Source organism: Aethalodelphis obliquidens, unplaced genomic scaffold (assembly GCF_003676395.1).
Source record: "Aethalodelphis obliquidens isolate GAN/ISIS:26980383/991018 unplaced genomic scaffold, ASM367639v1 scaffold80, whole genome shotgun sequence".
Lineage (NCBI taxonomy): Eukaryota > Metazoa > Chordata > Mammalia > Artiodactyla > Delphinidae > Aethalodelphis > Aethalodelphis obliquidens.
Genome location: NW_020838024.1, coordinates 5505708 through 5649886, shown reverse-complemented (window position 1 = coordinate 5649886; position 144179 = coordinate 5505708). Strand labels below are relative to the sequence as shown.

The 144179-nt window shown below is 40.7% G+C and overlaps 2 protein-coding genes across 8 annotated transcripts in view; both read right to left on the bottom strand.

Moving 5' to 3' along the window:
* The window catches only part of MTMR12 (myotubularin related protein 12), a 65627-nt gene extending 46762 nt beyond the window's left edge, over positions 1–18865 (bottom strand). For both annotated transcript variants that reach the window (XM_027092739.1, XM_027092741.1), the window contains exon 1: positions 18681–18865. In XM_027092739.1, coding sequence (XP_026948540.1) covers positions 18681–18848 — 168 coding nt within the window. In that variant the 5' untranslated portion in view covers positions 18849–18865. The remainder of the gene's footprint in view (positions 1–18680) is intronic.
* Positions 18866–40390: 21525 nt separating this feature from the next.
* Positions 40391–116068, bottom strand: ZFR (zinc finger RNA binding protein). 6 transcript variants are annotated; one of them, XM_027092690.1, is made up of 21 exons: positions 115910–116068; positions 115514–115613; positions 99311–99334; positions 97342–97624; positions 95479–95623; positions 92522–92740; positions 86283–86530; positions 83915–84106; positions 83106–83397; positions 81189–81382; positions 79380–79499; positions 78350–78495; positions 73944–74106; positions 72456–72661; positions 71547–71697; positions 68831–68972; positions 64116–64213; positions 63156–63251; positions 44894–45005; positions 44678–44775; positions 40391–42005 (listed from the first exon to the last, which is right to left on the bottom strand). In XM_027092690.1, the coding sequence occupies exons 1-21, from the start codon at positions 115944–115946 to the stop codon at positions 41826–41828; spliced, it is 3246 nt and encodes a 1081-aa protein (XP_026948491.1). In that variant the 5' UTR covers positions 115947–116068; the 3' UTR covers positions 40391–41825. The 6 variants fall into 6 exon arrangements, 5 of the variants coding, with proteins under 5 accessions (XP_026948491.1, XP_026948493.1, XP_026948492.1 ...); XM_027092692.1 differs by lacking the exon at positions 83915–84106; XM_027092691.1 differs by lacking the exon at positions 99311–99334.
* Between the last annotated feature and the right edge of the window lie 28111 nt (positions 116069–144179).

Sequence of the window (144179 nt, the reverse complement as noted above, 5' to 3'; positions counted from 1 at the left end):
AATCATCACTAATATCTAACCTGTCTCTGGTTAACACTTCAAAACAAGTATAAATGTTCACTATCAATTCTTACAAGATAATCAACTCAGGAAAAAAAATAAGCACCATCGCCACTACCATCAACCATCCTCCACTCCCCAAATCAAAACATACACCAGTCCTGAGAAGAGAAATAACCTAGAGGACTCCAGTAAGTCAGGGTATGCAAAGAGGAATCATAAAGAAACCCTCCCCTCAAAAAATGTGAATTTTTTCCTTCACTTTGGGAAGCAGCCTGTATGGGTGGTAGAGAGAAGGTAGGGAGCACAGAATGGAGAGTACTCATCAGCTATGTCCCACAGTTCCTTTGCCTCCGTATTTTTACAGTAGCTTTTTGAACTCCACAAGAAAAACACAGAAAGAACAAATACGGAGATAATATTTCAAAGTTTTTGTTGTTGATCCGGGGAGAACGAGCATAGTTGAATGGAGAAGAGGGGAAAGGGTTAACAGTAAGGTACAGCCCACGTCTGGATGCACTGAATCTGGACATGGATCTTTTTTTTTTTTTTTTTTGCGGTACGCGGACCTCTCACTATTGTGGCCTCTCCCGTTGCGGAGCACAGGCTCCGGAGACGCATGCTTAGCGGCCATGGCTCACGGGCCCAGACGCTCCGCGGCATGTGGGATCTTCCTGGACCGGGGCACGAACCCGCGTCCCCTGCATCGGCAGGCGGACTCTCAACCACTGCGCCACCAGGGAAGCCCTGGACATGGATCTTAAAGTGGGTTACAGGACATGATGAGATTCCCACGTGCATGTCCTACTCCTGACCATGCTGAGTTCTCAATGTGTATAAGCTGTTGTCTTCATGGGCAAATTTACTGGATGAGTGATTAAAACGCTGTCCAACCTGACCTTTACAATTGGATGAGTAAATACAATCTCTTCGTCCGCCTGCCGATGCAGGGGACACGGGTTCGCGCCCCAGTCCGGGAAGACCCCACATGCCGCGGAGCGGCTGGGCCCGTGAGCCATGGCCACTGAGCCTGCGCGTCCGGAGCCTGTGCTCCGCAACAGGGGAGGCCACAACAGTGAGAGGCCCGCGTACCGCAAAAAATAAATAAATAAATACAATCTCTTCCTTACTGACATCACAGATGACTACATCATGACTCAGGGGTCGCTTACAGACTGCAGAAATCACAAGTGTCCATGCTATGAATGCCAAAGTGGCTACTTTCAAGGGCCAACGCTTACTGAGGCTGAGAGGTGAATAATGATGACACAGTTCTAGAGCCTTTGGGGCAGGCATCGTTGAAAGGGCTTTATACTTATCAACTCAGTTAATTCTCATAGCAAGCCTTGGAGTAGGGCTCTTATAGCCACTGTTACCTCCAACTCTGCAGACAAAGCAGACACCCGGCTAGAATGTGGTGGAAGCAGAGGTCAAACCTGGTAGCTGGCTCAGCCTGTGTTCTTACATGATGCCACACTACCTCTTCTGTGGAACAAAGAAAAAAAGGAAAACAGGACAGAAAGATCAGTGAATGTATCTGCTATACCCACCTGAAACCAGGTCAAAGCAAGCATCAATAAAAGAGCCCAGGGAAAGCCTAAAATTGTTTTGGAGAGGCAAACAGAGGCTGAAAGGACAGAAGCAAAAAAACAAAATACATGTACCCCCCAGGAGTAATGGCCGCTACGTGGGAAAGAACTCGGGGGCTTCCTCAACACCAGCTGAGAGTTCACCTCCTATGACTCACTCCACTGGGTCCTCCAAGGCCTTAGTCTCTGGGTGTCACCCCAACCAACCCACGAGAGTTCAGCAGGAATCTTCGATGTACCACACTCCAGGGAAGGCTCCAACCGCAAATAACACTGCTATGTACAGTCTGGGCTACCCGGTGCTTCCCCCTTCAAGAGCATGTCATCCTAAGAGCCCCCCTTACACCTCCTTCTCCTTCACCCCAGTACCCAGTCCTTCACCACCAAATCCAATCAGTAAGACCCATTACATATGCCCACAACCCATGCTCCTCTCTCACCTCCACAGCACCACCCTGGTCCAAGCTACCATCATCTCCCACCCGGACCACTGCAACAGCTTTGCACCTGCTCGACCTGCATCTGCCTCTTTCTTATGCATTCTCCACCTAAAGTGGCAGTGCTCCTTTCACAGCACGGTCTGCTCTGGATTACTGGTGGCAGGAGGGCAACAACCTGATAAAGCCTGCAAGGAGGCCCTGCACAGCCTGGTCCCCACCTCCTTGTCCGCCCTGCTCTCCCACCAACCTCCTCCTCAGTCTGCATGTTGGCCACACTGGTCTTCCTTCAGCCTCTCGTACCTGCCAAGCCCCTTCCTATCTGAAGTCCAGGTTCCTTCTGCTTGGAATGCGTCTCCTTTCCCTCCTTGCCCTGTGAATTTTAAGTATCCATTGGACCTCAGGACAAGGGTCATTTCCTCTGGGGAGCCCTCTCTGTTTCCACGTTCTTACAGCCCTGTGTATCTCTCCCTCCTAGCACTTGTCATAACTGCAATTTCACATTTATTTATGTAATTATTTAAGTCTATCTCCCCACCAATCTATAAACTCTTTGAGGGCAGGTCCTCTGTCTGGTTTTTTGCTTGCCATATTGTCCCAGAATCCAATACAGGCCTTGCAAACAGTAAGTGCTCAGAAGATTTCGTTGAGTAATTTAATTAATAATGGCTTTAGGTAATGAGAGGTTTTTAAAAACACTCCAGCAGGAACCAGAGAGACACATGGGAGGGAGATTAAGAGACAATATCTAGGCTTGGGCTTTGACGTGGGTGGCATCACCAAATGCTCTCATCATACTGTAAAGAACATTCCATTAAAGGCTGTCATGTACGTGGTATTAATCCAGAAAGACTAGAAGTCATGAAGCCTGTCCAGTAAGAACTGCCGGAGAGCAGGTGCCGTGGATGGGCCTGGCATCATCCCAGGATCTCCCAGGAAATTCAACCAGCATCCAGGGACAGCTGCCTCTGCACCAGCCCTGTTCTCTGGAGCAGCGGGAGCTTCTGAAACTGTCACCTGGTTTCGGGGAAGGGCCCGGAGTCCCCCTTAACCCTTTGCTCCTTCTATCCCACTACCCTTCAACTCTGATCCTCCCTGCCCAGCTGCCTCATCAGCAAATGGTCACAACTGTACTTCCAGAGCTGTGACACGTGGGACAAAAGTCCTTACTGACCCCAATTAAGTATCATGCTCAATGTGTAAGAAAAGAGGGCTAGAAAAGTACAGTTCTTTAACAATCAAGCAGAACGGGTTCCACTAGTTATGCTGACAGACTTTTCCCTGCAAGAGGCCTGAAAAGGAACTCATTTGAAAATGATGCAAATTTTCAACAACTGGGGCGTTAAACACCATCCCTGTGGTTTGTGCAGCGCCTCTTGCTACTCCATCTGAGTGTGGACAAAGCTTGCTATTATGGCACAAAAGAACAGCAGAGACGGCTGGCACTGGTCAAAGAACGTCCAAGTCTTCAAAACTAGGGTATCTCAGTGGCCTGAATTCAGTTAGAACAGCGGCATGAACATAAGTGGAGGGTAGTTCTGCCAGAGTGCGAGGATCAAGGTTGGGGTTTGGGGGTTAATTCCTATTTCAACATTTACCCCAATGCTATGGCTACTTTTTTATGTTTGTTTCTTTTAGCTTAAAAAGAGGATAAAGGGCATGAACAGCAAGTCTTCCAGTTTCCGCACATTTTACCCCACAGGTCAAAAGGACCTACGTCTGTTCCTGCTGCCGCGGTGAGTATCAACAATTCCCAGGACACGCAGCTGCCACTGCCCTCACATCTAAGAAACTCGCCCCGTGCAGAGCCAGGAGCACTCTTATTCTGGCCACGTCTGTGCCAGACGAGACGTGAGAACTGCCACCCATTCTCCAGCAAGCCTGTGGCCCAAAGGAGACACACCCACTGCGACCCACCTCATACAGGTGGCCCAGCAATTACGAGGTGTCCATCTGATCTCCTCTCAGAACTACGTCTCTGAGAAGGCGTGGCCCAAAGCACAGGGTTCCCATGAGCCTGGGCAGCGAAACCAGTGAGTCAACACTCGAGCTGTATGTCTGGTTACTCAGAGGTGCAAGATGACCCACTGCCAATAGATACCAATTCATTTCAACAGCTCCTGAGTAACCTACCTACCAAATGCCCCGTGTAAAAAGATGAAGAACTGACTTCTGCCCTTAAGATGTTCAGACAGACAAAAAAATAATAACTGGAAAACTGGGTATTCAGTGCAATAAACATTAGACACCTGCAGAAGGTTATCTCTACGCATCATCTCACTTAATCCTTACAACTCTTAACTGCCGTTACTGTTCCCATTTTAGAGATGGGGAAAATGAGGTTGACCAAGGTTAAGTGAAGCGAGACTTGAGCCTGGGTTTGCCTGTCTAGAGCCATGCCCTTCACTACAATAAGCCTGCTCCTGTCCGCCGACCACATCCTCCCCAAGGACACCGTTTCCTCTCCCCGGCCTTTCAGACACTCTTTCACTGACCGAACTGTCATTTCTTAGGCACCTGCTGTACCAGCACAGCAAAAGCAGATGTGAACACAAGGCACAGCCCTGACCTCCTCAGAGTACATGGGAGTCTGACCACAGCACAAGCAACAGTAATGACTCGTGTACGCTGCTACGCTGTGCAGGAGGCCACAACAGCAACACAGCAGACACACCTAACCGCATTCGGAGGGGGTCAGCAAAGACTGCTACCCTCAGGAAGTGTCATTTAGAGCCCTGAAAATCAGCAGAAATGCGTCTGGGCCAAACGACCGACACTCTGGCTGGCTGCTCTTCCTCATCTCTTTCTGGGCAGGGTCCACAGGACCTCTGTTCCTTGGGGCAGCTCTCCCACAACATATGCTGACAACCCTCCTCCCTTCAAATGTATCTTTACTCCAGATCTCTCTTCAGAGCTCCAGATCTGGACCCCAAACAGCCTCCTGGCCTCATGTACTGTAATGTCCCTCAGATCCTCCAAATTCACATTTCTAAGTCAGCTCATCATTTTCCCCCGCCCCTCGCCGAACCTGCTGTCCTCTGGACTCTGGCCCTACCGTACACCCAGCAGTCATTCTCAGCTATCCCCTGCCTCTCATGATCCTGTCTGCTCTGCTTCCTTAACGGTTCCAGAGTCCGTCCACGCCCGTCCTTCCCTGCTGCTGCTCTTCCTTCCAGCCGCCAGCACGCACCTTGCGCACCCCCACGATCAGGGTCTTGCTCCCGCCATCCAGCCCCCGGCGCAGCCGCTGGACCCCACAGTCCGCTCTCCCCTGTCCCGCCCACCCAATTCGTCCAGTCCACTGTCCACATAGTTCAAGTCCTCTGCAAAGCTTTCTCGGGCCTTCCCTGGTGGTCCAGCAGTTAAGACTCTGCACTCCCAGTGCAAGGGGCTCAGGTTCAATCCCTGGTCAGGGAACTAGATCCTGAATGCCACAACTAAGAGCCCACATGCCATAACTAAAAGATCCCGTGTGCCGCAACTAAGAGCCAGCTAAATAAATAAATAAATAAATAAATAAGTAGGGCTTCCCTGGTGGCGCAGTGATTAAGAATTCGCCTGCCAATGCCAGGGACACAGGTTCGAGCCCTGGTCCAGGAAGACCCCACATGCCACGGAGCAACTAAGCATGTGCACCACAACTGCTGAGCCTGCGCTCTAGAGCCCACGAGCCACAGCTACTGAGCCCGTGCGCCTAGAGCCCATGCTCCGCAACAAAGAGAAGCCACGGCAATGAGAAGCCCGCGCACCACAACAAAGAGTAGCTCCCGCTCACCGCAACTAGAGAAAGTCCACGCGCAGCACCAAGACCCAACGCAGCCAAAAATAAATAAATTAAATAAATAAAAATTACTACCTAAGTATGTGATTAGTGGCAGGTATTACTGACCTTTCCCACACCTCTCCGTTAGCTGGCTTCCTGAAACACATTCTAGTCTCATGAATAGGGCAGGGGCACGTTCAAAGACAGACTTTAAATTGGAAGCCTTATCACTGAGGATAGAGACTAGAGACTAAGTGAATCTATCTACTGTCCTGGTCCAGGAAGCTAGAGAAATCAAAATAAGATTTGTTCCCTGGAGCTGATTCCCAGGGCTGCTGGTTCCCCGCTCCTGGCCAGGGGGCTCCGCTCCCTTCCGAGCCAGCCTTATCAGGTACCAGCTTTGCCACTGACCACAGCTCCACTCTACTAACCTTACACTGCCTTGGCAGTTGGATACAAGCAACGACTACTCTGACAATAAAGCACGTCAGCAGCACCTGAAGCCAGGGGAGCAGACATGCAGTAAGAGGCAAACTAACGATCTCTGTCTGGACTCAAGGTTCCAAGACCACAGATGCGGGGCAGGGTTGGGACCTAGTCCTTAAGGACTCTGCTGTTTACTCATCATGCAAATCAGTTCTCAGCCACAATACATGTTCACTCCACAGGGCGAGCTGGGAACGCTCAAGAGCACTTCAGACTAAGCATCTGTTATCCGCAAAAATATACGTCTAACTTAAACACGGAAATATATAATTTGCTGGAGGTTTTCCTATGTCCTGTTTCACATATTCTACGTCATTTATTTTGACAACAGTCCTGTAAGGAATTCTCATCCCCACTTTACAGATAAGGCCACTGAAGCTCCAAGAGGGTAAATAATGTGCCTGGGCTCACAGGGCTAAACAGGTGATGAAGCCAGAACTCAGGACTTCTGACACCAAGTTCAGTCCTGATTCTTAAACTGTGTTTTGTAAAAGCTTTATTAAGACATAACTCGGGCTTCCCTGGTGGCGCAGTGGTTGAGAGTCCGCCTGCTGATGCAGGGGACATGGATTCGTGCCCCGGTCCGGGAAGATCCCACGTGCCGCAGAGCGGCTGGGCCCGTGAGCCTTGGCCGCCGAGCCCATGCGTCCGGAGCCTGTGCTCCGCAACAGGAGAGGCCACAGCAGTGAGAGGCCTGCGTACTGCAAAAAAAAAATAATATATATATATATATATATATACACCATCAAGTGTCCCTTCAACTGTAACAAGTCTCCAGGACAGGGAAATAGGCAACAACCTCAGACAGCACCCTCACCCCAAGAGCTAAGCAATACTTACTCATTCTTGTAAAAAATAAAATACAGTATGTGTGTGTGAAAAAAAAAACTTACTCATGTGTCATTCTAAGTCCTTTCTCTCACATTTAGATTTGCTGCTTTTTTCCCCTACCTCAGACTTTTTCTTTTTGAAGGAAGAAAGTAACTGCTCACCAAGATCCAAACTAAAGCCCTCACCTGTTTTGACAGCTCATCATTTACTGAACAGCAGTGAAAGGATTACTCGTGCTTCTTAGCAAGGATCACTATTACCAGGCATTCCCCAGGCCTTTAAATAATCCAAACACTTTAGCACATTCTCCCTAGTAAGAACCTCAGGCTAGAGAGTAAATGGTAAGACCCATCGCAGCAGTGTAAGCCTCAGAACCCACAGATCTGACCGCAACAAAAAGCTGGCTTAATTCCAACAGAGAGGGTCTGCTCGCTTGTTGGAACGGAAGCTGCCTAAGGAAGCAAAGAGCAGCTGGAGACACACCATGGGGAACAGCTGGGCTTCAGGTGTCCACACAGGTCACCAGTTTACCAAACTAAGCGCCACAGTGACAGCGAAAAGGGGTATTTTTAGGCAAAGCATCTCAGGCCAAAGCAGACTCTTGGGGCACAAAGACCAAGGGTAGAGTCAGCAATCACACTGAAGTTCCTCACCTAGTTCTCAACCTCAACTCCCCCAAATCACTCTGCAGGAGAAATAAAAACGACCTCTGAGTAAATGGAGTCCACAGTCATGTATTTTGTTTTTGTTTCTTTGTACTTCTTTGTAGCACATACCACAATCAGTGCCCACTCTCCTCCATCCACCACTCCAGCCAGAATGCTAGCTCCTTGCAAACTCATCTCTGCATCATTGTCTGGTAAACTGCATCATGGACTTTAATTCTTTGCTCTTTCCTGTAGCCAGGCCCTTGGTCATGTGACTTTGCAGGGACTTGTTTTGGTTAACATTTGCCATCTTCAATGACAGGGATGTAAACAAAAATTAAAAGTGATATATTTGGAATTTATAACCCTAGGTAAGTATAAAAGAAAATTAAATAAATGTTCAAATGTTGTATTCTAAAAACAAACAAACAAAAAATGACCTCTGAGTGAAGCTCCCACCAGCTACCCTCTGAGGCCCTCTCCAGGGACGGCCCTGGGCCACAGTCCATTCAGCCCTCTCTGAAGCCAGCCTGAGCTCCGCAAGGCCACACTGAGTGGCCAGCACTACAGCCCTGCCCTCAAGGAGCTTACAGCTCTGTTGGGGAAATACGAGCCACAGACATAGAACAATTATACACAAAGGAGTAGAGAATAAACACTCAAATGACATCACCAAAACCCAGAGCTATAGACAGCCTGTATCACGGCTAAAAGGAGGACGGCAGCTAGTTACGAGCAAAGCCTTGAGAACGCAAAGAGGCTGAAGTAACAAGAGCCTTCGGTACTGCCTGGTCTGGGGCTTTTCACACTGTACCTCTCATACTCTCTCTCTTCTGGTCTTTCTCTATTTTGGGGTTTCCTTTATGATTTCATTTGAAATAGCAGTTCTCCACAGGGGCTGAAGGAAGAGATCATGGTTAACAGAAAGAACACAGGTCCCTGCTGCAGGTCCCCGCTCCCACCCTGACACACACACACCCCTCCCCACCCCTGGGGCCTGTCTCAACCTCCAGAGCAGCGCGTGGTACAGTGCGTTTTGAAAAAGTTGTTCAAGAACCACGCTGTTTAAAAAAAAAAGTTCCTTGCACAAAATATGTTTAAAAACACTTGCCTATGGGCTTCCCTGGTGGCGCAGTGGTTGGGAGTCCGCCTGCCGATGCAGAGGACACGGGTTCGTGTCCCGGTCCGGGAAGATCCCACATGCCGCGGAGCAGCTGGGCCCGGGAGCCATGGCCGCTGAGCCTGCGTGTCCGGAGCCTGTGCTCCGCAATGGGAGAGGCCACAACAGGGAGAGGCCCGTGTACCGCAAAAAAAAAAAAAAAAAAAAAAAAAAAAAAACACTTGCCTAATCCAACTCTATAAATCAGGAAATGAGACCCAAAGAGGTTGAAGGGGCTCCCTCAGGGACACACAGAAAAGAAACAGCCAGAGCCCAGGGCTCCCAAATCCAAGCTACTTATCTTTCAACAAACCAGAAGCAGTCAGAACCTGGGGTTAGCCTGGAAAGTGCGTTAAGATTTGGACCAGTGGAAGGGGCAGGGGGCATGGAGGACTCTTAACAGGAAAATGACACGTGAAGGCTGCATCCAAAAGGAGCCTGGCCATGATGGGAGGAGTGTCTCGGGGAGGGGGATGCAGAAGGGAGCAGTGGCAGGTGGAGAGACCAGGTAAGCAGCTGTGGTCGGTGGTCCCGGGCATGAGAGGAGATGCTAGCAGGAAGAGTGGCAATGGAAATGAAGACAGACCACCACAGAGGCCCCTCTCAAAGGGCACCCTGGGGACTGCAACTGGTTTGGACCACACGTGACTGGGGAAGGAGGGGGCCACTGGCAGCAGCTAGGAAGGTGGGAAGTGGAGCTGAACTGGAGTTTCAGGCCCAGGACCTAGCATGCTGCCCAAACCCCAGGTCCTCCTGGAAGCCCTTGAGACAAGGGAAGATACTGTTACAGGAGGACAGAGAGGGAATCCATGAAACAACTCACTGGAAAAGAAATCGGTGCCGGAGGGGAAATGGAAAGGGTGCCCACTGTGGGTATGGCAGGGTCCAATCAGAGGGACAGCACCCCTGGCTCCAGACACAAGCCTCTGAGAGTGCAAGCAAAGAACAATGCTCGAAGGGAACGTAGGTCAAGTCTTGCCATTATCGGGACCTGCTCTGGTGGCCCAAGAAACAAACACATGAATGAAGACACACAGCTGCAGCTTCTGGGGTGAAGAGTAACGCAACTACAGCAGTTAACATTTCATAAGTGTTTAGTACGTGCCGAGTTGTGCTGACTTAGCAGCTCTCCACGGATTGTCTCACTTAAGACTAATGTCACTTGTATGGGTTAGATACTATTACTTTCATTCCCATCTCACAGGTCAGGAAACTGAGGCTCAGAGAAGTTACATATCCAGCTTAAATCCATACAGCAAGGGGCAAAGCTCTAATTCCAAAGCCATGCTGCTAACCCGCATATCACACTGAAAGTGAAGAGGGCAGCGCTGGAATGTGCACAAGCGCTAGAGGAAAGGTGTCAGGGAGCAGTCATGGGGCTGTCAGAGTCTTATCACTGAAGCTAACTGATGGGACCAACAGCAGCTGCAGAAACACATGGCGCTGCCTTCTGTGCCTCCCCTCCTGGTCCCCCTCCAGAGCTGCTATGTAAATACCAGGTCAGCCGAGTAGCTGGCAGGGAGCTAAAAGCCTTGGGGCAGTAGCTTTTCCATCGTCTTGGAGCAAGAGGAACTGGGGCAAATGAGAAGCTGCCTACAGGCTCACCGAGAGCCAGACGGACGCGCAAAGCAGCATCCGCAGAAAGTGGGGAACAACAGGCGTGTCCCAGTGGTGCCCCTGGATTCTACTCTTCAGGACCTGCCTCACTTGCACCTCCGCGGGCACCTTATACAAGGGGAGAGGACAGATGGTCTGACCACCTGGTCCCCACGCACCTGTAAGCCTTTCAAGTTGTGCCTCCTACCTGCCCACTGCACCCTCCCCCACCTCCCCAGAGCGGAGCCCACGTCAACGCTGCCCTTTCCAAGTCCCACGCAACCTTCCAATGAGGCCAGATGCTGCGGAGAGGCAGCAGTGGGCCCTCCTCCGTGCCCGAGAGCGTCGTGTGCTCCCGCTCAGCAACAGGCAGCACCTACCTCTGCACGTCACGGCCATCTGTCGACCTGCCATCTCTCCAGCAGAATGTCAGCCTCCGGAGTGCACAGACTGCCGATTTTATTTTTCACGCCTAATTCTAACACGGTGCTTAGCAAATGGTAGTGACACACTCAGTAATTCTTCTGATTCAAGTTCTTGTTAATAATAATAAAAGCACCTAGCAGTTGTTGAGTATCTGCCACGTATCACATCCCAAGCTGGGTGTACATGGTATTTCTTCTCATGCTCAAAATAAGCCTGCCGGGAAGATGGGCACCCAGCGTCACAGGTGAGGAAAGGGAAGCTTGGAGAGGTGAAGTCACACTGGGAAGTGGGTCTCAAGGAATTAAAGCAAAACACGAATTCAATTTTATGTATGGAGAAAAGGTAGGAACACAGTGAGATTTTTCATCTAAAAAACTGGGATCATTCCCTTCAAATGTATTCTCAGAAATCTTAAAAAACTCTCTCAGCAAAAACAAAAGGAAAAAAACCCCAGCAGCTCAGGACCACTGCCTAAAACAGGGGTTGGCAATCTGTCACAAGGGAAAGGTAGACTTCAAAATATTTCACCACTGTGGCCGGCGCTTTCATACACAGGCCCTGCTTTTCTCGTGGCTCAAGCCATTCTCTCCCCCCAAAGCAAACAAGTGACGGTTTAGATGCCACCTCTGAAAGGCTGCCCACCAGCCAGGTCTCCAAGGAATGACGAAGGGGCACAGGAGGGAAAAGCGTTTACATATGTAATCAAAACAGCACAGTCTGGCAACTGCCTTTGATGTAGGTAAAGAGAATTATTACTCCCAGAGGTAATTTGATTTTATTTACTCGTATCTTAAGTAAGTCATTGACCAGATGTGATGGACAAAGTCTGGCCTATGATAGAGAGGCTCAGAAATGAGGGAAGAGAAAAAAATAAGTCCACAGAAAGAATCTAGCAAAATGTCAAAGGCCAAATGTTAACAATGAAAAAAGTCAACTGCTAAATGTTCTCATTAGGTTTGGAATTTAAAACATAATCAAATCATTCTCAAATGTATAAAAGAACAAAGAGAAGAAGAAAAGAAACTTTCGGAGATAGTGAAAAATACTCTAAGGAAGAGCTACCACCGTGAACTTTCCCGGCATGATACCATGGCAACAACCGCAACAACTAAATATTCCACTGTCATTAATACCTTAGCTGGGAAAGATCCTGTATTCTAAGATTGACGATTAAGTACTTTCTGAAACCATCCAGATGGCTCCTGAGTAACAGTAACAATGAAAGCCCACATCTCCTGAAGGCTACCCAGGCGCCAAGCTCTCCGCTGAGGGCTTTGTGTGCACAGTCACAGTGCAGACTCATAAATGTTCACATACACCTATCAGGTAAGATGGGTATTATTATTCCCACTGTTCGGGTAGAAATATGACCAAGGCTTAAAGGACTGGCCTCACACACAGCTAGCTAGGGAGAGCAAAGACAAGTGCTTGCTCTCCTTGGAGGGTGACACCCCAGGTATGCAGAGGGGATTAAGGAAAGGGGGAAGCCCTGCGGCCCTTCCGGTTCTCGGTTCTCCGGCAGCTTCGCTCCCTCCTGGAGTCCCTCTCCCATTTCCACCTCCTCTCTTCTGCCTTCCAAAGCAGCAGAATATTAGAGGTTAGCAGAATTATTCCAGTTCAATCCTACCTCCTAATCTAACTCAAGGAGTTTATTGTAAGTGATTCATTAAACTGCAAACCCACTGTTCTCCAAATAAAGCACATAAGAAGTCACAAGCTTAACTTGATGAGAAACTGAGGGAGGCTTCCTGCTGGAAAAACGACTCGACGTTTCTGCTCTGCTGACGTGAATCAGCGGTACCACCTTCAAACACAACAACCGCAGGGCAGGCTATAAATTTTTACACATATTATGAGTGCAACCATATAAGACACAAAGCCTAGACAACTAAAAAATGGAAATAACTGCTTTGGTTAGGGTAGCACAATTACGGGTAGCTTTATTTTTCTAACTTCCAAAGTCTGCAACATTGTCTTTATCATAAAAATAAGGTATACATCTCTTATAGTGATAAAAAAATTTTCTGACCCCCTAAAATTGAGTTCTCTCTAAAGCACGCTGTGACATAGAATGGCTTCACGTGGAAGCAGTCAAAGGATATCAAATATTCTGTTGAGGATGTTCAGAGAAGGATCTAGAACTTTAAATTTCTAAGCATGCGTTCCCCACAGCCTAAGATTTTGACAGCAGTGCTGGTTTTAGCTTCAGAGACGGAAGCAGGGCGCAGAGAGAGGCTGGCTAAGACGGGGGCTGTCTGTGTGGCAGCTGCTTGATGGGCTGCAGGAAGTGTTGCTTGACAATAGCCTCATGACATCTTTGGTGCTCTATCTGCAGAAGCTGTGTGGTGTTGGATGGGACCCAGGGAGATGCCGCAGGAAGCACATGCAGGAGAGAAAAAGCGGAAGATTTGGACAGATCGTCAGGCTCAAGCCACAGCTAAGAAAGTGGTCATTTTAGGAAGAACTTTGAATGTCCTTTAATGGCCTGTTAAATCACTATAGATGACCTCTAAGCTGAAGGAGAAAATTCTGCCATTAAAAAATTAGTTTGGAATGGAGAAAAAGTTATACAGTCTTAAAGTAATGGGTCTAGATTTTGCTTTAAAAGGTATTTTTTATGGCTAGGACTGAGGAAGGAGGTCTGTTTTAGGCTAAGCCAATCTCCTCTCGTCATCGATCCATCAAAGTCATCAAAATTAGCGGTCCAATACCAGAGGGTTCCACCAAAAAATCATCTCAATCATTTCATCTGTTTTGGATCCCCAACATCTTAGAATAGTGCCTGGTACTAGTAGGTGCTGAATAAATATCTGTTGAACAAATTAACCGTATCGCCAACGAGCCCCATATCTGCTCACAGTCCCCTGGTGGAGAACCTAAAAAAGCCAAGAAAGAAACCGCTGCTAGAGAACACGAATGAGAAAGCGCTCCAGAGTGCAAACACCAGGCATGCCTACAAGCATGTTTCACTAATGATATCCCTGCACTCACAAATAGAGGGATAAGAGCATGGCCCTGGAGTCAGAAGGCCCTGGTTTACATTCTGGCAGCAACCTTCGCCAGCTGTGACCCTGAGTAAGGTGCTTAACCTCTCTGGGTCTCACTTTCCACATCTAGACACAAAAAAGGGAGGTAATGGTAGTATCTGCCACATAAGACAGATGAAGATGAAATGAGATAAGCAGTTTCTGGGACACAGAAGTGCCTAATGAATACCAGTGAATTCTTGGTTTGTTTATTTTGATATATACCTGCAGTCCTATCTCTGGGAAGAATTCAGGATCATGGGTTCACTTCTCCCCACCAAAAGAAATGGCCTTAAATGAGGAAGAGGCAATCGAATGCATTCTTTTCCCTGAGGGATCAATAAGAAGGAAAAAAAATCGGCTCTTAAATCTGGGTTTTTTGGACCCTTCTCAATCTTCATGTCTCTTCTTGCCTTTTCTCCCACATCTATATAAAACCTTTCCTGAACTGCTGTGGGTCTGGCTTAGCCACAGGCACTGCTGGCCTCCAGAGACAGCTCTTAACTGTGTTCTACAATAACACTGTACCCCGGGCAGGGCAATTAACCCCGCTGGGCCTCATTCACATCGACATAACAGAGGAAGAGTTCAGGGGTGGAGTGGATCATCTTTAAATTCTCTTCCAAGTCTGAAAATCCACAACTAAGTAATTAATAACTATTATTAGTGCATTCAAGTCAAGCACTGACCTAAACTCAACTAGAAAGTACATCTTAACCATATTTGGAATACCACACAAACACAGGCAGAAGTACAGCAAACTCTAAAAGCTGAATTTTTCCTGGTCTTAGTTTCAGAGAACAACACACAAGTACCCTGAGGCTTTTATTTGGCTCCCTTATCACAATGGAACCGGCTCTTATTAAATCAGAACTTTCTCTTAGGATCACCTAAGGGTCCTTTATTTACAAGCTGCCAGGTACAGACACTAAGCATTTCTAACCACTATGAATTACCAAACCCATGCTTACAATTTCCAGGTAACTGAGCAGAAAACTGACAGTCTTAAAGAATCAGAATTGTCATTCGGCAGCAGAGAAGGTGACTAACTAGAAAACCATTTAAAAACCACACTACTGGGGTTTCCCTGGTGGCGCAGTGGTTAGGAGTCCGCCTGCCAATGCAGGGGACATGGGTTCGAGCCCCAGTCCGGGAAGATCCCACATGCCACAGAGCAACTGGGCCTGTGCACCACAACTACTGAGCCTGCGCTCTAGGGCCTGCGAGCCACAACTACTGAGTCCACACGTCACAACTGCTGAGGCCCGCACGCCTAGAGCCCATGCTCCGCAACAAACGAGGCCACCGCAATGAGAAGCCTGCACACCGCAACAAAGAGCAGCCCCCGCTCACTGCAACTAAAGAAAGCCTGTGCACAGCAACAAAGACCCAACACAGCCAAAATAAACAAACAAACAAATAAATACATTTATAAAAAAAAAAAACCACAATACTTTCTTGGGCTCTTCACGCTACCTAACATCTCCCCATCACACTGTCTGTCTCTGTTGAGGAAAAGGGGTCTAATTTAAAATGAAGTTATAGGTTAACAATGGGCATAGAAAGACATTTACAATATACATTTCTGGTGAAATGGGCAGATTACAAAATAATGTGATCAGCAATATTAGTCCCGTTTTGGTAAAAAACATATGCATACATCTACACACGTATCTGACAGGATACATTCCAAGTCGTTCATAAGCTTATACTTTTTCTGTAAAAAATTTGTTTGCTTATTTATATTGTCCTATTTTTCTACAATGACCACTTCGACTTCTGAAATAATAATAATTCAAACAGGTGTTTTATTTAATAAGAAAAGTGGATCTGGCACCCAAACTATAACCAAACACTGCCCTGAAGCAGAGCTCAGCATCCAGGGTTCCCCTGCACAGAGGCACCTTGTGTCTAAGGCTAAGCTGGGGTGGAGGTGTTGAGATGTTTTTAAGTACCAGCCATCGGGTACCACCAAGATAGGCCCAGCTCTCTCCCTCCTGTTCACCTCAGCCTCCAGAACCATCAGCTTCCCATTTACGCAATTTACTGATCTGCAACCCTCTGGGCAGAGTTCACAAAACATGACCAAAGATCCTAAATTACAGTTCAGGATTTTAACTTTCACATTCACTCATTTAGGAGAATCAATGACAGAAGAGCCAAGTTACTGTGGCAGAGATCCAGTTTTAACAGGTGAAGTTAACTCCCACCCCTCATTTTAGGCTGTCCAATGCCAATCCTTTCTGATCACAAGACAAAAAAAATAAGCCATCATGTTTATAAGCATCATCTTCAAATACTTTATCCAGTTAAGCCTTCTGCTTTTAATAGAAAGTGCTGGCTCTTGATAGCCTCTTTGGCATACAGAATGCAGCTGCTGATAAATCTTCTAAGATCTGATCAGCCTAGAACAAGTTCATCACCAGGCACAGGTATCATAAGGCACTTTGCACCGTGAAGGCGTGAAGGGTGTTCTGGAAGCTTAGTGATCTACCAGCAAAAAGGTGTGTGAGAAATTGCGACTTCCCAGCTAACAAAAACAAAGAGCATACGAAGAAGACAGTGATAGGAAAACACACGTGACAAGCAGTAAAGATGAGGGCAGTGTGAGGGAAAGGAATAGAAACAGCAGAATGACAGTCTTCAGAAAAGTGTTCTGAAGGATTCCACCTCCCGAGTCAAGAGAAGGTTACCAGACCCAGTGCTCTCAGAGGCACACAGGCTATACCTTGAAGCTGCTCACATGCATCTCCCATAACGTAATAGCTAGCAAAAGCTATACTGTACTTAACAGCAAATTGCCTCCTTACTCCCTCAATCCCTTATCTTCTAAAAACCATCCATGATTTAGGTCAGAGCCTTATCCTGTCACAAAATATTTTTTGAGACAGATTTCAACAAAGAAGTATAGTGTCTACACAGCACTATTTTCTTGCAAGAAAACAAAACTGCCAACTATACGGATCTGAAAAATGTGACCACTTCAGGCTTATTTTGGGGCTGAACCACTCCCCTTCCCTAATTATCCCTCAAAGGAAACATATCAGGAGCTGTGGGCAAAGAGGGTAAACATGTCTAATTACAACATGTGCTCTTGGTGGATAAAAAATTTGAACATTCTTGAACTCTGGCCACATTTCAGAAGACCTTCCACTTGTAGTTTAGTCTCCCTAAAGAGGAAAGGTTAAAAGATCAGTTGTGTTTCAACCAGGTCTCCATCAAAAAAGACACAAAGAGAAACTGACCACATTTCTTACCCTCCATACTACAGGAGAGCCTGCTGAATATGCAAGATGACCCTGACTCCTTATCAAGCACTTACAGAGGAAGTGGTTTTTATTTAAAAATCAGGACTAAAAATAAGACCCATTTCAAGAGTACTCTCCACTGGAAAAAAAGACACACATTTGAATTTAAAGATATATATGCAAAGGCTTCAGGCCACAGGTGGTCTTAGAGAAGCGGTCCTTGATCAAGCCCTCTCACCCACAGCCCACCTGCCTTTGCTCTACAGAGGTGTGAAGACAGCCGAAGAGTTTGCTGATGCTTCTGCACATTGCTGTTTAAAGTGCTGAGAGAGGAGCAGGAAAAAACCTTCAGAAATCCAAAATGAAAATGCATCTAATTAGGCATTTGGATTGGGAGCTATAGCTCAAGAAGCTCTCAGCAAGGCCTACAGGTTGTAACCTCTCTCACCTCCTCTCCTAGGACTCTCCCCCTCCTCCCCTGGATTCTGCAGGGCTGGTTTCCGTGATGGCCCTCCAACACTCCAGACTCTTCCCTCAGATCCCAAGCATCCTTCAAAGCTTTGCTCAAATGCCACTGCGCAAGGAGAAGGAGGTCTTTTCTTTTCCCATGATGCTTTCAACTTCTAAGATACCATATAATTTACTTATACGTATTTTATTCATTGTTTACCCCTCTCTCCCTCAGATAAGCTCCGGGAGAACGGGGATCTTTGTTTTGTTCATTGATGTATACCCCCAAGCAGTTCTAGAACAGTGCCTGGCACTGAGTAGGAGCTCAAAAAATATTTTCTGAATGAATGAATGAACTTGACAGTAAAACTCCAGGAGGAAAGCAGCCGGGGAGTCGGAAGGGTGATGGTGAGGGGGTGAAATAAAAGGGGGAAAAAGCGACAGAGGGGAATTTACAAGGAAGAGGTAGAGGCTGACTGAGGCCGGGACCGACCCACACTTTCTCCCTGCAGTGCTGACGGGAAGCGAGAGGCAGTGCACGGTATCCCGCCAGCGGCATCAAATAGCACTCTTAGAAGCAAGCAGCTGAGATAAGCAAGCTCTACAGACTCACTGAGAAATTCCAAGGGCAGGGCAGACCCGCCCGGACTGCAGGCTCTGGGCAGGTCCCCAAGGGGGTCCAGACGTCCCTGCTCTTCCCCTCTCTCGGTGCCCCAAACCCAGCTCCCCTCCACTGTAGCCAGGAGCGTGCCGGGCCGCAGTACCTTCCCGGCTCGGGCCCCTTCACCTGGTCGCCAGCAAGCCGGGCCCTGCACTCGAGCACCTGCCTGCCCGCGTCGGGGATCCTCAGCCGGGCCCGCCGGGAAGCCCAGCGCGCCCCTGGGGGCCTCACTCCGCTCGGCTTCCCTCCGGCACCCGGGCAGGAAGCGCCCGCGGCTCTTCCTGCGACGGGTAAGGGGCTGCAGGCGCCCCTCGCCCCTGCCGCTCCAGTAAGACGCCCCGCCCGCGCGGCGCCCCCTTACCTCGGGGCGTACATACGACACGAAGGAGGGCTTGGGCGCCTTGGTGCCGCCGCCACCGCCGACTACACCTTTCCCCAGCATACCGCCGCCCTGGGAAGCAGCGACGCGCGGGATCAGAGGCGGCCGCTCGCAGCGGCCACCAGCACTGGCGGCCGGGGCTCCGCCCATCCCCAGGGCAGCGGCGGCCGCGGCACCGCCCGCATCCGGCTCCGCCGCTGACACCGCTCGCCCCGCCCAGGCACGCGGGCCCCACCCACTCCGCGCGCAGGCCCAAGCAGTCGGGAACCCGCGGCCGGAGGCCACGCCTCCTCCGCTGGCGACAGGCCGGTCTGCCTGGCGGCTACTAGCCTTCCGAGATAGGCTCCATTCCACCGTTTGCGGCAAAGCCCGCCCCCATGCGTTCTCTGATTGGCCAGAAGCCTCTGCTGGCCGAGCCCCACGTCAAGTCCCTTCTTGAATGAACCTGGACAGATGTTTCTTCTGACCAATCCAGAGAGCGTTCTCTCCGGACTCCCCGGCGATTGGATAGCAAAAATGTCGCCGCCGCCAAGTGATCCTGCAGTCACTAAGTTGTGAGCATTGGTTCACTGCCGTCGTTCTCGTCTTTTTCCTTGCCGTTTTGGAATAAAACTTCCGAAAGTGTAGTGTATCGAATCTCACCGATTGAATGAGTGAGTTTCAAACCCCCATCAATGATGTTCGGGCTTACTGTTTTAAGTGCAGACAAAAATGAGACAAACCAAGTGCTAGGCACTTAGGAATGGGTTTGAATGATCATAAAAGGCCTTGTCGACCTCATTTTCTGAAACTTTTTTGTTTTTAATCTTTCCGTTTCTAACAGAATATCAAAAGGCCTTAAGAGATTTCTTTTATTCACCCTCCCAAGTTATCGATAAAACCCTCATTTTTAGTGAAGATTGCAAAGAAAATTCATTTAAATTCGACATTTGGTACGAAGCATTATGTTAGACACAGATGAATAAAACAGTTTCAGCTCTCAAGAAACTCAGTCTAGTGGAAAAAACTAATAATAAATATTTGCAGTTAACTTTCTCCGTGTCAGACCCTGGTAAGCATTAGTCTCGTCAATGGCTAATGCCCTTTACCCTCTTCATCTCCATGACCGCCCCCTCCCCCCTCCCGCGCACCAAAGCCAGGCCAAATAAACATAAAATCTGAGTGAAAACGAATGTGGTTACTTTTTTTTCATCTCTCAAGCTTTCATATATTTATTTTAATAGATCTTTATTGGAGTATAATTGCTTCACAATACCGTGTTAGTTTCTGTTGCACAACAAAGCGAATCAGCCATATGCATACACATGTCCCCACATCCCCGAATGTGCTTACTTTTGAAAACATAGGTCAGGACAAGTCCTGTGGTCTCATTTCAACCTGATTGCCATCCTTCAGCCTATCCAGTACAGCATGGCTGGAGCTACCAGAGTTGCACTATCCCAGTCCTCAAGAAGAGCAGAAGCAAGTAATTTGCCCTGGTCTCGCAACAGGTCACTGACAGAGCTGGGATTCCAGCCCAGGTGTGTCTGATTCCTAAGCCCAAGATCCGAACATTATTATAATTACACAAATTAGGAAGGAGCACGATAAAAGAGCGGTCAATTCTATTTAGGAAGGCTAAGTCAGGCTTCATGAAGAAAGACGCTCCTTAGGGAGGTGTCCGGAATGAAGTTATTTGTGGGGACTAATAGTAGCACTTTATATTTCACAGCAGTTTTTACTTTTCAAAGTGAAACGGCAGGGCAGATTTTTACAGTCTGAACAAATCTTTACATTCTGACTTTTCAGTTTTCCATGATCTTGCACTGACCATAGTCAGTATGTTGGCGTGGGTGCCTGTGGCCAGGGCTTGCTTCCTGGACATGCAACTAGTGCAGTCACACAGGCCCGCAGCTAGAAGGGCTTGGGGCTTAATGCTCTGCGGTCGCGGCCTTCAAATTCTGAATCATTTTATCTTCAAATTTGTGTTTTTTAAGTGAGGTGTGATGGTACGATGGAACAAGCCCAGGGGTCTTGAAGCCTCAGCTCCTGCACAGTCCTCTTGGGTGCCCACCCTGTCCTGGCACCCTGGCCCTCCCCAGCCAAACCTAAGTCTCCTGCTTACCTCTGTCGGGGCGGCAACCTGGCCTCATCATCAGAGGGGGAGTAGTGAGCGGGAGGTCTTGGGTTCTGCCATCGCCATCCACCCCTCCCGCCCACGGGTGCCTGGACATGGACAAGGAGATGATCAGGGTCAGGCACAGCCCCCCAACCCCTTCCCATGTCTCTGGGTGGGGTAAGCAGGCATCCCTGCCCTAGGTTGGCAGCTCCATAACTATGCCCTTTATTATTTGTGTTCTTGGGCAAGTTACTTCATCCCTCTGTGCCTGTGATTCTGTCTGGGATGATAATAACAACAATAATAACTATGTCAATGTGGCTGAGGACTATTATGAAGATTAAACGAGGTAATCCAGGCGATGCCTGGTAGGCAGCAAGAACTAAACAGGTGCTGGCTGACAGTACAATCCCACCAAGGAAGACATAATTTACCCCCTTTCCAGGACTGTAGAAGGAGAAGAAAAGTGACTTCTGATGATGCTCTGCGGCACCTTGTTAAACAAAGGGGTTTTGTTTGTGTCCTTGTTTGTTTTTGTTTTTAACCTCTGGCCCAATCCTTGGACTAGAGATAATGGCTTTTATTTTTAATCCACCACATCAAATTTTCCTGAAATCATCCTGCGGTGTAATAATGACTTTATCCTGCTCTTCAGCATCCAATGGCTCTGCAACGTGACGACTCTGGAAACTTGATGCAGCCACTGCGTCCATACAGTTTCAGAAATCACAGGCAGCAAGTGAGGAACGGTGTTAGAGATGGAGAGTGGGGCTTCCCTGGTGGCGCAGTGGTTGAGAGTCCGCCTGCCGATGCAGGGGACACGGGTTCGTGCCCCGGTCCGGAAAGATCCCACATGCCGCGGAGCGGCTGGGCCCGTGAGCCATGGCCGCTGAGCCTGTGCGTCCGGAACCTGTGCTCCGCAACGGGAGAGGCCACAACGGTGAGAGGCCCGCGTACCGCAAAAAAAAAAAAAAAAAAAAAGAAGAAGATGGAGGGTGGCTGCTGCTTCCCGGGGCGGGGGCGTTTTCTGCTCACTGATGAAAACCCGCACTTTCTTTAAGGAGCAGGAAGCGGGTGAGGACAGAGAATAAGCTAACATCCGTTTCCATCTCGCTCTTAAGGTTCTCCAGCTATCAGCATATTTTTCACTTGATCTTTAGGGTGTGGATCAAATCTCCTTGGGAGAGTCCCTCCCAACTGACTGAAAAATCCCTGTCATGCTGAGGTCAAATAATTCTCCATCTATTAATAACCGCAGATGGTGGCCCCTAGACCTTCAAATATTTTAATTTACACATATTAGTTTAAGGTCACTCCTTTCTCCTAATGCTGCCCTGAGCTCTCTTGGAGAATTATAAATAGGAACAAATCTTAGCTCACAAAGAAATGAGTGCCAGACCAAAGACAGTGCCGTTGCTTCCCACAAACTGAAGCCAAGTGTGTACTCCCACAAGGGGGGAACATTCTTCCTCCGGCAGGTAGTTAAGCCTGGATATTTGCATTTCCTTCTCCTGGGAGTCACTTGAAGCAGCCTACGTGTGTGTGTTATTCATCTTTATCTGATAGGTACCAGGAACATAGTAGGGATTCAATAAATATTTGCACCTGAGTGAAAGGGTATTTGCTGAAAAGCAGCCTGGCCAGCAACTGATTAGTAAGAAGGGGAAGCAAGAATTCAAACTCTAGCATCCGGGTTAGAGCCTGCACTTTTAAAATCGCTTGGATACAAACTAAGATCTGATTTTTTTTTTGAAGATTTATTTGTTTGTTTGTTTGGCTGCATTGGGTCTTAGTTGCGGCACGTGGGATCTTCATTGAGGCACACGGGATCTTTCGTTGCAGCACACGGGCTTCTCTCTAGTTGTGGTGCGCAGGTTTTCTCTTCTCTAGTTGTGGTGCACAGGCTCCAGAGCACGTTGGCTCTGTAGCTTGCGGCACGCAGTCTCTCTAGTTGAGGCACGTGGGCTCAGTTGCCCCATGGCATATGGGATCTTAGTGCCCTGACCAGGGATCGAACCCATGTCGCCTGCATTGGAAGGCCAATTCTTTACCACTGGACCACCAGGGAAGTCCCAGACTTGATTTTTTAAAAAATAAAAATGAATGAATGAGTGAATAAATAAATAAAAGTCGAGGACTAAAATGCACGTGTTATTTAATGGCTGCTTGCCAAATTCCAATTTTAGCAAATGGCGAAGACTTGCCTTCTTCTTTCACTGAAAATAGAAAATTCCTTAACCTCTTGCTGCATCCATGCGTCTTCCAACCCTCCCCTGAAGATGGTGAGGAATAGATCTGGATTAAGAAGCATTTGCATCGTTCTCTACTTTGTGGTGCAATAAAATGAGGGCCTGCTGGGGAGACCCAGTGATTGTGAACAAGGGCTTCCTGGTGATTTTTTTTCTTTCACAAACACACAGCCTAAACTGGCCACATGGTAGGGGGCCTGATGAGCCTACTCTATGAACTGTATTCTGTCTTCTTCAAAATGAGACAGGCTGGGCCCTGGGACCCTTTACTGCAGTGCTTGCACCTGGACAAGCATCTCCTCGTGGATCTGAATACAAAGAAACATTAAGGGACTAAAAACAACTACAGGCATGGGCAGTTGGGGCATATTTTGAATAACATACAAAAAGGCCAAAACCCAACTGCCACTTCTGAGGTGGCAGAGCAAAAGCAGGGCTCGGCGCATGCACTCTACACACAACACCACCAACGGGGTGGGCAGACCACCCACGCTACCCCTCTGGCTACCCACCCACCCATCGCTACCCTCACCCCGTCTACAGGCCAGCTCGCCCCGCACTCAGGGAGCAAGCAAGAGGACGTGCCACTTGCTCTCGCTCTCTCGTCTGGCCTCGTATCAACTTCTATTGCTTAAAGAGTCCAAGAACCTGGGTTGGTAACAAATACACAAGTTAACAGTCTGATTCATTTATTTATTTATTTATTTATTATTTTTTTAACATCATTTTTGGAGTTATAATTGCTTTACAGTGGTGTGTTAGTTTCTGCTTTATAACAAAGTGAATCAGCTATACGTATACATATATCCCCATATCTCCTCCCTGTTGCGTCTCCCTCCCACCCTCCCTATCCACCCCTCTAGGTGGTCACAAAGCACCGAGCTGATCTCCCTGTGCTATGCGGCTACTTCCCACTAGCTATCTATTTTACATTTGGTAGTGTATATATGTCCATGCCACTCTCTCACTTTGCCCCAGCTTGCCCGTCCCCCTCCCTGTGTCCTCAAGTTCATGCTCTAGTAGGTCTGCGTCTTTATTCCTGTCCTGCCCCGAGGTTCTTCAGAATCTTTTTTTTTTTTTTTAGATCCCATATATATGTGTTAGCATACAGTATTTGTTTTTCTCTTTCTGACTTACTTCACTTTGTATGACAGACTCTAGGTCCATCCACCTCACTACAAATAACTCAGTTTCATTTCTCTTTATGGCTGAGTAATATTCCATTGTATATATGTGCCACATCTTCTTTATCCATTCATCTGTCGATGGACACTTAGGTTGTTTCCATGACCTGGCTATTGTAAATAGAGCTGCAATGAACACTGTGGTATATGACTCTTTTTGAATTATGGTTTTCTCAGGATATATGCCCAGTAGTGGGATTACTGGGTCGTATGGTAGTTCTATTTTTAGTTTTTTAAGGAACCTCCATACTGTTCTCCATAGTGGCTGTATCAATTTACATTCCCACGAACAGTACAAGAGGGTTCCCTTTTCTCCACACCCTCTCCAGCATTTATTGTTTGTAGATTATTTTTTAATTTTTTTTAAGACTTTAATTAATTTATTTATTTTTGCTGTGTTGCGTCTTCGTTTCTGTGCGAGGGCTTTCTCTAGTTGTGGCAAGTGGGGGCCACTCTTCATCGCGGTGCGCGGGCCTCTCACAATCGCGGCCTCTCTTGTTGCAGAGCACAGGCTCCAGACGCGCAGGCTCAGTAGTTGTGGCTCACGGGCCTAGTTGCTCCGCGGCATGTGGGATCCTCCCAGACCAGGGCTTGAACCCGTGTCCCCTGCATTAGCAGGCAGATTCTCAACCACTGCGCCACCAGGGAAGCCCGTAGATTTTTTGATGATGGCCATCCTGACCGGTGTGAGGTGATATCTCATTGTAGTTTTGATTGGCATTTCTCTAATGATTAATGATGTTGAGCATTCTTTCATGTGTTTGTTGGCAATCTGTATATCTTCTTTGGAGAAATGTCTGTTTAGGTCTTCTGCCCATTTTTTGGGTTGTTTGTTTTTTTGATATTGAGCTGCATGAGCTGCTTGTATATTTTGGAGATTAAGCCTTTGTCAGTTACTTCATTTGCAAATATTTTCTCCCATTCTGAGGGTCGTCTTTTCATCTTGTTTTTGGTTTCCTTTGCTGTGCAAAAGCTTTTAAGTTTCATTAGGTCCCATTTGTTTGTTTATGCTTTTATTTCCATTTCTCTAGGAGGTGGGTCAAAAAGGATCTTGCTGGGGCTTCCCTGGTGGCGCAGTGGTTGGGAGTCCCCCTGCTGATGCAGGGGACGCAGGTTCGGGGAGATCCCACATGCTGTGGAGCGGCTGGGCCCGTGAGCTGTGGCCACTGGGCCTGCGCGTCCGGAGCCTGCGCTACACAACGGGAGAAGCCACAGCAGTGAGAGGCCCGCGTACCGCAAAAAAAAAAAAAAAAAGGATCTTGCTGTGATTTATGTCATAGAGTGTTCTGCCTATGTTTTCCTCTAAGTGTTTTATAGTGTCTGGCCTTACATTTAGGTCTTTAATCCTCATTTATTCATTAAATAAAGGTTTACTGATGGTCTGTCGTGACTTGTCTCCCAGCCTCTCCCAATAAGACTGGAAGTTCTTGAAAGCAGGGATGGTCTCCTCTATAACTCCTGGGCAAGAAGGAGGGCAATTGTGCAATAGCCATCAAAAATTGTGTTAGGAATCTCACTTCTAAAAATGTATCGTGAAGAGTCACACATGTGAAATGCCATCTATCCAAGCTTACTCACTGCAGCAATTTTTGTAACAGCAGAAGATTGGGGAAAATCCTAAATGTTCATCAGTAGAGTTAGGTTGAATAAATTATGGTACAGCCATAGAATGGGACACTATGCATCTGTAAGAAAGAATGAGAAAGTTCTCTAGGTAGAAGCTGTAAAGTTGAGTGGTTAAAAGCAAATATTCTGATGAAAAAGAATGTATATATATATATGCATAACTGAATCACTTTGCTATACAGTAGAAATTAGCACAACAATGTAAATCAACTCTACTCCAATAAAATTAATTTTTTTTAAAAAAGCAAATATTCTGGAGTCAGACTGCCTGGGTTTAAGTCCTGCCTCCCCCAGTTACTAGATGCATGACCTGTAGGCATTTATCTTCTTGGACCTCAATTTTCTTGCCTATAAAAATGAGGATGGGCTTCCCTGGTGGCGCAGTGGTTAAGAATCCGCCTGCCAATGCAGGGTACATGGGTTTGAGCCCTGGTCCAGGAAGATCCCACGTCACGAAGCAACTAAGCTCGTGCACCACGACTACTGAGTCTGCGCTCTAGAGCCCGCGTGCCACAACTGCTGAAGCCAGCACACCCAGAGCCTGTGCTCTGCAACAAGAGAAGCCACTGCGATGAGAGGCCCACGCACTGCAAGGAAGAGTAGCCCCCGTTTGCCGCAACTAGAGAAAGCCTACGGACAGAAACAAAGACCCAATGCAGCCAAAAATAAATTTAAAAAAAATGAAGGTGATGAAGATTATAGTGGTACCTGTAGATGATGTATCATAGGCATGTTGTGATGATTAAATGAGTTAATAAATATAAAGTGTTTAGAGAGTTGGTACGTAAGGTATGAATGCACATTCAGTGATCAAAGCAAGGTGCCCTAAAGTATACAGAGTAGGCTACCTTTTGTGTAAAAAAGAATGGAAATAAAGACTACATATACCCAGCTCTTTATGTTTCCATAGAACATCTTTGGATAGATACAAAAGGAACTATGGCATTAGTGGTTTTGGAAGGGGAAAGTGGGCATTTGGAGGAAAGACTGAAAGAAGAGTTTTCACTGTACACTCCTTTTATCTTTGGATTTTGAACCATGAGAATTATTACCTAGTGCAACAATAAATAAATTAAAACATATATATGTGTGTGTGCATATATATATGTATATATATGCGCACACGCACAGAACTATCTCATGTAATTTTTTTAAAATGAAAGTCCATAACATAAAATTAGCCATTTTAAAGTGAACAATTAAAACACATTGAATTTTAATTTAAAAATAAGAGTTTTTAATAAGACCTTGCCATTTTCTGTCTCTGTTGGCTTGACACTGGTCTCCAAATCCAGCAAGGTCTACTTCCAGTGCCACCACATTTTGACATCTTCCTTGGAGACTGCTGACACCAGTCTAGACGTCTTCTGAATTTCTAAGCACCTGGAATCTGTATGCTGCTTTGACTTGAATATGTCCTGGAGTCAGTGCAATGGGTCCGCGTCTTTGTCTTCTTCCCTAGAGCTGTGTCAGGAGCTTATTGCAGTCAGAGGTGGTCCCCATGCTTCTCCATATTCCCTGCAGTGCTATCCTTGGTGCTTTGACGAGATTATTGGATGGAAGGATGGACGGACGGACGGATGGATGGATGGAAGAGGCTTCAGGACCCGGCTGAACCCTGGCAGCCTCTGGACAAGGAAACTGTGCCCTCTACAGGACTATTTTAAAAGTGGTGATGAGGCAGGTGTTCTCAGCGCAGGGTGGGGAGTTAACGTCAGCTGGGGAGCTGGGGCACGGGCTGAAGGGAAATGACAGAGGAAGAGGCAGAGCCCCCCAACTCGCTGTCCTCCTCCACCGATGTACTCATTTTCCGAATCCACGACCGCATGAAACATGCAGTAGAAACTCGGCTTAGGTCAGCGGCTGGACCACCCCCAGATGCTGTAGAAAGACTCCCAGAGCTGGAAAAATTTCATTTTGAAGAGTCATGGGGTTCGGGGGTGGGGAGGAGTTGTCACAAAACCCAGAGAGGGCTTCCCTGGTGGCGCAGTGGTTGAGGGTCAGCCTGCCGATGCAGGGGACACGGGTTCGTGCCCCGGTCCGGGAAGGTCCCACATGCCGCGGAGCAGCTGGGCCCGTGAGCCATGGCCGCTGAGCCTGCGCGTCTGGAGCCTGTGCTCCGCAACGGGAGAGGCCACAACAGTGAGAGGCCCGCGTACCACAAAAAACAAAACAAAAAAACAAAATCCAGAGAAATGAAACCACCTGCCCGAGGTCACACTGCTGGTCAGTGCCGCCCTGGGACTGACTTCTGTCACGCAGGCTGATTTCTGAACATGAGTTCTGACGCAGGCGACTTAATCTGGTTATTACTGACCTTTATCTTTGCCACTTCAAGTCCGTCTCAGAGCTCCATTCCATGTTTCTCCCCTGCTCTCTGGCCTGAGTTGAAGCTCCGGGTGCACAAAGCCCCAGGCAAGCCTGGGGTGGGGCAGGGCAGGCTGCCCATCTCCTGACCTGGTCCCATTGCATGGCCTGTGTGTCCCTGAGCACGGAAGGTGCCTGGTTCAGAGGGTGTCAGCTTGGGGCTGCAGTCACTCCATCCTGCCCCTGCGCAGGTGGCTGGCACGGCAATTCCTCAGAGATGAAGCTAAGTCCTCATCCCTTGGATGGTCTGTGCCCTATCCTCGAATGGGGGTGCCCGTTTCCTCTGCCGGGCAGCCTCCCAGCAGCACCTTGGCTCTCTCTCCTAATTACTTTTTAGGTCTCACTTGGGAGCCGTGGAAAACTGTGGTCATTTCCAATCCCCTTGGGAGACTAGAAGAGCCAAGCGGCTTCTGCAAGCTCTCCAGCACCTGGAGAGGCCATGCCACCATTTCAACTACCCCATTCCCTGGGGTCAGGGGAAGGGAGAGCATCGGCAGGGCTTCCACACGCCAGAAGTCCCATGCAGGGTGGCTGGACCCAGGCCCACTCTTCTCTCAGGTCCCCTGATGATAGGGTAACTGGGGCAGGGGGTGGGCTGGGGGTAAGTGCAGGGACACTTTGCGCGCTCACTCTGCCCTTTCACTCCCAAGCTAGTCTCTTCCCAGCTCAGAGCTCTGGTCTGTGTGTGTGTGTGTGTGTGTGTGTGTGTGTGTGTGTGTGTGTGTCTGGAGTGGGAGGGAGGAAGCAGCAAGCAGAAAAACCTGTTATTTTGGTTGGCTTTTCGTTTCAAATTTCTCTTGACTTATTCCAGGATAGTAGAAATCAAGATCTGGCATCTGATTCAGGGATGATCTCCAGGAGAGAACAATGAAAAAAGCCTGTCGGTGTCTCAAAGGCTGGATATCACAAAATCAAAAGTGTGTTATTCCTTCTAGAATTTTAACTGAGATCAAAGTATCAAGTTTAGATCTTAGAATTTCTGCTACTTCAGAGCTGGTTGGGGAGAATCGAGGGACCTGGCATCCAGGCTGTTTATTCTCTAATTTGAAGGGAGATGGCACTGAGAGAATCTTCTCTTCCTTCCAAGTTTTGCTTGGGGCTGAATCTGGTTTGAAAATCTGGTTGAACAGTGGGAAGGCACCTCTATTCCACAGAGGAGGGCCATTCGCATTTGGAACCTCATGATCTCTGAGGGAAGAAGGAAGCTGTAGCTGTCCTAAGGGCCGAGAGAACCTTCTCAAATAAGAACAAGCAAGCATGCTTCCTCAATGGGTTATTTGAGCTTTGCTCAAAGTGCAACCAGGCCTCTTTTGAGCTTGGCTAACCTATCCGCACTCACTGAAAACCTGAAAGACTTATTGTTCAGGTGCCGTGAAAGGACACAGAGGGTGTGAAAGGCCCACTGTTTTCTGTTAGAAATAGTCATCTGTCCCAAGGTTAAAATGTAATCAAAATTGTTTTTAAAAAATCCTTTTTGTCCAAAGGCAACAAGAAAATAGCGTAAGGAATGGAAATGGCTGAGCTTCAAAGAAACATCTCAATATTTTTTAGAATCAATTTTCTGCTTGAGTACTGTTAATAATCAGCCATTTCCCCATTTCCCCATTTCCCTCCAGAACACTGGAGTCTATTCACCATTCATTCACCTGGTCTCTGGAAGAGAATATGAGGGCAGCCAAGCAAAGCACCAAGCGAGGCAATCTCAGACTTTGCAAATATCTGACGCAGGTTTAAGAAGCCTGAAAAGAAGTTTTACAGCTCAGCTGAACGGGGGACCCAGAAAGAGAGGGGGAAAAAAGCAACTCGTTCTCTCACCTCATGTGAGACAACATCAAGTAAAGACAACATACAAAGAGAAACTTAATTTGGAACCACTTATGTGCTCAGAAAAATAGTCAATTCATTTTTAGAAAGAAGCTCTCTGCTCTGCCTTTTTCCTGGTTTGCTCATATTACCAGGGTGACACCTTCTGCATCCCAAAGGAAGGGCTCTGTCCCTCTCGGTCATAGAAGGAGCCCCTCATAAGCCTATGAAGGTGACCTCAAAGCAGCGGCACATGCACTACATGGAGAGGTGAGAGCAAGCGCTTTGCTCCACTGGTGACAGGGCAGGTCCTGGTATGGGGAGTGACGGGAGAGGAGGCTTGAGGGACAGGCCGGAGGTATAGTTTATGGACCCAATGCCATGCTAAGGACTTCAGCATTTATCCTTAGGCGTGTGGAGCTAATGCGGGGGGGGGGGGGGCGGTTTACACCATTTTTTTTCTTTTTAAAGAATTATTATGTAGTAATTATTTAAGAATTATTAAGTAATCATTTCCTATTACATAGTAAAAGTTACAGAAATATAGAGAGTAGCAAATCTCCTAATCAAATAGAAATAAACCCCCCAAACTGAACAGACCATAATCATGCTTCACAGGGATAACCACTGGAAACATTTTGGGGAAGAACGGCCTATATATACATGCTTTCCTATTAAAACAAAAAGGGATCATTCTTCACACATGGTTTTATAGTCTGATTTTTTTCATTAAACATTATAAAGTAACTTTCTTTATGTGTTAGGCTCCTACATAGTTATTTTCAGCTTTTTTCCTGACCTAACATTCTTTTTTTTTTTTTTTTTTTTTTTTTTTGCGATACGCGGGTCTATCACTGTTGTGGCCTCTCCCGTTGCGGAGCAAAGGTTCCAGACGTGCAGGCTCAGCGGCCATGGCTCACGGGCCCAGCCGCTCCGTGGCATGTGGGATCTTCCCGGACCGGGGCACGAACCCGTGTCCGCTGCATCGGCAGGCAGACTCCAGCTGTGCCACCAGGGAAGCCCCCTGACCTAACATTCTTGAGGGAACTAACACTGTCTCATGAGTATCATGAGTAGCAGGGGTTGAATGAGTGGTTTTAAAAATAAATTTATTTATTTTTATTTTTGGCTGCGTTGGGTCTTCGTTGCTGCGCGCAGGCTTTCTTTAGTTGCAGTGAGCGGGGACTACTCTTCGTTGCGGTGCGCGGGCTTCTCATTGCGGTGGCTTCTCTTGTTGCAGAGCACGTCTAGGCGTGTGGGCTTCAGTAGCTGTGGCACGTGGGCTTCAGTACTTGTGGCTTGCGGGCTCTAGAGCGCAGGCTTAGTAGTTGTGGCGCATGGGCTTAATTGCTCTGTGGCATGTGGAATCTTCCTGGACCAGGGTTCAAACCTGTGTCCCCTGCATTGGCAGGTGGATTCCTAACCACTGCGCCACCAGGAAGCCCTGAATGAGTGGTTTTTAAGGAGGGGGCACTCCTCTTTAGAATCACTGGTCTAGGGACTTCCCTGGTGGTGCAGTGGTTAAGAATCTACCTGCCAATGCAGGGGACACGGGTTTGATCTGATCCCTGGTCTGGGAAGATCCCTTGTGCCGCAGAGCAACTGAACCCGTGCGTCACAACTACTGAAGCCCGTGCACTTAGAGCCTGTGCTCCGCAGCGAGAGAGGCCACTGCAGTGAGAAGCCCATGCACCGCAGCAAAGAGGAGTCCCCGCTTGAGGCAACTGGAGAAAGCCCGCGTGCAGCAACGAAGATCCAACGCAGCCAAAAAAAAAAAAAAAAAAAAAAAAGAATCACTGGTCTATAACATCACTTAGATGATTGAGCTGTATTTCATTAAAATACTTATTGGACATTTTGTTTCTAATCTTAGCCACTTGCCAATAATGCTTCTGTAAATATATTTGAATTTATAGTTTTCTATACTTATCTGGTTAGGTTTAATTCTTTTTTTTCGTGAAAGAAGTGGAAAATTCTATTCGAGCCAAATTTGAGGATAGTAAACCACGAACAGCATCTCAGAAAACTCCGAGAACTGTTCCCTAGATTTAATACTTTAAGATAACTTCTTTTTTTTGTTTGTTTTGTTTTAAGAAGATGTTGGGGGTAGTTTATTAATTTATTTATTTTTGCTCTGTTGGGTCTTCATTCCTGTGCGAGGGCTATCTCTAGTTGTGGCAAGCGGGGGCCACTCTTCATCGCGGTGTGCAGGCTTCTCACTATCGCGGCCTCGCTTGTTGCGGAGCACAGGCTCCAGACGCACAGGCTCAGTAGTTGTGGCTCACGGGCCTAGTTGCTCCGTGGCATGTGGGATCCTCCCAGACCAGGGCTCGAACCCGTGTCCCCTGCATTAGCAGGCAGATTCTCAACCACTGTGCCACCAGGGAAGCCCCAAGATAACTTCTTTGCAGTTCAGTTGCTGGGTCAAAATCTCTCTCTGTATATTTGCATTTAAAAAAAAGATAATTCAGATGTTGACTGAGCTGGTGCCCTTGCCTTTGCCTTTGAGATCTTGGTATTACTTGATATTTTCAATCTTTATAACCTTTGTCAATCTGGTTGACAAAAGCTTATTACTTTTTAAAAATTTCTATTTATTTGATTACTAGTAAGGTTGAAATTTTGTTTTCATATGACTATTGGCTATTTATATTTCTTTTGAGAATATATATTTCTTAAGAATTGTCCAGCCATGTACATTGCCCACTTATCCTTTTAAAGGAAGATTATATCTTATAATTTATTACCAAGGTATTCCATATTCATTGTCAAATCATCTAAATCAGTGGAAAAAGTCACTCAAGATCTCATAATCCAGAGATAACCAATGTTAATAGTTTAAAAAAATGTTTTTATTTTATATTGGAGAATAGCAGATTTACAATATTGTATTAGTTTCAGGTGTACAGCAAAGTGATTCAGTTATACATATACCCAATGTAATAGTTTTGAGTTAGGACTTTTTCTGTGTGTGTGTGTATGTGTGTGTCTGCATATGTGGATGCATGTATCACAAATGTGGACTTTTTTGTTTGTTTTTGTTTTTTTTGCGGTACGTGGGCCTCTCACTGTTGTGGCCTCTCCCGTTGTGGAGCACAGGCTCCGGACGCGCAGGCTCAGCGGCCATGGCTCACGGGCCCAGCCGCTCCGCGGCATGTGGGATCTTCCCGGACCGGGGCACGAACCCGTGTCCCCTGCATCGGCAGGCGGACTCTCAACCACTGCGCCACCAGGGAAACCCCAAATGTGGACTTAAAAAAAAAAATCAATTTATTTATTTTTAGCTACGTGTGTCTTCCTTGCTGGGTGCGGGCTTTCTCTAGTTGTGGCAAGCAGGGGCTACTCTTTGTTGCGGTGCATGGGCTTCTCATTGCAGTGGCTTCTCTTGTTGTGGAGCATGGTCTCTAGGCGCACAGGCTTCAGTAGTTGTGGCACGTGGGCTTCAGTAGTTGTGGCTTGTGGGCTCTAGAGCGCAGGCTCAGTAGTTGTGGCGCACGGGCTTAGTTGCTCCACAACATGTGGGGTCTTCCTGGACCAGGGCTCGACAACGTGTCCCGGGCATTGGTAGGGGGATTCTTAATCACTGTGCCACCAGGGAAGCCCACAAATGTGGACTTTTATACAGATATTGGTTTTACATATATGATTTATGAAAATCTCAGTATGTCAATAAACACACAGCTACATCATTATTTGTAATGATCCACTACACAGATGTCCCATTTTTCTAATTCTTGACAATTCAAGTAGTAAATCTTTATTCCTGTGTCCAATTCTTTTCTTAGTGGAATCAGATTCAAATGATTTGAACGGGTATTCCCCTGGTGGCACAGTGGTTGGGAATCCACCTGCCAATGCAGGTGACACAGGTTCGATCCCTGGTCCGGGAAGATCCCACATGCCGCGGGGCAACTGGGCCCGTGTGCCACAACTACTGAGCCCACGTGCTGCAGCTACTGAAGCCCACGTGCCTAGAGCATGTGCTCCACAGCAGGAGAGGCCACTGCAATCAGAAGCCCACGCACTGCAATGAAGAGTAGCCCTGCTCACGGCAACTAGAGAAAGTCTGCATGCAGCAACAAAGACCCAATGCAGCCAAAAATAAAAAATGTTTATTTAAAAAATGATTTGAACATATTTATTAATATCAACTCTGATATATTATAATGGTTTCCCCAGTTATTTGTCTTAAAATTTTATAGTTTTAGATTTTTAGTACTAAAATTCACATATTTTCATATTGAACCAGCCTTGCATTCCCAAGATAGACTCCACTTGGTTGTGGTGATTATTCTTTATATATATTGCTAGATTTGATTTGATAAATCTTCTGTTAAGGATTCTTCAGTCTAATTTCATCAGGTATATTGGTCTGAGTTTCTTTGAACTGTTTCTACCTAGTTTTGGTATCAGGGTAATGTTGGCCTCATAAAGTAAGTTGGGGTTGAGCTCCAGAAAAAAAAAATTACTGTAATTATTATCATATTATTCATAAATAACTTTATGGGGTCACTTGCCCTAGCTCCTTCCTCTCCCCAGTCTGCCCAGTGTGTTCAGTTCCCCAGGACTCCCTTTTTCAATCCTCTGGCCAGAAACCTGCAGCTTTAGTTATTGAATTCTACCAGACACTTCTATGGCTGTATTCATGTCCAAGGCTAAGCAGTGAGTTTACTGCTGGAGGGGGAAAGATGGCAAAATTGTCAGTTTGATATACTTCAGTTCTGGTCTTCTCCAATATGCCTGCTACTAACTATGGTTCAGGGTCCTCAAATTGCTGTTCTATGCATTTTATCCAGTTTTTATAGTTGAATTCCGAGGAAGAGACGGGGAGGAGGGTGTTTACTTCATCTTATCAGTACCTGGAACTCATAAATTTGGTTTCAATTAATAATTTAGTTGTATCCCCCCTCCCACTTCACCATATACTAAGCCATCTCCTTTTTTATCTCTTTTGATATGCACTATTTCATAAAAAGGAAAAAATTAAGAACACATATAATTAAGAATTTTGCCATCTGAAATCTTTTCCCTCCTTCTCTTAATCCAACCAAAGAGCAGACAGGAAGACAGGCAGGCTGCTCCAATGTTACTGTGAGAAGTTTAGGAGATAGGTTTTAGTGTCTGCTCTGAAATAAAGGATTCCTTTGAGGCTGTAGCTTGCTCCAATTTCAGGCCTCCTTCCTGACATTTCTCTTGAAACAGTCAATGAAGGAAGTGCATCAAGTGTTTCTTTACGACTGTCCTTTACATTAGGTGTGGGAGACATCACGTATCCTAGTATATAGGAGAGAAACACATGATTACAGAATCAAAGAATTTTGGAACTGACAGTAATTTTAGAGATGGTCTGCCCCTCAGTTTAACATATGTGGTTGCACATGCAGATTGGAAGAGTCCATTGGTAAAAAGTCCACGATCTGAAATATAATAAAACCAAATGCCCACAGGGCCAGCCTGGTAGACAAAATAGGGAACAGTAGAGGCTTTGGTAAACTGTCCAGAACAGGCTTTGTCTTAAATTTATCCTCTAGAGGGAGTAGCCATTACTCTCATCATAGGAACACATGCTCTATGTCATCAGATCTTCCAGTTTTTCAAGAGAAGTCAAATTGGGATTTTCATGTGAAATCTTTACTATTGGCTCAAAGTTTCTAACAGTCTTTGGGCCAAATGAGACAGCTACATCCTGGGTATAGTATATTAGATGTCATTTTTGACTCCTGGCTCAGGTAAAAGTTTTCCTCCTTTTTTCCTATCCTTACTTAAGCATTGACCTTTGAAAGAGCTATAGCTTTGTAGGTTCTTTAGAATTACAAGGAGAAAAAAAGGCTAATGGGCAGGTCTTTGGAGTGGACCAAAATTGGGATACTTAAGATCTATTTGTACATTACGTCTTAAGCATTAAAATTCTGCAGAAAGAGGTTTGACTAAAGCAAAAATTAACACTTTGTAAATCAACTATACTTCAATTAAAAAAAAATTTTTTTAAAGGGACAAATCTATAGGAGGTACATAGCATAAAGGTTAAAAGTTCAGGATTCGAAGTCAACAGGACTCTCCAAGTACACAGCTTTCTGATGACCAGACACATTAAAGAAGAGATATTCAAATGATCTTTATTATAGCAACAGCAAAGTACTTAATCTCAAAACCCTGGTTTTCTCATGTGTAATGATACCTATCACCTAGTGATAGCCCAAGGATGAAACCACATGTACCATTTTAGCACAGTGATGTGGAGCTGCTTGAAGTTCTTTTGAGGAGCAATGACATGATCAAATTGGTGCTTTAGGAAAAATATTCTGGGGGCTGTAGGTTGAATAGCGTAGAGACTGGAGGCAGAAAGAAAAAAGGCAAGACTGGAGTTTGGACTGAGAGAAAGGATTTGGAAATAAACGTAACAGAAGGAGTACCTGATGAAACTTGGAAGGTGGATGAGATTATCAATAGCATGTACATATAAGATGCCAATGATAGAACCATGGAAAGTGCTACAGCTGACCCTTGAACAACGTAAGGGGTCGGCAACAACTTCTCTGTAAGTAACCCCGTTCATTTTACTGTTGCAGTTAATATTTTTAAAAATGCCATTTCTTCAATTGTTCGGTTTTTTCCTATAGCTATTCATATTAGAAGGTACTTATAATCCTTTCTCTCTTCCATATCATCTTTTGTCCCTCCTGCTCTGTGGTTCCAACTACATGCCATAATTTTGAACAAATTCACTATCTTGGTCACTCTTTTTTGAATATCACATTAAAATTAATGCCCAGAACTGAACAACAGATTCCACATATGGTGTGGCTAATGCCTAGTGTAGGAGGACTGTGTATCTCTCAATTTTGGATATCACTAAGACAAAGGATACAAGGATGTGCCTTCGCTGTTAAAAGGCTTGCAGGGCTTCCCTGGTGGCGCAGTGGTTGAGAGTCCGCCTGCCGATGCAGGGGACATGGGTTCGTGCCCCGGTCCGGGAAGATTGCACATGCCGCGGAGCGGCTGGGCCCGTGAGCCATGGCCGCTGAGCCTGCGTGTCCAGAGCCTGTGCTCCGCAACGGGAAAGGCCACAACAGTGAGAGGCCCGCGTACCGCAAAAAAAAAAAGGCTTCCAGTGCTCACTAAAATTAGTTGTGATTGGTAATGCAGGTTTTAACTTCCTTCCAGCCCTCCACATTATGCATTAGCAAAAGGCAGGCCTTCTGTTTTTGTCTACAGTATAATGCATACTATATCACACTGAAGTACAATTTGCTCTTTTTAAACAGCTTATGGCAAAGCTCAAGGTAAATTACAACTCTCTGGACTTCTTCCCATCAGGAACCTGTCGTACTGCATTATCCTGTATTTATTTAATATAGGGCCTATATTGATCCAAGCCCTAGTTATGTTCTCTGCCATTTTCCCTTTCTACTTGTGAACTCTCTTAACATTAACATATTTTATGAGTGATTAATTAGCTGGGATCAACTTAACTGCCTTTTCGAACTTTCATGCAACAGATTACTTACTTTAAAAAAAAATATTTCACATTAGGTTACTGATTAAACAGTCCTTTCCAAACTGAAGACCCTTTGTCTCTAGTACCAGTATCTTACTATATTAAAGTGAATAAGAGTAGCTCTGTATTTAACATGGAACCAGTTTAAGTATTGTTCAAAAATATTACTCAAAGTTTTAAGTTAGTTACAGAATTGTTTCCTCTTTGCAGATTTTATTTTACATCTACTATTATTACACTAAGCAAGATAAAGGAGGACTAACGGAACGTAGTGCCTGTGACTGCTGGGACGTGGGTGGTGTGGGGAGAGTAGTGTGAGTACACACGTTACGGAGCTGTGTGCTGCTCATGTGCTTTTTGGCCATTTGACTCTGCACTTGGGGTTGGTCTGTACTTATGTCATTGTAATGATTTCATGCCTGCCTGTGACATTTTTATCAAATGTGTGAATAAAGATTACTATGAAAATAAAAAAGATAAAGGAGGACTAAAATTAACTAGACTATAGCTTACTAAAATTACCTAAACAACTAATCAATAAAATTGCTTACGGAATAGGGATATTATGATTTGCTAAATACTGCAATAAACTTATTGCCATATTGCATAGCTGATCATAAAATACCTTTAATACTAAACTTAAAATATAATTCTGAACTGTAAAGCATGTTTATTAAAGCATGATCCATGTACAACTTGCATCAGAACCACCTATAATTGAAGAAAAAAATTGATTTGGGATGATCCTACAGTGCTTGTTAAAAATGCAGTTTCCCTATGTGTACTGATACAGAACAACCTCCAAGACTCCAAGATACATTAAATGAGAAAAGGCAAGGTTCAGAACAACATACGCAGTATCCAGCCATTTGTATAAAGACAAAGGGGAGCACATGTTGATGCTGACATGTGCACAGACCACGTGTGGAAGGATATACAAATGGATAACACTGCCTCTGGAAAGGGGAACCACGTAATGGGAAAACAGGGGGAGGTAGAAGGTATTTTATGCTGTAAACCCCTTCACAATTTTTGACTTTTGTAACATGTTATGAACAATCCATTCAAACAACTAAGAGAAAGTCCATCTTAGAATGCACATTCTCAGGCTTATTCTGGCCCTCCTTAGAATTTCTGGAATTAGGGTTTAGGGATCTTAATTTCTAGAATGGTCCCCACATGACTCTCATGAACAAATTTGAGATCACTGCTATGAATATTATCTATGACACTAAAATTTGCCCTTTATTGGGAAAAAATTTTTAAGTTAGCTCTGCCAAATTCAGTACAAAAGATGGTGAATCCATTAAAGTAACTGTTTATAACTTAAATTCACAACATATACTGACAACATAATATGATGACCATGCAAAAGATTTGATGCTTTGTCAATAAGCAAAAAAAATGATTTAAAATACTGTTGACTTAAAATAATCAGAGATCCTTTCTTATGCTGTTTATGCAAGTTTCCTTTTCCTTTTTTTGGGTGAAGTAGAAAAGGATAGCTTTATTTCTTTGCCAGGCAAAGGGGGACACAGTGGGCTTCTGACCTTGAAGAAAACTACATTTCTCTGTTCGAATCTGCCCTTTGGAACTCAGGGAAGGTCATGGAGGCTGGAGTCTTGACTACAGAAAATGGGGGACAAAGGGGCCTCCATGCCCGGGAGCCCTATAGGGCCTCACTCGGTTTCACTCCACCCTTTTCATTGATACTCCTCAATCTTGAGGACAGATATTGGACAAGAAAGGGAACAATCATTTTGGATAGAGATGAAGTTTTCATTTTTAATACTAGCTTATTTAAAGAAATAGAAGAAACAATAGTGGTGAAGACAAAAATCTAATTTGTAATGCATCATGTAATTGGGGGATGGTTGAATTAATTTGTTTTATCTGGATTATCATTACTGAAACATAAGCATGCACTATAACAAGGAGAGCTAGTTTGAGATGCAGAGAAAACTGGTAAGTAAATTAGTTGCCGAAACAACTGGTTCAAGAACGCATTAGCATGATAACCAATGCTTCTTTTGACCAAAGCAGAAGAGATACTAACAAATACTCAAGTCAGCTTTATTTCATATAAGATGGTTAATGTGAATCTAGCTACAGCTGTAAAAACCATTAAGCCATGCAAAAAATAAATAATACTGAAATAATTATCTTTGTAAAAAAAATTTAAGTGTCACCACTTGTATATCTGGATGAAGACACCTGAAACTAAATGCAAAAATTTGGAACTTAGGCTGAGAACATTTTTAGAACATAACTAATTGCAAGATGAAGGGAGCAGGCTGGCAAAGTGCTGAGCATAAACTTTGATACCTGACTTTCAATTTCAACTGTGTCACTAAATTGATGTACTAACTTTAATTAGCCACTCTGGGCTTTAGTTTCCTCACCTAAAAAATAAGAAATACAGCACCTTACTTATTCTTAATTTGTTATGATAGTTTTAAACAGGAAAACGTGTGAAAGACCTAGCATGATGTCTGTCATTAGTGAGTGATAAATGTCAGTTCTTTTCTTCTCTCTTAAGTAAGAAAACTGTGAGAAACAAAATTCCAATTTTTTTTTACTGGGTGACTAAAATGAGACCCGGAAAGATTAAAAAAAAAAAGAAAAGAAAAGATGCTTGCTTGAGTTACAAAGATAGTATGTGACAAAATTTGGGAGAAAAAACAGAGTCGCCTGTTCTACTTCCCCAGCGGTTGTCTCCTACAGTCTCCTGGTCCTCTAAGAGCCTGGGGGAAGATTCTGACCCAAGAAAGAAATTGAACGAATATGGTATTGAATTACACAATTTTCTGGAAATTACGTGCCCAGGAAACATCATTTGTCAGAAATAACAAGATGTAAGTAGCCAATAAATTTGAATATGATTTTACTGAAGCATACGTCATTTCAAAGCAGAAGTATTTATGTCAATTCTAACATATAATACAGTTAAGTCATTATATGAATTTAAGTTTTTATTTGTGTATTTCACTGTAGTGCTGTGACAAAATGACATTTGTGTACCAGAGCATACATATATCCACAGTAAGATGTAACTGTTCATTACACCACTGCTAGAATATTTAGCTTTTTGTAGGACACATAAGCAGGTAAGATGGCCACACCAAATAATTTTCTGTTTTTTTCCCTTAGATAACCTTAATTTTTTAAAATCAGTAATACTCTATCAACCTCACTGTTAATAGAACTGTAAATTATCTGGGTGATGGGGTGTGGGGACAGGGGGGAGGGATAATTCAACTATTATTATACTGTAATAGTCGCTAGAGTAATCTCACACACACCAATAATGAACTGTCTTCATAATTAAGGGCTAGTTACTGTTGTTAGTTGCACAATGATACAGTTCCTTTTGAAAATATTGGTTAGCCCACTTATATATGAAAAATGCCCTTTCCACTTATGCAGAAGAAAAAAATATTCAGAAAGTTATTTTTGGCCTTGCTATGTCAAAAAGTCAACTGTACAAAGATCTACGTGTCAAACCTAAAATTATAATTTTAAAAGTATTAAAAACAAAAATGTCATGCATTTTTATTATCAATTATGCAGAGGCTTTAAAACTGTCGCAAGACCATATAGTATATATTAGCTTTTATACTGCTAATGCACAACTAACAGCAAACTTGATTAGATTAACAGAAATCTGTCTTAATTACACCTTTATATATCACACTAGAGAGACAAATGCCACAAGATCTGCAGAAACATTGAGTTCTGAGCACTTAAATGGCAGGATAACTTTTTTGTGTTGTAATCTATCACATAAAGAATAACAAAAGGAGGAAATTCTGCAGTCTCACGTTACAAAAAAACGTACTGCTGTAAAATATTAAGAGAGGGTAAAGGATATCTGTAACACAAAGTAACAACTAGTATCAAACAGCAAACGAAACCTCTAAATAAAAATATCAAAATACACATAGCAACTGAGCACAAATACTGCATTAAATATAGTAAAGATTTAATAGGACTAGTTAATAAAAGACACAAATATAGGGGGAGCTAGGGCAACCAGTAAATAAAACCAAAAATAATGGGAAAAAAAATCAGAACAATTGTTTTTCCCCTAGTTGGAGCACAATTTTGGGGGGGTGTCTTTCCATTCATATAATACCTAACACTGTACATTAAAAGATTTTAATATCATAGAAAAACTTGGTTCTTCCATGAAATTCTTTAAATTCTTGATAATTTTTTCAAAGTAGACATCATTATGAATGAAAAACAGCCAACAAATGGGCACCTGTTGCCTTTTAACACTGCAGATTTTACAGAAACTTTTTAAAAGTTATCATAATCCTTTTTGTCTTTTTTCCCCTCAGCTTCAAATCCATCAACTCCATCACTATCCCTTCTTCGCTTCCTGTTGTTGTGGATGTTAAAACGTTGGCTCATTTGGGGTAGTGGATCCATGCCCAGAACTTTGTGTATCTGGCGGAATGCAAGGAGTCTCAGTGCAAACTACAACAACAAAAAGAGTCAGAATTTAGTTAATTTAAAAAATCAGTATTAATTCTTATTAGGTTTATAGCCCCAAATGACAATATAAAAAAGCATGTTTAATGAAAGAAACATCTTGAACGATATTAAATTTCACAAATGAAATACTCCATATGTTCTGATGTTTTTATTTTCAGGCTTTAATGTGTACATGCTGTTTTGTTTTTTAAAGCATAAGTTAAAAAAATAATTCTTAAAAAAAATTAGTATAATGTTCATTAAAAAAATCCTAAAACAATATACAGCAAAAGAAAAAGTGTCTCACTTATTGAATTAACATCTCTTTGGTTCATATTCTCTCATCTTCCTACTTTTCCTGTGGATGCCCATGCACACAGGCTCAGGCATGGGGTACACGTGTGCGCACACACACACACCTCCCCCCAGGTTTACAAAATGAGGATTATACTTCTACAACTTGTTACTTCATGAACTAAAAAAAAGATTTTTCACTATGTGGCTATGTATACATAGGAATATGTTAGGCATCAATGTCACAAGACCTATGTGTCACAAGATATTTGAGACATAATTTCCCAGTTTTCTGGGGGATATATACCCTTTAAACTAATATAAGGAAATTTTACAGTCATTTGATCAAATGGCAATTTTCACTACATAGTTAAACCTTCAATATAACTGTTTAGACTATTTCTTGAGATATAATTCACATATAAAATTTGTCCTCTTAAAGTGTACAATTCAGTGGGTTTTTTTTAGTATACTTACAAAGTTTTTCAACCATAACCACTCTCTAATTCCAGAACATTTTCATCACCACCTCTCACCCGTAAAAAAACCCCATGGCCCAACAGCAGTCATTCCTCAATTCCTCTACCCTGAGGCCCTCACAACCACTACTTTTCTATCTTGATAGATTTGTCTACTATGGACATTTCATATAAATAAAATCATACAATATGACTTTTTGTGTCTGGCTTCTTTTACTTACATTAAGGTTTTCAAGATTCATCTACATTATACTATGTATCAGCACTTCATTCCTTTTAATGGCTGAGTAATTTTCCACTGTATGAATATACCGCATTTGTTTATCCACCTATCCATCAACTGATATACACTTGGGATGTTTCCACTTTTTGGCAATTATGCACAATGCTTCTACGAATATTTGTGCATAAATTAAAATTTTTTTTAATTTTTTGTGTATAACTTTTTAATGAACATATATTTGCAGTCCTTTGAATATACTTAGGAGTCAAACTGCTGAGTCATATGGTAACTCTATGTTTAACTTATTGAGGAAGTGCCAAACTGTTTTCCACAGTGGCTGCTATTCAGACTATTTTTAATCCCTGTTTATCTTCTTCAGCTGAGATACAGTTATTGACTACAATCATCCAAGTGAGAATTTACTGTTCTAAAACTTTTCTCCAGATTAGATGATTCTAGTTCCTTAGAAGTCTCCTCATACATTGATTGGCTTTTCAAACCTTCAAAAGTCCCCAAATCACCTTGGTTGGAACTTGATACAGCATTCTGTGTAAGCCTGCAGTTCTGGATCTTTGGCAGTACTGGGTACTTCTCTATCTCATCTAAGTTATAAGGCTGTTAACTTTCTGAAGTGAAACTAGGAATATTTATCATAACAGAATACTGATTCTTTATTTAGAGATACTTACAAAAGGTCCTTCCCAAAGATAAACAGAATAATGTTTTCTTCTGTATTAAAAGAAAATATCCAAAGATATCTGGTGTATAATAATGAATAGTAATACACTTCTACCACAGACATATTGCTACTGATCATCAGCTTTTTCTAATACTAGGAGTTTCTAAATAGAAGAGTACTCCAGTAAGGAAAACTAAAATAGCATCTGAGGATGGAGTGCACACTGTAAGCTCTTGTTCTGCATGTGATTGATATATATTCCTAAATTCTAGCAAGAAGAGAGATTTCTACTGTGTAACTGTAAATTATTTAGCAGCAAACAAAATTTGAGGATACTGAAATTATTCCCATAAAAAGTCACCTTGGAATTTTTAAACAATATCAAAGGAGACAAGGTTTACTTAATTCCTTTTTTGAGGGGGCAGATTAACCTTATTCTCCTCTTCGTATACTTCTGGACTCAAAAAAAGAAAGCAATAGCAATTTTAGACTGATTGAAATATTAACTTATTTAATCTTCCCAACAATCCTATTTGAGACAGACACTGCTCTTATCCCTTACAGATGAGCGGGCAGAGCTGCTATTCAAACTCAGGGAGTCTTGACTTCAGGGCCCACACTTTTAATTACCACATTCGCTGGCTTTTTCAGTGGCAGGAAAGGCTAAATCATAACAAAAATTTCCATAAACCATACAACGTATCACTTCTGTACATACAGAGGACATAAATAGCTTCTCTACTGACCCTGATATACAACGTAATACCAAGATTTAGAGACACTGAAAACACTGCTGTATTTTTATATTTATATAATACTTAAAGAGACACGCACATAGTTAAAATAATAAACTTGAAGATTACATTGATGAAATCTAGTTTAAATTATATCCTCTCTAAGGGTTTACTTACAATGATTTTTTCTAAAGGACAATTATAAAAAACCAAAACTTTAAGGGCAGTGATAGAACAAAGCTTTGGGATTGGGAACACACTGGTACCTGTGCACTGGATGTGATGTCTTCACGCTGCTGGTCAGTCATTGTTGCCAAGGTATCAAAGGGATCCTTCTCACAAGGATCCAGAAGTCCAGGACTACCTACAGCAATCACCGTAGGGAGAAAAAAGCATTACCATCATCCATTTGTAAAATAAAGAAGAGTTCTCATTCAACCATCAAACACAAAAACAAACATTAAAAATGAAGTAAAACTTACCTTTAAGAATAATCCCTGAAGAAATGCACTCAAACACTCTTCTCAGTGCATCTCCAGGACTCTGAGGACTAGAAGCACTACTGATTGCTTTCTCTACTAGTAACTCCATAGCCTAAAAACAAAAAAATAAAAATGTGCTTAACAGCTTACAGCCCAAAGGAATTATTCATTTTCAAATACCAGAATGACAAACTACCTGCAAAACTGTCAATAAAAAATTTAAAGATTGAAAAGGTTACATAGACCGAGTCACAAAATTAGAAAAAAATTACATATAGTATAAAAACACTCAAAATTAAATAATAAGTAATGAAAACAAAAATAATAAGACTATATAATTGACATCTTAAAAATATTTTATAATTTATGCTAAATGAAAAATAGATTAATAGGTTTTTTGTTATTTTTAGTTGTTATCCTTTCCTATTAAAATATGACAGTTCTTAAAATTCTTTCGATATTTAGGACTCACATACATATGTTCTTTAACACCTACATACTGATGATACTAAGTCGTTAGAGCAAGACAGTATTCTACTAAGAAGACTTTTGTTTTCTTTACGAACAATTATCTAATTTTCATTTACCATACAACTGTACTTCTATTATCCTTAAGGAAAACACAACTTATGCTTTCACTGTAAATTACATTTGAGAGACTCAAAATCTAAACCAATGAATAAAAGAAAGAAGTACAAATTTAGATCCAGAAAGTGTTTTGAAGGGTCTATTAGGAAAATCTGCTTCCACTTAGAGTTTAAAAATTGAGATATAATGTACCACTCAGTGGTTTTTAGTACATTTACAAAGTTGTTCAACCATAACCACTCTCTAATTCCAGAACATTTTCATCACCCCCCCAAAAAACTCCATACCTATTAGCAGTCATTCTCCATCCTCCCTTTCTTCCATCCCCTGGCAACCACTAAACCACTTTCTATTTCTATAGATTTGCCTCTTCTAGATACTTCATACAAAGAACCGTATGTGACTTTTTGTATCTGGTTGGTTTCTTTCACTTAGCATAATGTTTAAGGTTTGTCCAAGTTGTAGCCTTTACTTAAATTATAAATAAAACCACCAATAACACTTCAAAGAAATTAAATAGATTGCAACTAGAATGAAATCCTTAAAATGATACTGAAACTGAAAATACCTTAGGGAGAATCCATTTTTAGCTATATACTTAAAAAACTCATAAATTTAATCAGAGGTAAAAACTACATCCACCTATTCACCCCGAGGCCATTACTAAGATCTCTGAAGTAAGAGTAATTCTTAAAAGGCTGGACATTTGGAGGCTTCAGTCCCAAACAAATTAGGAATAAATTGTAAGAGAGATGTGAATTAAAAGAGATAGTGCACATTAAGAGCTATAAAAAAATGATAGCTGGAAGCAAGAAGTTAAAAAAATCTGAGAATAATGAATGTTAATAATGATAAATGTAAATTACAACAAAAAAATTAAGATGCTTCAGTTTATTCAACTGAAGAATGCAGTAAGATGTTCAAGACAATTTTTAAGGATTTTCATTTTAAAATTTTAGTATTTTAAGGAATCAGCTTCACTTATCTAGACAACTCTATGAATGTAGAATAAACACCTTTCCTTTCCAGACAAGTCAAGTATTATTTCAAGATGTCCAAAAGACTGAAATCTTTGAAGATTAAAGGACTTTCAAGTGTCATTTATTTTGGATTTTTAAAAATTCTACTTTATTTAGTTTTTTGGCTTCGTCAGGTCTTAGTTGTGGCAGGCGGGGTCTGCGTTGAGGCACATGGGGTCTTTCGTCTGGTTGCAGGCTCTTCATTGTGGCGTGCGGGTTTTCCTCTAGTTGTGGAGCACAGGCTCCAGGGCAGGCGGCTCCAGAGTGCGTGGGCTCTGTAGTCTGCGGCACGCGGGCTCTCTCGTTGAGGTGCACGAGCTCAGTAGTTGTGGTGCTGGGCTTAGTTGCCCCGTGGCATGTGGGACCTTAGTTCCCCAACCAGGGGTCAAACCTGCGTCCCCTGCATTGGAAGGTGGATTCTTTACCACAGGACCACCAGGGAAGTCCCCCAGATGTCATTTATTTTGAACCCCTCTGCGTAACCTAAGTGGCCAGTATGTAGAAAATACTCAATAGGACTTCCCTGGTGGCACAGTGGTTAAGAATCCGCCTGCCAATGCAGGGGACACGGGTTCGAGCCCTGGTCCGGGAAGATCTCACAGGCCACGGAGCAACTAAGCCCATGCGCCACAACTACTGAGTCTGTGCTCTAGAGCCCGCGAGCCACAAATACTGAGCCCGCGTGCCACAACTACTGAAGCCCGCATGCCTAGAGCCTGTGCTCTGCAACAAGAGAAGCCAACGCAATGAGAAGCCTGTGCACAGCAACGAAGTAAGTAAATAAATAAATAAAACACTCAATAAATGTTTATGAAACAATACTTTTGGAAAGAAATATGAAAATAATCCTGCTAATAAAAAAAATTAAGGCTTATAATTAACAAGTTACTAAAATACAAAATTGATGTCCTAATATATGCAACTTTCCGAAAATAATTCTAATTTATACTAAGTACTTTTAGAGAATGTTAAGAGAAAAATAAGTATTAAATAATCAGCTATAATATAGCTATGTCAAGATATAAAATGTTACAAGTAATTCAAAGCTTTTTCAAAATCTGCTTACTGACGGACCTAATTAGAAGTGGGAATTTGTAATTTAAACTTATATATTAAGGTAGAAACTGACTAAAAACCAAGAAAGAAATGAATGATTTATGGAATACAGAAAGTCCATATATTTAATCACACAATAAAACTAAGTCAACTATCTGCCTTGACATCATTTGCTCTGAAGGAAGCAATTGAAAAATGTTAATTTTCTATAGAACATGGTTGTTCTCCAAGCAGAGGTCTACAGTTAAGAAAGCAACAAAAGCAGAACACAAGAGGTTTATATACTCTGAAATGTACGCATTCAAAAGTAAAAGGACAGAAAACTAGGGCACCTAACAGGCACCCGTGAGGGACCACAGACACCTAAGGGAATGGGAGGAACCCCCGGCAATTGGTTGCTTCAATTGTATTTTTATTTTTCCTAATATGTTTTTTTATCTTTCTGATTTTGTTTTTTATTCTTTGTTATTGTATTGCTCCTTTCTTTCTTTCTTTCTTCCTCCCTCCCTCCCTCCCTTTCTTTCTTTTTTTTTTGGCGTGCTACACAGCTTGTGGGATCTTGGTTCTCAGGCTGGAGGTCAGGCCTGAGCTCCTGCAGTGGGACCTCCGAGTCCAAACCGCTGGACTAACAGAGAACCTCAGACCCCAGGGAATATTAATCCGAGTGAGGCCTCCCAGAGGTACTCATCTCAGCAGGAAGACCCCGCTCTATCCAACAGCCTGCAAACTCCAATGCTGGACACCTCAGGCCAAATAACTAGTAAGACAGGAATACAGCCCAACCCATCAAAAACAAAAAAAACCCAAAAAACGAGACGACAAAAAGATATGTTACAGATGAAGGGGCAAGGTAAAAACCTACAAGACCAAATAAATAAAGACGAAATAGGCAACCTATCTGAAAAAGAATTCAGAGTAATGACAGTAAAGATGACCCAAAATCTCGGAAAAAGAATGGAGAAAATACAAGAAACATTTAACAAGGATCTAGAAGAACTAAAGAGCAAACAAACAGTGATGAAAAACACAATAAATGAAATTTAAAATACTCTAAAAGGAATAGCAGAATAACTGAGGCAGAAGAACGGATAAGTGAGCTGGAAGATAAAATGGTGGAAATAACTGTGAGGGAGCAGAATAAAGAAAAAAGAATGAAAGGAATTGAGGACATTCTCAGAGACCTCTGAGACAACATTAAACACACCAACATTTGAATTACAGGGGTCCCAAAGAAGAGAAAAAGAAAAGGTCTGAGAAAATATTTGAAGAGATTATAGTCAAAAACTTCCCTAACATGGGAAAGGAAATAGTCAATCAAGTCCAGGAAGGACAGAGTCTCCCATACAGGATAAGCCCAAAGAGAAACATGCCTAGACACATTAATCAAACTATCAAAAATTAAATACAAAGAAAAAATATTAAAAGCAGCAAGGGAGGGCTTCCCTGGTGGTGCAGTGGTTGAGAGTCCACCTGCCGATGCAGGGGACACGGGTTCGTGCCCCGGTCTGGGAAGATCCCACATGCTGTGGAGCGGCTGGGCCCGTGAGCCATGGCCGCTGAGCCTGTGCATCCAGAGCCTGTGCTCCACAACAGGAGAGGCCACAACAGTGAGAGGCCCATGTACCACAAAAAAAAAAAAAAAAGAAATGAAAAAGGAGAGATCACAACTGACACTGCAGAAATATAAAAGATCGTTAAGACACTACTACAAGCAACTATATGCCAATAAAATGGACAACCTGAAAGAAATGGACAAATTCTTGGAAAAGTACAACCTTACAAAACTGATCCAGGAAGAATTAGAAAACATAAACCGGCCAATCACAGGTAATGAAATTGAAACTGTAATTAAAAATCTTCCAACAAACAAAAGTCCAGGACCAGATGGCTTCATAGGCAAACGCTATCAAACATTTATAGAAGAGTTAACACCTATCCTTCTCAAGCTCTTCCAAAAAATTACAGAGGGAGGATCACTCCCCAAACTCAGTCTACGAGGCCACCACCACCCTGATATCAAAACCAGATAAAGAGGTCACAAAAAAAGAAAATTATAGACCAAAATCACTGATGAACACAGACGTGAAAATCCTCAACAAATACTAGCAAACAGAATCCAGCAACACATTAGAAGGATCATACACCATGATCAAGTGGGATTTATCCCAGGGATGCAAGGAAACTTCAATATAGGGAAAACAATCAATGTGATACACCATATTAACAAAATAAGGAGTAAAAACCATATGATCATCTCAACAGATTCAGAAAAAGCTTTTGACAAAATTCAACACCCATTTATGATGAAAACTCTCCAGAAAGTGGGCACAGAGGGAACCTACCTCAACATAATAAAGGCCATATACTACAAACCCACAGTAAACATTGTTATCAATGGTGAAAACCTGAAAGTATTTCCTCTAAGATCAGGAACAAGACAACGATGTCCATTCTCACCACTCTTATTCAATATAGTATTGGAAGTCCTAGCCACAGCAATCAGAGAAGAAAAAGAAATAAAAGGAATACAAACTGGAAAAGAAGAAGTAAAACTGTCAGTTTGCCAATGACATGACACTATACATAGAAAATCCTAAAGATGCCACTAGAAAACTACTAGAACTAATCAATGAATTTGGTAAGGTTGCAGGATACAAAAGTAATGCAGAGCAATCTCTTGAATTCTTATACACTAACAACGAAAGATCAGAAAGAGAAATTAAGGAAACAATCCCATTTACCATCGCAACAAAAAGAATAAAATACCTAGGTATAAACCTACTTAAGGAGGCAAAAGACCTGTACTCAGAAAACTATAAAACACTGATGAAAGAAATCAAAGATAACATGAATTGATGGAGAGATATTCCATGCTCCTGGACAGGAAGAACCTATATTGTGGAAATGACTATACTACCCAAAACAACCTACAGGTTCAATGTAATCCCTATCAAACTACCAATAGCATTTTTCACAGAACTAGAATAAGAAATTTTACAATTTGCATGGAAACACAAGAGAACCCGAAGAGTCAAAGCAATCTTGAGAAACAAAAATGGAGATGAAGGAATCAGGCTTCCCGACTTCAGACTATACTACAAAGCTACAGTAATCAAGACAGTGTGATACTGACACAAAAACAGAAATCTAAATCAATGGAACAAGATAGAAAGCCCAGAGATAAACCCACGCACATATGGTCACCTTATCTTTGATAAAGGAGGCAAGAATATACAGTGGAGAAAAGACAGCCTCTTCAATAAGTGGTGCTGGGAAAACTGGACAGGTACATGTAAAAGTATGAAATTAGAACACTCCCTAGCACCATACACAAAAATAAACTCAAAATGGATTAAAGACCTCAATATAAGTCCAGACACTATCAAACTCTTAGAGGAAAACATAGGCAGAACACTCTATGACATAAATCACAGCAAGATCCTTTTTGACTCACCTCCTAGAGAAATGGAAACAAAAACAAAAATAAACGGGACCTAATGAAACTTAAAAGCTTTTGTACAGCAAAGGAAACCATAAACAAGATGAAAAGACAATCGTCAGAATGGGAGAAAACAGTTGCAAATGAAGCAACTGACAAAGGATTAATCTCCAAAATATATAAACAGCTCATGCAGCTCAATATCACAAAAACAAACAACCCAGTTCAAAAATGGGCAGAAGACCTAAACAGACATTTCTACAAAGACGACATACAGATGGCCAACAAATGCATGAAAAGATGCTCAACATCACTAATCATTAGAGAAATGCAAATCAAAAGTACAATAAGGTATCACCTAACACCAGTCAGAATGGCCATCATCAAAAAATCTACAAACAATAAATGCTGGAGAGGGTGTGGAGAAAAGGGAACCCTCTTGCACTGCTGGTGGGAATGTAAATTGATACAGTCACTATGGAGAACAGTATGGAGGTTCCTTAAAAAACTAAAAGTAGAACTACCATACAGCCCAGCAATCCCACTACTGGGCATATACCCTGAGAAAACCATAATTCAAAAAGAGTCATGTAGCACAATGTTCACTGCAGCTCTATTTACAATAGCCAGGACATGGAACCAACCTAAATGTCCATCAACAGATGACTGGATAAAGAATGTGGCACATATATACAATGGAATATTAGCCATAAAAAGAAACGAAACTGAGTTATTTGTAGTGAGGTGGACGGACCTCGAGTCTGTCATACAGAGTGAAGTAAGTCAGAAAGAGAAAAACAAATGCCGTATGCTAACACATATATATGGAATCTAAAAAAAATAGTTATGAAGAACCTAGGGGCAGGACAGGAATAAAGACGCAGATGTGGAGAATGCACTGGAGGACATGGGGAGGGGGAAGGGTAAGATGGTACGAAGTGAGAGAGTGGCATGGACTTATATACTACCAAATGTAAAAGAGACAGCTAGTGGGAAGCAGCCGCATAGCATAGGGAGATCAGCTCGGTACTTTGTGACCACCTAGAGGGGTGGGATAGGGAGGGTGGGAGGGAGACGCAAGAGGGAGGAGATACGGGGATACACGTAGATGTATAACTGATTCACTTTGTTATAAAGCAGAAACTAACACACCACTGTAAAGCAATTATACTCCAATAAAGATGTTAAAAACAACAACAACCTACATACACCACAATGTTCACTGCAGCTCTATTTACAATAGCCAGGACATGGAAACAACCTAAATGTCCATCAACAGATGACTGGATAAAGAATGTGGCACATACATACAATGGAATATTACTCAGCCATAAAAAGAAAAGAAATTGAGTTACTTGTAGTGAGGTGGATGGACCTAGAATCTGTCATACAGAGTGAAGTAAGCCAGAAAGAGAAAAACAAACGCTGTATGCTAATGCATATATATGGAATTTTAAAAAGCAGTACTGATGAACCTAGTGGCAGGGCAGGAATAAAGACGCAGACGTAGAGAACAGACTTGAGGGCACAGGGTGGTGAAGGGGAAGCTGGGATGAAGTGAGAGAGTAGCCCTGACGTATATACACTACCAAATGTAAAATGGATGACTAGTGGGAAGCTGCTGCACAGAACAGGGAGATCAGCTTGGTGCTTTGTGATGACCTAGAGGGATGGGATAGGGAGGGTGGGAAAGAGGCTAAAGAGGGAGAGGATATGGGGATATACGTATACATATAGTTGATTCACATTATTGTACAGTAGAAACTAACACAACATTGTAAAGCATTTATACTCCAAAAAAGATGTGGAAAAAAAGAAACAAGTAGAAGGACAACATCAAAGATGAACAGAATCAAATTAAGAAAATGATTATTTAGGTTGCAATGTGAAGCATCTTGGTGGCTGAAGTTATTTAAAGAAAAAAGGTCTCTTAAATATTACCTATTAAATGATGTGAAACCTAGGATTATAATATTTGCTTAAAAAAACATTCATGTGTATATATTTTTCTTTCCCATCTTTAATAGTAGTAAGAAGAACAATGCTTAGTAAGGGGCAGGCACCATGCTAAGCACTTTTAAATAAATGATTTCATTTAATTTCTCATAACTAGATGCCACTATACCACAATTTTAAAGATTAAAAAAACAGAAAACCTTAAAGAGGTTAAAAGGTCATACAACTAGAAGCTTAAGGGGCTAGGATTTAAACCCAGGTCTTACTGACTCAAACCTGGTTTTTTGTTTTTTTTTTTTTAAAGACAACTGTATTTCAATAAATATCCTTTACAATTGATCCAGACAGATAACATTACTAGTTTCCTTGGATAGTAGTTTCTAGTTCTGATAGAGATAAAGGGCTATGAAAAAAAAATACTTTGGGAGATTATGGTAACACAGGTACTTTCATTTGGTGGTAGTGTATACCTGTAAAACCTTCTTTAAAAAAAAAAAAAAAATCACACAGTTGACAAGTTCAAAACCACATACTAATGAACCCAGTAATGTCAGTACTAAAGATTTACAATAGGCCTCTTACACTTACTGAAAACACAAAAAATATTCAGTGAAGCTGTTTATCTGCAATGCACTGGAAACAATCTAAATATCAAACCCTAGGAAGTTTGGTCAACTAATTGTAATAGTAGTGAAGTTAGCCTCTTCATCATTATATAACTAACACTTACTGAGTGAGTGCTTATTAGATGCTAAACACTGTTCTAAGCCTTTACATACATTAACCAATTTTAATCATCATAATCACCTCTTGGTGGTAGATACAACTATTATTCCAATTTTACAGATAAAAATGTTTATGCTACTAAAATAGGATTTTATGAATACCATTACAAGCACTTGTCTGTATTCCAGTGGACACAGGTGAAGGTTGATACATGCATGACAAACTTCCGACTCCTAAGTCCATGTGTAGGATGTTATATCTTTGCACATGCACAGCACTTTATTTCATACTCATACACATGTTGATGCACAGCACTTTATTTCATACTCAACAATTCTTAATAAAAACTGTCAAGCCTTTTTTTTTTTAAAATTTATTTATTTTTGGCCACATTGGGTGTTTGTTGCTGCACGTGGCCTTTCTCTAGTTGCGGCGAGCAGGGGCTACTCTTCATTGCAGCGCATGGGCTTCTCTTGTTGTTGAGCACAGGCTCTAGGCACGCGGGCTTCAGTAGTTGTGGCACACAGGTTTAGTTGCTCCGCGGCATGTGGGATCTTCCCGGACCAGGGATTGAACCCATGTACCCTGCGATGGCAGGCGGATTCTTAACCAGTGAGCCACCAGGGAAGTCCTTTTTAAAAAAATTTTTCTATTTATTTGGCTATGCTGGGTCTTAGTTGAGGCATGCAGAATCTTTTAAGTTGTGGCATGTGGGCTCCTAGTTGCAGCATGTGGGATCTAGTTCCCTAAGCAGGGATCAAACCCGGGCCCCCTGCATTGGGAGCACAGAGTCTTAGCCCCTGGACCACCAGGGAAGTCCCAGAACTGTCAAGTCTTCTTAAAAAAAGTTTACTAACAGCTTTTGGTGATTTGGGGATGTGTATTTACTCAAGTAGATGGTTTCTGTTATGGGGTAGCTAAGTGCTGAGTTATTATTTTTAAGCTAAAGTGAGTGAGATGATACAGTCCAAGTACAACTTGCTGATTCTCCTGCAAGCTAAAAGAATGTTAGTTATTTGCCCTTTTGTGTCAGTGTTCTATCACTTAAAACATCTTTTATTCAGACAAGTGCTTGTAATGGTATTTACCAAGTTGAAGACTCTTTGTGGAAGACAGGAAAGGAAGAGTAGAAAAATTCCAATTATCCACATCTAATTATATCTAATAATAAATAGACATCTAACATGTAGATAAAAGAAAAAAATAAATAATGTAAGATCTTCCAAAGGAGTAAGATCTTCCAAAGGAGTAAGATGCAGGGGAAAATTAATATCAAAGGTGGCTGTGAATTCTCAACACAAGTGTCCCAAAGAGGCTTCACATACCCAAAACCCTCTGTTGGTTCAGGGAAAGAGAAATTGTTCTTGAAAGGAAATGGTAAATAGGTTTAGGAAACAAACAGAGCAGATTCTGCATAAGCAAAGCCTCTAGGAAGCCATCCTGGGTTTGAAACCTGAAGCATAAAGGTGTGCCAATGGAATCCACCTCACAGACTATCACAGCACATTCAATCAGGACACAGGAGAGACAAAGCCCATGTCTGGGAATTCCCTGGTGGTCCGTCCAGTGGTTAGGACTCAGTGCGTTCACTGCTGGGGCCTGGGTTCAATCCCTGGTTCGGGAACTAAGATCCCGCAAGTCATGTAACATGGTAAAAAAAAAGCCCAAGGTTTACATGCAGCCAAACCCTACTCCTTTCCATAAGCAATCCTCAAAGCAGAGCTCATGGGGGAAGAAAAAGGAGAAGTATTTTAAAAGGTGTGGATACATTCAAAGACAGTTCTTGTTTGGTTGTCTCAGCATAAAAGGATGATTTTGTAATGGAACTGACAATGCTAAGCACTAACGAGATGAAAAAACTGAAACAAACCAGACACAACATCTGTGCATTTGGGAGGAACACAGCATGAAAAATAGAGTTGAAAAATCTATTCTTGGGACTTTCCTGCTGGTGCGGTGGTTAAGAATCCGCCTGCCAATGCAGGGGACATGGGTGTGAGTCCTGGTCCAGAAAGATCCCACGTGCCAAGGAGCAACTAAGCCCGTGCGCCACAACTACTGAGCCCACGTGCCACAACTACTGAAGCCCTCATGCCTAGAGCCCATGCTCCGCAACAAGAGAAGCCACCACAATGAGAAGCCCGTGCACTGTAACTAGAGAAAGAATATCCCCCGCCTGCCACAACTAGAGAAAGCCTGCGTGCAGCAACAAAGATCCAACCCAGCCATGTGGACTTCGAGCAACAATAGTATGTCACTGCTTGTAACAAGTAGTATCACTTGTTACAACAAATGTATCACTCTGGTGCAAATATTGAGGGGGAGGCTATCTATGTATAGTGGAGGAGGGTAGGTGAGAACTCTGTACTTTCTGCTCAGTTTTGCTGTGAACCAAAAAGTGTTTTAAAAAATATCTATTAAAATATAATCTATTCTAGAAGAATCTTAATTTAAGGAAATGAAGATATAACCTGCTAACATTCTGAGTAATCGAGAACTTGATAAATACAAAAAGCCAATAAAAGAGCTCAAAGTTGAGATGAAAAGGAAGACTGCAGAGCTAATTAAGCAAACTGAAATGCAAAATAACATTATTATGGAATAATGAATTATAAATAGCAAAGAAGATTAGGACACAGTTGGAAACTAAATTACTGCCAAAGAGACAATAATAGGGGACAAAAGAGGAAAGAGAACAAAGATTAAAACAATCACAAAGATAACAGATACGTAGGACAATGGCAATGCAATATAAGGATAATTGGTGCCCCTGAAAATAGAGAATCATATTAATAATTTGTCAAATCTGCAGGGCAAAAAGGACAAAGTTTTCAATGAAATGCTGATATTGAACAACAGATTCCAAGACATAATTTGGTTAAGTTACTAAAATTCAAGGATAAAGAATTTTCAGCAGCCTGTAGAAAAAGTAAAGGCAAAAAAATTAGGCTGGACTTAGATTTAGTAATACTCAGTGCTGGAAGATAATGGAGCAACACCAATAAATGGAGGAGGAAAAATTGTGACCTAACAATATATTTCTCAATAAAGTAATGGTAACTGGCAAAGATTTTCAACCATGAAAGAAATTTTAAAAACTCAGAACACTTTTTGATAAAAACTATATGATGATATAATGCAGTCAATCAAGAAATAAAAAGAGGAAGCCCCAGTAAAAGATCTAACGGTTGGCATCAAACCATTCAGATACAGAAAATTAAACAAAGGGAATATGACTACAGAAGGTAAATGTAGTTATTTTTAAACCTTCAAGGTTTAAAAAAGCATTAAGTGTAAACTTTCCTTGTTTTCTAAGTGGAATCAGCATACATTAAGACATAAATCAAGAAACAGGTTTTAATACATTCTTAAAGGAACGAATGAAAAAAAGAAAATATAACAAAAAACGCAAAAGAGGACGTGAGGAGTACGAAGAAGTGATAATTTTCTCAGCTTTTATAGATGAGAGGTTAACAAACATTACCTAAAATGGTTAAACAAATAGATGAAAATACCACAAAAAAACTGTAAACAGGGCAACAACTAATTGTATAAATAATCAGAGGGAAACCCATTCACACATAAAAAAGAACAAGAAAAGGGTAAGAATTATGGGAAAGGGCAGAAGAAAACAAAGGAAACAAACAGAATCATACCAGACAAATGTTAATATAAAAAGCTAGAGTTTAGGAGGCTGGGGGTACAGACAAAATAAGTGAAGGGGATTTAGAGGTACAAACTTCCAGCTTTAAGGTAAGTAAGTTAGAGGGGAGGTAAGTGCACATAGGGAATATGATCAATAATACTGTAATAACTTTGGTAACAAATCATAACTGGTCATTATTTCAGTAATCATTTCATAATGTATAAAAATATCAAATCACTATGTTGTACACCTGAAACTAACATAATTTGTAAGTTAGTTGTAATTCTTTTCTTTAAAGCTAGAGTTTTTTTTTTTTGCAGTATGTGGGCCTCTAACTGTTGTGGCCTCTTCTGTTGCGGAGCACAGGCTCTGGACGCGCAGGCTCAACGGCCATGGCTCAAGGGCCCAGCCACTCCACGGCATGTGGGATCTTCCCGGACCGGGGCACGAACCTGTGTCGCCTGCATCGGCAGGCGGACTCTCAACCACTGCGCCACCAGGGAAGCCCAAAGCTAGAGTTTTGATATTAATAAATGGACAAGGCTTATTAACTAATAGCAGAAAGTATTAATTAAATGGCCTTTATAATGGCAAAAGGCTCAAATTCACAATTACGACATAGTTGTATTAAATGTCTATGTCCAAAATACTACTGCAACAAAACAATAAAGAACTGTAGAAAACACAACAAAATACCAGACTTTAATTTATCTTTGTCAGTCCATGGACAGATAAAGTAGACAAAAAATATGAAGCAAAAGAGATAGAATGTATGAACAGAATTGATGAAGTTGAACTAAGGGATATATATTAAATGCTATACCTTGCTGAGAACACATTTTTTAAGTGCCCACACTTCACAAAAACTGTACATATGAGACCACAAAGAAAACTTTAAATTTCCAAAGTTGCAAATAGTAGAATATATTTATTGCATTATTTTTATATGCTATAAAAACTAGAAGTTATTTACAAAAGCAACTCTTCTTCAGTCATGTAGAATTAAAAAATTCCCTCAAAACTACTCCTGGCTTAAAGACAATATTCAAATGAATTTCGGACTGCATAGAAAAAAAAGAAAAAATATTATACACACACACACACACGTATATATATATATACATGTATATATGGCCAAAACCTATGTCCAGCCTTAAACTACAGCTTTAAAACCTCTATAATTAAAGAGTGAGTGAATGAAACAAGTATCCAACTCATGAAGTTTGTAAAAGAACAAAAATAAACCCAAGGAAAATAGAAAATTAGAGATGAAGTAAAAAATTAATGAATTACTTAAGAAGGAAAATGGCAGATCTGGCAGCTAAATCCAAGGAGCTGGCTCTTTGAGGGGAGGAAAAAAATAATAAATTGGATAAACTACTGCCTAAAGAATATAATACTAGGAGAGATTTTCAAATGTCAAAATACTGACATTTTGGTGTGCTTTAACCTACTAAAATACTTGTGTATTTTATGTTATATGTACATGATTTCAAAGATCGTCCAGCAGCTTTGTTTGCCCTCCCTGATTCTCCCATCATTACCCTGTCATGGCCTATCTTCCCTCAGTTCCTTTCACCTGTGCATCCTCTCTTCCACTCAGTTCTTAGATCTCTGCACCCTCAAAGGAGAGAGGGTCCCTTGAAGTTTATGGCTCTGATAAAGAGGAAAAGTTAGGTGTAGGCAAAGGGCCATCTGTAGTGTTGGACTTCCAAACTCCAAGAGTAGCCCAGGAGTGGCCTGAGAGTTCAGTCTCGAAAGTACTGAAGCTTAGACTTACTACAACAGAAATAGCCTCAAGGGCACCTGGGTTGAAGGGACTGAAGTTGAAGGAATCAGGAAGTAAAATGATAATGCATAATGCTTATATTTTTCAACATTTAAAAAATTTAAAGTTATATAATGCTCATAAATTTTTATATTTAAAATCTATTAAGAATTCAGTGAATTCTCATCACAAATAAATACTGAACACCCATTTGCTATTTTGTTCCTATATAGCAACTGCTATTACTGGCTAGTCTAATCAAAGAATTAAAATAAAAAAGATGCTACAGGTATTTTTAAAAGTCTAAAAATGTGAGTTATCTGGCTGAATTGGTCAATTTTTCTAGGAAAAGATAAGTTGCCAAAAATTACCCCAAGAGAAAGAAAAACTAAACAAACCAATTAATCACAATAAAAGAAACCAAGAAAGCGTGACCCCTTTTATAAATGACTGATGATGTCACATGAATTTTATAAATTATCAAAAAAGTTTTTTAAAAAACTATATATATATATATATATATATATATTTATTTTTGGGCTGTGCTGGGTCTTAGTTGAGGCACGTGGGCTTTCTAGTTGAGGCGTGCAAGCTCAGTAGTTGTGGCTCATGGGCTTAGTTGTCCTGCGGCATGTGGGATCTTAGTTCCCTGACCAGAGATTGAACCTGTGTCCCCTGCATTGTAAGGCGGATTCTTTACCACTGGATCACCAGGGAAGTCCCAAAAAACATAGTTTTGATGCTTCTAAAAACTGTTTCAGAGTTTAGAGAAAGAACGAAAGCTTCTAAGTTATTCTTATAGAGTTAGTGTATTATTGATCCTAAATCTAACAAAGAAGACAAAAATAAAACCACAAAAATTTCCTTTATGTCACTGCAAAATTCCTAAATAGACTATCAGCAAACAGAACTTAACAGTTCATTGAGATTATTCTCAAATATAGGAGAATCCATCTCTGGAATGCAAAGGTAGCTCAATATCAGTAGATATATTTGTAAATATACAATATTAACAGGGTGAAGGAGAAAAACTATACATTCATGTCAAGAAACCTTGAAAAATTATCGATAAAGTTCAATTTACATTCCTGATTCAAAATTACTTAGTAAACTAAGAGAGGGTTGACATTTCTAACATTACAAAGAAATAAGGATCTCAAATAAAAGGCTATACCACCATGCTTAACAGACTTTACATACTAGAAACATTTCCAAAGCAATTAAAACATAACGTGCATGTAAAGTATTATTTCTTTTATTCCATAATTATTCTAGGAGTATCAACCAACTAAATTAGGAAAGAGATTGGTAGATATGATTCCAAGCCAAGAGAATCACATGAAAAAAATTACTACAAATAAAGGAATGCAGTCAGGTGGTGGGTTACAAAATTAATATATTTAATATATATAAACAATAACCAGAAAATGGTATTTTAAAAAACTCTAGAAGATAAATACCTAGGTACAAACAACTATGCTCAGAACCCATTCAACTCTAAATAAGTGTGTAACATTCATTCCAATAAGTAGGACATCCCATAAAGAAGAGTCAGTATTATAAAAGTGATGACATTCCACCAATTATTAATTCAATACAGTGCTACTTAAAAATCATCAAGAGAACCGGAGAAACTGAACAAAACAGTAGTCAAGTTCTTTCAGAAAAAGAAGCATGAGAAAAGCACCACCCCCCAAAAAATCTTCTGTGTAAGATGGTGTTTATAATGAATAGCAGAGAATGAAGAGGGAAGACTTCTGATGAAGAGGACTATCAGCATTTTAAAACACACTATGAAGCTTTAAAAATTAAAAGAGTTTGGTACTAGAAAAGACCGAGCAATGAAAGAGGGCTGCAGAAGTAGGCCTGCAAAAAAGGAACTTTGGTTTGTGACAGGGTTTCTCTTCCTCAGTGCTACTGATAACCAGTTTTGACAACCAAAGTTATCCCCAAACATTGCCAAATGTCCCCTAGAGGGCAAAACTGATGGTGGCTGAGAACCACTGGTTTATGATAATGGTGATATTTCAAAGTGGGGGTTGGGAGAACAAACATCACTACTAAATAAAATGTTAAATGGTACTGGAATAATTGGTAATTGGTCTGGAAAAACATATAGCTGGATCCACCTTTAATCCATGTATGATTTTTAAATTAATTTTTAATTATACAAGTAATAAAATATATATTTCATCCTAGTAAAATCCAAACATTACAGATCTCTACCAATCTCACTACTCACTACTGAGAGATAACCACTGTTGTAATATGAAATACATCCTTCCAGGAGGTTTGCTATGTATTACGACTAAAGAACTAAATAAACAAGCAAGCAATCATCTGTAGAAAATATCATATGATGGGGGGAAAAAAAGCTCTAGAAGAAAGCATGTGTGAATAATTTATAACCTAAAATATGAAAGAATCTTATAAGCAGAAATAAAACCGTTAAGTCATAAAACATTAATGGATTAAAATTTGCAAAGATTTTAAAGCTTTTATAAAACAGCAAAAATTAAGTTGAAAAGCAGATGAACAACTGGAAAAACTTATTTTTTAATACAGATAAGAGTTAATTTCTTATAGAGTTATAAATTGAGAAAACGAATAATAAAGGAACTGGCAGTTAAGAGAAAAAGAATTACAAATGCCAATAATCACATAAAGAAATCTAAATAAAAAATGAGACACCGTTTTTTTTACCTATCATGTTAAAGAAGCGTGATGATATCCCAAAGTTAGCGAGGGTGTGAAGGAAATGATCAGTTCAACAATTTTTGGAAGTTTTAAATGATCTACCTTTCCGGTAACAATCAACACATGTCCTTTGACCTTGGAATTCTATAGCAATTGACCCTAGCCATTTATCACATGTATATAATACTCATAAAAGCCTGATAACAATACAATGAAAATTTAATAGCAAAAGACTGCAAACAATGCAACTGTCCATTAAATGGATACCAGTTAAATAAAATACTGCATATCCATACAAAGGCAACACCATATAGTCAATACAGCTCTCAAAGAGCTCCAAGATGCATTTTGTTGAGAAAGATGCAAACAATGTAAACAGCATGACCCACTCCAGTGTTAAAAAAAAGAATTAAGATAACCCTGGCTATTCAACTCTCTCTAACCCAACTCTGGAATCAGTAGTTTCAGTTATACTTCTGAATGAATCCCTCTCTATCTGAATTCTTGTAGGAACCCAAACGGTTCAATATCAAAGGGATTTATGTACATAAATAATAATAGGAACATACATGGGACTTCCTTGGTGGCGCAGTGGTTAAAACTCCATGCTCCCAATGCAGGGGGCCTGGGTTCGATCCCTGGTCAGGGAACTAGATCCCACATGCATGTTGCAACTAAGAGTTCACACGCCACAATTAAGGAGTCCACGTGACGCAACTAAGGAGCTGGTGTGCTGCAACTAAGGAGCCGGCAAGCCCCAACTAAGGAGCCCGCTTGCCACAACTAAGACCCAGCACAACCAAACAAATAAATATTTTTTTAAAAAAGGAACATACGCGATATATATGCATGCATTTTTTCCCCTAGGAAAAAAATCACAACAAACTGTGTCAAGATGGCTTGCCTTTAAATGACGAGAAGGCTTTCATTTCTACTTCATGCCTTTCTGCATTATTCGAATTTCCTAATTTTATGCATTTTTGAATAATGTATATTTCTAAATCTTAAAAATTCCTTTTAAATTATTTTGTTAAAATGTCAACAAAACCTTGCATAGGTAGATTAATAGCTCATTTTTAGTTTTCTTTGTACCTTTATGTATGTACAACTCATAATCGGTCCTATTTTAAAGAAAGTAATAAACACTGTGAGAAGAGTTAAAAAAAAAAAGAGAGGAAAATACAGAAAGAAAATCAAGTGGAATTCTCAGAAAATTAAGACCCCAGGATTTCTCACTAGAAGAAAAAAACTACATTTAGGAAATGAAAAGAAAGTTGATAATTAGATGTAAGATGAGTCTATTAAAAAACTGCATAAATATTTCCTATATGTTTATTTTTCACACCATACAATTACATATTACTCACCCAGCTTGGAAAATCAGACCAAGTTGGAACTCGCTGACAGAGGTCCCGAAGAATACGTATGATAATCACACAGGACTGCAGACCATTAGCTCTAGCCTTGAGAGCAACACAAAAACCAACTGAATTAATCTTAGAAATACTGAAAGTATCCCTTGATGAAAAAAAAGTTAAAATACCACTGTTCAATGGAAGCTCAGATAAAAATAAAACAAAAATAACCACGCTTAAAATTGGATTCAATGAGCTGCCATTTACAGCAATATTTTATGCCAGGGTTAGTATTTAAAAGCTGATATTTTAGGTCAAAGTAAACAGATTATACAAGAATAATTGTTCTTGATCCCCTGTGAACCTTGACCTGTGTTCATTTAAAACAGTAAACTTCAAAAAAAAGTCTGCCTACATTAGAAATAAAAGAAAAAGTAAAGAGCTAAAAAGTTTGTCTAGGGACTGAAAGATTAAGGAAATCTGTTTGGTTTCCTTTCTGTGCCTTTGCATAACTGCAAAGTCACTAAACCAAACAGCTGCTTCCTCACCTTTCATTCCCTACACTTATTAACTTAGAGAAAGAGGGGGGGAAAATCTTAAAACTATACACAAAGCTTTAAACACATATTCCATTATTTAAAGCAAAGTTAATCTGCAGCCTTATGGAATATAATATATGTACACAAACTTGTGATGTTCCTAAACAAGTCAACTTTAAATATAGCCACTAAAAATAAAAATAAAAAAACCCAAACTACAAAACACCCCCAAAACCTGAGTTTATTGTCAAATTAATAGTAACTGCAATATGCAGATCTTCACACCCAGCTTTCTATGTTAACATTTTCTGATATTTAATTTAAAATAGTATTGCTTGGGCAATCTTTTGAAATGTTTAAACACAGTTAAACATGTTGTACTGAACTACTCTCTCATAAGGCTACAAGAAAAAAGTAAAATGATGTTCCGAACCTGGAACCACTTAGCGTGGCGTAGAGCAGCCAGAGCGTCAAGGCATTTTTGCCTGTCCAAGACGTCCGGTGGGTCTTTCACCATACCCGAGGTTACATCTAAAATGGATTGAATTGGCAAAATGCAGTGAGGAATGGGTGTTTGACCAGGTGAGCAAGACACTTCCTTAAAGTAGCATCAGTGTCACATGAGCCATTTGAGAGTCTGTCAACACTTTAAAGTACCCAGGGAGTTATTTTCAACAAATTCACATAATCTAACATGAAGATCAAGATGAGAATTAAACTCTTTATTTTAGAAATATAATAAATAATTTCTGCAAATATAAACCCTACCCACCAAAATAAAATCAAAAGGAAGGATTACTGGACACAGCGCACCAGCACAAAGACGACAAGACAAAAGGGAACACAAAAATCCACCTTAATAAATGAGAATGTACAATAAACTACTGAGTTTGTTCAGTATTTTAAATGGTCATAGGTTATTCTGGGGCTAATATGTCAAAGAACTAACAATAAATATGGGATGATCAATGAAGTAATAATCATAGAAAAAAAATAAAGAGCCAAAAATAGGCATTTCTAAGAGTTCAATGACTTCTCTTCCACAAGAGAATTTTAGCTTTAAGAATTAAGGGAATATGAAATGCCCTTTAAAATTCAAAGTTCCCATGAAGTAATTCAAAGAATAATTGGAGAGAAACAATGAGTAAAGTAGAAAAGGGCAATAGGAACTAGCATGGTTAAATAGAATAAGTATAGAAATAGAACAGATGCAGTAAGCAGAATGGTTTGATGATATATCTGTAGAATCTTTTAAGTTGCAAGTCAGTTATAATAACTGATTTTAATCAGATTATTGTATTAAAACATAAATGAGCTATATAAAACTTAAGAAAATCTGAACCTAAATCAGGACAAGAAGTTAACTTTTCATTCATAAAAGGCCAGCTTTACGTTCATCTAAAACATATCTGTAAACTGTGTATAAAAGTTGCTAATCAAATTTGCTAATCAAACTATTCATAGGTATAAGTCAATCTAATTCACAACTGTGGTGATTTTAAAATATTTTCTAAATATAGGAAAATTACATACCAGGCAAGTAAGCTACTGAAAACAGTCTTCTAGATAAAAAGCACCAAAATTATGGGACATTTAGGATATAATTTTATAAATCATTGAGGGCACCAAATGAATATGTGGGACAAAAGATGAAATATACGATAAAAGAAAACATGAAGATGATTTTACTTTAAGAGTACTAGCAACGCTGGGCAAATTATTTGTCTATTTTTATATGAGCATTCAGAAATCTTAAAAGATATCTGTCCTTATTTTGCGTAGATGACATATTAAAAAGCATATTTAAAAAGTAATAAAGAATTTCATCCCTTGTCTGGGCTTTTTATTCTTAGTTCCTACTCCTTACATAATCAGATGGCACAAATTTTCAGAATACATATTAGAAGGGAATTTTACAGATAATCAAAGAACACTGTGTGGCATTCTGAAAATGAACACTGAAAGAGGAATGTGGGTACTAAAAAGAAAAGTATCAAGTCAGAAATAGTAGTAATTTTTAAAAACTAATAAACAATCTCAAAACCTGAAAAACCAACTACTGAATCCAGAAGTATAATGAACATAAGAAATGGGCTATTCTGAGAGAAGGAAAAGGAACACAGGAAAGCACAGCTAATTAAAGAAGTAAAAAAAAGCAAGAAACAACAACAACAAAAAACCACTCCCCAAAGCAAGGTTACAGAACATGCTGAAGAACCCTTTCCATGTCCCTTATTTATTTACATTATCTGCTAAAGCTAAAATGCAAATAGGTGATAATGTGCAATCTCTTTCTAAAAGTTTCTGAATTTTTAATGTTAATTCATGTTTTAATTTCCTCCAATACGGAAGAAAAGTTTTCCTTTTGCACACAAGCATTCATAACTTTGGAAATTTAAATTAATGATATAATTTCAAAGATGCCAAGACACCTATTGCAATTTAAAAACAACTTAAGAGCTATAAGTAGGAAATTTCTGGCAAATTTAGAGTGTGGATTTTTGCACCCATTCTATATTTCAAGTGGATTAACCCCTTAGATATATTGTACTAAGATCATACTTTCTTCCTAATACCCAGTTAACAAAACAAAACCAGTTAATTTATTTAAAAGAAAGCAAATTCTTACCCTACAAAAGTGTGTTTCATAAATTTTAAGGGGTTAATCACCAGTTAGAAGACATGCTGTGTCCACACTATTTTATGATTAAAAGTTAATGGGAATATATTAATTTAAATTAACATGGTTATGTAAAATATGTAATCCACCCAACAATTTAAAAACTAGTGTGAACACTGCTCAATTCTAGGAGAGACAAAGACAAAACAAACAAAACAGCCACACAAAGGACAATAAATGCCAGACTCTGCATCCAAAATCCCTCCTTAATCAAATGGCAGGTGTGACACTGAGCTTTTGAAAACCTTGGTCAAAAATCCTTCCGATGTCTTGGCAGCAACCCCTGACAGGAATCAATTCCCTCTGCTAGAAGGCTTTGGACCGGGCCTGATAAGCTAAAGGTGGAAGAAAACACACATAATACTTGACTTGCTACAGAAGAGACGCTGTAGCAAGGGTTAGAGCATTTTGTACATTTCAAGCTTCAAGTCAATTAAATGTTTACTTAATGTTTAACTGTCAAACACAGTAACATAAAATAGATCTGTAATGTGTTTAACAGTTATTTGGGCAATTTAATCATCTCCTTTAAATAATTTTTGGTATCAAACAGGACCATTACGCATTAAGAGGCTACCACAACTATGCGCAAGTCGCCAGTCTCACGATTTACAAGTGCTCTTCCGGCAAAGCCTTCCTTACCCCTGTACTAACTCCCCAAAGCAAGCTATAGGCTTTAAATGATTTTAAGACACAGAGCATTCAGAGCTGCAGTGAGAGAGAATACATACCGTTATTCTGCAGCAATCTTCATAATGAAGCTAAAGACATGATTTACTGCAGTTATCTGCAGCAAAGAACACTATCAATGTTTCTACACTTTTTGCACATCCAACTTTTCAGCTCAGTGTCTTGAAGTAAAATCTTTCAATTTTGGACTGACCACTTCTCTCACCATAATATTTATGAAATTCAGAACAATAACTCAAGTCTGGGTCAGACAAAAATATAATTTTGTTTCCTTTAGAAGGGATAGATTATTAAAGACTACTAGAAATATGATACTATTAACTTTAGACTTTTGCAACAAAATAAAATTACTTGATACTGCACCAATTTAAGCAAGCCTAAATATGACTGGACAAGATGTGCTCTGAAATAAAGTTAAATGGTTATATGAGTATAATTTCATATGAAATACAGCAACTATTATTTATAACATAATCTCGAAGATTTCTTTTTCAAATCCTAAGAGTCATATGCTGCATATGAATTGACCAGATTGACTCAGACACTGTTTTTCCAGCAATATCCACAGCCAGACCTTGAGTGGGAAAACTCATGCTCATATAAAAGATCCTCTACACAAACCCATTTTTAAGATGCAAAGCTTACACAACATACAAGTCCTGATATATCGTGTATATATAATGTATGCAAAGTTAGACATGTCTCCCAATGATCGCATTTTTAGTAAAAATTATCTTTTCCTGGGTTGTGGAAAGCCCAGTGCCTTAAAAAAAATTGCTTTGCTGTAAGAAAACAAATTTAAAGGGACAGTAATTGAGAGCCTACTTATGCTATTAGACAAATTAAGTATTCTTTTCTCCTCTATCTGTATCACAAAGAAATATTAGTGTAGACTATAACTCCATATCAACAAATTAAGATGTACAAAAACAACATGAAAGGAAACAAAGTAAATTTTATCTGACCCATAAAACAACAGAACCAACATACGGCAGACACTGACCATGCTTTTTGGCTTAAAAGCTTTTGAAGCTTTGAAAATGTTACACAATAGTCCCTAAAGCAACATTGCTGGCACCAGCAGGATTTCATATTCTACAATTGTAAAGTAAGTTTAAAAACCCTGAATTGTGCTGTAACTCACTAGCTATGCCAACACCATTTAGTTTTCAATATCTCTAGTATAATAGTGGGGTCAGATGCCCAAATCTACGTGCATTAGGATGCTCTGCATTTATGAAAACGCTTCAAACCAAAGAGCAACCTCAGAGAACCAGAAATATTTACCTCAGGACAAGCCAAATCCATGATTACATACATAACAATGCCTCTTAAACTGTGTTATGAATATTTAACCAATTTTATTTATGGAACTCTCTTGTCTTTTTTTAAGACAAGAACAAGAACTTAACAGAAGTTAAATTTGTGGCCCCTCACTAGCAACATTTCTTTAATTTGTTCATGGGTCAACTATGCTGGTAAGAATAATTTTGAACTTTTTTTTTTTTCCAGAAATCTGAGGTTAGCAAGAAAAGAAAAAAAAATCAAGAAAATCAATAATACCATGAGTGTTTTATATAAACGTACATTGCTAAAAAGACATTAATAAAAGATCTGGGAAATGATCTTAAGCAAAACTGGTTGCTATATACGTCAAATCTATCAAATTCATATGTAATGCCAGCATGTTGCCTTCTAGGGCTTAATGCCATCTTAAAGAGTAGGTAAATGGGAAAAAAAAAGTTAATAGAAAGTAGAATGTTTAATGGCTTTCCAACCTCCTTCCCTCATGTTCTCTTCTCGAATAATTGGAGACGTCAGGGTGATAGTGACTTGCATTTTGGGTTCCACACATGAGTTCAAAATTATTGCCGCTTCAGAAATTGCACATTTTATGTCATACTTCTCAGGACTTATAACCTATGTAATGAAGAGTACAGGAAATTAGATGGACCTTTTAACATTATCAAACAAAGCAGTTTCACTATGTCTCTTTCATTTTCTCACTACCTTAACCATTTTATAAGGACTAGATCATATATTACTCCCCCAAGAAGCCTTGTAATACATGCAAATATTATAAATCTCTTGCTCCTCTTTCCTTTTAGAATTTTGTTGAACTAATATTTACCATTACTTGTATCATATGAGTTATTTGTATGTGTGTATGTCTCTCTTAGATGATGAGTTCTTGGATAAAAGAAACACTGCCCTATTTATTACCGTACCTTCCTAATAGCATCTTGGGTAGTTAAGTACTTGCAGAATATGAATGAGACTAAAATAGATATCTGAAACTAACAGGAGCCATAATTCAAACATTCCCAGTGTACCTTGTCTGTGAACTCAACAGATCTACATTTTATCAGGGAGCAGAAAGTCCTGATCAACAGAAGAAAAACCAGGATTCACTGCAATTCAGTACACATGAAATAAGTCTCAGTATATATGAACAAATGAAGACTCACAGAAATTACACGGATTGTTTACAGCACAGTATCTAGGTTCAAATCCTAGCTCTGCTACTTTACTAATGATATGAAGATGGGCAAATTATTTAACTCCCCTTTACCTGTTTTTATAAAATAGGGACAGTAATTTTATCTAACCTATAGGATTGTTGGAAGAATAAATGAATTAACTATATAAAGCACTTAAAACAGTGCCTGGTACATAGTAATAATTATATAAACATTAACTATGACAATGATGATGATGATAATAAATTCTATTTCTCTTGCTTATCCACTTGTACAGTAAGTACATAGAATGATTTGGAAAGAGTATGCTGCTTTTAGTGTAATTGTTAATTATTTAGTTAGGATATAGTATTTTCTGCTTTGTAGTTTTTTGGGGCTGTGTTGGGTCTTCATTGCTGCGCGCGGGCTTTCTCTAGTTGCGGCGAGTGGGGGCTATTCTTCCTTGTGGTGTGAGGGCTTCTCACTGCTGTGGCTTCTCTTGCTGCAGAGCACAGGCTCCAGGCGCGTGGGCTTCAGTAGTTGCAACATGCGGGCTCAGAAGTCGTGGCTTGCGGACTCTAGAGCGCAGGCTGAGTAGTTGTGGCGCACGGGCTTAGTTGCTCTGCAGCATATGGGATCTTCCCAGACCAGGGCTCGAACCCATGTCCCCTGCACTGGCAGGTGGATTCTTAACCACCACGCCACCAGGGAAGCCCCCCTGCTTTGTAGATTTACTAAACACCACAATTTAGGATCAAGATGTTTCTCGCAAATTATATAATTTTTTCAAAGTCCTCAAACCTCTTCTGAGTCTCCTCTCCTTCATTGCTCTAGCAGCGTCAACAAAGGGTAACAAGTAGACACACAATGACAATTCTCTTGGCTCCTAATACTTAAAAAGACTAATCTACAGTAAGAAACTTCACATCTGGAACAATGGTAATATAAAGCAAACAACAGTAAGTGCCACAGTCGTCAGAGCTCAAGGTTTTTTTTTTTTTGCCGTACGCGGGCCGCTCACTGTTGTGGCCTCTCCCATTGCGGAGCACAGGCTCTGGACGCGCAGGCTCAGCGGCCATGGCTCACGGGCCCAGCCCCTCCACGGCCTGTGGGATCTTCCCGGACCGGGGCACGAACCTGTGTCCCCTGCATCGGCAGGCGGACTCTCAACCACTGTGCCACCAGGGAAGCCCAGAGCTCAAGTTTAATAGCATGCTTCACTATCCCTTTTGGTATCGGTTGCTCTGCTGTGGTCAGGTACTATTTATTCTGACATTACTGTGGAATACATATTACCAATGAAATGTCAATTCTTGGATTTCAAATATCTAAATAAGTTTTATACATTAAGTTATTCAAGAAGTCTTTATTTTAAATCCCAGTCTGTGATTCTGACAAGATACTATATAAAAATTTTAAAAATTCAAACTTAAAAAAGTTTTTTTTGTAGGACCAAAAGGGGATATTCTACTAATTGTGCATTGCCACAATTTGCTGAAGAGAGACAGTGAGAGCTAAGACCTACGACTATAACACATAGAAAACTGAAAGTAATCATAATAAAACTGGGGAAATTCAAATCAGAAAGAGTCTCTATTTTAGTTACTATACTTTATTAAAAACATATATTCAACTAAATAGGCAAGAAGTTCATGAATTCTAAAAATTTAAGCTTGCTTTACATACATGGGCTTTGTTTAAAAAACAAAACAAAAAACCCCCATTTTTTCCCTAAAGTCTCATCTCTTAATGATTCAACTCTTGGAAAAAAGAACAGGAAGAGGACATGTGCTGCAATTTTATATTTTAAAATAAATTAGCAAGATGGCTTCATGCCAAAGAGGAGCACTATAAAACCTAAAAAGACAAAGTAGAAAACAGTTCTACCAATTTGTACAATCAGGAAAAAATTCAATTCGGAAAGTCAAACCAAAACTTTAAAGGCAGGCTTAAGATTAAGCTGAAGCACAGTTAGTCCTGCCAAAAACTTTTGAACCAGACAAGGGGTAAAAATGAACATTTCCATAATACTTACAGCAAGCTGCTTGGGTAGGTTTTCTGCAATACGGCTTAATAATGTCTTTGAAGGTTTCTCTGAGCACAGCAAAACAAGGTTGACATTTCTATCTCCTCGGAGAAGTAATCCTTTTGCCAATACTCCCACTCGCAAAACTCCTTTTAAAGCTCTGCAGTGAAATCAAGTTATATTATGACATTTCCCTTCTCAACCAGAACCACGATAATCTCTCAACACACAATAGTAAGTGAAATAACTTTTACACCGTTAAAATTCTCAATCAACTACAGTATAAAAACATTCAATATTTTTAGAAGTGTCCTTCACTTAGATAAGAAATATGGATAAATTAATAAATCAAGAGATAAGTTCTCACAAGGACAACTGCAACGCGAAGGCCATTTAACACTTTTCTGCGTCTCACTTTACAAATTAGAACAAAAGTCATGTTCAATATATACAAAGATATTTCCAAATGGTTAAGGGGAAAATGAAAAGTTATAGATCATAATGCAAACTTGATATGAAAGATGTTGCTAAAGCTTGAGCTTATTCACTTATGGGTCAATGTGTTAAGGAAAAATAAGCTGCTAAAACAAAGAGTAAACAGATGCAACAGATAAATAAAAACTGAAGCGCAGCTAAATGCAATTGAAAACTATAAAGGCTGCTTTGAAAACAGACTTGAAATAGTTTTATATAAATTTAAATAAAATGAGTAAAATTACAAGGTTGGAGACTGTATGAAATTCTGTTATTTTTCATTTCAGCAAAAAACAGCTGAATACATTAAATATCTAACACAAGCATAACACATGTAGACTGACAACAGAGAATTTTCAGTCTTTGTAACTTTTATTTCAAGTATAAGAAGTCCACATAAGGGAAACCAAAATTAAACAAAAGTAAAAAACTCTGAAAACACACCTGTCTTTACCTCCCTCTTTCTTATCATCTCCCTCTTTGCTCTTGCTCTTCTCATGCTCAGACAAGCTGTCTGAAACAAGTTTTAAAGCACGTTCAGTGATAGAAACAATTTTCTGAACTGCCTGTAATTCCTCTTCAGTTGGATAAATGGTTGCATGTTTTGTCATTACATATCGATCATCAGATGAGTCAGGACGACGTAAGGGCTGGAGAAGACAAAAAAGATAACTTCATTAAAAAAAAATGCTTCCCAAGCAAAAGTAAATTATTATTTTTCAACTATACATATGTTTGTGACACCTTTTCAATAAAAAAGTCAATTATGCAAAATGTCCATTTAAAGCCATCTTTTCCCTTCTTTCCATCTCAGTAAAAACAAACATGTAAACTATGGAAAGTTACACTATCAAGAATGAGTATGCATCTATGTATATATGCATGCTTTGCCTCAAAACAAGTAAAATTATAATACACACCATCTAAGGTTATAAAAATACTTTCTACTCAACTTTAACAACCAGCGATTCTGAAATGTTTTGCTTTTAATAAAACAAGTTTCACAAATACTTATTCTATGGAAAGACAAATGAGAAAGAATAGTTTAAGAGCAGGAATTTGTTGCTGTTTCCTTCTAAGTGCCCTCTAGAAAACAGAACAAAGAATAAAAACATCTTGTTTTCTGCAGTCTGAACTTATATGAAATATTCCTCATAACCCAGGTATGTCTTCTTTTTTTTTGCAGTACGTGGGCCTCTCACTGTTGTGGCCTCTCCCATTGCGGAGCACAGGCTCCGGACACGCAGGCTCAGCGGCCGTGGCTCATGGGCCCAGCCGCTCCGCGGCATGTGGGATCTTCCTGGACCGGGGCACGAACCCGTGTCCCCTGCATCGGCAGGTGGACTCTCAACCACTGCGCCACCAAGGAAGCCCAGTATGTCTTCTTTTATCTAGCTTCCACAGAACACAAACTCTCAAGATGCAGCTCTTGCCTACAGTTCTCCTAATACATCCACTGTGTGCTCATCTTGGACCATTTACTTACCCCTTGTCCTGCACTTAATTTAGAAGTAGTGGTAGGTTTTTTTTCATAATTTGAAAAAGGAAAAAAGACTCTAAACCACTGGTAATGGGAAGATAAGAATAATTCTGAAAGCAAAGCAACTGCCTTCAAAATTAGTTGTTCTTGACAATCTAAAGAACAAAGGCAAGAAAATCTCTTATGTGAAAGAAGAGTTGGCAAAAGAAGCTCTGCTCCCTTAACTCATAGTGAAAGTAAGAAAGATGCATGGAAATTCTATGAAGTCCTCATAAATAAGGACACAAGTTGAGAACCTGTAATAAAAGGAGGGAAAATTCTAAATCAGATGAAAAACTTATATTGGAACTTGGATATTATTAGGTCTAAAAATTAGCTCCCCAAACTGCTATCTTCCAATGCTGAGCCAGTCTTACACTTTCACCCCCTATGTAAACAAAGTGGACACTCACTGCAGGCCCCTGCGGCTGAGGAGGCATGCCTGGTCGGACTCCCAGGAGGCCTAGTGGGCCTGGGGGACCATGAGGATAGCCTCCGTCAGGCATTCGGCGGCGATCATCCCAATGATGCTGTTCTTCCTCCATTCTTCTCCAGTACATGTCCTCTTCATAACGTCTGAAACATAGAGAATGATACTGTAAGTCTATAAGAAAAATACAACCCAAGAATTTAAATCAATAATGATATAAAAAGCAATTTAAAAAATAGCCCAAATCAGTCTAGCTTACATCTCTTTTCTCCTACTGTATCTGATTACCTTTATTTGCTTGAGCAGTAAATGGAAGTGAATCCCAGTGAAAAGAGAATAAGTAAACAAAGATAAAAGCAAAACAAAATTTCCCAGCCTGAAGACAGGGTTGAAAGAACAAGCACCAGAAACCTCAGAGTTCCTTCTAACCTCTCCCTCTTTACAGGAGACTGTAAACTTAAATGCCTACCTAATGTGACCAGACCAACAATGTGTGTGAGTGAAAGACTCAAAGCATACATTCAGAAATTTTCTTCATGTCTCCAAAGAAATGTGCTCTCTCCTAATTTTTCTAAGAGAGAACTTCTGAAGACTACCTTTAATTTCCTCAACTGATACAGGCAGAGAGACAAAGACACTTCTCTACAATGAGGAAAAACAACTGAGATAAATGGCAACTCACACCGTGTTTCACTTTTGGGGACATGTTAAGGGTGACAGGAACTATGGTAAAGAAGAAAGCACATGCTCTGAGCCACAGCACAGCTATTAATTACTGCCATAAGGGAATACAGATGGTAATACATGGTAAGTGTTGGTTCATGTTGGTATCCAAAAAATACCATGTGTACCAAATGAAACACCCACGGACTGAACTTGGACTGTGGGCAGCTAGTGTGTAGCCTGTGTGTAGCCTCTGTTTTAATAGTCAACATTTTCAGAATCTAATTTCTTTTTTACCATGTCACTCTCTCCTTCTCAGTTCTATCTTCGCTTTCAGCTTCAAACTAGGATACCAATAACTCCCAAGGTAGTCCTGTCTTTATAGCAAAGTTTTGTAACAACTAACTTTTTACCAGACAAATTTGTTTAACACAAAACATAGGAAAGAAGTATGTTTCTCAAGTAGCACTGTAGAAACCACCAATTTCTTCAGTCGGGAATAAGCAGTGCTTTTTAGGTCATCCCACTAAGGACAGAAAGAACCATACTTCTATGTTATTTAGGTCTTGAGCTTGAAGGCTCTGGAAAACCATGTTCATTCCAGTACTGAATACTTTGTTATTACTAAAGCTGTTTATGTTAAATAAGGGCAGGGACCTTTATCCATTGTTTACCAATTCATACTTGGTGTCTAACACACTACGTGCTACTTCCTGGCAAACTGTAAGTGCTTAATAAATATTTGATATAACAATAAAAGAGGAAGTAACTGTGTAATCTAGGTATAGAGAAAAATTTCCAGTGCATTACAAAGGCAGAAACTTCATAAAGAATAAGAAAAATAGATTTAGATACCTAAATAAAAATCGATACATACATAACAACAAAGATTATTTAAAGGTAACATGTTAATAACGTGTTAATAGCTATAAGAAGTATCTGTACAAATCAACAACAGGTAAGTTAAACAAATAAACAGGCAATTCACCACAGAAGAAACGTAAGTGGTTAAGCATGAAATAAAAATTTAATTTGCCGGGACTTCCCTGGTGGCACAGTGGGTTAGGAATCTGCCTGCCAATGCAGGGGACATGGGTTCGAGCCCTGGTCTGGGAGGATCCCACATGCCGCGGAGCAACTAAGCCCGCGAGCCACAACTACTGAAGCCTGCGCGCCTAGAGCCTGTGCTCTGCAACAAGAGAAGCCACCGACCGCAATGAAGAGTAGCCCCCGCTCGCCGCAACTAGAGAAAGCCCGTGCGCAGCACTCAAGACCCAACGCCGTCAAAAATAAATAAAGAATTTAAAAAAAAAAAAAAAAAAAAAAAAATTTAATTTGCCTGCAATACAAACAATTAAAGTTGAAACAAAACTGTCTTTCGTGTTTCACTCTCTCATTGGCAGAGATTTTAATAAGTTATAGAAGCAGTTCTCAAAGTGTGGTCCAGGGACCCTAGGTGGTTCCTGAGACACCTTCAGGGGGATCCATGACATCAAAATTACTTTCATAATAATAACAAGACATTTGCCTTCTCCATTCTCATTCTCTTATGAGTGTACACTGGAGTTATCCAGAGGCAAAATGTGTTATCACAACCTGTTGAGCAGAGAAGTAGATAGAAAAATCAGGCTACCTTAAGCTAGACATTAAAGAGATTTGAAAAAATATAAAACAATGTCATTCTCATTATTCTGGGGGAGAAATATAGTTATTTTATAGTTAGCATATTATATTTATCCACATTAATAAATATGGTTGATCTAATACTATAATTATCAATATTTAACTACATTTTAACAAACATAAAGTCATTTAAAAATTAATTCATAAATATTTAAACTTCTCAGTTTTCATTTCTAATACAGTAAATGTTGACAGCTATAACCCATATACACAAAAGCTCTTTGGAGTTTTGTAATTATTGAGTATAAAAGGTCCTGAGACCAAAAAGTTTGAGAACCAGTTAAACTATCCAGTACAGGCAAAACGTATGGGTATCTGCCAGTCAAACATTTTCGTTTCTGAGACTTTATTATTAGCAACTAATCATGATTTATGCAATAATATAGCCTCAAGGATGGTCAATGTAATAATTATAATAGGGAAATACTGTAAAAAACCTAAATATCTAACAATATGTAATTGGTTATAAGGAAAATTTTACATCTGCACAAGAGAATACTATGTAGCCATGAAAAATAAGATAAAATAATTCTAGCTTACTTTTTAAAAGAGTTGGTATGTAAATGAAAAAAGTAGGTTATAAAATACACATATATTACACTTGTTTATATTTATCTTAATTATATTTTAAAACTTGTACACAAATCCTCATAGCAGTAGTATTCATGATAGCCCAAAAGTGGAGATGACACAAATGTCCATCAACTGATGAATAAACAAAATATGATACATACACATAATGGAATATTATTCACCTATAAAAAAGAAGTGCTGATATATGCTATAACATGCATGAACCTTGAAAACGTTATGCTAAGTGAAAGTAGCCAGACACAAAAGACAACATATTTTGTGATTCCATTTATATGAAATCTCCAGAATAGGTGAATCTATTGAGACAAAGTTTATTAGTGGTTGCCTAGGGGATAGAGGGAGGAGTTGTGGGGGGGAATAAGGATTGACTGCTAATGGGTTTGTGGTTTCTCTTGCAGGTCATGAAAATGTTCTAAAATTGATTGTGGTAATGACTGCACAACTCTGTGAATATAATAAAAACCAGTTAATTGTTACCATTTAAAGATATGCCAATTACATCAGTAAAACGAAACATTTACATATCTCTTGAACATGTTTCTCATTTCTCCTTCCCTGGAGCCTCTGAAGTTTTTATAATAGATGTTTCCTGAGATACAAAAACAAAAACACCCCAAAACCCACACATTATTAATGTCTAGAAGCTACTAAATCTGATATTCTGGATATTTTCATCATGTAACCAAATGTTCTATTTTGCTTGTTTTAAACTGAGGCACTTATTTATAGTATTAAACTATTTATGTATTTAAATATATATAAGATACCATTTCCAACTTAATTCCTAATACCAAGGACACAGTTAAATATTAGAATAGCCAATAACTTAGTTTTAATGCATTTCTCTCCTAGACCTAAGATCTTCCTGAGAAGTGAAAACTAAAAGTATATTAAATAGGGACATCCCTGGTGGTCCAGTAGTAAAGAATCCACCTTACAATGCAGGGTACGCAGGTTCGATCCTTGGTCAGGGAACTAAGATCCCACATGCTGCGGGGCAATTAAGCCTGCACACCACAACTACTGAGCTCACGCGCCTCAACTACTGAGCTCGCGTGCCTCAACTAGAGAGCCTGCGTGCCGCAAACTACAGAGCCCACACATGCTCTGGAACCTGCGTGCCACAACTACAGAGCCTGTGTGCCCTGGAGCCTGTGTGTCACAACTAGAGAAGAGAAAACCCACATGCCACAACTAGAGAGAAGCCTGTGCGCCACAACGAAGATCCCGCGTGCCACAACGAAGATCCTGCACGCCTCAATGAAGATCCCGTGTGCCACAACTAAGACCTGACAAAGCCAAAAATAAATAAATAAATAAAATAATAAATAAATCTAAAAAAAAGTATATTAAATAAATCTGGATTGCTCTGAATGGATGTCACATACTCAGAATAGCTACGTTTTTTAGAAAGGCTAAACCACTTATCGTGCTATTAAAGATACTAACCTCATTTCCATTCTCCAGCGTTCCTCTTCTTCTCTTCTTCGCCAATACTCCTCTTTCTGCATTTGCTTCCTCATTTTCTCTTCTTGAATCTTTCTTGCTCGAATACTGGGTTTTACTTCTACTTGCAGATCTGGATTTACTTTTTTCTGTTAATACAGACAAGATATTTGAAAAACCAGCAACCCCTCCAACAACCTACTACACGTATCTTTAAATCATACAATCCCACATATTCTTTCATCGTAGGGGCTTTTATTTGCAAATTTCCTATTTTAAGAGTAAATGCAGTAAAATAAGTTGAATCAGAGGAAAAATTCAGAATACATTCATAAACATTCTTCTTTCCTTCCCACTCCCAAAATTCTTAGTTGTTAAAGTTTAAAGTTATACATTTAGTATGTAAAACGTACATAACTTAGTGCTAACCAATAAAAGAAATCCTTAGAAGACTGACAGATATTAATTTTCCTTTGTTTGTAAGTAAATGATTCTAGATACCTGAGTGTGGGGTCAAAAAGTTTCTTTTCATATAAATGTATTGCCCTTTAACAGACTATTATTTTAACTTTCACTTCTGTGTTTAGAAAACATGAATCTAGTGCATTAGTCCAACCTAATTAAAAACTTTGAATACACTATTTAGATTTAACTTATCACTTGAAGTGTTTTCAATGAAGAATTCCTCATCTCATAATTCATTTTAGTGGGGATTCTGCCAAGATAAAGGAAAAGAATGGAGACCTGACACTTCTTTCAAACACTTCCTGTGATGCAATTGTCTTTACATGATTACTTGATCCAAATAATGTTATAGCTTTATTTTGCCACTACAAGTAATGAAATATGATATCATTTTTTCCTAAGTATAACAAACTAGTCAATAAAGACTAAACATCTGACTCTATGTGAGACATTACATGCCAGTTCTGGAGTGGGAGTTCATAGACTTAGTTATATTTAGAGGCCTTGTTTTTGAATCTAGAATGTTCCAAGACATATAAAAAGGGAAAACAGCTGAAATTTTACTCACTTTATATTGAAGTCTGTGTCTTCGCCCTTTTAAGTGCATCTCCTTAGCATTGGGATCATTAAAGCTGCACTCGCACAATTTGCAATGGAATCGAATTACTTTTCCTTCATCATTTCGTACCTTGATGTGGAAAAAAAAAAAATTCAAGAATCACAACAGGAATGTTACAGTTGAAGTTTTCAATTATAAACCCTCATGGGTTGTAAATAACTTTTAGAATTTGAAGTGAGAAGAAAACAGGGCTATGTCTATACTTTTTAAAAAGGATAATCTACAGAAATGAACTAAAGGTTAGAATTTTTAACTGTAGCATGCAAGACGTGTTAGCATGTATTTGGCTCTTGTAATTAACTTTTAATACTTGTGTCTATATATAAACATTTAGATTTAAATGCAATTAGATACCTTAAATTCTATAATAAATATTTACTCAATACTTGCTACTGGCCAGGTACTGTTCTTGGAAATGGAGATAAAGATGATGAAAGGCATTATTCACATTTATTTCTATAAAGCCCAAGACTTTATACATGTAACTTTATAGAAAACCAGTATCAATTTTTTTCTAACTGCACAACCAGTTAGGAAGACAAGTAGGCTAGAATGTTATTAAAAAGTCTACAGTGAATTCTAAGTTCAAACGGTGCAAGTTTTAAAAATTGGTTCTGAACTCAATTCTCTGAAGTTTAAGATTATTTTACCCAACATCACTGGCAATTAAGGTGTTCTGGCTGTACATTTTTTTTTTTTTTTAGACAACCAAGTCTTACTCTTTTAAGAGCTATAACTTTAATTAGTTAATTTATTTTTAAAGAAGTTTATTAACCTTTAAATGTCCTTTTTTTTGGCTGCGCTATGCACGGCATTGTGGAATCTCAGTTCCCCAACCAGGGATCAAACCCATGCCTCCAGCAGTGGAAGCATGAAGCCTCCATCACTGGACCACCAGGGAATTCCCAAGAGGTATAACTTTAAATTAAAATTGTATATGAACTACTTTCAAACTGCATAGCCCAATTTTCCACCCTGTAAACAAAGAACTCAATATGTAATTTTTCTTGATGCGGAAAAGGATGAAGGAACAAATAAATACTTGCTAAAAATCTACTGTAGGCTAGGCACTGTGCTAGGTACTTTACTTCATCTAAGCTTCGTAACTTTGCTAGGAGATAACCAAATTTTATAGATGTAGACACTGAAGCTCAGAGAACTTGTTCTCTACAATTGTTCTACAATACAGCAAAAGTAAAGAGTAGGGCTACACCACTGTATGTTAGTCTTTCTGCTAACAGCAAATATTTATCAAGCCCCTCTGACGTTCCCTCATCCTCCATTTATTGAGTTACTTAGTCTGTAAAACAGGAATAGTTTTCTAATCAGCTTGGGAAATCAAATAAACAGTATCTGTTAAATCAGCAACCTTAATTTTACACATGAAACTGACTGTTCGGAAGGAAATATTTGCTGTCTTTGTCATTTCTGCTGCTCACAATTTTTATTACTTTTTCTGTTCAGAAGAACAGTAGAAGGGTTATATTAAAAGAATGCCTGCCAAATAGATGGAAAGTTACTTCACACCACAGTGATGGCTGTCAGCAGGGAAAGAGAGAAGTTAACAAAAAAATTGTGATGTCACTTAGGCAAGCTTAAAAAAAAAACCTTCAACGAAGATGCCTTTGATATTCCTTTTTAAATAATCTAAACCTAAAATATAATTCAATATAATTATACATGTAAAGCATGCTTGTAACAAAGACACACGTCTTCCCTTTATCTGATCTCACAGCAGTAGTATTCTCAAATCAATACCTCCTCCACATAATCATGGCCCACCGGCTGCACATCACTCTGCAAAGCAGCAAGGGACGCAGGTGTGACTGGTTCTGACACTGTGTCTGGCTTTACTTCCGGGATCTGTACAGCAGTGACAGGAGTGCTTTTAGCACATTCGGTTCCTTTTAAGTCTTCTGTTTTATTTCCGGTTGATTGCAGCTTATTACCACCTAGAAGAGCATAAAAGAATTATAGTGATTTAAATTTTCTTTTTGTATAACGTACGGCTTGATACAACAAGAACTTCAGATAAAGTTCTGATCTTTTCTACCAATTGTCAAACTCCTGCCTGACGCAGAGCAGGTCAGAAGTTTGAAAAGCCACTTGGCTTTTTTATCTTATTAATTAAATACATGTCTGAATTTTCTTTCCCCTTCTCTACGTCCCAATATCCAGTGGTGCTCTCTGTCCCCACCATGGCTCTTATGGGATGGGATGGGGCACTGTCCTAAGTTCTAGTAATATAATAAGAATAAGACAGTGTGGCTGTCTTTGAGGTGCCAACAATTTAAGGGAATATATAAGTCATTAGAGTACAATGTGGCAAGTGCTGTTATAAGTATTAACAGTATTGTGGGAATGTAAAGGAAAGGACCCACAACCCTTTAAACTGACCCAGTTAAGAATGGCTTCACCAAGGGTGTGACACTTGAGCTGGGCTTTGAAAGAAGAGCAATGAGTATGAACTGTCAGGCAGAAAAAAAGAGAATGATGTCTAAACAGAAACAGTGGTATGTACAAGAAAAGCACAAAAACATGGCGTTAAAAAGACTATGGGGCTTCCCTGGTGGCGCAGTGGTTGAGAGTCCGCCTGCCAATGCAGGGGACGCGGGTTTGTGCCCCGGTCCGGGAAGATCCCACATGCCGCGGAGCGGCTGGGCCCGTGAGCCATGGCCGCTGAGCCTGTGCTCCGCAACGGGAGAGGCCACAACAGTGAGAGGCCCGCATACCACAAAAAAACCCAAAAAACCAAGGCAGTGGCTCTGAAGAGGAAACAACACTTTTTGGAGAAATACTGTAGTGACAGAAACAAAAGGACTAGATAAACGACTGGAAGAGGCAATAAATAAGAAGAAATGATGTCAGTGAAGTTCTCCATGTGAAAAAGCAGCAGTTTATGAGATTATTTCATGGTACTCTTGTGATGAGATAAAAAGTTAGAATGAGACACTAGTAGGCATCAACAGAACCATACAGATAGTGACCAATAAATACCTAAAATATGGCTCTAGAACTCAGGTGGGGGTTTTGAATTGGCCCAACTGAGTTTAAACTCACTGCATACACAGTGGAATAGATGAGACCACTCATGAATACTAGGTAAGTGAGATGAGGGCCAAAATCAGAATCTTAGGAACACCACCAGTTAATGAACATGAAGGCAGGAGAACCAATAAAGATACCCGAGGAAGAGGTGAGTGGACATGGAATAGAGACAGAGACATATCTTAAGCTTTAAGGTATAGCAGTCAACTGTGTCAAATGTTAGAGAGGTCAAAAGCATGAAACAGAAAACTGGCCACTCAATCAATCAGGCAAGTAGGTCTTTGGTGACTCCTGAAAGCAGTTTCAGAAAAGCACAGAGTCGAAACACTGTAAGAGACTGAGGACTGGATAGTAAGTAGAGAAAATAAGAATTAGGTTAGCAGCCTGAGAAATGGGAAAATATATACATATTTTTTTTAAGATTATGAAAGACACAGGTATACCTGCTGGCTGAAGAAAAGGGAACTGAAAAAATTTCAAGAAAAAAATACAGATATATGATTGAATAAGGTCCCAGGAAAGGAGAAGACTGATACAACAGCAAAAGTAGAAGGGTTAGTCCTGGAATGGAAGAGAAACATCACTTTAACAGAGTTAGAAGGAACACAGAGAATCTTCAGTACTTGCCAACAAAGTTTATTTTGGGTGTAGATGTTTTCTTGGCAGCCATATTTGCAGGCACTGCTGATACTTTAGCGTTGGCTGTGCTATTAAGAGACGAGTTTCCTGTAGTTGTAAGACCTTTCACTGAAGAAGTTGCAATTGATGAAGTATTCACAGTACAATTGCTTGCTGCAATGCTTGAAGGAGAGGCAGTTGGTTTTGAAGCAGACACGGCTGTTGAAGAAGTAGCTTGGCTAACAACGTTTGGTTCTGTTGAAGGAATGGGTTTGCCAAGTTTTGTGTGTAATTTAACCACCTACAAAATAAAAGCATATTTATTTGTCAGGAAACTCAGAGAATATAAAAGTTTTTTAAAAAGTTTGTCTAAAAGACACTATAAAATGAAAATCTTAACTATATTTTTCTTTTTTGTATTTTTTGTTATACATTTTTAGATAAAAACTTATTACTTTCAAAATAATCTCCGTGAAGCAGATATGGATACATATTCCATCTACCACCAGGTAAGGAAATGACTTGGCCACATGCTTACCAACCTAGTTGTAAGCATGACAAAAGGCAGAAAACAATCACATGACTCAATTTCCAGTTGGTGGAAAAAAACGATCTAGTTAAATTTAAAGAAGAAAGGTCTCCAGTCTTTCCTTCCTTAAGCAAAGAGTATTTGATGTCACCTTTATATACATGTAAGCAAGGTGTATAATGCACTCAAAGTTTTCAAATTTTGAAGCCACCTTTACTTTAAACCCCCCACTGAAAAAGGAGAAGAAAACAGAGTAAGACATAAGGGTGTGTGGGAAAAAAACACCTACTTTCTGATGCTTAGCACCACGAATGTGGGCAGCATACGCATCTGCTCCTGTACAAGACACATCGCAGAGCTCACAACGTAGCTGATTTTGAGTCCCACGAGTGGAGTTGTTGCTGCTGCTGGTATTCTGTGAGGCTTTCAATGCAGCTTCTTTTTTTTTATGTTTCTGCCCTTCTAAATGTTCTTTGTAAGTCTGTTTCAAACAAAAAGAATAAATTTTGCTTCACTAATTTTCTATCTACATCATTTGAAATTATTCAATTCTCAAATCTCTAATACTCATTAAAAAATCAGCACTACACATTTTTTAAACGCAACTGAACAACAGCATGTGGTTTCCCTACATATATGATATATCAGTGGTTCTCTGTACCTTGTTTTCCAAGAATACATTTACCTAACACTTCCTTTTATTTTTCAAACACAGAATGCATTTTCACATAGGATCTGTGTTAGAATCCATGCCACCCTAAACAAAAGCCTATTTAAAATATTTAACAGCCAAAATTTTATCTCTTTCGAAGGAAAAATAGTATTATTGTAATACTAGCCATCAAAATAGTGAAATTATACATTAAAAATTGTCTTCAGGGCTTCCCTGGTGGTACAGTGGTTAAGAATCCACATGCTAATGCAGGGGACATGGGTTCGAGCCCTGGTCCGGGAAGATCCCACATGCTGCAGAGCAACTAAGCCCATGTGCCACAACAACTGGGCCTGCGCTCTAGAGCCCACGAGCCACAACTACTGAGCCCGTGCGCCTAGAGCCTGTGCTCCGCAACAAGAGAAGCCACCGCAATGAGAAGCCCACGCACTGCAACCAAGAGTATCCCCTGCTCGCTACAACCAGAGAAAAGCCGGCACGCAGCAACGAAGACCCAATGCAGCCAAAAATAAAAAACAAAACAAAACAAAAAACCATTAAAAAAAAATCGTCTTCAATGCAGATGACTGAAGAAGGTAGCTTTATTAAAATGAGAGGAGGTCAATAAGGACTGCTGGGTAGTTTGTTTTTTCTTGAGTGGGGCTAGATAGTTACTCTTTCCTGTATTATTTAAAAAATTGTTTTAATACAGACATATGATTAGCATAAAATTATATATACAGCATAGAATCTCAGAGCTCGATGAGACTTTGGAGATTAACTAAAACAACAATTTTCTAAATTTTAAACAAGAGAATCCTTCCTCAAAATGAAATCTTGTGCACAAGTAAGGAAAGTTACTGTTTTTGAAACAAAAGAGGAAGGCATAAGACCTAGCCATCTGATTCTCCTCTCACTATCTGCGGCAGTTTAAAGTGGCTCTGTGAAGCAGTCTGAACCTCAATTATTTAGGACAAGTCCTTATTACAGAACTGAGGAAACAAAAGCCCAAAGAAGTTAAGGTCTCCAAGTTGCCCAGGGCCACAAGTTAGTTGCAGAGAGGACTGGAACCATGGTCCCTTATATACCAACTTATTCTCCCTCCTTATGTCTACACTAGACTCTAACTCACTCTACCTCACCACCTCAATGGTATTTTTCTCTAAGGCTCGTTAATCCCTTATGGCACTGCCTCTGACTTGCAGAAGTACCCTTGGCCTGTTCTTGTGTAACCATCCAGCTCCCCCAGATCAATGGTCAGCCTTATATATATACTCATTCTAAATGCTGCAATTAACCTATCACCCTACAGCCATGGTCTATCCTTTTACATGGTACCACATATTCAACAAGTCTCTTATGGTTTGCATTTGCCACTCTTAGCATCAGTACCTTTAAAACAGTCACTACTGAGTAAGATACACTCCTCAAATCCTAAAACCAACATTCTTGTTCCAGTTCAGGTTTAATCTTGGGTTGCTGCAAACATTCCCCACCTGTCTCCTCTCCCCCAACCAAGTAATCACAATGAACCTGTTTCCTATCATACTGAAAATAGGAAAAAAGAAGGTTTTATGTTACTAGCCACATATATTAAAATTTTCCCTAATTTGGTGTAACTCAGCAAATGCTGGTAACTGAAAATACCCTACAAATTCTGTTTTGAAAAGTAGACAGAACTAATCTAGTAAATTAAAAAGAAGGTACACAGGTTGGGCAAGGGTGGGAGTGGATATAACTGGAAGAAACTACTAAAGAGTCAAAATCTGATCTTTTCAAATACTATGCCTTTTGTCCACCAAACTGCTTATCAAAGTTTTATACGAAAACTAGATACCCTTAAATAAAGTATTAACAAATAAAGTTGGGAAGGGAGCTGAACTCACTAGATTTTATAAATAGACTCTTCCCTAAATCACTTATTTTAAGTTTACCAACAGGAAAAAAGCAAAAAACAAAAAACCCAACCACTGAAGACTCATGGTAAAGCATACAACATAAGTACCTGTGGTCCAGCACAGCTGATCTTACAAACATCACAATAGTGAATCTGGGGTGGTTTGGGAGGCTGTTTTGGTTTCAGTTGTTTATTTTGGAATGGTGCTTTTTTAGTGAAGGTGGTCCCTGTCCAAGCAGCTGTTGCAGCAGCTGCTGCCGCCGCCGCCGCCGCCTGCTTCTGTTGCTGCTGCTGTTGTTGGTAGTAGGAGGATGCAGCTGAATAGACGGCTGCTTCGTAACCTGAATAAGATGTACCTTACAGATAAAATCAAACAAAGGTTATATTACATAATTATAAAAGGCCAAGATAAATGCTGTGAATGTAAATCCAATAAATGCTGCTAATAAAGGTAGGTTTTCATGTGCCTATTTACAAAACCTGGGGAAAAAAAATCTCACTTATCTTCCTTTTAATGTAAGTCAACCAACATAGTATTTACGCAATACGTGCCAGGTGTCATGGAGATATGAAGTAAGAATAAGACTTGGACACTGCTTTCAAGAAGGCTTATAGTTCCGTTGGAGGGAAGTGATAGGCTTGATAAACTTATGTGGTTATAGAACCTACTATTAGTATTTCCCCAAGCAGAATTCCTCTGAATAATTTGGGAAGTGCTGGATTTGAGGAAGAGTCTGAACTAGGATACTAGAAAGGAAAAAAGAAGGAAGTCATGAAAGTAAGATTTTACATGCTTGGTGGCTTAGAGGATAAAATATGTGAAAGAAGAGGAAAACACACAAAGATGACACCAAGATTCTGAATCCCAGGGACTGACTGATGGGTTGTGCAACCAATAAAAGCAAGGAGCTGATAGAAGCTGGTCTGGAGAGGCAAGGTGAATAAAGCTTAGCAGAAGTCCATAATATGGAGTTGGAGTTCAGATGAACATCTAGGACGACAAAGAAAAGATTTTGAAATAAAGAACCAAATACACTGGTTCTCATCTTCCAAAAGGTGAAAAAGCACTGAATTTTCTGGTTAAATGTATGGATTCTATCCATTTCCATTGTTCAAAGTCTTTGATGAGTAACACATTAGACTAGTTATTGATATAATATATACATGGTGTAATGTTATGATTATGTTATCACAAAACTGGAAAACTTACTGCTTCCTAAACTAAGATCTCTGGAAATTTGCTGGACTCCCTAATTATCATCCTTTCCCCTAAAGTGGAAATGAGTGGGCCAAGAGTTAAGGCTCAAGAGAGAGATTCCTAGTTGCCATGATGGCACAGGAGAACGACTTAAGGAAAACTGAACTTTTTGGTATCTCAAATGCAGGCTGCTATACTGAGGAGTAAAGACTCATGACACATTGACTCCAATATATATTACACACACAGGGGAGAAAATAAGAATTGGAAAGGTGAAGGTTAAGATTCATGGGAAATCAGAATCATAGGAATCTGAAAGCGGACAGAGAGAGAGAGAGAGAGAGAGAGAGAGAGAGAAAGTAGTTGGGCAACTTTTATGAAAAACCTTCATAGACTTATATGTCAGGTTATTAAATTATATAAATGCTTACGAAGATATAAAGAAAGAAAATGTGGTAACGAAGAAAACACCTAAAAATGAAAGTAGAAAGAAGCAGGTAAACACATCAATAATAAGCATATGAACAGAGTTCTAAAAATTAGAAAACACTTGGTATAATTGGTTAAAAGAAAAATTCTATAAAAATCAATAAATTCTTTGTCAGTCCTACCAGTGGCCTCTATTACTGAAGTCTGTGATAAAAGAATATAATTAAGCTCACAGCCAAATACTTGCACATTTATAGTCGGAAACATGTACAGTTTAAATTTCGCTCTTTAAACAACACCATAAAATTGTCTGATTTTTAAAATAACAAAGCTACTTGTGGATTATTACTGGTTAGGACCATAATTTCTATATAAAATTTTTATTAATATAAAATTTCCAAATGACTAGTTGTGTGTAGGAACTGTAAACATGCCACTTAAAATATAACTTCAGGAATTATGTATCAAGAAAATAAAAAGGAGAATAAGGGCAGCAGCATCCTACAATGCTGGATGACCAGGACTTCTAGGGTTTTTTTTTGTTCCTTTGGCAGCACCTCTCACGGCTTGCGGGATCTTAGTTCCCCAACCAGGGATTGAACCCAGGCCTACAGCAGTGAGAGCGCTGAGTACTAACCATTGGAAACGCCAGGGAATTCCCTAGGTTTAAAATTGAGAATTCACAATATGGGAGGCAGTGTTCCAGACACAGTGAAGTCTCACAACAGAACTATAAGTTAGGTATTGCAGGTATTACTATACTTACTTTACAGATGAAAAAACTGAGGCTAAGAGATCATAAGGTCCTCTGTGTTATTTAAACAACAAAAATCACTAGGTTAAGCATAATATTTACAAAATAACCTCCTTCATTTGTACACATGTAGTCTAAAACTAATAAAAAGGTAAGCTTAATTATAGCTTACTACTTAGCTTTTTAAAAAAAAAAATCAAAGCATAAACTGAAAGGTAGGCTGAAGGTTCTGGAATTCTGCTAAGGAACACCTTTAAATCTCCTATAACTACTAGGAAACAAACGTACATTTCTTATAAAGCACTATGGGAAAATAAATATAAGGATGTGTCTCTAAATTAAGTAAAAGCTCAATCTGGAAATGCTAAAACAGTTTCACTTAAAAAGCACCTTTATTATAAATACCTGTCAATTAGAAAGTTGCATAATTATAGCAGTTAAAATATAATTTTTAAAGGTATGGTATCAGAAACAAAAATTATCACTTCAACAGTAAATGCATCATACTACAAGTCATCATTTCGTAGGTACCAATACTCTAGAACTCATTTTTAATGAGATAAGAAGAATAGCTGACTTAAGTTGTAGCTGATATAAAATTGCAGATACAGAATTCAGAAGCCCTAATAATGATCTCTCTGGATGGCAATTTCACATTGTGTATCACATGTTCCTTAAAAAATGTATATACTCTGATGTAACAGTTCCAAATCTAGGAATTTATCCTAGGGAAACAACTGGCAAACACACAAATCTTTACATAAAAGGATGTTTACCTAGTGTCGTTTCTAGTTTTTCCTTAATATGAAACTAAGTGTCCCCAAAAAGAACCTTTAAAATGTGGTACATGCATACAATAAGACAGTATTAGTCATTAAAAACTATGTTTTTCTAAGCATAGATCTTGGTTTCTAAATACCAATGCCATGCAGAAACCAAGGCGCTCCTTTATGAAATGGCTAATTGTGAGTCTAGGGCAGAAAAGGCTCAAAGTTTGTTGTGGTTTTGCATTTTATTTATTCCTTAATACACTGTCTTGTTCTGCGCAGGATTTAGGGTGATATGGGCAATTTCAGTTCTTATCTCTTGATGTTTTGTTGCATCTTGGCTGTTAGAAGCCTAGCTACTGAATTTTAAAAATATTTTTTTATTTCTCAGAGGTTTTTTTTATCTCTTACCCTATGTCAAATGCTATGCTGGATGCTAGGGATACAATGGTGAATCAGGCAGAATAACATCTTACTGTGCCAGAAAGGAAAGAAGTGCTCAAAGACAAATGATGCCAAATTCAAAAGACTCAGAGTTGGTTTGAAAAGGATCCCACTGGCCAAATTTGGGACACTGTGTGCCTCAGAAAGAAAAATGAAAGCAATGGATACTACACTGAATAAAAAAGGAGCCCACAGTAATACTAAAAAAGAAGGGGTGAGGGGACTCCTTTTTAGGGAAGAATGTCTAAGAATCCAAATCCTTTTACATTGATTCTTAGTAAAAGGATTTTGCATTCACCATTGGAGAACCTGATTCAGTTACTGAGATTTTCATAGGATCTAACACCTTAGAGAGAAAGGTAGTTGAGCAATAGGCCCACAGATTACTTGGTTAATTATAAAATGGAAAAAGGTAACTTTACAATGGAAAGATCTGGTAGTCACCACTTTAATCAGTGATTATACTTGGCACCATCAATAAGGAATAAACAGACATTTATTTTGTGCATCTGATGTGCTGAAATGTAATGCTCACATAGGTAGTTTAATTAACTAAAAAGCTGCCAGAATCTAAACATAAAAGCAATCAGGTAAATCTAGATTGTGGGATATTCTACAAGACTGGTCTGAACTCTTCAAAAACATCAAGGTCATGAAAGACAAGATAAAAACAGGGGTTATTCTACATTAAAGGAAACTGAAACTAACAACCAAATACAACCCATAATCCTTGACTGGACCCTAAATTTAAAACAAAGCACAAACACAAATACATTAACCACAGAGAAAGCCCAGCCATAAAAGACATTTGTGGACAACTGGAGAAAATTTATTAGATAATATCCATGTCCAATTCCTTATCTGAATTGTGGCTATATAAAAGAATGCCCCTATTCTTAGGAAATACATGTGGAAGAATTCTAGGCAAAGCACCATGTTGCCTGCAACTTATAAAACACTGCTGAACCATTTGAAAATATGTTTAAAGAGAGGCGAGATAAAGCAAATGTATTAAAATAATACTTGGTGAGTCTAGGTAAATGTTGTGCGGGCATTTGTTGTACTATAATATTTTTTCACTTTTCTGCAGAATTAAAATTTTCTAAAATTGGGGAAAAAACATGAAACCAAGGAATGGTATATTTCTATACTTAGAAAGAACATTCACAATGAGGAAAGGAGTTTACACTACAGTAGATACAAGACAAATTCATTTTTATAAAGAAACCATGTTTATATATGCATAGTCCCATGGAAGAAAGTCTAGAAGGACATGCCCTAAAATGTTAATGGTAATTAATGTCTAGGGGTAGATGTCTAGTAATTTAATTTTTTCTCCTTTTTTAATCCATACTTTCAAGGTTTAAAATGATGTATTACTTACATAATAAAGCAGTAAATAAAAATAATTATCTTCATTCTGTGTAAGGTATATTCAAGCAACTGAGAGAGACGAACACTGAGACAGAGAAAAGATAGTGGGAGAAGGAGCACAGTCAAGAGAGAAACAAGGAGTAGGAAAGGATACTATCGTATTCCTTATTTTGTTAAAGCTAATGTGGATTTTTTTTTTAGTGTCCAAACAGATTTCATTAAAATAACTCCATTTACACTTATAACTAGCTAATCAGAGAAAGGCAGAAAAGTTGTAACTGGGCAATCCCGAATAACATCATCTCCTCATGCCAGTTCATTTCCACATGGCTGTCTTAATTAACTTATAAATGTGTTCCCATTGCTCCCCTTCTTGAGATCTCCTCTTTAGCACCCTGTCTGCCCACAGGATAAACACAGACACCACAGCAGACCCTACAAAACTTTCCACACTGACATTTCCAGCCTCAGCTCCTGATAGTTACCCCATGTATCCTGTATTCCAGCCACAATAACTGTTGATCCCAAATACATCATGCCTGCCTGATTTCTATCCCTAGCACCAAGCACAGGATTTGACATAGGGTAAGAGATAAAAAAATCTCTAAAAAATAAAAAAATAGTTTAGAAATTCAGTAGCTAGGCTACCACAAAAACATCAAGAGGTAAGAAATGCAACGGCCTATGTCACCTTAAATCCTCCATGGAACAAGACAGCATATTAAGGAATAAATAAAATGCAAAACAACAACAAACCATGCAGTAATACAAGGCTAAGTGTCTTCAAAAAAGCCATGTGTGACTTTCATCACTGCAACACTACAAAGTACCTCAGCTGGAAATTAGGAAGAGCAGTGGGCACAGCAAGAAGGTTTTAGTAATTATTCTTCTCCAGGGAAAATATATGATTATTTAAGGAAAATAAATCTGCTCTGTCCTTCCAAGAGATGTGTTATATAACCATCATCTTATGGATGTTTATAAAGGCCCCCAATATTTTCAAGGTTACTTATTCCTGAGGATAAATATGAAGATATAGCTTCTTGAGAGCTGGAAAAAACAATATAAAGAATCTGTCAGTGGTTATTTCCTGAAGTTAACTTTGAACTTTCAAACTCATTTGGAAAAGTCAGACAGGAAATGACCCTGTAGAATACTAGGTGTTATTTTATCTAATTAATAAAAAACAAACCAAAAAAACCCTTACAACTTCGATTATGGTTCATTTGTCACATTATGCACATATATTTGTATTAACGCCTATCAATTAATCCAATTCTTGCTACTGGGAGTAAGATCATTCCATAGAAAATCAAGATAGTTTCTTGGTGAGTCTCTTTTTAATTTGGTTACTCATTTAAACACAGTTTATCAGCCTTACCAGAATAAGTAACTGCCGTGGTACTATAAGTAGCACTCTGGGTATAGGACGGCACCACAGTAGCTGCAGCTGCTACTGGCTGTACGGTGGAGGATACAGGATAAATGGAGAAAGTAGTGGTAGCTGGACTTGGTGTGGCTGGTTTTATGGCTGTCACTTGTCGAGTTTGCTGGGCTTGTGTATACTGAGTTGCACCTTGGCTATAACCTGCTTTAGGGGCTAAATTGGGAAAGAGACATCAGAAAATTAGAAGGGTGAACCACTATAGTTACTGTACCAGTATCCTAGAAAAAAAATGTAAACATCATTAACTGTAAATTTTATGTTAGCAATTTCTTCTTGATAAAATTCTTATCACCAACTTAATAAAATATAGCATCTGTATAAATTTACTATCCCTCCACATATGCTTTTTACATATTTCCAAAATGACATTGTTCAAAATTTCCAACTAAAACACCAGCACTATTTAAAACATGTTAGCAATAAACAAAGTTTTTAGAAAAGGGTATGTGTGTGTATGTGTGTATTTGGGCTAGTCAGTCTACTTGAGAGTTATGCTTAATATTGGGAACAGAATAGAGAGAGCCTCAAAGTATAATTTAAGTCACAGTGAAGTTTTCAATGTTTAATTACATGGAACTTTTTCATATACTATTCATGGCATTTTACTGATTTTATCCATAGTGAACTTCAATCTAATTACAACCCACAAGGTGCTACTGACTTAATTCTTCAAATGTCAATAGCATGAGTCAGCTGTTCTTAAATGGCTACCATTAATGTCTCTGCTAAACTTTCCACTGTCCCTGAACATATTAAAACAAATGTATACTTTAAGAATCTATGAGACTTATTATCACTAAATTAATAATTAATCTGTTATTAATAATCAGTAAAGCATACAAATGTAATTTTCTGAGAAAGGCCCAAATATCAGGGGCCAAACTCATTTCATGCCTAGTTAAAGTATTTGAAATAAATAGCACTTAAGAGTTTATAAAACTTTTCCTACACATAGCATGAAATTTGATCCACACAACATATAGAAGAGTACAACATTTTACCAAAAAACCCTGATGTCCAGGAGCTAAATGATTCACAGAAGTCACATGGTCAATGTCAGAGTTCAGACTACACCAAGGTCTTCTGACTCTTAGATCACTTTAGTACTCTTAAGCACAATCTATTTAACCTTGGTAACTAATCAGGAAGTTCATTATAGTTCACTGTACCCACAAATCATTAGAAAAGAGACGATAAGAAAAGTCAGACGATAAGAAAAGTGGTTTAAAATATTTTTAAACCACTTTTAAGGGACTCATAAAATCAATCTTAGAACTAAAAGTACCCTAGAAAGATCTGAGTCAGGACTTCCCTGGTGGCACAGTGGTTAAGAATCCACCTGCTGGGCTTCCCTGGTGGCGCAGTGGTTGAGAGTCCACCTGCCGATGCAGGGGATGCGGGTTCATGCCCCGGTCCGGGAGGATCCCACTTGCCGCGGAGCGGCTGGGCCCGTGAGGCGTGGCCGCTGGGCCTGCACGCCCGAAGCCTGTGCTCCACAACGGGAGAGGCCACAACAGTGAGAGGCCAGTGTACAGGAAAAAAAAAAAAAAAAAAAGAATCCACTTGCTAATGTAGGGTACATGGGTTTGAGCCCTGGGCTGGGAAGATCCCACATGCTGCGGAGCAACTGAGCCTGTGCACCACAACTACTGAGCCTGAGCTCTAGATCCCGCGAGCCACAACTACTGAGGCTGTGAGCCACAACTACTGAAGCCCATGCGCCTAGAGCCCATGCTCCGCAACAAGAGAAGCTACCACAATGAGAAACCTGTGCACCAAAACAAAGAGCAGCCCCCGCTCGCCACAACTAGAGAAAGCCCGTGCACAGCAACGAAGACCCAATGCAGCCAAAAAATAATAAAATAAAATAAATAGTAATAAAAAAGTATTACTCAAAAATAAATCAGGGCTTCCCTGGTGGCGCAGTGGTTGAGAGTCCGCCTGCTGATGCAGGGGACACAGGTTCGTGCCCCAGTCCGGGAAGATCCCACATGCCACGGAGCGGCTGGGCCCGTGAGCCATGGCCGCTGAGCCTGCGCGTCCGAAGCCTGTGCTCCGCAACGGGAGAGGCCACAACAGTGAGAGGTCCGCATACCACAAAAAAAAAAAAAAAAAAAAAAAAAAAAAAAATTAAAGTAAAGGAGTTGCTATTTTTCAGAACTAAGAGAGCTTTGCTTTAAAAGTTCTCAATTAAATCTCTATGAAAAAAACCTATCTTTTAAAGACTACAAATATGTAGGCTTCTTTGCAAACAAAATACTTCCTGCATTCAAACCATTAATACATACTGTAATATCAATGGCTGGTAACGGAACCAACTGTCATTACAGATCAGAGAAAGATGAGTTAAAAGTATGGGTCCACAGGAATTCCCTGGCAGTCGGAGTGGTTAAGACTCCGAGCTTTCACTGCTGAGGGCCCGGATTCAATCCCCGGTTGGGGAACTATTAATCCCACAAGCTGCACGGCATGGCCAAAAAAAAAAGGGTCCACAAAATGGAAACCATACTAGGGCCTCCACTAGTTACAAAGGCAGTCAGCAGTTATGTCTGGGCATTTCAGACAAAGAGAAGAAGGTGGCCAGAAGTTATTGCCACAACTTCTTTTGTACAGCTTATTTCAACAGGAAAAGAACTATAATCTGAAGAACAGATATGAAATACACTTTCAGGAAGGAAGGACATGATTATGAATTGCCTCCAAGATCTTCTCTCTTTGGGACTCAAAGGCATTCTTGTGGAGAAAGAGAAGGACATGGTTAGAACCTGCCCCTCAAGGTAATATAACACAATGAGTTTAGATGGATTCAAAAGCATATTTTCGTTAAAAAACACCTTGAATAATATGTTTCAATAGTGTACAATGAAAGGGCATATGTTAATAAAACCCACCTGTCTGATAGTAGGTCTCAGCAACAGAAGGCTGAGGCTGGGCGGCAGCAGCTACAGCAGCTGCAGTTGCTGTTGGTTGTTGGTAGTACTGCTTACTATCATAAGCTACAGCAGGAGCTGTGGATCTTACATATGAGTACGAGTCCTAAAGAAAAAGAATGAAAGAAAATCTTGCTATGAGCGAAGTGGCAGACGGAAAAAAACCTTCATCTTTACTATATTAAAAACGCAATAAAAGAAAACAAAAGCCTAAATATGTATGAACAGAGACAGAAGATTCAAATTCAATACAAAGGGCATTCATTTTGGACTTCATCAAATAAGGTCAAAACCATTTTAAGCAGTATGCTTAACTTTTACAATCGGAAAAATCATCAAAATTTTAAAATAAGCATTATTTTTTTTAAAAATTAATTTTATTAAAAAATTGCTTGGCGGATCTGCCTTAAAGATGGATGCCACAGTAAAGAACACCTGGGTGTTCTAAGCTTTGTGACTGTTCCAGCTTTCTTTTCATTCTTCCTTATTTACTACTATTCATTAACATAATGATGAGTAGGAGCTTCCAGGTGGAGGAAAGGGGAACAGAGGTTCCAAGGGAAAGGAACGCTAAATATAAATCTCCAAGGCAACGAAGATCACGGAGAGCTGGGTGAATTCTGGCACTGCATATAATGAGGAGAACTGGGGAGGTACACCTGATGTATGCAGGAGGAAAGGCAGAAAGAGTTGGCAGGGCCCAGAAAATGATGGGCTTCATATATCCTATCAAAACCAATAAAATTTATTATATTCTGTCCCTGGACATAATGAAAACAATCACACATGTTAAAGTAATCCTGAGTTTAGTAACCTGCTAAATATTAATAGCAAATACTAATATTGCTGATTCATGTCAGTTTCTTAGTTAACAAAATAAATCCCCGTATTTTAGAAAGAATATTTAAAAACCAGGCAAAGTCCAGAAGGACCAAAGTTTAAAAAACAGATCCTAAAAGCAAACAAACAAAAAATGGGATAAAGGATTAGGGCCAAATTTAATTAAATAAGCAGGTAGTAATTTAGTGTCATATCAGACATAAAGAGAATTATATTACCATAAACAGACTTAGACCTTTATGTCCCTATAAACCTAACAAGAAGCAATTAGATGAATTAAGAGCAGGATCAATTTCTATTACAAACTAAGAAAGAACACCTTGAGGGAAGAATGTACATTTAGGCAATAGAATTTCCACCCTTGATAAGTTTCAAGAAGACACTATGTAATTTGTCCTATTCAGCTGAGGCTCATGGTTCTCAAAATAGGAGACACAGGGGTGTCCCAAGTGGATAAATAATGCCATAGTACCAACAAGAGGCAGAAGACCCTAAAATAAATAAATAAAAATTTTAAAAAAGGGGCAGAAGACCCTATATGTCTTAATTTTTCTCAAAAACTTGTAATGAAATTAAAATACTTAACCAGTAATTAATGTATCTTTGTTTTTTGGCCACGCCATGTGGCATGTGCAACCTTAGTTCCCTGACCAGGGATCGAACCTGCGCCCCCTGCAGTGGAAGCGCAGAATCTTAACCACTGGACTGCCAGGGAAGTCCCAATTACTATATTTTTTTAATTAAAGCAAACATATATATAGAGTGGAGTGCAATGCACTGGGGGATTATTAATATAAAACTCACTGCAAGGAAACTTAATGCTTGGAGTATACCCCCAAATTATAGGAATGCACACTCACTTTTCTGTATCATTAGAGGTATATTTTGGAAGACCCAAATTTGAGAAGCATTGGCTTGGACATTACATTAAATACTGAAGCCACTGAACCTATATGTTAAGGCTAATGAAAGTAGTTTTCTTACCTGGTAGTTTTGTGTAGTAGCTGGGGGCGGTGGTGGAGGTGCTTCTTGTTGCCTCTGTGTATAACCATAGTCAGTTGCTGTGTGTGCAGTGGGGTACCCTCCATATGCAGCAGCTGTTGCAGCAGCTGCAACAGCTACTGGAGCAGGCCTGGCAACTGCAACTGTGGCGGCTGCTGGTGCATAGGCAGCAGTAACTGTGTGAGCAGCTACTGGAGCCTGATGGACAGTGTAGCTAGCAACCGTAGTTGGATGAGAGTAGGCTACACCCGAAGCTGGCTGCTGGCTATATCGTGGAGTAGAAGAATAAACATAATACAATTTAATTTTTAAAATCTAGGAGTTTAATCAACTTAAATCAAAAGCACATTTCCCAATAATTTAATCATGGACTACAAAAGAACAGGTATTTGAGCTTAATAAACCACCTAACCAACACCCTATTTGTTATTGTTGCATAATTTTCATTCCTTAATCTGAATAAATTAGATGGTCACACATATGTTTCAGATCAAAGATCATATCACAAAGCAGGGAGGACAAACTGGGATAAGAAGTATTAGGAAGAAAGAAAAAACTGATCAACCTAGGAACTTAAAAAAGTATTTGTTATATGTATAGTTCTTTATTATGTACTATAGTTAAAAAAAATCTCTACAAGGAAATCATATCAAGAAAAATATTGTATTCTAACTCCAATTATGGAAAACATTTAAGGTAGAAACTATTACCGAGATGACTTAAATACTTCTGATGCTGTAAGGCAGTGGTTCTCAGCTAGGGGAGATTTTGCCCTCCAGGAGATATCTGGCCATGTCTGGAGATATTTTTGGTGGTTAAACTGCGGAGGAGGTGGTGATGTGTGCTACTGGTATTTAGTGGGTAGAGGCCAGTGATGCTGTTACATAAAGGACAGCTATCCACAACAAAGAATTATCCAAAGAATGTCAACAGTGCTGAGGTTGAGAAATCCTGCTCTAAGGTACAGAATTTACAATGGAATATCTATTATTTTAGATAAATTTTCCAGGTTTCAGGCAGCAATTCATTACACACATTTCTTTTTCTCTTAAAAAGTAGCACATGTTGCAAAAGGAGACCTAAGTCAGATGCTTTGCAATCATAACATTTAAACCTCAGAGAGACAAAAAGTTTCTAAAACTGTAAATCAAATGAATCTTCAGCTAAAGTTAAAATAGCATTTACTTTAATTTTTAAATTGAGAGCCTATATCACATAAAACCAGGCCCACAAATGTTAGCAAATGAAAACGTTTTTGTTGTTTTAGGTTCTCTTGAGTAAGTAATACATTCACAATCACACTTGCTAAATCTATATTACCAAGGCAGAAAAATGCCTTCTTGAAAAAAGGAGAGCCCCAACAGTTATTTACCTGACCATAAGTTTTTTTTTTTTTTTTTGGCGGTACGCGGGCCTCTCACTGTTGTGGCCTCTCCCGTTGCGGAGCACAGGCTCCGGACGCGCAGGCTCAGCGGCCATGGCTCACGAGCCCAGCTGCTCCGCGGCATGCGGGATCTTCCCAGACCGGGGCACGAACCCGTGTCCCCTGCATCGGCAGGCGGACTCTCAACCACTGCGCCACCAGGGAAGCCCTGACCATAAGTTTTAATATGAGCCAACAGTTAAGAATAGCTAAGAAAAAAATACCTGACGTAAGCTGAAGCTGCACTAATAAACTAGAGTGTTTGATTCATGGGTTATAGTACAGGGTATTCTTCACTGGTATGCACAATACCAAAAAAAAATATGGCACAGAATTAAAATCTGGGGCCATCATATTTTAACTGTATTATGGAAAACACTGATAATTTGGATGTGTTCAAAGGGAATCAATATGAAGTTTATAAGTATGGGTATTATTTCACATAAAAGTAGAGGACCTAGGGACATTCAGTCTAGAAAAAGTGACCTTGGAAGATATGATAGCTGCCTTCTAATAGAAGAGACTTACTCCATGCTGCTCCAGAGAACAGAACTAGAACCAATGGATGGAAGGGTGGCAGATTTCAGCCCAATATGAAAAAGAAAAAAAAACAAAAACTTAGAACAGAGTCCAAAGAAACTCTTATAATTTCTATTTGGATGAGGTTTTCCACATTTTGATACTAAAATTAGCTAACATTTCCTACATATATGCCAATTATAAGACAGGAAAAGGGAAGTTTAAACGGTAATAGTGGGAAATTGGTTGGGCATTGACATTTTCAATGGATAATTCCACGTCCTTAAGAAAAATTCCAATAACATATACTTCTTCAAAATTCCTAGAACTGAGAAAAAGAATTATGTTTAAAATATAAATACACCAGTTCTGCAAAACTTGTATCTAACATTTACTGATAAGATTTCCCACGTAGAGGCTACATGGTTATGTAAAATTCAGACAGTCTTGAATTCCTATACTCTTTTCATTCATCCCACTGCTCTTTATCGAGTATCTGTTCACATTTCATGGTCCCCAAGACATGTCCTATAGGACAAAAAACAAAAGTTGGAGTAGAATAGGAATGTCAAGTACACTAGGCAGGCAATTTGACTTAAACTGCCACTGATCTTTTTTTTTTTTTTTTTTTTTTTTGCGGTACGTGGGCCTCTCACTGTTGTGGCCTCTCCCGTTGCGGAGCACAGGCTCCGGACGTGCAGGCTCAGCGGCCATGGCTCACAGGCCCAGCCGCTCCGTGGCATGTGGGATCTTCCCGGACCAGGGCACGAACCCGCATCCCCTGCATTGGCAGGCGGACTCTCAACCACTGCGCCACCAGGGAAGCCTGCCACTGATCTTTAAAAGTCCATGCGACTCAGGAAGGGATGACCTTGTGCTCTGGTTTATGCTTATTGCCCCAGCATAATTATTAATAGTATTCTCACTCTCCTATGTGTCTCAGTTTGAACAATAAATTTTATAGTCACCCTTCCCAGGAATCATATAAAAAGATGCCAGCGCATTTAGCAATTACCATAGACATCCCTAGGGCTGTCTAACCTAACTTGCTCTGTAGAGCCAGGTCCCTAACCATCATCCGGGCTGGAACAACATGCTCCACCAAAGCATCATGAAGAATGATGATCCAGTCCCAGTTCCCAGGGGGTCAAGGGCTAGGGCAGCTGACTACTATTCAGAATAAAGATTCTCTGATTTGTTATCTTAGACCCATCTGGGAAATTCTCTTCCAATTTCAAATACCTTTAGGAAAACTGCCTTTCACATGACATAGATGACTACACTGGACTATAGCCGTTCAATTAAGTATCAAGTAGCTAAGTCTAAATAAGTAAATTAATTTTTAAAAATTCAGGTCAAGTTCAAATTAGTTTACATAAAAATTAGTCTTAAGTTGAAACAGTTCAAATCAAGGTTTTTGCCTAGTCTGGGGTGTGAGAATAAAAGGTGTTAAATTATATCCCTACATAAAATGTAAGACTTTTAACTGTCTTTAAATGATTTCTTAAATAGGGAATTCCCTGGCGGTCCAGTGGTTAGGACTCCGTGCTCTCACTGCCAAGGGCCTCAGTTCAACCCCTGGTTGTGGAACTAAAATCCCACAAGCCGTGTGGCCAAAAATAAATATATATTTTTTAACTTAAATAGAACAGGACATAAAATCCCAAATCTTGTGCCATTAAAAATAATTTGTGAAATATGAGAAGATTTTCATTTACCAAGCATCCAGTAGAGCAGAAGCTTTTACTTAGATGGTAATATCCTTTTGTGAATAAATTAAATCATATCAGCTTCAGTCAGTTTTAAACTGGGACAAATTAAATAATAAATTATGAAACAAATATATAAACAACATGGGTAAGAAAGTTTAAGAAACAATCAGACAGGGACTTCCCTGGTGGTGCAGTGGTTCAGAGTCTGCCTGCCGATGCAGGGAACACGGGTTCGTGCCCCGGTCTGGGAAGATCCCACATGCCGCAGAGCGGCTAGGCCCGTGAGCCATGGCCGCTGAGCCTGCGCATCCGGAGCCTGTGCTCCGCAACGGGAGAGACCACAACAGTGAGAGGCCCGCATACCACAAAAAAGAATCCACCTGCCAATGCAGGGGACACGGGTTTGAGCCCCGGTCTGGGAAGATCCCACATGCCACGGAGCAACTAAGCCAGTGCGCCACAACTACTGAGCCTGCACTCTAGAGCCCGCAAGCCACAAATACTGAGCCCACATGCTGCAACAAGAAAAGCCAACGCAATGAGAAGCCTGTGTACCGCAATGAAGAGCAGCCCCCCGCTCGCCACAACTAGAGAAAGCCCGTGTGCGCAGCAACGAAGACGCAATGCCACCAAAAATAAATAAACAAACAAACAAACAAAAAGATACCAAAAAGAAAAAGAAACAATCAGACATAAAATGGAAGGGTATTTCTCTTGGCGGTGGGAGGCGGGGGGGGAGAGTATTTAGGAAATTATTAATATTGAAGAGTAAAAACATCCTTCATATTTCTGAACTTAAGCTGGAGGTTAATGGTCTGCTCCCTACTTGCTTACCAAAAAGTGAGGCCAGCCAGAAGCCTTACCGAAATAAACAGCCAGCTAAAATCACCAGATGTTTAAAGAAAACCTACTATAAACTGCAAAAGAAATAAGAATGAACCCATGGGAAATGGATATCTCAAAGCAACAGATAAGAATTTTAAAAATCTCCATAATTTGTATCCATAAAACAAGAATTTTACACTAGTTAGAAGATAAAGTTGAAGGACATGGACAAGATAAAGACAAAAGAAAAGAGAATGGATAAATAAAGCAGGTCTAATACTCCAACAAAAAGGAATTCTAGAGTAAAGAAAAAAAGCAGATGGAAGAAATTAAGAAATTTCCCACTATTGAAGGGAGGCCCGTATTTTCAAATTCAAATATCTACGGAGTATAAAACAGAAATGAAAGAACAACACTGAGAGACATATATTGATAGCATTTCATAACACAAGACAGAAAAAAAGATCCTTTAAATCTCCGGGAGAGAAGAAAAACAGATCACCTACATACAAGTAAATGAAAATCAGACTTACTGATAACACCAGTGGCTGGAGGACAATAGGGTAATATCTTCAAAATTCAAGGCAAAATGATTATCAATGTAGAATTCTGCACCCAGTTAAACTATTAACACAGAATAATGATTTTGACATTCAAGGTATGAAGGAGTTTACCTCCCACATGCCTTTTCTTAGGAAGCTACATGAAAATGTACTTCAGCAAAAAATAAAACAAGAAAGATATAATGGGATCCTACACACAGTGGATTCAAACTCAGGAGACAGATAAAAGCCCAGGTCGGCAGCTATGCAGCAGGCCCAGAAAGGCAGTAAGTTTATGAGACTGAAATCAAAGGAAGGACAGAAGCCTCCAGGAGAAGGATGTCTAGGAAAACAGATGACTGGACAATAGACAGCAGACCAAGAGCCTGGGAAAATCTCATGATATAATCAAGGCACCAAGAAGATTTGTGTGAAAAAAGGGTAATGAAAGACTTCAGGAAATATGAAACTGCTCAAGAAAAGTCATGATCTCAGTTGAGCAATTAGTAGGGTGTAAAAAAGGAAAAATCTGTTTGAAATTGACCCTGCAAAAATTCTCTATTAAGTGATACAGGGTTGTAAAAATGGAATACATGAGGAATTCTAATCCTAGAACAGTACTTGGTTCCAGAGTAAATACTATTTACAGTCATAATAATGAAACAGTTTTCTGCTTTAAGGTTTTAGAATCAACCTAAATCACGGAAGATAAACTATGATTACAGAACACAATATAAGTGTTATCACAAGGAAAATGAGAGCTGAGTTGGGGGATGGGGTGGAGAGAGAGGGAAAGTAAAGCACAAGGGTTTCAAGATTCTTAGAGAGTACCAAGATACTGTCTACCTTTGATGGAACTAGAATTGGTGTGTATTGTTTGAAGCAACAGAAATAATCATTATCACTGAATCTGGGAGGAGAAATGAGAAGCATGAGAGAGTATGTATGAAATCCTAACCATGATTGTAAGAAATCAAACTATAATGCATAAAGTTGATAAATTAAGACATAAAAAAGCAGCATACTATTTAGTGATATGGAGGTTAGAAATAAAACCAAAATGCGTTAAAGGTGGGGAACTGGGAGGCAGGGAGAAGGAAAATAAGGGACTGTTGTTTTCATTAAGCCCTTCTATACTATTTTTAATTAATTAATGCATTACTCTGGGAGTAATGAAAGATAAGCAGAAAGATATCAGAATAGAATTCTCAAGCTGGCAACTTCAATGACCAAAAAACCAACCCCGAATTTAAATACTCCTTTTTAGTTATCCCAACACAACTCTAATATCTACATTTCTGGCCTCAACCCTAATCTATATCCAACTTCAGGCCCATCTCTAAGTGCTTTTGAATTCCATTAATATGACCTGGCTTCATACTACACTACTAAATTTATAGTCACTACTGAAATTAAAATAACTTATGTGTACAAATGGCTCATCCGCATAAGCGGTATCCTACACCTCCGTTAGTTTCTATACAACAGTGGTTCTCAAAATGTGATCCAAGGACCGCTGAGGGTCCCTAAGACCGTTTCAGAGGGCTCAGGAGGTTGGTTCTCCCTTTTCAATTACAGATTGCCTTCATATATTTTAATCCAAACAATTTACTGCAACAGACAATGCAGAAGCAGGTATGAGAATCCAACCATCTTAATTGAGATATTAAAAAGATTTGTAGAGGCGGCTTCCCTGGTGGCGCAGTGGTTGAGTCCGCCTGCCGATGCAGGGGACACGGGTTTGTGCCCCGGTCCGGGAAGATCCCACATGCCACGGAGCGGCTAGGCACGTAAGCTGTGGTCGCTGAGCCTGCACGTCCAGAGCCTGTGCGTCCAGAGCCTGTGCTCCACAACGGGAGAGGCCACAACAGTAAGAGGCCCGCGTACCACCAAAAAAAAAAAAAAAAAAAAAAAAACGATTTGTAGAAATGTTAAACAATGCTTCTCATCTTACTACTTTTTCAGTGGTTGGAATATAGTTATTTTGCATAAAGATATTTCTGGTTAGCATGTAGTGGTATTTTTACTATTTTAAAACAATTTAATAAATATTTTTAAAATTTCTAAAATAGTAAATATTATATAATCTGCATAAGCAAAAGCTTTTGGGGGTTTTTAATAATTAGAGGTTAGAAGGGTCCCCAAACCAAAAAGTTTGAGAACCACCATTTTACGATACAGAACATTAACTTAGAGTCTGTAATGGTATTCACCATTCATTTTCCTGCTCTTTACTTACTGCCCCTTTAAGCAAAATGTTTCCTTCTATCTTATGACATGGAAACAGTACTTGTTCTCTGGTAAAATGAGCACTGAAAAAGTGGCCAGAGCCCCAAGTATGCTGCCTACAGCTGTGTAATAGTCTTATCTAGGGCTCCAAATCTCCTCCCAGTTTACCTGGTGTGCTGCTGTACAAATATTTTCTATGTTAGCAGAGACATCAAAGGCATAGGGAAGTAATGGCTTAGAATTTTGGAACTCCCACACAAAACTAACAGAAGGTGAATTAGGAAAAAGCTCACTTCCCCCTTTAAGGGAGAACTGTAAGGAAACTTTCCTGTCTCAGCCTTGGCTCCAAGTAAAAGAGAGAAAAGCCTCTCCTGATAATTCTTTTTTTTTTTTTTTTTTTTTTTTTGCTGTACGTGGGCCTCTCACTGTGCAGAGCACAGGCTCCAGACGTGCAGGCTCAGCGGCCATGGCTCACGGTCCCAGCCACTCCGTGGCATGTGGGATCTTCCCAGACCGAGGCATGAACCCACGTCCCCTGCATTGGCAGGCGGACTCTCAACCACTGTGCCACCAGGGAAGCCCTCTCCTGATAATTCTTAACAAAAAGCCAGCACTCCTCTACTTTGGGCTCTGGAATTCACATTAGCCGACCAGGAAAACTAACTACTTGGTTTGGCGTTTATTTATTTATTTATTTCCTTCCAGGTACCACAAAATGCTCATTCCTCTCTAATGCTACCATGTTCCAAAAAAGAGGAGATCTCAATCAAAAATCACAAACAAAACCCATAAGGAAACAAGATACTAGGAGCAAGAGTTTGGGAAAAAAAAAAAAAAAGACTACAAATATTAGTATTGGATACGAAATATAAAATAAGTACACTTAAAGAGACTATGAAAACCAAGACCAAGAACTAAGAGTTCAATCAAAAACAACCAGATGAATTAAAAAAAAAAAAAACCAGAATTTCCAGAAATGAAATACAGTATATAAAAATTATAATCAGAAACTCAGAAAGGCATTATGTAACTGATTAGACATAGCTGGCAAAAAAAAAATCTATAAAAATTACTCAGAAGGCACACAAAGAGATGAAAGATATTAAAGAGGTTAAAAGACCAAGAGAAAAGAATAAAAAATGGTAACTTACAACTCATTGGAGTTGCAAATGAAGAAAAAGGGAGAGAGGAAACATCTAAATAGAATGTCTGATATAACAATCCTCAGATCCAGGAGCCCCCAACTAACCCTAAGTAGGATTAAATAAGGAGTTCTCACCAAGACGCATCTGAGTGAAACTGTAAACACCAAAGAGAGAGAAGCACGAGTAGCTTGAGGACAAAAAATCCCTAGAAACTAAGTGATGACTTCTCAAGAATGAGAAGGGTGAAATGAAGATATTTTGAGATTAAAAAACAGAGAAAAACCAAAAAAACATTGTTATCAGTAGACCCACATTAAAGGACATTCTCAAAGATTTACTTTAGGAAGAATGAAAATGATCTGAGGGAATGAATATTAAATAATAATAAAAAAGTGGTAAATACGAAGGCAAATTTAAATACTAGCTATATAAAACAATAATTTTGTTCAACAACAGTTGTGGGGTTAAGAACATCTGAAATATAGTACAACAAAAGCACAAAAATCAGGAGTGGACTGACCAAAGTTAAAACATTTTAAGTCCTCGTATTGTTTAGGAGAATAAAGGTGATGATTAACTTTAGACTAAGTGAAATATGCTAAATTTCTAAAGGAACCACTATAGGACAAATGCGGAATGTTTCATTTCTGAAAGGCCATGAGGGAAACAAGTCTCAGGCAAGAAAATGTAGGCAGCTCCTGTCACTTACATTATTAAATGTGCTTTTACTCCCCTGGAAAACATACTTTGTATGTGTTTGTTTCAATTTTGCATAAAATGGTAAAGTAACTGATAAAACTTTTTTTCTGTCTTTCTCTTGGCACACAAAACAAAATTTAACCTTTCCATTAGTCCAAATTTAATGCTCAACATTGCTGGACTTTTCTAGGTCAAATTATGGCATTTTACGTATCTACAAAATCACTGACAAATTTATCTTTACATTTAGTATTTTATAATGTTGAGAATGATGCAAAATTAAACTTTCTCATGGAATAATCCCAAAGACAAACCACCTTTAAATATTCCCTAAACTTGTTATTGTAATGTCATGCTCCCATTAACCTTCACAGTGCTATTAAAACAATAACTGCATCATTGTAGAATTTTAGAAGAAATTTAAATTCAGGCTCTATTTTCTTCTTAAAAACTAGAACAAATAAAATAACTAATCCTAAAATTTCTACCAACTCTTTAGATGGGTAGACTACAAGGGAGGGAGGGTGGTTAAATAACATATGAAAACCGTTGACAGTTTTCTTGACATCTTTTAACTCTCAACATGCCAGGAGAAATATCATTTGGGTCCATTGGACCTCTTACATTTTCGGTATTTTTGAGGTCATTTGACAATTTACATAAGAATAAGGGATAATGAAAATACTATTAGAAAATTTTAAATACAGAGTACAATAAACCCAAATTTTTATTCCACATATACACAAAATGCACCATGTTCTCTGAACATAACTGCTCATCAACTTTCATGCATGAACATGGAACATGTCCATCCCATAAATGCTAATTCCACATTTCAAATATTTTTCTAATAAGTTCTAACCCGCCATTACTTTGGGTTCATCTTCCTGCATTTGAATTGTCAAAATGCAATGCTTAAAAAAGTTTTGAAATGTTTTATGGCTCGTATTTTGTTGAAGAGAGATGGTCATCTACTTTGCTCCATAACTGTAAAACATTATCAGTTTTTTCCTTTGGAATGATCTAAAGAATTTTTAAAATTTTACACCATCTATTTCCTTCCAACTACCTTTGTATACATATCTGCCTTAAGCATCTGTCCACTAATGAACCATATCGAGTAAATTTTGGTTCACAAACATCACAAAACATGAAAGATTTCTGCCACATATACTTTTAGCAAAATGGGATGTTCTGGAACTTGTCACAGAATATTACATAATGAAGTTCTTCCTGTTAACTAGATGAGAATACCTTACTTTCCTTTTTTATCCTTATAAATATATTTTTCACTCACTGATTCTTCAGTTTGAAAAAAATCATCTAGGACATTGTATCTATAGACTCTTAGGCTGAGATTTTGCTTATACAATTAATTTCACCATTATCATTTGTCTAGAGTGGTGCTATTTTTGTATTTATCTTATTTAGCTAAGAGTTGTCAAATATCGTCTTGTGTTAACTTTCTTCCCTTTGCCAGTATGAACAGAGAATTAGTAATTCTGACTCCTCAACTGTGTTGAAGGAAAACTAAAAGCCAACTATTAAAGACAGCATCTCTCCTTTCTTTCATACCTTCTTGATAGACAATGCAATACTTTAGACAATGCAACATCCTCCAATTATTTCACTATTTTACTATCCTTTTAGGTCAGTGGTCCCCAACGTTTTTGGCACCAGGGACTGGTTTCGTGGAAGACAATTTTTCCAAGGACGGGAGGGGGTGGTTCAGGCACAGTATCTTTTCCCAGAAATAAAAAATGAATTAAAAATTTTATTTTCATTTAATCCATCTTCAAAAACAGTGCTTCCAAATACTTTAAGCCCATTTAACCTCTAGAACACTCAAGAATTTATCTGTGGATAAACAACTGTATAGCACAGGGAACTATATTCAATATCCTGGGATAAATCATAATGGAAAAGAATGTATACATGTGTATAATTGAGCCGCTTTGCTATACAGCAGAAATTCACACAACACTGTAAATCAACTACACGTCAACAACAGCAACAAAAAAATTTATTTGAATACTAAATTCGACTACAAGACCTATCTTATGCGAAATTTTATGCTTGTCTTTCTGTAGCTCCAAACGATCAGATTCTAGTTTTTCTATACTGGCTGCCCATGAAAATTATACCAAAGATCTTGCTAACTATCAATCCTTTATCCAGCCTCTCTAAAACCCTAACATTGCTGATTACTCCATCTTCTTTTGGTTTTTATGAACACTACATTCTCCCAGCTCTCTGCCCACCCCGACCCTGTCTCAGTATTTGCTTCTTTCTTTGGCCCTACTTTAAACACAGATGTCCCCCAAGTTTGTAACCATGGCTTTGTTCTATTTTTTTTCCCACTCATTCAAAAAACGTTTACTAAATGTTTGATGTACGACAGGCACTGTACTTTCTCTGGTTTCATCCATGCTCACACCTATAATGGTGGATCACCACCATATGGATGATATTCGGATTTACACTACGACCCTTATCCCTCTTCTGAGCTCAATTTCCAAATGTCTACTCAATATAATATTAACATTGATGGAGATATATGTATGCAGGGGCTATTCTGAGCACTTTACAAATTTTATCTCATTGAATTCTCAAATCACAATGGAGACTGTAGAGGCCTCCAGGGATGCTGATAGTGTTGTTTTTTTGATTGGGTGCTGGTTATACAGGTGTGTCCAGCTTATGACATTTCATCAAGCTATATTCTTATTATATGTGCAGTTCTTTTTATATATACCATACTTCGACGGAGAATTTTTTTAAAATTTCAATCCTATGAGGTAATTATTAGTATTATCTCTAATTTACAGATGAAGAAACTCAAGTACCAAAGGACTGTTTGCCCAATGTCACATGACAAATAGTAGAGGGATCCTGGATTCAGCTCAGCTAGCCTGACTTCAGAACCCACCAACTATCAACCATATCAAGAATTTAATTTAGGTAATTCCCTGGCAGTCCAGTGGTTAGGACTCAGCACTTTCACAGCCGAGGGCTAGGGTTCAATTCCTGGTCTGGGAACTAAGATCCCACATGCCACACAGCGCAGCCAGCGGGGAGGAGTGGGGGGTGGATTTAATTCATTCCTATCTTGGTTCAACACATTTTGTCTAAAACGACCTTCCCTCCATTTTCAGAATTAAAGACCATGAAGCCTACCCCAAACTCCATAGTCAGAATCCTCCAATTCCCCATTTTAGTATTTCATTAAAACTCAGTTATGATCGCTATCATGGCATAGTTACCTGGAGGTATACCTGCCCCTACCCTCATCCCCCAGGAGTGTAAACTCCTTGAAAGCAGGGACTATGCATACTGTAAGTTACTCCCTATGAACGTATTTTAATGTATATATTACATGAGGAGACTAATACTAAAACAACAAAAAAGCCCAGTGTTCTTTGCTTCATTAATTCGCCCTCTGTAAGGATGAATTAAGAGCTGCACTGCACACAGCTTTCACAAAACACTAAGAAATGTTATACTCGGAACAACGAACCTAATTCTGATAGAGTGATGCCAAGGACAATGTTGTTGGCGCACTCCTCACCTTTAATCTCATTCTAGTAATTCTAACATACTTTGTCAATTACTACATTTATAAGCCCAAGGACTGTCTTCTGATTATCCTGATGGTGTACTTCTGAATAATAATTTGGTTGATTTGCTTTTTTTTGACAAATACCTCTACTTAAACAGCTATATATTCTAATCCAACTGCCCATAAGCATACATCTATTTCTGGGCTATTTTAAGCGAATGATCTATTTGTCTATCCCTCTACCAATACCACATTTTCCTGTTTAATAACATCTTTTGGTCCCCGCTAATACAAGACCTTCCTTATGATCTTACAAGACTGTCATGACTACTTTTGGACAAATACTCTCTTCACTATCAACATGAGAACTCCTTTATCAAGTTACCCCAAAAAGCCTGTTGTGATTTTTATTGCAATTACATTAAACATATAGACTACTTAGGAGAAAATTGATAACTTGATAGTATTGATTTTTTTCACTGCATGAACACAGCCCATCTTCAATTATTTGTCTTCTTTTATGCCCTTTATAGCCTACTGTATTTTTTTCTTAAAGTGTTTTGTATATCTCATTAGTTTTATTTCTACTTAATAGATTCTGTGGCTATATAAAAAGGACTTATTTGAAATTTGATAATCTAATTAATTCAACATTGCTGAAACAGGAGTGATCTTAGATCCAGAAAATTTGAACTCTTATTATTTCTCATATTAGTCTGTTGATTATAATCATGTTGCTTGCAAACAATTAAAAACTTGGAGGTCCCTATTAAACTGACACTGAAACTGAGGCCTCCAATTGATACTCAAGTACCTACTTTTAAAACATTTGAGATTATGAAGCTCTATGTATTAAGTGTATGATAGCCATCAACTATGGAGAGCTTTTAAAACCCTTTTAGTATTATTATACAAATCTCTATAGAAAACTAGCATTGGTAAAATGCCTACTGAAAATCAAGCACTAGGCTAGGAAGGTTTATATTTAATAACTTCACCTCAAAGCAAGTTAGTTGAGGAAACTGAGTTGTAGAAAGATTAGGTGACTTGCATAAGTGTCTAAAGAGATAGAGTTGAGATTCAAATCCAAAGCCTTTTCATTATAGTATACTGTGAGGCACGTTACAAAAACACAGTCAAGCATACACTTTAAGCATTCTATACAGGGCTAGTCTCCCTCATCCTACTCTTAAGGCTATTAATAACATATACAGGATATATATCATCATTGTAAAAGCACTAATCCTTTTGGAAAGAAAATTTTCATTATTTCAAATTCATTCATGCAATATGAATCCTAAGATCTCTGATTCAACAGTGGAGGAGCTGATATAATTAGCAGTTGCAGTAATTTTTTTTTTGGTAGAGCCAGTAAATTTCCATCACTAAGATCGGTTTCAAAAACCTGTTCACCTGGTTTTCTCACCATCTCAGTTAGTGATTACTTCTTTCTACCTTACTAGTGTTACTTTTATTCTTTCCTTCAAGATACAATATTCTTAACTCTACATTCAAATAAAAAGCAAAAAAGAGGAGGAAAATTCACTGGCCAATCAACCTACCCAAGTTATCTTAGTGATGTGAAAAGATACTTATCCTTTAGGAACAGATGTCCTAAAGACATCTCAAGAATCACTAGATGAGATGCCTTCTTTTGACTAACAGATACTTAATTTAAGCTAATGTCCAGACAACAGTCAAAATCCACTTAAACATTTATTATTTAACAACATTTGCTGAGATCCTAAGAATATGGGGGCAATTATTTTGTACCTTTATACAATCATTACTCTATAAAATTTTTGAACTCAATTAATTCTAGATATTAAAAGGGTAAAAAAATGTTGGCGAATGATTATTTTAAATAGCTAACTTTATTGAAGGTAGAATAACATTCAGATACCAATGATACACTAAGAGCTATAGATAGAACAAAGAAAATTAGTTTAAGCACAAGCTAAACATTTAGGTTATGCAGGTTAACAGACAAGCATCTTGAGTAGATAGAAAGGTGACAAGAAAGATATGACCAAGGCTTTTCTAAAGAATACAAGAAACTAGCTGTTTAAAACTCTCCAAGAAAAAGTTATGTCCTATTCATAGTGGGATATAATGGGATTACTTTAGTTTATATTACATATACATAGCATATTTGTTTATGCCACAAATCCCCTTCAAAAACTGAAGAACTCCTATGAGAACTTCTGTAAAACTGCCAATGAAGGAGACAAAAAAACTCATTTGATCCTATGATAGTTAATTAGAAAGTTTTTTCCACTGAGAATTATCTTTCTCACATTCTTTGCTACCGTAAGTTCTTACAACTGTTGAAATCATTTTTTTCAAAATTTATTATAAAATTAATGTCTGTCTGAAAGTTTTTAAGTATATCTTCTCAAACAAAAAAAGTACTCTACTGAAGTAGTTACCTATCTAACCAAGTTCCCTTTCTGCCATGAAGCCATTCCTGTTTTTTCATCATGCTTGAGATCTGCCTTGTCCTACACACCCCAAATTAACATTCTACCAGAAATATATACTTATAAACACAATAATTAATACTTAAAACCTTTCTGATTTTGTCACTGCCAAGGGGAAAAAAGCACATGAAAGGTAAGAAAAGATTACATTTGCAATAGTGGCAAATGGCACCAATAGGTTTATTTACTAGCCTTAAAAAAATACAGAAGCAGGAAGAAAAGCAATCAGTAGCTGATGGAACGTGTAGCACAAAGACTGAATAAATGCTTACCACAAAAATATTTAATATGTATTATACAAAAGAAAAACCTGGTTTATCTAAAAGTTATTAGTAGTAGAACTTATAAGAGATCTTTACAACATCTCTTAAAGAACTTTGATACTTAGTATGCCATTATAAATCTCAAATATTAACAAGCAAAAAGAAAGTCTAAATTTAAAATAAATTTAATCAAATACCTCACATAGTGGTAACCAAGAAAACTAAGAACCGGAATTAAATCTAGACTTAGAATAGTTACTCTCAGTTATCTGCACTCAACGACAGGTGAAGCAACTATTCACATAATCTACAGATAAATGTTTAAGATCTCCTTAAGTTTACATCCTTCAAAAAAAACTCTTTTTTGCAAAGTAAGCCTTGGTCTTCCATGTCTCAAAGTTACATTTTAATGATTTCCAGACAGGAAGAAAGATGAGCACCATCACTGCATTTTTTGCATATGCTTTTATTATTAATGCTATTTGTTCATCTTCCTTGAACCAAGGTATTAGCATTACTGGACCTGATTTCTTTCCATTAAAAACAAACAATTCTATATAGTATGTTATATACAAGGACAGAGCATCTTAACAATTAGTTTTGCCAATACATGCATAAATAAGTGATGTCAAAAGACTAGTCTTTTCTCATTAGACACACATATTAACAAGCAATTTAATACTTTGGATTGCTGTTACAGTTTACTGAAACTTTATAAGATTCAAAGCCAAAGAAAAACTAGGTACAGAAATTCTGTAATAGCTTCCTATACTGGGATAAAATACATACATGCAAATATTTGATCAAAAAATGATTATCTTTAAATTGGCATTTCCTCCCCTCATTTCTATCTATAGGTTTGCATTCGAAAAAATATTTCAAAACTGCCACAAAGAACAAACCCACTACATTTTCAGTAAACAGTTAATAATCCAACAAATCTATCACTCTGCCCACAGTAACAGAAAAATACTGTGTAAAACAATTAAAACTTAAATGGTTAAATACAGCCTTGTGTAGGACACACAGTACTTGGTAGCAGTAGATTTACAGCACAGTGCTGATTAGCTGTATCTTGTTTCCCAGAAAAAGAAAATGGCTTGATTTTTCTCTCCACGAAAATTATTTGCTCTTTATTAAAGTGGCTGGGACTTTGTTAGTTCTTTAATTATCACAATTTGTAAGTAAAGAATTTTTTAAAAGTTTGAAAAGCCCCAAGATCATGCCCCAATAATTTGTCATCTCAGTTCTTTTTCTGGAAATAAGCTTCAAAGTAAAAGAGACTTGTAAAAAAATGCCACATGTGTTCAACGCATTTGACAATTAGTAGAATATTAATTTCATCAATAAAACACATTTACACATTTTAATATCTCTTAAAAATCAATGGGGTCTTAAGCATTGAGTCATATTTTAACTGGTGGTGATTTTTTCAGTGATACATAAAATAATGATACCCTTGCTTTATAATAAATGCTATCTTATAATTCCATGAAATATGGCAACTCTGTTCCTCAGAATTACACGTTTTAACCAAAAAAGATAGCCCAATTTTACAGATGAGGAAAATGAAACACCAAATAAGAGATGTCCCCAACGTCATTAAAATCCGGAGCAAAAAAAGACTGGAACCCAGGTCTTCTGGTTCCCAGTGATGTCCTTTCCTTTAGACAACCCGCCGCCTGAAGTGAATGAGGTGAGAAAACTACCTGGGTTTATTAACCAATAGCTAATTTACCTAGTACACAGATATCTAATATAATCTCTCTCTATAAAAAGCTGATCACTTAGGAGCCCTGAACGCTTACGGCCTGAGTCTAAAGAGACTGTCTCAGGCTGACTCAAAAGCAACAACAACAGAATCTAGTGTTTTTCTTTCTTTTGATAAGATATATAACGAAGTACAAAAACTTCAGAAATTAGAGCTTCCCTTAAGTAAGAGATTTCATAGGGTGCATTTCACGGCACCTCACTTGCACTTTTCATTTCCCTGGAGGGGAAAGACCCGCCAAGGGAAATTACTGGCCCACCTGGAGCCTAAACGCAACAGCCAGAACAAAGCTGTGGACTCATTTATCAGCACTAGAAACTTCGCACATCTCTTCCAGCCTACCAGCTACACAATTCACAGGTGGTTGGTGTGTTTACCTCTCTCCTTGAAGGAAGAACTAAAGGAACCAAACGAATACGATGACACCCACAGTCTGTTTGCGGGGATCGGGTGGAAGGCCAGGGGAGACCACGGGACGCAGGAGAAGGCACCCAAGAAAACAACACGTTATCTGGGCTCGGGGGGCCGGAGCACCGGGCGAGGACCGGTGCCCGGGCGGCGGCGCGACTCCGCACTCCCCGAAAGGTGCCCTCGCCCACCGTCTCTTTCCCCAAGTGGGAGGGATATCGGAGGTGGGGACCGGCCCGGCGGGGGCGGGGACCGGAGGCACCGCAGGGACCGCGGCCTCGGCTCCCTCCCTCCCAGCCCGGCGGGGGTGGCGGCTCGGCTCCGAGGCCGCGGGAGGCCATTTTAGCTGCGGGGCCGCCAAAGGCCCGGGAGGCCCTCCGCCTCACCGTCTCCCGCTCCCGCCCCCACCGGGGCCGCTGCCCGCCCCGGGCCGGGCGAGGCCGCGGGGCTCGGCCTGCCGCCGGCCGGCGCTCGGAGGGGGGGGCACGGGGGGGCGGCGGGCGTGTGGGCGTCGTGTCGGCGGGATCCGGGCGGAGGGGCGAGCAGGGGGAGAGGAGGGAGAGGGCGGGGAGCCGTTACCTATACTGGGCCGCAGCCGCCGCCGCCGCCGCCCCGCTGTGGGTGAATCCAAAGTAGTTGCCGGTCGCCATTTTGGCATCTTCCCCCAGCCGGCTGGGCACTGCGACGGGCACGGAGAGTCGGGTCCCATGGCGGGAGGAGAGGCGCGGAGGGGCAGAGACGCCGAGGGAGGGAAGGGGAGAGAGAGAGAGAGGCTCCGTGAGAAGCCGCCCTCGCCGGGCCGGGCCGCGGCCGCGCCGCCTCCCCCTCCCGCCTCGCACTCCCTCACTCACTCGCACGCCCGGGTGGCGGCCGCCGCCTCCTCCCCAGAGCCTGCCCCAACCCCCCGCGCCTCCCCGCCGCCCCGGGCCGGGGAAGGGGCCACACGGGGACCCCGACGGGGCACATTATACTCACCATAGGTGAAAGAAACTACAGGGCATATGGGAATCATGGGCTCGGGCTGCTGCTGCTGAACTCTGAACTCTCACCCGCTGCCTCCCTCCTCTGCCCCGCTCCTCCTCAGCGGAGAACAGACCGCCGCCTCCCGCCGCACTGCGCAGGCGCCCCCGCGCTCGGCACCCTGGGAGCTGTAGTCCCGCCGCCTTCGCGGCTCCGACGGGCGCGTGCCATGCCTCGGCCGAGGCGGGCCTGGGGCGCCCTCCGTGGAAGGCGGGCTTGGTCTTCTCCGCGGTGGTGGCGAAGGCGAGACGAGCCGCGCCGGCCGGGAGAGGGAGTCGGGGAGAGTGACCCAAGAGAGTGACGTCTACCAGCCTTTTCTTCTTACTTTTCACTTCTTTCACTTTTGCGTGTCCATTTGTTCTCTCCCTTTTGCCCTTCTCCATCGTGCACTTTTCACCAGGACTTGAGCTGGACTAATTTGGATTTTTCCTTATTTCTCGCATTCCCGGTTCTTGTCCTTAGCCTTTAAAGTGGAGAAGGAAAGACGGGGAGAAGAGAAAGAGAAAAAGAACGGCAGGTGTGCTATTGCGTTGGATACCCCTTACGAGCACTTCTCTTCTGGTCCCTTCTCCCACCCGCACCCACCGCTTGATTCCTACAGCGTGTACGGAGCCCTCACAAAACGTCAGGCGCTCTTCTGGGTGCTGGAGATAGAGCAGTGAGCAAAACAAAGTCCCTGTTCACACGGAATTTACCTTCTGGGAAAGGGGAGGGTGGGCGGCAGGAGGTTCAGACAATAGCCAAATAAATACGATGTCGGCTGGTGATTGCAGCTTGAAGAATAAAGAGTGGTAAAGAAGTTAGAGAGCGAGAGAGGTGCTACTTTATGTAGGGCGTGGTTAGTGCAGCCAACGGGTAGAGTTGTGAAGGAGGTGAGGGGGCAAACCTAGTTGACAGTCGGGGGGAAAAGACAGAAAATGGAGGGTCCTAAGGCAGGCGTGCTCAAGAGCAGCGAGGGAGTTAGGCTGGCTGGAGTCGAGTGACGGGGAGTCCAGATCACAGAAGTCCTTGGTAAGAGTGGTGAATCTTTCATGGTAAGGACAGAAGGATACTCTCCCCACCGTGCAACCGTGTCTTTGTTCCCTCTGCTTTCTCACTGTTTTGTCTTTACTTTCCCTGTGCATTTTCAACCATTCTCTTTCCTCCTGCAGTTCCTCTTCTGACTATTTCTCCCACCTTACATCTTTCCCGCCTTCCATCAGTGCCTAAGTGATCCATTTCACCTCTTCCTCACCTAGTCCACAGCCATCCCCCAGACCCTCTGCTACTCGCCTCTCTATTGGATCTGAGCTGGATATGAGCATTAAAAAGAAACACAAAGGGTGAATCAGAACTGACTCACTAAGTTTAGGGCCTTATCCCACCTTCTCATGCCAGAGCAGAGACAGTACCTCAGTTCTTATTTGTGCCAACCCTGCTCCCCCATACCTCCTAGAAAGGTACAGTTTCTAAAATCCTGTCTGAATTATCCTCTTATTCATTTCAAAAGAGAGAAAGTGTAGACTATTTGAGAAAAATCAATGTCATTGTTTTTCAGAATACCGATGTTTCTCCAGGCAAAAGTTGTTTGTGCTCCAAGTGTGTTGCTAGGAAAAAAAAAAAATCTACACATAAGATATTAGAACTGCATTTTAAAGGTAATTTGCCTTGAACTTCACGGAGCAATCAAGCCTTCAAGGCGCTGACTGTAACTGCTTTGATAAATTTGCACTGTTAGTTACTGGGCTATTTGACTAAAACTGGAGGAGAAAAGTCAGGTGTTAATCACCCGCCCAAGAGGATTCTTTTCTGGCCAATTTTGTGCTTGGTTGCTTGGCAGGTATTTAGAGGATGGAAGAGGACTGGGCTGCAGGCACACCCCAATGAGCAGTCAGGTAACTAGAAAGAGGGAGGCATGCCTCTTCTCTTTGGTAACTGTTCCCAGATCTAAGGGTAGGTGTGGCAGCAGGAATGGCCTCAACCTGCCCCTGATTTGGGATTATTTAAGGAAGGAGTTTTGGACAGGGCTTGGAATCAAGAAAACTTGGGTCCTTTTCCTGGGCATTTAGTAGTGGAATGACCTGGGTACATTATTTAACCTTTCTGAACCTGTATGACAGGAATAACAATAACGCTCACGGGATTGTGGTGGGGATTAAATGAGGTAGCATTTCTGTAAAACAACAGTCATTCATACTTCAGCCAGAGTGATGAGTTCAAAATGAAAATCTGATCTAACGCTTCTGTGCTTCTCCCTCTTAGCATAAAGCAAAACTTCCATGTGGTCTACAAGCCCTGTGTAGTTTGTCCTCCCCACCTTTTCAGCATCTTCCTCTTTATTCTCTCCATTCCAGCTTCCTTGGCCTCCTATTTACCATGCTCTGTCCCACCCCAGGGCTTTGCATGTTCTCTCTGCCTAGAATGTTCTTCCCTCCTCTCTTCACCTAGTTGACCCTTGTGCTTCAAGATCTCCACTCAGGACTTCCCTGGTGGCACAGTGGTTAAGAATCCACTTGCCAATGCAGGGGACACGGGTTCGAGCCCTGGTCCCGAAAGATCCCACATGCCGCGGAGCACGTAAACCCATGTGCCACAACTACTGAAGCCTGTGCGCCTAGAGCCCGTGCTCTGCAACAAGAGAAGCCACTGCAATGAAAAGCCTGCGCACTGCAACGAAGAGTAGCCTCTGCTCTCCGCAACTAGAGAAAGCCCGTGAGCAGCAACGAAGACCCAACACAGCCATAAATAAGTAAATTTATTTTTAAAGAAAGATCTCCACTCAGTCAACTCCTCAGCCTCAGTCAATTCCCTGACCCCCTGAATGGATCAGACCCTTATTATGCTTCACACTTAGCTGCCTTTGTCACAGTTGCAATCTTACACTTATTGCGTGATTATTTGATTAATATGTACTTCCCCCATCAAGCTGCAGCTTGTTGAATGCAGGGCGCTAATATTGGGTGCCTGGTGATAGAACTTATTTAATGAATGAACCAGGCTGCGCACAGCTTAATCTTTCTTGGATGACTCAGAAGGCAGTTCAGGAACCTGTAGTATCTGCCTCAGCATCATCAAGAGAAACCTTAATTAGCATCTGAGGCCAAATGAGGAAATGTCAATTGGCAGACCCAGAAGAGGTGGAGCCAGCCTGAGAAGGCCTGCACCTAAACTCACCCAAAATACATCTGTTTGCCTTTCCTCACACCTTTGAGTCAAGAACTGGTATCCTGAAAGGCCTTCTTACAATACAAACATGTCAGCCAGAAAGAATAATATATAAGCTACTCTGTACTATGAGGAGTATGATAGTGAAAAAGACTCTGATGCCGGACTCAGCTGGCTTCGGATCTCGGCTCCGTCACTCAGTGCTGTAACTCACCTCTGTCACAACCTCTTTGTGCCTCATTTTTCTCCTCTGTAAATAGAGATGATGAAAGTACTACCTACAGCAGGGGGCTTAACATCATCCTAGATGTGAAGCTCCTAGATTAGTGCCTGCCCACTCTAAGCACTTTGTGAGTGTTGGCTATTATTCCAACCACCACCCATTCTTATTACAATCAAAAATGAGCCAAATGCAGGGGACAAGGGTTCGAGCCCCGGTCTGGGAAGATCCCACATGCCGCGGAGCGGCTGGGCCCGTGAGCCATGGCCGCTGAGCCTGCGCGTCCGGAGCCTGTGCTCTGCAACGGGAGAGGCCACAACAGTGAGAGGCCCGCGTACCACAAAAAAAAAAAAAAAAAAAAAAAAAGAGCCAAAGGTGAAAGACCAGGAAGCAGGCCCATCTAAATTCTTCCTTCCCCATCCTTTCTCTCCTTCTCTCCCCTCCCTTCCCCTCTGCTCTCCTCCTCTCCCTTGGAGGAATAACTCTGTGGTCTGGGAGACATGCTGAGAGATATTCTTTAGAATCCAGTTGAAGTTTTTTCTTGAGTTTTGGCCAATGGTTGTTGGATGGTGGATAGATTGATGGATACATGAAGGCCTTTAAAAGGATTAAGGTACAAACTGAGAACGGTGATCCAGGATCAGATAGTAGGGTAATCCACAGAGATAACATGTATCCTTGATAAACACAGCGACAGCTGCTGTTGTGAAAGGGAAATTTAGTGCAGAAGATGACGTATTTATCTCAGTAAGAGAGTTTATGATATAGTGGTTTCTTCTAGGGCCAGGTTTTTTTTTTTAATAAATAAATTTATTTAGTTTTGCCTGCGTTGGGTCTTCATTGCTGAGCACAGGCTTTCCCTAGTTGCGGTGAGCAGGGGCTACTCTTTGTTGCGGTGTGCGGGCTTCTCATTGCGGTGGCTTCTCTTTTTGTGGAGCACGGGCTCTATGCATGGGCTTCAGTAGTTGTGGCACGTGGGCTCAGTAGTTGTGGCTCATGGGCTCTAGAGCACAGGTTCAGTAGTTGTGGCGCACAGGCTTAGCTGCTCCACAGAATGTGGGATCTTCCCAGACCAGGGCTTGGACCCATGTACCCTGCATTGTCAGGTGGATTCCTAACCACTGTGCCACTAGGGAAGGCCCTAGGACCAGGTTTTACGGGTTCAAATCCTACCTGCACCACTTACTAGTTGTGTAGATCTAGGGCAATTTATATAACCTCTCTGGACCTCAGTTTCTTCAGGAATTAATGACGCCTACTTTACATGATTGTTGTGGGCATTACATGAATGATTACATGTAAAGTATTCCTGGAGCATTACTTGGCACATGGCAAGTGCTCAATGCAATCCTTTGGTTAATACCAGACAGAATAGATATTAAAGGATTTCTTGGCATAGACAGTCAGTCTCTGATTTCTCTCACCCTATTATACTAATTTTTTTCAATTTAAATTTTTGAGATATAATTCACATACCATAAGATTCACCCTTTTAAAATATTCAATTCAGTGGCTTTTTGTAGATTCACAAAATTGTGCAACTCTCACGACTGTCTAATTTCAGAATATTATCATCACCCCAATAGTAAATCCTGTACCCATTAGCAGTCACTTCCTATGCTCCTCTTCTGAGTGGCTGGAAACCACAAATCTACTTTCTGTCTTTGTGGATCTGCCTATACTGGACATTTAATATAAATGGACTTATACAATATGTGGCATTTTTAGCTGGCTTCTTTCATTTAGTCTTATGTTTTCAAGTTTCATCTATGTCGTAGCATGCATTAGTACTTCATTACTTTTTATGACAATAATATTCCATTGTTTGGATATACCACATCTTGTTTATCATTCATAAGTTGCTGGATGTTTGGTTTGATTCCACTATTTGGCTATTAAGAATAATGCTACTAGATTGGTTCAAGATGGCAAAGTAGGGTGACGTGTGCTCAGTTCCTCTTGCGAGGGCACGAGAATCACAATGAACTGCTGAATAATCACTGAGAGGAAGACACTGGAGCTCACCAAAAAAGATACCCCACATCCAAAGACAAAGGAGAAGCCACAATAGACGGTAGGAGGGGGACAATCACAATAAAATCAAACCCTGTAACTGCTGGGTGGGTGACTCACAAACTGGAAAACACTTATCAGTCTTCCCAACCTGGGGGTCTGGCAATGGGAGGAGGAATTCCTAGAGAAGCAGACTTTGAAGGCTAGCGGGATTTGACTGCAGGACTTCGACAGGACTGGGGGAAACAGAGACTCCATTCTTGGAGGGCACACACAAAGTAGTGTGCACATTGGGACCCAGGGGAAGGAGCAGTGACCCCATAGGAGACTGAACCAGACCTACCTGCCAGTGTTGGAGGGTCTCCTGTAGAGGCGGGGGGTGGCTGTGGCTTACCATGGGGACAAGGACACTGGCAGCAGAAGTTCTGGGAAGTACTCCTTGGCATGAGCCCTCCCAGAGTCCGCCGTTAGCCTCACCAAAGAACCTGGTAGGCTCCAGTGCTGGTTTGCCTCAGGCCAAACAACCAACAGGGAGGGAACCCAGCCCCACCCATCAGCAGACAAGCGGATTAAAGTTTTACTGAGCTCTTCCCACCAGAGCAACACCCAGCTCTACCCACCACCAGTCCCTCCTATCATGAAGCTTGCACAAGTCTCTTAGATAGCCTCATCACCAGAGGGCAGACAGCAGAAGCAAGAAGAACTACAATTCTGCAGCCTGTGGAAGGAAAACCACATTCACAGAAAGATAGACAAAATGAAAAGGCAGAGGACTTTGTACCAGATGAAGGAACAAGATAAAACCCCAGAAAAACAACTAAATGAAGTGGAGAAAAAGAAAAAGAATTCAGAATAGTGATAGTGAAGCTGATCCAGGACCTCAGAAAAAGAACGGAGGCAAAGATTGAGAAGAAGCAAGAAAAGTTTAACAAAGACCTAGAAGAATTAAAGAACAAAGACCTAGGAGAATTAAAGAACAAACAAACAGAGATGAAAAATACAATACCTGGAATGAAAAATACACTAGAGGGACTGAATAGCAGAATAACTGAGGCAGAAGAATGCGTAAGTGACCTGGAAGACAGAATGGTGGAATTCACTGTTGCGGAACAGAATAAAGAAAAATGACTGTAAAGAAATGAAGACATTAAGAGACCTCTGGGACAACACTAAAAGCAACAATATTCGCATTGTAGGGGTCCCAGAAGGAGAAGAGAGAGAGACAGGACTCAAGAAAATATTTGAAGATATTACAGTTGAAAACTTCCCTAACATTGGATAGGAAATAACCACCCAAGTCCAGGAAGCACAGAGAGTCCCGTCCCAGGCAGGATAAACCCAAGGAGAAACATGCCAAGACACAGAGCAATCAAACTGACAAAAATTAAAGGCAAAGAAAAATTACTGAAAGCAGCAAGGGAAAAATGACAAATAACATACAAGGGAACTCCCATAAGGTTAACAGCTGATTTCTCAGCAGAAACTCTACAAGCCAGAAGGGAATGGCACAATATATTTAAACTGATGAAAGGGAAGAACCTACAACAAAGATTACTCTACCCAGCAAGGATCTCATTCAGATTCGATTGAGAAATCAAAAGCTTTACAGACAAGCAAAAGCTGAGAGAATTCAGCACTGCCAAACCAACTCTACAACAAATGCTAAAGGAACTTCTCTAAGTGGGAAACACAAGAGGAAAAGGACCTTCAAAAAAACCCATAACAATTAAGAAAATGGTAATAGGAACATACATATCGATAATTACCTTAAACGTGAATGGATTAAATGCTCCAACCAAAAGACACAGGCTTGCTGAATGGATACAAAAACAAGACCCATATATATGCTGTCTACAAGAGACCCACTTCAGACCTAGGGACACATACAGACTGAAAGTGAGGGGATGGAAAAAGATATTCCATGCAAATGGAAATCCAAAGAAAGCTGGAGTAGCAATACTCATATCAGATAAAATAGACTTTAAAAGAAAGAATGTTACAAGAGACAAGGAAGAACACTACATAATGATCAAGGGATCAATCCAAGAAGAAGATATAACAATTATAAACATATATGCACCCAACATAGGAGCACCTCAATACATAAGGCAACTGCTAACAGCTATAAAAGAGGAAATTGACAGTAACACAATAAGAGTGGGAGACTTTAACACCTCACTTACACCAATGGACAGATCATCCACACGGAAAATTAATAAGGAAACACAAGCTTTAAATGACACAACAGACCAGATAGATTTAATTGATATTTATAGGACATTCCATCCCAAAACAGCAGATTACACTTTCTTCTCAAGTGCACATGGAACGTTCTCCAGGATAGATCACATCTTGGGTCACAAATCAAGCCTCAGTAAATTTAAGAAAATTGAAATCATACCAAGCATCTTTTCCGACCACAACGCTATAAGATTAGAAATCAGTTACAGGGGAAAAAACTTAAGAAACACAAACACATGGAGGCTAAACAATATGTTACTAAATAACCAAGAGATCACTGAAGAACTCAAAGAGGAAATCAAAAAATACCTGGAGACAAATGACAACGAAAACACGATGATCCAAAACTTCTGGGATGGAGCAAAAGCAATTCTAAGAGAGAAGTTTATAGCAATACAATCCTACCTCAAGAAACACGAAAAATCTCAAATAAACAATCTAATCTTACACCTAAAGGAACTAGAGAAAGAAGAACAAACAAAACCCAAAGTTAGTAGAAGGAAAGAAATCATAAAGATCAGAGCAGAAATAAATGAAATAGAAACAAAGAAAATAATTGCAAAGATCAATAAAACTAAAAGCTGGTTCTTTGAGAAGATAAACAAAATTGATAAACGTTTAGCCAGATTCATCAAGAAAAAGAGGGAGAGGACTCAAATCAATAAAATTAGAAATGAAAGAGTTACAACGGACTCAGGAGAAATACAAACCATCATAAGATACTACTATAAGCAACTCTATGCCAATAAAATGGGCAACCTGGAAGAAATGGACAAATTCTTAGAAAGGTATAACCTTCCAAGACTGAACCAGGAAGAAATAGAAAATATGAACAGACCAATCACAAGTAATGAAATTGAAACTATGATTAAAAATCTTCCAACAGGGCTCCCCTGGTGGCGCAGTGGTTGAGAGTCCACCTGCCGATGCAGGGGACACGGGTTCGTGCCCCGGTCCGGGAAGTTCCCACATGCCGCGGAGCGGCTAGGCCCATGAGCCATGGCTGCTGAGCCTGTGCATCCGGAGCCTGTGCTCCGCAACGGGAGAGGCCACAACAGTGAGAGGCCCGTGTACCAAAAAAAAAAAAAAAAAAAAAAAATCTTCCAACAAACAAAACCCCAGGACCAGAAGGCTTCACAGGTGAACTCCATCAAACATTTAGAGACGAGCTAACACCCATCCTTCTCAAACTCTTCCAAAAAATTGCAGAGGAAGGAACACTCCCAAACTCATTCTATGAGGTCACCATCACCCTGATACCAAAACCAGACAAAGATACTACAAAAAAAGAAAATTACAGACCAATATTACTGATGAATATAGATGCAAAACTCCTTGACAAAATACTAACAAACAGAATCCAACAACACATTAAAAGGATCATACACCATGGTCAAGTGGGATTTAACCCAGGGATGCAAGGATTCTTCAGTATATGCAAATCAATCAATGTGATACACCATACTAACAAATTGAAGAATAAAAACCATATGATCATCTCAGTAGATGCAGAAAAAGCTATTGACGAAACTCAACACCAATTTATGATAAAAACTCTCCAGAAAGTGGGAATAGAGGGAACCTACCTCAACATAATAAAGGCCATATATGACAAACCCACAGCAAACATCATTCTCAATGGTGAGAAACTGAAAGCACTTCCTCTAAGATCAGAAACAAGACAAGGATGTCCACTCTCACCACTGTTATTCAACATAGTTGTGGAAGTCCTACCCACGGCAATCAGAGAAGAAAAAGAAATAAAAGGAATACAAATTGGAAAAGAAGAAGTAAAACTGTCACTGTGTGCAGATAACATGACACTATACATAGAGAATCCTAAAGATGCCACCAGAAAACTACTAAAGCTAATCAATGAATTTGGTAAAGTTGCAGGATACAAAATTAATGCACAGAAATCTCTTGCATTCCTATACACTAACAACGAAAGAACAGAAAGAGGAATTAAGGAAACAATCCCATTCACCACTGAAACAAAAAGAATAAAATACCTAGGAATAAACCTACCTAAGGAGGTAAAATGCCTGTACTCAGAAAACTATAAGACACTGATGAAAGAAATCAAAGATGACACAAACAGATGGAGAGATATACCATGTTCTTGGATTGGAAGAATCAATATTATGAAAATGACTATACTACCCAAAGCAAGCTACAGATTCAATGCAATCCCTATCAAATTACCAGTGACATTTTTTACAGAACTAGAACAAAAAATCTTAAAATCTGTATGGAGACACAAAAGACCCTGAATAGCCAAAGTAGTCTTGAGGGAAAAAAATGGAGCTGGAGAGATCAGACTCCCTGACTTCTGACTATACTACAAAGGTACAGTAATCAAAACAATATGGTACTGGCATAAAAACAGAAATATAGATCAATGGAACAGGATAGAAAGCCCAGAGAAAAACCCACGCACCTATGGTCAACCAATCTATGACAAAGGAGGCAAGGATATACAATGGAGAAAAGACAGTCTCTTCAATAAGTGGTGCTGGGAAAACTGGACAGCTACATTTAAAAGAATGAAATTAGAACAAATTAGAATGGATTAGAGACCTAAATGTAAGACCAGACACTATAAAACTCTTAGAGGAAAACTTAGGAAGAACACTCTTCAACATAAATCACAGGAAGATCTTTTTTGATCCACCTCCTAGAGTAAGGGAAATAAAAATAAAAATAAACAATTGGGACATAATGAAATTTAATAGCTTTTGGAAAGCAAAGGAAACTACAAACAAGACGAAAAGACAACCTTCAGAATGGGAGAAAATATTTGCAAATGAATCAACTGACAAAGGATTAATGTCCAGAATTTACAAGCAGCTCATGCAGCTCAATATTAAAAAAACAAACAACCCAATCAAAAAATGGGCAGAAGACCTAAATAGACATTTCTCCAAAGAAGACATACAGATGGCCAAGAAGCACATGAAGAGCTGCTCGACATCACTAATTATTAGAGAAATGCAAATCAAAACCACAATGATGTATCACCTCACATCAGTTAGAATGGGCATCATCAGAAAATCTACAAACAATAAATGTTGGAGAGGGCGTGGAGAAAAGGAAACCCTCTTGCACTGTTTGTGGGAATGTAAATTGATACAGCCACTATGGAGAACAATATGGAGATTCCTTAAAAAACTAAAAATAGAATTACCGTATGACCCAGCAATCCCACTACTGGGCATATACCCAGAGGAAACCATTATTCAAAAAGACACATGCAGGGCTTCCCTGGTGGTGCAGTGGTTGAGAGTCCGCCTGCCAATGTAGGGGACACGGGTTCGTGCCCTGGTCCGGGAAGATCCCACATGCCGCGGAGCGGCTAGGCCTGTGAGCCATGGCTACTGAGCCTGCGCGTCTGGAGCCTGTGCTCCGCAACGGGAAAGGCCACAACAGTGAGAGGCCTGCGTATGCCAAAAAAAAAAAAAAAAGACACATGCACCCCAATGTTCGTTGCAGCACTATTGACAATAGTCAGATCATGGAAGCAACCTAAATGCCCATCGACAGACGAATGGATAAAGAAGTTGTGGTACATATATACAATGGAATATTACTCAGCCATAAAAAGGAATGAAATTGGGTCATTTGTAGAGATGTGGATGGATCTACAGACTGTCATACAGAATGAAGTAAGTCAGAAAGTGAAAAACAAATACCGTATATTAACGCATATATGTGGAATCTAGAAAAATGGTACAGATGAACCAGTTTGCAGGGCAGAAATAGAGACACAGATGTAGAGAACAAACGTATGGACACCAAGGGGGGAAAGTGGGGGTTGGCGGTTGTGTAATGAATTGGGAGATTGGGATTGACATATATACACTAATATGTATAAAATAGATAACTAATAAGGACCTGCTGTATAAAAAAATAAAATTCAAAAATTCAAAAAATAAATAAATAAAATAAAAATAAAACAGAAGCAATATTGTAACAAATTCAATAAAGACTTTAAAATGGTCCACATCAAATAAAAAAAAGAATAATGCTACTATGAACATTTATTCATATGTGTCAATTTTTTTTATTTTTATTTTATTTTTTTGTGGTATGCAGGCCTCTCACTGTTGTGGCCTCTCCAGTTGCGGAGCACAGTATCCGGACGCGTAGGCTCAGCGGCCATGGCTCATGGGCCTAGCCGCTCCGTGGCATGTGGGATTATTCGCGGCGGGGCACGAACCCGTGTCCCCTGCATCGGCAGGCGGACTCTCAACCACTGCGCCACCAGGGAAGCCCCCGTATGTGTCAGTTTGACTGAGCTAAGTGATGCCCAGATAGCTGGTTGAACAGTTTTTTTCTGGGCGTGTCTGTGAGAGTGTCTCTGGAAAAGATTAGCATTTGAATCAGTAGATGCCCTCACCATTGTGGGTGACCACCATCCAATCTATCGAGGCCCTGAATAGAGCAAAAAGGTGGAGGCTGGGCAATTTCACTCTCTGCCGGAGCTGAGACATCCATCTTCCCCTGCCCTCGGACTTGGAGTTCCTGGTTCTTAGGCCTTTTGGCTCCCACAGGGACTTACACTGTTGGTTCTGATTCTCAGGCCTTTGGCCTCAGACTGAATTTCATCACCAGTTTTCCTGGTTCTCCAACTTGCAGATGGCATATCAAGGGACTTCTCAGCCTCCGTGACGGCATGAGCCACTTCCTGTAATATATCTCTTATACATATCGCTGTATATCTCATTGGTTCTTTTCTCTGGAGAACCCTGACTAATACAAGTTTTTGTGTACATATATATATATTTTTTCAATTCTCCTTAATGGGATTGCTGGTAAATACCGCCCCCCTTCACCACCACGTTTTAAAAATGTCTAATTCTGTTCCTCTTCACAGCTTTTTGCCCAGAGCCACTTCAGCAGCCCACTAATTGGTCTCTCTTCCTAAGGATCTAACTCTCTCAAACCCATCTTCTTAAAAATTCTCAAAGGATATAAAATTTAAAAAATAGTAGTAATAGTAAGAAGAACATCAATGTACATTACAATCATTTATTCTTCATAAAAACCTATGAGAGAAGAACCTAGGAGCAGGACGGGAATAAAGACGCAGACCTACTAGAGAATGGACTTGAGGACACGGGGAGTTGGAAAGGTAAGCTGGGATGAAGTGAGAGTGTGGCATGGACATGTGTACACTACCAAATGTGAAATCGATAGCTAGTGGGAAGCAGCCGCAAAGCACAGGGAGATCAGCTTGGTGCTTTGTGACCACCTAGAGGGGTGGGATAGGGAGGGTGGGACGGAGGGAGATGCAAGAAGGAAGAGATATGGGGATATACTTATATGTATAGATGATTCACTTTGTTATAAAGCAGAAACTAACACTATTATACTCCAATAAAGGTGTTAAAAAGAAACCTATGAGAAAGAAAGAAACCTATGAGGTAGGGACTATTATGTTTATGCCATTTAGAGATGATAAAACTGAGTTCATGAAGTTAATAAGGGGTAGAGGCAGGAGTTACATCTCGGCCAACATGATTCCAGAATGCCTAACCTGCATGACATGCCACCTCCCTAGAACACCTCTGACCAGCATGTCACTACCTTGCTGAAAATGTTACAAAGATTCGTACCTGCCTAAAGTAAGAACATGTCTTATTAGTGTACATGGCTATTTCTCATTTATAAACTACTGGAACACTTATATTATCAGCTCTTTAATTACTTCATCCCAAAGTATGCCATACTTTGTATTTCCTAACACACATCAGACTTGCTATTTCTTACTCAATGTCTTTCTTTCCCCAGGGAAAGAACGTAAGTTCCATAGGGTCAGGAACTTTGTTTTATCTGCCACAAAATTCCCAATGCCTAGAACCATGACAATAACATAGTAGGTCCTAAATAACAGTTTGTGGGATAGATGAGCTTAATCCTGTGTCCTTCATTTCCTGAGAACAATGGTTTTATGATATAAATTTGGTATCTTCCTCCACCCTGTTCCAACTGCCACCCAGCATGGTACCAGGCACATAAGCAAATGCCAACCTATTTTAGTCCTCCCAGCAACCTTGACCCTCTAGCACATGTAATCTGCTGCCAGGTCTCAACACCTAATGCCAGCGTTGTAAGCGTTTCTTTGTGTCAATAACATATTCTTTGGAATCCAAAGAACCTGCAGAAATGAAGGCAGCCACAAGGAATAGCTATTTAGGGGACTGGAGAAGAGTCCGAGCCACACTGTGACCTGGTTTAGAGCTTGATATGATCATTAATGGGAGATGCTGAAGGGCACATTGGTTTAGAGCACACGCTCTAGAGCAACACTGCCCTGTAGAAATTTCTTCAAAGATAGAGATGTTCTATATCTGTACTCTCCAATAGGGTAGCCACTAGCCACATGTAGCTGTTGAGCACTTGAAATGTGGCTAGTGGGACAGAAATTAAAATTTTAATTTTCTTTAATTTAAATCTAAGTACACATATATGGCTAGTGACTACTATATTGGATAGTACAGTACTAGAGTCAGATGATCTAGGTTCAAATCCTGGCTCCACTGTTTACTGAGTGTATGACTTTGGCCAATTTACTTAAACTCCTTATGCCCTGGTCTCCTTATCTATGAAATAGGAAAAATAATAGTAGTACTAACTTGTAACTTTGATGTGAGGATTAAATGGCTAAATATACACTTTGTACATGGGTCCATCAAGCTAGCACTTGGGTGGCTGGGGAAAGAGGCTGACCCACATCCATAAATGGGTCATCTGTCCCCCTGATTAATAGAGTGCCTCGTCCTCTGGGAACACCCTCTGGTGAGCATTTCCATGATGTATTAGTTTCCTATTGCTGCTATAACAAATTACCACAGACTTCCTGGCTTAAAACAACACATTTATGCATTATAATAATGTAGTTCAGAAATCTCACTGGGCCGAAATCAAATTGCCAACAGGACCACATTCCTTCTGAAGGCTCGAGAGGAGAATCCATTTCCTTGCCTTTTCCAGCTTCTAGAGGTCACCTACAATCCTGGCTCACGACTCCTTCCTTTGTCTTCAAAGCCACCGGCAGAACATCTTCACATCTCCCTCTGATTCAGACACTGCTGTCTTCCTCTTATAAGGACCCTTGTGGTTACATTAAGCCCACCCAGATAATCTAGGATAATCTCTCCATCTCACGATCCTTAACTTAATCACATCTGCAAAGTTCCTTTTGCCATGTAAGAGAACATATATTAGGTTTGAGGGCCATTATTCTGACCGCTGCACATGAGGTATGAACATTTTCACATTCAGTGACCATTCTGGAAGGTCTATCCACATACCTCTCCTCCAGACCTTCATGTCACATTTTCTAGCCTTGTTCTTTCCCAGTCCCTGATCAGCTGTGAGTGCTTATTAATAAGTATAGATCTGTACTCAGTCTATCTTTACTTACATATGAAGTAGACAATAAAGTGTACAACCCAAATCCTGCCCTCTCAGAGGACTTCTCTTTTCCACCGTATTTCAGGGTCACCCTGAGTGGGACAGTAGGGCAGCAGTTGTCCAATTTCAGCTGGAACTAGTATACCATGCAGATCAATCAATGATTCAGGTGTTTGACTCTTCCTTATTCGCTTCCTTCTTTAACTGGTCGTGGGGAATTCCCATGGGCTGTAAGGATGGCTGGAGGGAGAGAGTGCAAGCTAATGGGAGCAGGTAACATGGGATTCTGGGCCACCAGCTTGTGAGAGTTTATTTGTGCCTACTGGACTACTCCAGCCTGGTCTCTTATATATGCTGCTTCTGTTTTGGAAGACTGCTGTATGGGTTTAGTTTTACGGCTTGGAAGGTAAGATAATACCCAGTTCATGACAGACAGTTCTCCTAGTCAGTTGGTGTCCCATGGTCACGTGTTCCATCTTTACCAGGGCCCAGAAGGCCCCCAGGCTAGAAGTAAATTTCTAGATATGGTGTTTAATTGATTCCAATCTGCTATAGATTGTGAAAGCAGCAAAGAAAAAAATTCTGCCAATAAGATTTGTAAGACACCATTGATTATAAGATGCATTCCAAGTTCAGAGATGTCAAAACATGAAAACAAAACAAAACAAAACAAAATCCAAACTATGTGTATACCTTAGAATCATTAATCCACCCTTCCACCGCATACATAAGGAAACAGGTCTAGAGAATTAAGTGACTTTTCCAAGATCACACAGCTCCTTAGTGCCATGTCCAGATATATCTCCTGACTTTCAGCCCAAAGCCAGTTTCATTTCCTCATATAAATTTATTATTCATGATTAGTATGAATAATAAACCCCCAACTTTTCAAAATAAATGTTCTAAGTGCCCTTATTTTGCTTTATGTCAGGGATACCAGGAAAAATAGAGGCTGGATCTTTGGGGTTGGCACCCCTCATCCCCACCACCCCTTTGCCCCAGGCAAAACCAAGTAAAATTACAATAAAATTACTCTAAATCCAGTGTTCTCCTCAGCTTTCTGATAATAAGAATCACCTAAGGAGTCTTCCAAAAATTTAAATTCTTGGATCCAATTGCAGACCCACTAAATCAGAATCCCAGGACATGTGGTCTGGGAAACTATATGTTGAACAAGTTTCCTCAAGTGATTCTTATCAACAAGGAACTTTGGGGAACACTATGCCCAGCCCCTTCATGCTAAGGATGAAGATGATGAAGCCCAAAGAAGTTGAGTAACTTATTGAAGATAGCTCTGTGTCTATTCTTGTGTAAGCACAGGCTGCTTCTGGAGGACCATACCTGTCTTTGGGGAAGGGGCCTGGAGGATTGGCAATCTAAGAGACAGAAGAGACTTTTTTTTTAACATGCCTGCTTGTGGTGGTTGGAAAAAAAAGTTTTCCCTGTATAGTGAATTAACTTTTCAATTAAAAACCTAGTTCTGAGTTATATCTGATTGGCAAACACCTTGGAAATGCAGTCATTTGTACCCTGACTTCCCCCACTCCCACCTACCTTGAGTCTGCTTTCCAGCTGACAGGCAGCCTGCTCATTTCCCTTCCCTCTGCCTACTCCATGCTCCACCTGTGCAGCCCAACGAGGCTGGAGGCCAGGGGCATTCGAAAAACTCCTTCTCTGCCTCAAGGGCCTTGGTGTGAAGTCATCCTCCCCCTGAGATGCAGTGGGAGCTCCAGAGCTCCAGAGGTGGCGAGGCTTGGCTGTCACTCAGCCAAGGCCTTGATCATAGCACTTGCTAGCTGTGCCCCTCAGCAGCGCTCAGCCTGGAGCACATTCAGAGAGGCAGGTCACCTTCCTACCTTGCTAGTTGCTCAAAGCCTGGAAGGGCAAGATTCTGGGTCAGGTGGGGTTAGAAGAATATATGTAAATGTCTCGATATGAGGATGTAGAGCAAGTGGAACTGTCATAGCTTCAGAGGGAGTGCAGATCATTTCAACCACTTTGGAAAACTGGCAGAATCCATTAAAGCTCAACAAACGCAAGCTTACAATCCAGCAATACTACTCCTAGGTACACTTACAGAAATGTGTATATGTATATATACATGTTTATATGTTTTATAAAAAATATGTACAAGAATCTTCAGAGAAGCAACTATTCATACAGTCCAAAATTGGAAACTACCGGAATATTCTTCAATAGTCAAATGGGTAAAATAAATTCTCTTACATTTGTACAAAAGAAGAGTATCAGGGCTTCCCTGGTGGTGCAGTGGTTAAGAATCCGACTGCCGATGCAGGAGACATGGGTTCGAGCCCTGGTCCGGGAAGATCCCACATGCTGCGGAGCAACTAAGCCCGTGCGCCACAACTACTGAGCCTGTGCTCTAGAGCCCGCGCAGCCAAAAGTAAATAAAATAAAACAAATTAATTTATTTAAAAAAATTTATTTTTAAAAAAAAGAATAGTAACAGCAATGAGAATGAATGAGTGATATGTGTAGCAGCATAGATGGTTCTCAGAAATACAATGCTGAGGGAAAAAAAGCCATACATAAATAAATACAGAATTTTATGAAGTCACTTACATGAGGTTTTTTTCTTTTCTCCCCCAGTTTTTTTTTTAAAGAATCAATTTTATTTAGTTATTTATTTTTGATTGTGTTGGGTCTTTGAGGCACACAGGCTTTCTGTACTTGTGGCGAGCGGGGGCTATTACTTTTCGTTGCAGTGTGCCGGCTTCTCATTGCGGTGGCCTCTCCTGTTGTGGAGCACGGGCTCCAGGCACGCGGGCTTCAGTAGTTGTGGCACACAGGCTCAGTAGTTGTGGCTCATGGGCTCTAGAGCACAGGCTCAGTAGTTGTGGCACACCAGCTTAGTTGCTCCGCAGCATGTGGGATCGTCCTGAACCAGGGATTGAACCTGTGTCCCCTGCATTGACAGGCGGATTCTTTGTGTGTGTGTGTGTGTGTGTGTGTGTGTATGTGGTACGCGGGCCTCTCATTGTTGTGGCCTCTCACATTGCGGAGCACAGGCTCTGGACACGCAAGCTCAGCGGCCATGGCTCACGGGCCCAGCAGCTCCGCGGCATGTGGGATCTTCCCGGACCGGGGCACGAACCCGTGTCCCCTGCATTGGCAGGCGGACTCTCAACCACTGCACCACCAGGGAAGCCCGACAGGTGGATTCTTAACCACTGCGCCACCAGGGAAGTCCCTCCCCCCAGTTTTATTGAGATATAATTGACATATTGTGCTCTGCAAGTTTAAGGTGTATGAGATGACTGGATACACTTATTGAATAGTGTATATATTGTGAAATGATTACCACAGTAAGGTTACTTAACACAGCCATCACTTCACATAAACATGAAGTTTTAATTAAAAACAGGCAACATTGGGACTTCCCTGGTGGCCTAGTGGTTAGGATTCCAGGCTTTCACTGCCATGGTCCAGGTTCAGTTCCTGGTTGGGCAACATTAATCTCTTGTATGATAAGTCAGGAGAGTAAGTGGGAAGTGACTGGGAGGAGTATGAGGCAGAGTTCTGTGGACCTGGTAATACTAGGGTCCATCAGAGGAGATGGGTAACTTATGAAAATTTAATTTATAAATTAAGTTACACTTTTCTGTATATATGTTTATTTCAATGTAACATTTACTTAAAAAAAAAATAGTCCCCATAGAGTGGTGGTTCTTCACTTTATCAAACCCAAATGCCCCCCACACTTTTTTTTTTTTTTTGCAGTTCGCGGGACTCTCACTGTTGTAGCCTCTCCCATTGCGGAGCACAGGCTCCGGACGCGCCGGCTCAGCGGCCATGGCTCACGGGCCCAGCCGCTCCGCGGCATGTGGGATCTTCCCCGACCGGGGCACGAACCTGCGTCCCCTGCATCGGCAGGCAGACTCTCAACCACTGCGCCACCAGGGAAGCCCCCAAATGCCCCCCTTTTATAACAAATGTTATGTGACATCCTCTGTACTCTCCTGAAATGAAAGTTGTAGATAATTGTACATACTACATGTATAATTAAAATTTTTTCTTTTTAAAATAAAATTTTAATTTTATAATTAAAATCAACATAGTGCCTTAGTAGAAATATTTAAAAAAAAAGGAGAGGGAAAAACTTTATAATAAAAAAATGTGTATTTCAGTGTGTTGATACTTGGTTAGGACTACTCTGGAAGACACTGAGTACAACAGGGGCTTGCACCTAGTGTGAAAATCTCCATGAATGCAACATTTGCAAGTGCAAATGGCATCAGGTAATGTACTAGTTAATTACTAAGGCACTGGTGATGGAATTTTCTGAAATGGTAAACAATCTATGCTAACATTTTAAACAGAACACAGTGCAACCATCCTTCCATTTCCACAATAATGACATTCCTTTCAAATCTAGAGCATGTTAAAATGTAAAAATACTTTGTTTTTATATATCAAAGCCAACTTTGATTCTAGGCTTAGATTCTATGCTTATAAACATACTTTGCATGCACACGAATGTCCAATTTGATACTGACATAATCCATTGTCCTATAGGACTGTCCTGTGTATTGCAGGATGTTTAATATCCGTGGCCCCTGACCATTAAATGCCAGGGGTGTCATTGCAACATCCACAAACTTCCAATATTCCCCCGGGAACAGGGTCACTTTGGTGGAGAACCATCTGTGTAGAGGATAACTTCTAGGCTACAAGCCATTAATGTTCTCATTCATGAAACCCTTGAAGTACCTGCATCAAAGTAATCTGATGGGCATAACAATTTGAATAAACTCTCTCAGGTCTTCAGTCTTCTCTGCTCATTGCACTGTTGATCCGTCCCAAAATTAGGCTCTCTAACGTACTTGCTTAATGAAGAATTGGGCTTTCTGTAGTTGATGCCTGAGGTTAAAGTCCAATAAGGAGATGACTAATGTTCCTAAATAAACAGTTGAAAATTATGCCTGTAATTTCAAGCTGTATCCCTCCCTCTGCCCTAAGAGACTCACTCCCTTTATAAATGACTCCTTAGACATTCCAGAGCAGAGAGTCTCCCTGATTTGTCAGCCTGTACAATCAAGAGTGGCATGAATCCATGTTGGACATTCTTGTCCACTGAACACTGAAGACCTTCATCTTCTACTGAAGATTTCATCTTCTGTCATGGAACATAGTAAATATTGAGTGATTATTATATGCCAGGCTCTATACCAACCTTGTGCTAGGCACTTCACAGGTATCATCTCATTATAGTCTTACAACAACCTTATGAGGTAGTCCCTGCTATTATTCCTAGGTTTTGATGGGGAACGAAACTGAGGCACAGAGGTTAAGTAACATTCTTAGGGTCACATAGTTAATCAGCTTAAAAGCCAGGATTTGAACCCATGCATCTGTTTCCAAAGCTGGAGCTCTTAACTTTTATGGTATTCTGCCCCCAACGGGGGAGAATACGCTTTTGCCAAGGACCTGTACCCTGGACATCTAGAAATGGTACAGCTTTCCATTGGCTAAATGCCTTTTGGAATTCAGCCTGTCTGGGGAGAAGTCCAGTGACCTCCTCCCGTATCAATGAGATTATTACATTCAGTTTCAAATTACAGAAAACTGACTGGTGAGTGTGAACAATAAGGACATTTGTTGCTTACTCAACATGAAATCCCAGGGCTGGTTAAATGGCTCAGTAATATCGTTAAGCATCCTTGGCCTCACCATCATCAGGGTATTATCTTTGCTTCCTCATGTATGTTATCTCCTGGTTACAAGATGGCTGCTGCTGCTCCAACTGCACAAGAGAAAGGAAGGGGCAGAGGAAAAAGGATTTTTTATGGCTTTCTATCCCGACTTTCTTTTGATTCTCATTGGCCATAACTGAGAATCAAAAGATTGACATGCCCATTCTTTTTTTTTTTTGTCAAGCAAAAACAGTGTTTGTTCAAATCTAATGGAAACAGGGGTCACTATACTTTGCAAGATGGGGAAAAATAAAATTAAAAAAAATTCTTTTCTTTTTTTTAATATAAAACAATATAACCACAATACCAGAATATGGAACTCTACAGTTTATTTCCTATGGGTTACTACAGGTGTCAATTTTCTTCTACTGTGCTAGACACACCCATTCTTAAACCCATTATTGGAAAGGGGGGATGGTATTACAATGATTGCCTTAGACAAATCATTATTCATCCCCTGGGATTCTGTTACGAGAGGTTTCCACCTATTACTAAATAAGGGTTCTGTTAGGAAAGAAAGGGAATTGCTGTTGTATTAGTCATCTAACACAAAATTCCATAGACTGGGTGGTTTAAACAACAGGAAACTGGAGGCTGAAAAGTCCAATATCATGGCCCAGCAGGGTTCATTTCAGGTGAAGACTGTCTTCCTGTTTGGACATGGCCATCATATTGCTGTGTGCCCACGTGGCTTTCCTGAGGTGTGTGCTGGGAGAGAGAGACAGTGGGAGAGAGGAAAAAGAGCAAGCTCTCTGGTATCTCTTCTTATAAGGGCACTAATCCCATCATGAGGGTCCCACCTCCTGACCTCACTTAACCCTAATTACCTCCCAAAGTTCTCAGCTCCAAATACTACCACATTTGGGGGTTAGGGCTCTGACATGTGAATTTGGGGGGGAAACACATATTCAGCCCATCACACCTGCCAAGTAGGCAATAAACAATACCTGCCATCCCTTCTCTGTGGGATGATTAGGTGGTCCCAGCTTGGGCAGCAGACTGGGGATTATGTTGGTTGCAGGGGACACCAAAATTATGATTATGGTGCTCTCAGTAAAAGTGAAATCATGTGTGTCTAGCCACTCAGCCCAGACACATTCTCACACATGCTCCCTCACAGACCTCTAGAGCCTGAAACAACTAGTCATGGGCTCTGTGTACAGAGTGTGTCGTAGATCATCTCAGCCATTATGGGACAGGCTGAGTGTTGGTGGGGCATTGCTTCTGTCAGAACATGACCTGGTTTATCCCAAAGGGTCCAGAATCTATGGAGATGTACAGTAGCCCATTGGCAGTTTCCTGAATATCCTACACATGCAATCTTTGTCTGCCTGTGGCCAGTGTCTCCACCACCAACAAACTTACGGCTGGCCATACTGCACAGTTTCTAGGCAAGGCCTGCGGATGGTCATTTCTAGTCTCCTGCGTAAAGGAAGTAAATGTGACAGATTACTATTTCACCATTAGTATTCCTTTGATACCCCAAAAGGTCTTCATTTCCGCCACCTTCACCCCAGATAGCTAGACATGAGCCATCCACTTCTCTGGGGTGTCAAAATTAGGGATCTTTAATTGCAAGCAATAGAAACCAACACTGGATGATACAACTAATAGGGGACTTAAAAAATATATATACATATTTTTTTATTTTTGGCTGTGTTGGGTCTTTGTTGCTGAGCGCGGGCTTTCTCTAATTGTGGCAAGTTGGGGCTACTCTTCCTTGTGATGCGCGGGCTTCTCGTGCTGGTGGCTTCTCTTGTTGTGGAGCATGGGCTCTAGGTGTGCAGGCTTCAGTAGTTGCAGCATGCAGGCTCAGTAGTTGTGGCTCACAGGCTTAGTTGATCCGTGGCATGTGGGATCTTCCCAGATTAGGGATCGAACCCGTGTCGCCTGTATTGGCAGGCGGATTCTTAACCACTGTGCCACCAGGGAGTTAATAGGGGACTTTAGAAGAGGTTTTAGAAAGCTCATATACTTAATAGGAAGGCTGGAAAATCAGGCTTGGAATTGGGCAGGAACAGTAAGCTCTGGAGGATAAGGAAGCAGGAGAGGCAGGAACAGCCTGGATGGACACCACTGCCTAAATAATGAAAACCAACCATTTTCAATTCGGTTCTCTGCAGAACATTCAAACTAGAGGCAGGATCAATTTTAGATGGATTGCAAATTTAAATGTGCATGGAAAAATCAATAAAGCCTTTAGAGGAAAACAGAAGATAGCCTCTTTGGGCCAGAGGGGGCAGGGCAGGGTATCAAACACAAGCCTGGTTTGCCAAAGGGAAGACTCCTGGTCTAGACCAGGAATGGGGAGTGGAGGCAGAGCCCAGAGGTTTGGAGGGTGGGGCATGCCTGTGGCTTAGGGGTTTGAGAAGCTCAAGCACAGAATATACATGGCAGGCATGGAAGGATTCCAGATCCCTTCTACTGTGGCTCATGTTTTCCCACTGCACCTCCTTCTTGGTCAAGGCCAGTTCAACCTGCTGGGAAAGGGTCTCAGGGCCCACAGCTGAGCAGGAACAGGTAGGGGCTCATGCATCTCTTCTCCCAATGAAGGTGCTTAACTAGCTGGGGCAAGGGCTAAGGAGCCAGATTGGGAATTTAGCAGTGTGGAAATCCAGTGTTCCTGGGGGAGTTCTCAAAGAGAGTGCGGTACACAGCTCTGAGGTCCAGAGGTTGAAATTCAGGGCCACTGGTGACCTCAACAGGGGATAGAGCAGTGGAAGCAGAGACCTTGTGCTTTATGTTTCAATTAAAAAACACAACTGTTTAGCACAGGGAACTCTACTCAATACTCTGTAATGACATATATGGAATAGAATCTAAAAAAGAGTGGATATATGGATGTGTATAACTGACTCACTTTGCTGTACTGCAGAAACTAACACAACATTGTAAATCAACTATACTCCAATAAAAATTTATTAAAAAGGGCTTCCCTGGTGGCCCAGTGGTTAAGAATCCGCTTGCCAATGCAGGAGACACGGGTTTGAGCCCTGGTCCAGGCAAATCCCACATGCCGCAGAGCAACTAAGCCCATTCACCACAACTACTGAGCCTGCGCTCTACAGCCCGCGAGCTACAGCTACTGAAGCCCGCATGCCCTAGAGCCTATGCTCTGCAACAACGGAAGCCACCGCAAGGAAAAGCCTGCTCACCACAATGAAGAGTCGCTCCCGCTCACCACAACTAGAGAAAGCCCCCACTCAGCAATGAAGACCCAACACAGCCAAAAATAAATAAAATAAATAAACTTAAAAAAAAATTTTTTAATGAAAAAATTAATTTAAAAAACCCCAACTATTACTATTGTGCCAGGCCTGTTCTAAGCACTCTACACGTGCCATCTTACTTAATCCTCCTAATAACTCTCATGTAAATTGATATTACTCTCCTCATTTTACAGATGAGGAAACAGGATCAGAAAGTTTAAGGCACTTGCCCCAGGTCACACAGCTATTTAAAGAGGCAGATCTGGGGTTTAAATGTTGGCAATATGGCTCCAGAGATACATTCTGCACGTTACATTGCCTCTTACATAAGCCAGGCAGATAAACATAGACCTGAAGCTGACTCTCTGAGCAAGTGCTGGGAACCAGAATGCATGAGAAGTCAAGGAGACACAGATACAGGTGCATTTCAAGGATGAGAACCAGAGAGCCACATGCGGTGGTGAGCAGGAGGGAGTGTCAGAGACTTAGGGTGTGACTGTGTTGAGGTAAATGCTGTACAGCCCTGCACCTCCCTTTTGGAGGGCTCCCAAATGTGATTTTTAGAGGTTCCACGTGGGACTTCTGACACCAGGTTGATAATGAGAATCTTGGGTTCCTTCAGAATTCCACAGTGGAACTTGTCCAGCAAATCCTGCTGCTTTGAGCTGTTTTGCACACACATCGAATTTCTTCAACACTTGCCTCTTATCTTGGTGACGGTGGACATGGTTGTTGCTTGCCTGTAGGACTGTGTACATATTCCTTACCCTGGCCTCCAAAACCCTGCGTTACTCAACAACCCCAAGTCTCAGCTGTAGTCTGCCCAATCTCCCCACTGAGACCCACATAACAAATTCATATTCCAGACTCTTCCACTTTCCTTTCCTGGCATACCCCTTCCCCTTGTCTTTAACCGTTGAAATACCACCAATCCTTCACCACTTAGCTCAAATTCCATCACCTCCACTTAGTCTTCTGTGTTAATCAGGGTCCTCCAGAGAGCCAGAACCAGAACTAGAACCAGAATATAAAAACAGAATATACATATATAAATTAGCTATAAGGAATTGGCCTATGCAATCGGGAAGATAAGAATTCCCAATATCTGTAGTCAGCAAGCTAGAGGCCCAGGAGAGCCAATGTGTAGCTCCTGGCCAGGTCCGAAGGCTTGGGAACCAGGAGAGCTGATGGTGTAAGTTCTAGTCCAAAAGCTGGCAAGCTCAAGACCCAAGAAGGGCCAGTGTTTCACTTTGGGTCCAAAGGCTGGAAAAAGACTAACGTCCCAGCAAGCTACCAGGCAAGAGGAGTTCCCTTTCCAGGGAGGGTCAATCTTTTTGTTCTGTTCAAGGCCTTCAACTGATTGGATGAACCTCACCCACATTAGGGAAGGCAATCTGCTTTACCCAGTCCATGGATTGAATTGTTACTCTCATCCAAAAACACCATTGCAGACACACCCAGAATAAATTTTGACCAAATGTCTGGGCACCCCATGGCCCAGTTAAGTTGACACATACATTAACCAACACACCTTTCTTCATTTTTTAATTTAAACTATGTCCTCCAAGCCCCAAATTGTTACCTGTGGTTACTCTTGAGGGATGGGATTCCAGGAGACGAAGGGAGAACTCCCATTTTTACTCTTTACTATTCAAAAAGAGGGTTAAAAGTGGTGAACTTTGAATAAATTGTACTTTCTTCTTTTGTTGCTTTTCTATATTACCTTCCATTTGTGCTTTTCCAAATCATCTATACAGTCAGCCCTCTGTATCTGCAAGTTCCAAATCCACAGATTCAATCAACTATAGATAGAAGATATCAAAAACATTTTTTTTCCAGAAAGTTCCATATCAGGGACTTCCCTGGTGGCAAAGTGGTTGAGAATCTGCCTGCTAATGCAGGGGACACGGGTTAGAGCCCTGGTCTGGGAGGATCCCACATGCCACGGAGCAACTAAGCCCGTGAGCCACAACTACTGAGCCTGTGTGTCTGGAGCCTGTGCTCCACAACAAGAGAGGCTGCAACAGTGAGAGGCCCATGCACCGCAATGAAGAGTGGCCCCCGCTTGCCACAACTGGAGAAAGCCCTCACACAGAAACGAAGACCCAACACAGCAAAAATAAATTAATTAATTAATAAAATGATCACCCAAAATTAAAAAAAGAAAGTTCCATATCAGAAAACAATCTGGGGACTTCCCTGGTGGTGCAGTGGTTAAGAATCTGCCTTCCAATGCAGGGGACATGGGTTCGATCCCTGGTCCAGGAAGGTCCCACATGCTGCAGCTACTGAAGCCCATGTGCTTAGAGCCCATGCTCTGCAGCAAGAGAAGCCACCGCCATGAGAAGCCCGTGCACTGCAGTGAAGAGTAGCCCCCACTCGCCACAACTAGAGAATGTCCTCGCACAGCAATGAAGACCCAATGCAGCCCCCAAAAATAAATTAAATAAATAACAACAGGGGGAGACCTTCAAGATGGCAGAGGAGTCAGACATGGAGATCACCTTCCTCTTCACAAATACATCAGAAGTACATCTACATGCAGAACAACACGTACAGAACATCTACTGAAGGCTGGCAGAAGACCTCAGACTTCCCAAAAGGTAAGAAACTCCCCACGTACCTGGGTAGGGCAAAAGAAAAAAGAAAAAACAGACAAAAAATATGGACGGGACCTGCACCTCTGGGAGGGAGATGTGTGGGAGGAAAAGTGTCCAAAGACTAGGAAGCCCCTTCACTAACCGGGATGGGGAGGGGAAGCTTCGGAACCACAGAGGAGAGTGCAGCAACAGGGGTGCAGAGGGAAAAGCGGAGAGATACCCACATAGAGGATCTGTGGCGACCAGCACTCACCAGCCCAAGATGCTTGTCTGCTCCCCCACCAGGGTGGGGTGGGGCTGGGAGCTGAGCCTTGGGCTTTGGAGGTCAGACCCCAGGGAGAGGGCTGGGGTTGGCTGTGTGAACACAGCCTGAAGGGGGCTAGTGTGCCATAGCTAGCCAGGAGGGAGTCCGGGAAAATGTCTGGACCTACCGGAGAGGAAAGAAACCATTGTTTTGGGGTGTGCGAGGAGAGAGGCTTCCTGCTCTGTGTGCCCATAGATGGCAGAGCACTGCCTAAGCAAGCTCCACAGAAGGGTATGAGCCACAGCTATCATCTTGGACCCCAGAGACGGGCACAGACCACTACTGCTGCCGCCGCTGTCACCAAGAATCCTGTGTGCAAGCACAGGTCACTACCCACAGCCCCCTGGGAGCCTGTGTAGCCCGCCACTGCCAGGGTCCTGTGATCCAGGGCCAACCTCCCTGGTAGAACAGATGGCATGCCTCAGGCTGTTGCAATGTCATGCAGGCCTGCCGCTGCAGGCACACCCTGCATTCCAATTATGACTACTGTACCCCTCCCTCCCCCCAGCCTGAGTGAGCAAGAGAGCCCTAATCAGCCACTGCTTTAACCCCCTCCTGTCTGGGCTGAGAACAGACGCCTGAGGGTGGCCTACATTCAGAGGTGGCGCCAAAACCAAAGCTGAACCCCAGGAGCTGTTCAAACAAAGAAGAGAAAGGGAAATCTCTCCCAGCAGCCTCAGGAGCAGCGGATAAAATCTCCACAGTCGGCTTGATAAACCCTGCATCTGTGCACTACCTGCATAGACAACGAATGTTCCCAAAACTGAGGCAGCGGACTTCGGGAGCAACTGTAGACTTGGGGTTTACTTTCTGCATTTGATTTGTTTTTGGTTTCATGTTTATCTTAGTTTAGTTTTTAGTGCTTGTTTTCATTGGTGGGATTGTTTATTGGTTTGGTTGCTCTCTTCCTTTTTTATTTTTCTCTTTTTGTGAGTGTGCATGTGTATGTTTCTTTGTGTGATTTTGTCTGTTCAGTTTTGCTTTTACAATTTGTTTTGGGCTTCTGTCTGTTCATTTTCTTTTTCTTCCTTTTCTTCCATGCAGTGCAGCTGGTAGGGTGTTTGTGCTCCTGTTGGTGTCAGGCCTGAGCATCTGAGGTGGGAGAGCCGAGTCCAGGACATTGGACCACCAGAGACCTCCCAGGCCCATGTAATATCAACCGGCGAGAGCTCTCCCTGAGATCTCCATCTCAACACTAAGACTGAGCTCCATACAATGGCCAGCAAGCTCCAGTGTTGCATGCCCCATGCCAAACAACTAGCAAGACAGGAACACAACCCCACTCATTAGCAGAGAGGCTGCCTAAAGTCATAGTAAGCTCAGAGACACACCAAAACACACCACCAGGCACAGCGCTGCCC

Bases quoted from the DNA above. Each gene is read 5' to 3' on its own strand.
- ZFR (XM_027092690.1), bottom strand. From the start codon at position 115,946: ATGATTCCCATATGCCCTGTAGTTTCTTTCACCTATG. The intron at 78,496-79,379 runs GTGAGTAAAATT...CTGTATTAACAG, and splicing joins GACACAGACTTCAATATAAA to AAAAAAGTAAATCCAGATCT. The intron at 45,006-63,155 runs GTGAGTAATATG...TTTTGTTTTTAG, and splicing joins GGTCTGATTTTCCAAGCTGG to GCTATGGAGTTACTAGTAGA.